General features: G+C 42.2%; 24 non-coding genes and 36 pseudogenes across 24 annotated transcripts; 1 reads left to right on the top strand and 59 right to left on the bottom strand.

Annotated features, from left to right (window-relative positions):
• Window positions 1–12,094: 12,094 nt before the first annotated feature.
• On the bottom strand, window positions 12,095–12,209 carry LOC136728237 (U5 spliceosomal RNA). Its single transcript, XR_010808601.1, has one exon. It is a non-coding gene; the product is annotated as a U5 spliceosomal RNA (small nuclear RNA).
• Window positions 12,210–19,858: 7,649 nt separating this feature from the next.
• Window positions 19,859–19,977, bottom strand: LOC136728563 (uncharacterized; annotated as a pseudogene).
• Window positions 19,978–20,185: 208 nt separating this feature from the next.
• Window positions 20,186–20,304, bottom strand: LOC136727734 (5S ribosomal RNA). Its single transcript, XR_010808535.1, has one exon. It is a non-coding gene; the product is annotated as a 5S ribosomal RNA (ribosomal RNA).
• A 211-nt stretch (window positions 20,305–20,515) lies between these two features.
• On the bottom strand, window positions 20,516–20,634 carry LOC136727935 (uncharacterized; annotated as a pseudogene).
• Window positions 20,635–20,849: 215 nt separating this feature from the next.
• Window positions 20,850–20,968, bottom strand: LOC136728294 (5S ribosomal RNA). The gene has a single exon (XR_010808652.1). It is a non-coding gene; the product is annotated as a 5S ribosomal RNA (ribosomal RNA).
• A 223-nt stretch (window positions 20,969–21,191) lies between these two features.
• LOC136728383 (5S ribosomal RNA) lies at window positions 21,192–21,310 on the bottom strand. The gene has a single exon (XR_010808733.1). It is a non-coding gene; the product is annotated as a 5S ribosomal RNA (ribosomal RNA).
• Window positions 21,311–21,519: 209 nt separating this feature from the next.
• On the bottom strand, window positions 21,520–21,638 carry LOC136727865 (uncharacterized; annotated as a pseudogene).
• A 219-nt stretch (window positions 21,639–21,857) lies between these two features.
• Window positions 21,858–21,976, bottom strand: LOC136728417 (uncharacterized; annotated as a pseudogene).
• Window positions 21,977–22,194: 218 nt separating this feature from the next.
• On the bottom strand, window positions 22,195–22,313 carry LOC136728092 (uncharacterized; annotated as a pseudogene).
• A 211-nt stretch (window positions 22,314–22,524) lies between these two features.
• On the bottom strand, window positions 22,525–22,643 carry LOC136727990 (5S ribosomal RNA). Its single transcript, XR_010808558.1, has one exon. It is a non-coding gene; the product is annotated as a 5S ribosomal RNA (ribosomal RNA).
• Window positions 22,644–22,857: 214 nt separating this feature from the next.
• LOC136728608 (uncharacterized) lies at window positions 22,858–22,976 on the bottom strand (annotated as a pseudogene).
• Window positions 22,977–23,204: 228 nt separating this feature from the next.
• LOC136727746 (5S ribosomal RNA) lies at window positions 23,205–23,323 on the bottom strand. Its single transcript, XR_010808536.1, has one exon. It is a non-coding gene; the product is annotated as a 5S ribosomal RNA (ribosomal RNA).
• Window positions 23,324–23,533: 210 nt separating this feature from the next.
• LOC136727802 (uncharacterized) lies at window positions 23,534–23,652 on the bottom strand (annotated as a pseudogene).
• A 220-nt stretch (window positions 23,653–23,872) lies between these two features.
• Window positions 23,873–23,991, bottom strand: LOC136728715 (uncharacterized; annotated as a pseudogene).
• A 210-nt stretch (window positions 23,992–24,201) lies between these two features.
• LOC136728270 (5S ribosomal RNA) lies at window positions 24,202–24,320 on the bottom strand. Its single transcript, XR_010808631.1, has one exon. It is a non-coding gene; the product is annotated as a 5S ribosomal RNA (ribosomal RNA).
• A 224-nt stretch (window positions 24,321–24,544) lies between these two features.
• On the bottom strand, window positions 24,545–24,663 carry LOC136728030 (uncharacterized; annotated as a pseudogene).
• Window positions 24,664–25,207: 544 nt separating this feature from the next.
• LOC136727728 (5S ribosomal RNA) lies at window positions 25,208–25,326 on the bottom strand. The gene has a single exon (XR_010808534.1). It is a non-coding gene; the product is annotated as a 5S ribosomal RNA (ribosomal RNA).
• Window positions 25,327–25,547: 221 nt separating this feature from the next.
• Window positions 25,548–25,666, bottom strand: LOC136728311 (5S ribosomal RNA). The gene has a single exon (XR_010808668.1). It is a non-coding gene; the product is annotated as a 5S ribosomal RNA (ribosomal RNA).
• A 209-nt stretch (window positions 25,667–25,875) lies between these two features.
• LOC136728630 (uncharacterized) lies at window positions 25,876–25,994 on the bottom strand (annotated as a pseudogene).
• Window positions 25,995–26,202: 208 nt separating this feature from the next.
• On the bottom strand, window positions 26,203–26,321 carry LOC136728331 (5S ribosomal RNA). Its single transcript, XR_010808686.1, has one exon. It is a non-coding gene; the product is annotated as a 5S ribosomal RNA (ribosomal RNA).
• A 219-nt stretch (window positions 26,322–26,540) lies between these two features.
• Window positions 26,541–26,659, bottom strand: LOC136727768 (uncharacterized; annotated as a pseudogene).
• Window positions 26,660–26,867: 208 nt separating this feature from the next.
• On the bottom strand, window positions 26,868–26,986 carry LOC136727978 (5S ribosomal RNA). The gene has a single exon (XR_010808557.1). It is a non-coding gene; the product is annotated as a 5S ribosomal RNA (ribosomal RNA).
• Window positions 26,987–27,210: 224 nt separating this feature from the next.
• Window positions 27,211–27,329, bottom strand: LOC136727997 (uncharacterized; annotated as a pseudogene).
• A 209-nt stretch (window positions 27,330–27,538) lies between these two features.
• LOC136728285 (5S ribosomal RNA) lies at window positions 27,539–27,657 on the bottom strand. Its single transcript, XR_010808644.1, has one exon. It is a non-coding gene; the product is annotated as a 5S ribosomal RNA (ribosomal RNA).
• Window positions 27,658–27,881: 224 nt separating this feature from the next.
• Window positions 27,882–28,000, bottom strand: LOC136728041 (uncharacterized; annotated as a pseudogene).
• Window positions 28,001–28,208: 208 nt separating this feature from the next.
• LOC136728358 (5S ribosomal RNA) lies at window positions 28,209–28,327 on the bottom strand. Its single transcript, XR_010808710.1, has one exon. It is a non-coding gene; the product is annotated as a 5S ribosomal RNA (ribosomal RNA).
• A 226-nt stretch (window positions 28,328–28,553) lies between these two features.
• LOC136728253 (5S ribosomal RNA) lies at window positions 28,554–28,672 on the bottom strand. Its single transcript, XR_010808616.1, has one exon. It is a non-coding gene; the product is annotated as a 5S ribosomal RNA (ribosomal RNA).
• A 224-nt stretch (window positions 28,673–28,896) lies between these two features.
• LOC136728103 (uncharacterized) lies at window positions 28,897–29,015 on the bottom strand (annotated as a pseudogene).
• Window positions 29,016–29,565: 550 nt separating this feature from the next.
• Window positions 29,566–29,684, bottom strand: LOC136727977 (uncharacterized; annotated as a pseudogene).
• A 221-nt stretch (window positions 29,685–29,905) lies between these two features.
• On the bottom strand, window positions 29,906–30,024 carry LOC136727758 (5S ribosomal RNA). The gene has a single exon (XR_010808537.1). It is a non-coding gene; the product is annotated as a 5S ribosomal RNA (ribosomal RNA).
• A 224-nt stretch (window positions 30,025–30,248) lies between these two features.
• LOC136727885 (uncharacterized) lies at window positions 30,249–30,367 on the bottom strand (annotated as a pseudogene).
• Window positions 30,368–30,583: 216 nt separating this feature from the next.
• On the bottom strand, window positions 30,584–30,702 carry LOC136728638 (uncharacterized; annotated as a pseudogene).
• Window positions 30,703–30,911: 209 nt separating this feature from the next.
• LOC136728361 (5S ribosomal RNA) lies at window positions 30,912–31,030 on the bottom strand. The gene has a single exon (XR_010808713.1). It is a non-coding gene; the product is annotated as a 5S ribosomal RNA (ribosomal RNA).
• A 224-nt stretch (window positions 31,031–31,254) lies between these two features.
• On the bottom strand, window positions 31,255–31,373 carry LOC136728050 (uncharacterized; annotated as a pseudogene).
• Window positions 31,374–31,581: 208 nt separating this feature from the next.
• LOC136728215 (5S ribosomal RNA) lies at window positions 31,582–31,700 on the bottom strand. Its single transcript, XR_010808581.1, has one exon. It is a non-coding gene; the product is annotated as a 5S ribosomal RNA (ribosomal RNA).
• Window positions 31,701–31,925: 225 nt separating this feature from the next.
• LOC136727924 (uncharacterized) lies at window positions 31,926–32,044 on the bottom strand (annotated as a pseudogene).
• A 218-nt stretch (window positions 32,045–32,262) lies between these two features.
• Window positions 32,263–32,381, bottom strand: LOC136727803 (uncharacterized; annotated as a pseudogene).
• Window positions 32,382–32,591: 210 nt separating this feature from the next.
• Window positions 32,592–32,710, bottom strand: LOC136728423 (uncharacterized; annotated as a pseudogene).
• Window positions 32,711–32,934: 224 nt separating this feature from the next.
• Window positions 32,935–33,053, bottom strand: LOC136728104 (uncharacterized; annotated as a pseudogene).
• Window positions 33,054–33,603: 550 nt separating this feature from the next.
• Window positions 33,604–33,722, bottom strand: LOC136728385 (5S ribosomal RNA). The gene has a single exon (XR_010808735.1). It is a non-coding gene; the product is annotated as a 5S ribosomal RNA (ribosomal RNA).
• A 221-nt stretch (window positions 33,723–33,943) lies between these two features.
• On the bottom strand, window positions 33,944–34,062 carry LOC136727770 (5S ribosomal RNA). Its single transcript, XR_010808538.1, has one exon. It is a non-coding gene; the product is annotated as a 5S ribosomal RNA (ribosomal RNA).
• Window positions 34,063–34,286: 224 nt separating this feature from the next.
• LOC136727886 (uncharacterized) lies at window positions 34,287–34,405 on the bottom strand (annotated as a pseudogene).
• A 216-nt stretch (window positions 34,406–34,621) lies between these two features.
• Window positions 34,622–34,740, bottom strand: LOC136728639 (uncharacterized; annotated as a pseudogene).
• A 209-nt stretch (window positions 34,741–34,949) lies between these two features.
• On the bottom strand, window positions 34,950–35,068 carry LOC136728362 (5S ribosomal RNA). The gene has a single exon (XR_010808714.1). It is a non-coding gene; the product is annotated as a 5S ribosomal RNA (ribosomal RNA).
• A 224-nt stretch (window positions 35,069–35,292) lies between these two features.
• Window positions 35,293–35,411, bottom strand: LOC136728051 (uncharacterized; annotated as a pseudogene).
• Window positions 35,412–35,619: 208 nt separating this feature from the next.
• LOC136728216 (5S ribosomal RNA) lies at window positions 35,620–35,738 on the bottom strand. Its single transcript, XR_010808582.1, has one exon. It is a non-coding gene; the product is annotated as a 5S ribosomal RNA (ribosomal RNA).
• Window positions 35,739–35,963: 225 nt separating this feature from the next.
• Window positions 35,964–36,082, bottom strand: LOC136727926 (uncharacterized; annotated as a pseudogene).
• Window positions 36,083–36,300: 218 nt separating this feature from the next.
• On the bottom strand, window positions 36,301–36,419 carry LOC136727805 (uncharacterized; annotated as a pseudogene).
• A 210-nt stretch (window positions 36,420–36,629) lies between these two features.
• Window positions 36,630–36,748, bottom strand: LOC136728424 (uncharacterized; annotated as a pseudogene).
• Window positions 36,749–36,970: 222 nt separating this feature from the next.
• Window positions 36,971–37,089, bottom strand: LOC136728091 (uncharacterized; annotated as a pseudogene).
• A 209-nt stretch (window positions 37,090–37,298) lies between these two features.
• On the bottom strand, window positions 37,299–37,417 carry LOC136728619 (uncharacterized; annotated as a pseudogene).
• Window positions 37,418–37,640: 223 nt separating this feature from the next.
• LOC136728045 (uncharacterized) lies at window positions 37,641–37,759 on the bottom strand (annotated as a pseudogene).
• Window positions 37,760–37,969: 210 nt separating this feature from the next.
• LOC136728287 (5S ribosomal RNA) lies at window positions 37,970–38,088 on the bottom strand. Its single transcript, XR_010808646.1, has one exon. It is a non-coding gene; the product is annotated as a 5S ribosomal RNA (ribosomal RNA).
• A 221-nt stretch (window positions 38,089–38,309) lies between these two features.
• LOC136728200 (uncharacterized) lies at window positions 38,310–38,428 on the bottom strand (annotated as a pseudogene).
• A 215-nt stretch (window positions 38,429–38,643) lies between these two features.
• On the bottom strand, window positions 38,644–38,762 carry LOC136728060 (uncharacterized; annotated as a pseudogene).
• Window positions 38,763–38,981: 219 nt separating this feature from the next.
• Window positions 38,982–39,100, bottom strand: LOC136728341 (5S ribosomal RNA). The gene has a single exon (XR_010808695.1). It is a non-coding gene; the product is annotated as a 5S ribosomal RNA (ribosomal RNA).
• A 215-nt stretch (window positions 39,101–39,315) lies between these two features.
• On the bottom strand, window positions 39,316–39,434 carry LOC136727755 (uncharacterized; annotated as a pseudogene).
• Window positions 39,435–39,652: 218 nt separating this feature from the next.
• LOC136728672 (uncharacterized) lies at window positions 39,653–39,770 on the bottom strand (annotated as a pseudogene).
• A 218-nt stretch (window positions 39,771–39,988) lies between these two features.
• LOC136728032 (uncharacterized) lies at window positions 39,989–40,107 on the bottom strand (annotated as a pseudogene).
• Window positions 40,108–69,777: 29,670 nt separating this feature from the next.
• On the top strand, window positions 69,778–69,892 carry LOC136728228 (U5 spliceosomal RNA). The gene has a single exon (XR_010808593.1). It is a non-coding gene; the product is annotated as a U5 spliceosomal RNA (small nuclear RNA).
• The last annotated feature ends 57,498 nt before the right edge of the window (window positions 69,893–127,390 follow it).

Here is a 127,390-nt window from a genome sequence, read left to right on the forward strand (position 1 = left end):
TCATAAGTCACAAATAGTTACAGAATGATAGCTAAAAAACGCCAGTTAAATATGTTGTAATAACAGACCTACAAGAAAGTCAGCATTTAACTGTACACAGAATGCTATTGCAAACAGAAATAATAATACAAAATTAAGTTATTTAAATAGGTCTTACGAATACAGAAGTTAAAAGTAACATGTTAGAAATGGAATTAGAGCCAAATTTAGAAATAGGAATCCGAGGCAACCACAAACATTCGGTGAAGGTTTCTTACATATTGATAAATAGATAACCAGATACTCCAGGAAATTAACGATGTGCTCATTTGGAAGCTATGAGTTCCACAATGAAGAGTTTTTAAATCCCTAGAAATAGATCCCTAAATACAATGTGTAGGTAAGAAATTAACTATTGATCAGTTCAATCTGGATTCGGGAACAGTTCTTCTGAACCTGTACTGGTGTAGATTGGACTTCAATAGGAGGAAGTGACACAATAAAGACATGAGCCGCGCAGGAGGACAGTCTTAGTGCCCACGCAGGTTCTTAGTTGGGGAAATCATTGACTGGACACATTTTTTGAAAATGTGCTTTCCTGAAGTACCTGGACATCATTATTGAGATCAATGAAAAGGCTTATTTTCCAAAGATTAAATACATTCATTAACTACAATAATGTAGTGAAATGTATATAAATAGTAATAATACAAATCGATCAAATATAACTTGCATTTTCTTGTAAGAAATTAGGAATAGGAGAAAGAACAGCTGTTGGGATGCAGTGCGATGTTATCCAAAATTGAAAGCGGTTGAGAAAGGAGAGTTTGTTCTGTGTGAGACAAATGTACTGCCACGAGAGACTCTGATGGTGATTGACTGGAATATGAGGGAAAATAATGAAGTTACTACAGGTATAACTAAAGGTGTAACATAACTAATTTAATGAAACATAGTCATGGCAAGTTATAAAACTGTTTGGAAATAGTCCTTTCACAAACAGAAATACCCTATCAATTAGGAAGAGGTGGGCAGGGGGCAAGGACCGTATGTGCTCCTCTGCTCCCCCTGTTCGCCTGAGCAGACAAGCAGCCTGAGATGAGAGAGAGAGAGAGAGAGAGAGAGAGAGAGAGAGAGAGAGAGAGAGAGAGAGAGAGAGACAAGGCAGAGACTGTAAGTACGTGTAATGGTTCATAACTTATTACAAACAGAGCAAGAGTGTAATGAATTGTAATTTACACTGCTTGTATTAATAATGATAATAATATTGATGTTGATACAGACGAATACATCACATACTAGATGACAACCGCATAAAACTAATAATAATGAAAATAGGAATAATAGGAGTATGGAAATAATTTCAAATTATGGTTTATTGGTAAAAAATGAATTGAGAAACAAAGATTAATAACTGCCATCATTTACCCAACTACTATTAACTATGGTGTTGAAGGAGCTGCTGTAATAGTTATTGTAATGTTCTCAGGTATTTAAGTTAGATAAAAGGACAAAGATAAGCACATTGTTTTGAAACTTTGACAACTCCACACAAAAAGAGTATCTACACTAGGAAGTAAAGCTGATTCAATAAACACAGGAGATATGATGCTGCTGACGACAGCTGAGTGCTGTACTGAAATAATTTGATAAATGAGATAAATTGGAATCAAGATTATTATTATTTTGAATTGTCCCTTTACTAGAAACCTTATAGATTGTGCGAATGTCAACTAATGTGATAGAGATGCCTTTTATAAGGACGATCTCTGATGTTGTGTGAACCACACATTGTGTCTTCAGACTGATTTATTCCACATGGCAGATATGCATATTATGAATCGTGTCCTGAAGGAACCGATGTCTGACCCATATGGAGAAGATGCTGGTGTTCTTGTTGAGACACAGTAGGCCGAGGGCGCGGCTTTAAAGACAGCCTCACAGCAACTTGAACAGACCAATGCTGAGGTCCACTACGCTGAAGTGATGCTTGACTCAGTGGAGAAATAAGTTAAAATACTATAATTAAAGGTTTTCCAGATTATAGGAATCTACAATATATTGTGAAACTGCTCAGATGACGTCCGCAGTAGCACATATTCTTCTATTGATAGTTTAATTTATAATGTACTATTAGTGGAGATGTCACATTATTCAAATGAATAGAATGACAGCCATGAAGTCAGAATCAGTCCATTGCCCTTCACTTAAGATTTGTACAATGTATAATGTTTATAAATCAAAACGCAACAAATATATGTACAATACAGTTTACAAACTGAATTTGTAAAAAAGAATGTTTTGCTGACTTTTGTATTCTCTTTGAAGCAACAAAATGTATGTGTTATGTATGTCGTAACTAGGGTTTGACTTTTATGACCTGGGGCTGGATGAAATTTAATTTGAGATGCACTGTAAAAGCTCCAGGAAATTGCAACTGGCCACTGCACCTTCCATAAGAGAGCTCAAACATTTGCTAATGCATTGGTTGCCTCACAGGCACTCTTTCCCTGGTTTGCCCATGTGGCGCATGGTGTTGGCCACACGGGCAAAGGGGGGATGTGTGCATCAGTCTTTTAAATTGGTTTGCCCCAGGTTTTATAGTAACAGCTTAGCAATATTGTAGAACTTGCCACATTTGTCAAGCTCATAATCCTGCAATATGCAAATAGATTGTGTTCAAAAGCTTAAATGTTGTGGATATGAATATATACTTGTAATAATATATAGGTGTTCTAAATGGGTTGAAGCCTATCCCGTAGGAAGGCTGAAGTAGTAAAAGTAGCAAAAATACAGTTAAGGGATGTTATATGTAGATTTCGCATTCCAGGGAAATTTCCAGTGATAGGAACACTCACTTCACTGGGACAATAGTGCAGGAACTATGCAAAGCCCTGCGAGGTAAACAACATTTTCACTGCCCCATCAGGCTCAGTCAGCTGGAGCAGTGGAGAAACAAAATGGGATATTAAAGAATAAGCTGTCTAATATATGCAAACAAACAGGACTCAAACGTCCAGATCCCCTTCCTATAGTCCTAATGACAATGAAATCGTCAGCAAATTGAGAAAAACAGGTCTTTCTCCGTGTGAGATTATTATGGGATGACTTATGAGACTCTCCATCACTCCTCCATTGTCTGTAAGGGAAATGGACATCCACTTGATGGATGATGCTATGTTGTCTTTTTGTATGGGACTAACACGTGCTTTCGAAGCTGTCCATTCACAGATGAAAGCCGCCCAGACTGAACCATCCCAGCAGGTTTACCACCCCTTCCAGCAAGGTGACTGTGTATATCAAAGCACACAAGAGAAAGTCCTCCCAACAGCCCAGGTGGACAGGGCCCTACCAGGTGCTCCTGACCACCCACACAGCTGTGAAGTGCCTAGGAACGACGACATGGATCCACTCCTCACACTGCAAACTTGCCAATCGAGGCGAACAGCACAACCCTGGTGGAGAACAGAGGGATAAAGGAATTGTTCTTCCACATCAGATTTGACATTACTGTATGTATGCAGGCCCTTGTAATTGCTTTTCCAATACTGTCAACTGGTTATTGATGATTGATTTCACATTGTGGTACGAGTATCGAGTGAAATGAGTGCTATCCACCTTAACAACACAGCGATAACATGGAGCCGGCAGGTGATCCAGGTCACAATAGAGGTCAAGCAGTGGGAGGAGGAAGACGTGGTGGTCAAAGGTGTAGCGTAAGGTACACTTATAAAATTCAATTAAAGAAGTGAATTTATAGTATCACCTTATCACGAATCCTGGAATCTTGTAGAACTCAATTTCTGTAATAATTGGACGCAGACACCAATTCCAAAGATATAAATTGTCAAATTTATTCAAAAACGAAGACTAAATGTAGCACTACATTAATTATACAAAAGGGAAAAACTAATTAAAATTCAACTCTAGATCAACAAATCAAAGACAAATCACTTCCGTGACCAAATCAAAGACCATGGGATCGCATATGATAACACACAAATCATTAAACAAAAAAGGTTATAAACACATTGACTACAATACCGGTTAGTCAGACGAAGGTGAGTCTCTCATTAGTATTGTTAGTCAGACATTCAATAACTATGCAGGTTAGTATTTATGTCAGGTAACTTCTCGTTATATATATATCAGTCTCATTAACGTTTAGGTGGAGAGAAAGATCCTATCATTACTTGTTACCACAATTTCCCTTAACTGATTATTATTCAATGATTAAGGATAGGCAGGGCCACCTATAATCTGGTGTCTATTAACTTGTGTCAATTTCAGACTAAACAGTTAAACAGGAATGAGAAGATATTTCTCGGCGTTGACAGATTTTATTTCAAAAATTATCAACAAAACAGTTGAATGCAACACACATTTATATTTAAGAAAACTAAATGATATTACACATTCTAGAGTTATGAATCACAGATTAACATTTCTAATTGATTTCTCAAATGTCATGAATCACAAACTCCAAACTGTTAAACTTATGTGAACTTCGTCACAGAGAGGCCTCTCTGGCTTCGGGCTCAGATAACAGCACACGGCACGAGGTCCGTGTGGTTTGGAACAAAGGCAGTCCGGTTCGGCTTTGTCCAAGAACTTCCACTCAGTCGATGCACCTGGAAGTTGGGGTTTCGCGAATGTAGAGTCTTTTCCAAACAGATTTTCCACTGGTTTGAAGGCTCCAAGGTTGTGCACAAAATCTTCTTTGTAAGCAGGGTTCCACCGTAGTTACTTGAAGACAAAGTCTTTGAGGAAAGCAGGGCCCTGTTCGTTCCAAGGGTCAAGTTTCTTAAGACTCAAATAGCTATTTAAATGACTTTCGTATTCAGTCGACTTAGTCAATTGTCCAGCTGGATGGCTGGGCACAGGCGGGCAGCGCAGTCTGTAAATTTCTTTATTTAATAAAGTCCTTTAAAAGAATTATTCGTACGGCTCAATCTCCTTCTCCCAGTTTAACCCTTCTGTTGCTGGTAAAGACTTAGTTGGTCTCTGGTTCCGGTTCTGGCAACAGAGATACAAGTTGAGCTGTGGCAGCGAGTTACTGGTTTAGGTGAGAGAGAGAGAGAGATGCCGTGCGTTACCCTTTATACGCCTGTCAGATCAATAGGTGATTGGTTCTTTAGTTTGTGAGATTGGATTTCGGCTTCAGCCCCCAGTGTCCTATTGGAGGGGGGCTTGATTTATGACTGATGTCAATCCATGCCATCTATTGGAAATGCCGGTTGGCACGGGTTCGTAGCTCTGTGTCGGGATTTCGGCTCTCGTCCATTTCAAAGAGTTTTTATTTCCTACAGGCCCCCTTCCCCAGACATCTCACAGCAGGGATTCCAAGCTATTTGGCCCATTCTTGGTGCCATCCTCCCAAGACTGTCACTTTGATGTAAACCAGTTCACATGCTGATGAGTTAAGGAAATCTGATAAATTTGGGGGGGAGAGGTCTTCTTTAGATCAGTGCTTCAGCTCAGAGCTAAAATGCTCTTATCAGAATACACCCAACATAACGCTACACTGGTTAATTCTGTTCTGGGAAAACCACAATCCTGCAGGTTTAATAAGTCTCTCTACACATCAGTCCCTGAGTACCTTCAACCAATGGTCATTTTGACCAATTAAGCCCAAGAATTGAGTCAATTAAGTTGTCATGGACTACCCAGTGAAGACGTGAACTAACGACTAGGTCACACTGTGAGCTCACCAGAGCAGACATTACACTGAGCTCACTGTGAGCTCACTTAGCGCTTTTCCAGCGACATGGTGCCGGTGCTGGAGCCGGAGCTGCTGCTCGGCCTGGGATCCAGCTGATCTTTTTTGAACCGGCCCGCTTTTCCAACGGTTTTGACGTCACTGGATGTGGGCATTCCCAAGCATGGAGTAGAAGTGGAGAAACACAGCAATAGTAATCAGCACCGAGGCGACTGCGTCTTTAAACCCCATTTAACATCACAATCAAACTCATTCCGCGTCTATGGCAAATCGTAACCCTAATGTTACAAATGTTCCCTAAACACCTATTTTGCAGGATCAATACAAAATTATTAGGATTTTTTAAACTTTTACTGACACACATAGTTAATAGCAATGTGTTATAACTTTACCGAAAATAATAATCTGTATATCTTTAATTGTTTAGACGTTATTAAGATATAATGCATCTTTCACATAGGGAACATTTGTAACATGTTAGGAAAAACAAACAAATGATTTGAAAATATTCATAATTACAGCATACAATTTGTCAGGCTTCATAACAATGGTATTTATAACATACTCTGTAAAAATCAAGCAAATAGCATTTGTGGTTCACGAGAAAATATGTATATATAATCAAAGCTATCAGACTATAGCAGCCGGTGTATGAAGACACATACGATGAAACAGCATTATTTGGCAGCTTCGCAAGACCTAATTTTAAACGTTGTTGGTAAGTTAGATAATTAGTGGGGACCCGCTATTTGCAGTTCTTCCCCTCCATAATTGCTAAAATAAAGTTTTACTGACATTTTATTGACCCTACCACTGCATAGGGCACATCTGTAACATGAACGCTACTGAATGGCACATACATTGAAAACTACGGAGAACTGAGACAAATCCACTTTACACTTCATAAATAATCTTAAAACGTTTCCAACCAAGGCAACACCCACTTGAAATACGTTCATTCTCATTTTTGGTAAACAAAAAGAGAGATTGTTACATATGTTCCCTATGATGCATCTACAGAGAGAGAGAGACAGACAGACACTAACTCTCTCTCTCTCTCTCTCTCTCTCTCTCTCTCTCTCTCAGCTGGGAGTGTGTGGGAGGGGTCTGCAGTGAGCGGGAGTGCTGCTGAGAGCTCTGTCCTTTGGCTGCGTTTTTTTGTTGCTTTACTTTTTTCAGTTTGTTTATTTTGTCTTCTGTTTTCAGTGCTTTTCTTATTGTGGGGGAACAGGGGAGGGGAGGGGGGAGTACCGGTAGTTCTTCCCGGGTCGGGGGGTCGGACCCCCTGAATGCGTCTTTTGAAAAACTGACCCGACGCCATGGAGTCAAGATCGCTCCGGTGCAGTTCTGCCCCCTAGAGCAGTGTGTGTTAGCGGTTGGGGAGGTAGCAGGGTGTGAAAATATCAAGTCTGCTGCCATTGTTATCTTCTTAAAAACCACTGATCTGCTCAATCAGCTAGTGGCTAATGGCACAGTGTTAGACGACACTTTCACCCCGGTGTTGCCGCTCGCTGCTCCTGCCCGGAAGGTAACGCTGTCTAACGTCCCTCCGTTCATCCGCACCGGCTCGGGCAGCTGATGTCCGGCATTAAGAGGGTCCCGCTGGGCTGCAAAGCCCCGCAACTGAAACACGTCGTGTCCTTCCGAAGGCAGCTGTATATGATCCTCAATAACATCAATGAGGATCTTAATGTCTCCGAAGTTGGATCTCTCTTGCTGCCACCACCACGAAGATTGCTCTTTAGTAATGTTGGAAAGTCAAAGACAGCAACCGTCAGGGTTCTTGCATATGACGTATTCGTGCTGCACCTCTCTGCAAGGATCCAGGACAGTTTGTCAATGTAAACTCCAGTGCCTGGGAATATTTCCACCTAAAAGACAATGGTAAATAAAAAACAAGTTTATCCCCAAACTATTCTTATATTATGTTAAGTGGAATACATTATCAGTAAGGCTGTGATTTTGTTACAGAAATGTGTTATTAAAGACCACAGTATGTCTCAATTCTAAGTTTATTAATTTACAGACATAATAAAGTCAGTGAATCTGTGACACCCATAATTCAATTACATTCTTATTATCAACTATAACTATGAATATAACTGATAATGTAGCATCATTAGATTGTTTACAACCAATATTTGTTTTCAATATATATATTTTTACCTTGTCTTTGTAATATTGTAGACCAAGAGTGTTATACCTGTTTTGGTGATTCTTTGTCAGATTCAGAACAATTTGCTGTGGGGCTGTCAGAACCACTTGATGGTGACACACTTTTGTCTTCATTGCTGATAAATGTGGCTTTTGTTACAATTTTTTTCAGATTGTCCAAAAGGTCTGGAATCTCTGGAGAAAAAAACCTTAGTATTAAATGATAATCATTTCTAGTAATATATTTAATGCAAAGTGAAAACAAAACCATCAATGCCTGCAATTATACTTGAGAGACTTGCTCTATGTTATTGGCAAACTGACCTTTTTGTGGGTCATTAACATTAGCTACAAAAAAAATAAAAAAGATAAAATACAAGAATTTCCAGGTCTAATGTAATGCATATAGTCATTAATGTAGGATTATGAAGTTATGTTGAAAAACTTTATTTAATAATCAGTATTATTAAACTATTAGACAGTGCACATTAAGAGTCTGTATTGTGGTTCTAGATTACTTCAGTATGATCAACTATAATACATTACTCTGGAATCTAAATTACTGAAGAATAACATTTATCAAGGTAAGGAATTATTTGCTATAAATAAAAAAACTTACCATCAACCATACGGTTTCGAAGACATTGGTTTTCATTTTTAAGTCTTGTGTTTTCCTTTTCGAGCTGCTTAACGTTTTGCTGTAGCTCAACTTCACTGGACTCTTTAAATGTCTGTAGAATATGACGGGATCTAATTCTTGAAGCTCCATCGGTTTTCTTTCTTATTTTGTGCTGTATTCAGAGAGGAAAAGAGTTTAAAATGAAAATATATATATATATATATGAATATGATTAAAAAAAAACAATCCTGCAATACATTTATTTAATATTTGCAGTAATTATCTCACCGGTAACTGTGGTTCATCAAGGTCACTATCATCTGAAATTTGAAGTTTTTTGTTTGGTTTAGGTACTCTCTTCATTTTAGGACAGGGCATTTTTGTTAGGTCATTAAGTTTTCTTCTTAGTTCGCCTTCTTTTCCTAAAATAAAAATAAAATAAATAAAACCCTGCATTATGTCCACAGATATTTGGGGATTATATTTATTTGTCATAAAAATACTGTGCTTTGACCATACAAATTAAGATGAACAGCCAACACTGAATCAAAACTGAAGTTAAATTATATCTGGTTTAATTTATTTTGTGATTTGGGGGATTTTATTGTAAAGCACAACACACAATAAATCGTTCTTACAAATGCCAGTCAAGTATGACGAGTTTTTAGCGCCCTCACCACCACCTACCATGTTATAAGAGTATGTTAGACGTACAACACATTAATAACTTAAACATTCATTTCAAATATACTGTGATTGTATATATCAAATAGCATGTAAAGACTTTAATGTTTTTTTTTTTTTAAATAAACATTGTTACCAGTCATAATGATCTGCGCTTCATGGACAGGCCATCCACCTTTTGGAGGTTTGTTCGTGTCTCTCCACTCTGCTCTGAAGTTTCGAGTCGTCTCTTCGTCATCATCAGCAATGCTGAATAAATCAAAATTGCGAAAGCAAGCAGTGGGAATCACGCTGTAAGAGTCTTTGTCGACCCCGCTTTCCCACTTCACCAACGCGTGCATCACCGCCATACTACCTTCACCTTCTCGTCCGTTTTTTCTGCGCCTTTTTCCCCCGACAAGTCACGGCACAAAAAACAGTCCCGCTCTGCATTCTGGTACTTGGCGTTCTTAATAACACCAACAGGGTGTAATCGCATAGACCACTCGAGTATAAAGTACTACATATCCCATCTGTTACAGTTTTTTTTCTTCTTCTGAAACTGCAAGCGCACTACATAAAGTTTGGCAAATGAAGAAATTTGGATGATGACTTTACAATCTTATAAACAGTATTTAAGTAAACCTAGATATGCAATTCCAAAAAGAACAGCATCGAGATGGAGAAACAGGATACAAAAATAATAATACAATGTTTATACTTTTTGTATTTTAATTACAGTATGTAATTATTGCCTTTTGATTTACATTTACAGAAAAAGAACGGCGGCAAACGTGGACTACCCAACAAGAAGCAACAAAGTTACTAAAATATCAGATTCTCAGGTAAGCTTCATGCAGCCATACATGTATAATTATAAAATCAATCCAAAAAATAGACCTTGTTTACCCTACAACTGATTTGAGTGTTAATTCTATTTAAGATATAAAAAAACATTTTATTTTCTGAACTAATAATCTGTGAACATTCTATTATCTCTATAATTTTAATTAATACATTTATTTTATTATTGGTGGAACATTATATTTTTCAGCTCAGATGATTTCACGTACCATAAATTTTTCTGTTAATAAATGTGCAAAAACAAATCAGATGGATAGGCCCCTACATATGAACATTAAGTTAAAGGCCTAGAGTGAGTGTTCTTCACTTCCAGTCATGGCGGGCCACAATCCAGCTCTTTGTAACTCATCAACAACCAAAGACCTGGGAAAAGGGTTAAATGGCTTCAGTTAAGCCAATTAGGTAATTAAGAGCTCAACTGGAAAAAAAACAGCAGGCATAGGGGTACTTTAGGACCACAGTCACTGATATAACCTACAATGTTGTTGTAATGAAAATCAGCAGACAGTGGGCCTCCTCCAGGACTAAGGTTGAGAAGCACTGGTCTTGAAGACCACAATAACAATCGACCTCAAGGGCTAGGGATATTCGAGGTGATGCTAAACCAGTCCTGAATGTTTAAATATAATGTTATTTTCTTGTAGTGTGCCGTTGCTGTTAATGCAACCAGTTATATTGAGCCATCAAATACAGAAGCTGACGAAAGACATCAACATGTAAATTTAGTTGTAAATTTAAAGTGTGTGTGAAAAGTATTTTGTATATGGAGATTAACCCATAGTTTCACAGATAAATTGTGGACCAGTGATATTCAGGATCTTCAAAACAAGTCCTGAATGCTCAAACTTAACACTTCTTTTTTTAGAGTGTCGTTGCTGTCAATCCAGCCAGTGATGTGGAGCCATCAGATACAGAAGCTGATGAAAAACAACATGTAAATTTCCTAAATTAATATGGTGCATCAAAATACTTATTTAGCACTTTCAACTGTTTCTTTGTGATTCCTAAAATTACTTTACAGGCTGGGGCTGGGGGAAGACACTGCGCCTGCCTGGAGAAGCCTGTACAAGCCCCCCTCAATAAGAGAGCTGGCAATCTGCAGTGGAGGGTGTTACACACCATTATTGCTGTCAATTCTTTTATTACTGTTCTTAACCCTGCTGTGTCCGACGCCTGCCCATTCTGTGCTCAGAGAGAGACCGTGTTTCACTGTTTCAGCACTTGCTCTCGGTTGTCACCCATTTTTAGTCTTTTAACTCGTCTTTTTACTGATCTTAACCTGATTTTTAACACAAAGGTTTTTATTTTAGGGGCGCGATACACCAGAAAGACCAAACATGTGGACCAGCTGGTAAACTTCTTGCTGGGCCAGGCTAAAATGGCCGTCTATAAGACTAGGAAGAACAGAGTGTGTGGGGAGGGCAGTGAGGATGCAGTGAGAGTGTTTGCCATGCTGGTCAAGTGCAGAGTCAGACTAGAGTTTAACTATTACAGGCTGATGAATGATTTGGAGAGTTTTGAACAGGTCTGGTGTATTAATGATGCCCTTTGTGAATTGTATGACGGGGAGTTGGTTTTTATTATGTAATTCATTTATAGGGTTTAGTATTTGATGGTTGTTTTGTTGTGTGTATTGGGTTGCTTTCTTTAAAAGTGTACAGATCAGTGGCGGAGTTAATGCTTGTTGGGGGGAGACAAACAAAGGGGAACACTATTTTTTATTTATTTATTTATTTTCTTTTGTATGAATTATTGCGTGTTGCAAACAGGCAATGAAGTCTGATAAAAGTCAAAAAGTCTCTCTCTCTCTCACACACACACACACAGCCAGCAAGACACACAGAGCCAGCCAGCTCAGCGATGACATCACAAACATCTCTCTCAGGTGACTCCTATGACATCACAGAGCACGTACATTCCGTTGCTTGCCGTCTGTCAACCACTCAGTCACTGCCAGCCAGACTGGCTGGCTGACTGGATGGTGGGGCTGCTTGCTGCTGCTGCGTACCTTAGCAAGCTTATTTGCTTGACCGGCCTTCCTCCTCCGCCCACATGCCCACCTATGTCCGATCTGCTGTTCACCTGGATCACAGCTCCGCCCCAACAAGGCAGAGCCTCCCAAGAATGGTACAAACTCACCCATGATCCCCTCCACGGAAAGCTATAGCAAAAGGCAAAAGCATTATACGTAATGAAGAGGAACCCGAGTCCAAGACGCATCCGACCAGCCATACATATTTGTGTGTATTAAAGATCACATTTTATTACATTTAGATTTTCTGTACTTTATTACATATTTTTGTGATTTTTAAATGTATTGTTTCTTTTCCTTATATATGTATGTATGTATGTATGTATGTGTGTGTGTGTCTGTGTGAAAGTGAGTGTGTGTGTGTCTGTCTCTGTGTTTGTGTGTCTGTCTCTGTGTGAAAGTGAGTGTGTGTGCGTGTGTCTGTCTGTGAAAGTGTGTGTGTGTGTGTGTGGGTGTGACAGTGTGTATGAGTGTCTGTCTGTCATGTAACTCGCACATCTGTGAGGGCACCATTTTTGCAGAAAGAGATGTACACATTTTGGAGCAACATATGCTGCCATCCAGACATCGTCTTTTCCAGGGACATCCCTGCATTTTTCAGCAGGATAACGCCAAACCACATTCTGCCCAGATTACAAGCGCATGGTTGCGTAGGCAGAGAGTGCGGGTGCTAGCATGGCCTGCCTGCAGTCCTGACCTGTCTCCGAATTGAGAATGTGTGGCGCACTATGAAGTGCAAATTAAGACAACGAAGGCCCTGTGCAGTTGCGCAGCTGAGGAAATGCATAATGGATGAATGGGGGGAAATCCCACTTGCTAAACTTAACCAAGTGGTGTCTTCAGTGCCCAAGTGCTTAATAAGTGTTATTAAAAGAAAAGGTGATGTTACATAGTGGTAAACAGTCGACTGTCCCAACTTTCTTGGTTTCTTTTCACTGCTAATGAGATGCTGTAGAGTGAGTTAGTTATATTGCTTTCAGGAGCTCTAATCGTATTGATGAGTTCATGCAGCATTTGTAATTGAATTTCAAAAAGAAATCCTTGCTGTCTGGCCTGTGTGTATGAGATGTACTCTGTCAATCTTTGGCTAACAACTGAAACATTGGTAGAACAGAAATGGCAACATAAAAAAGAAAAGTACATTTTAAAAGAGCACATTAAATAGGATGAATATACAGTTTTTTACAATCACTTTGTCACTAATTTCAGAACCTTGATGTCATTTTTCAAAACTCTAGACACAAAACTCAAAACGGTCATCACTTGTAACACAGGCTGTCCAATGTTCAAAACATTGCATTGTGCATTCATATCTTTAAAGAAACCTTGCACTTGCAGACTTGTTGGTTCAAATAATTCATTTATCATGAAATACCATAGTAACATTTATTTAGATCACCCACACAGAAGATACCGATAGTTTCACTGTGTAGTTGTTCGTACAATCATTAAATATTGTAGTACAAAATATGTGATACATGTTTCATTATGGTACTACACATAAATACATCACTGTAAAAGGACTAGTAGAGAGAATACTACAGACACAGTGGAATCATTGAACAAAATCTGAAATGTATTGATGCAATACAATCAAATCACACCATAGGTTTCTTTGAAGCCATGCAACAATAATTAGCTACAAAAAAGAACAAAACTACAGTAAAATGTCAACTGCAGTGTTCCTCAACTGGCTTAGTGTAAAACAAAGGATTGATTACTGTACTTCTGAATTTCCATCAGCCCTGTGTTCAGGTTCAGGTTCTCACAACCATTTTTCACAAGAGGCATCTTGAAACTGAACATACCTGAACATACTCAGTCATCAGCTGCTTCACTCTGTCTGCATTTCTTTCAAAAGGCACACTATACTCTGTGCTACACATTGGTATGCAGTATACAGTCATTTGACAATTGAGAGTAGCCTAATGTTTAGTGCATGCTGAAGACTTGCCGCTTCTCAGTACGGAAATTTCTGATGATTGAGGCTACAGTTGATCCTGAGTTGATTCTGAGGTTTGATTGAATCATTGTAGCTGCCTCAGTCATGGTCATGCCATGATTTACAACATGCTCTACAACTATTTCTCGGATTTCACTGGACACTATTTGCTGTTGCTGCCGCTGTCTGGTCCGTGGCCTTGTCCTCTACCACGTTCCCCCAACACCTCTCAAATGAGGCCCATGGCTGCCTCTCTGGTGAGGCCTAAGCCCTCCTCTATGACGAGGCCCACGACCACCTCTCAGAAGGGGTGCATGTCCCCTTCCATTCCTTTGACCACCACGTCTTCCTCCTCCCACTGCTTGACCTCTATTGTGACCTGGATGACTTGCCGGCTCCATGTTATCACTGTGTTGCTGGGGTGGATAGCACTCATTTCACTCGATACTCGTACCACAATGTGAAATCAATCATCAATAACCAGTTGGCAGTATTGGAAAAGCAATTACAAGGGCCTGCATACATACAGTAATGTCAAATCTGATGTGGAAGAACAATCATCTTCAACCAGGTTGGAGCGTTAGTTGCAATGCCTTTAATACACGCAGCGTGGAGAGGAACAGTGACTCAAGTAGATCCCAAAGTCGCTCTGCCTTCATTTTAACAGTCAGAGCTTTTATACACAAAAATCAAAGAGCTGGTTATAATCAGAAAGTCATTACTATGTTATCTTAAAAGTTAGCTAAGCAGAATTCATATCATTATAGGACAGAGTTCATAGATCAACACATGGATTAGGGAGCAGGCACTTCAATCATACTGTTTGACATTGTCTCCAAGATTCTCATCGTAAATAACAAACAGAAATCAAACTACCTTCTGGCCTGACCTTCTAGCTTGACCTTATCTTTCTTAAGTATACAAGAGAGAAAAACAGGTATTAGAGAAAAAATTTCTAACTTTCCTTCCACACTGCAAACATGGTGTGGAAAAGTGCTACATGATGATGAATGATGATGAAATATTACATCCATAGATAATGTAGTCCAACTGGTTCATGCTCCTCGTTTATTGATGTCAATGGATCTCATTATCCTGAAACTTTCATGATCGAAACATGGAATATTGTTTGTCAGTTTCCATAAAATTATGCATTAAGAGTAATGCAACAGTCACTTATCATTTTGAGCAGCTGTATCAATTGATAGTTAGATCTTTGTAATGAAATGAATAGACAGTGATCTCAGATGTAATGTGTGAATTGCATTTTGAAATGGTAATACTTTGATGTTAAGTTGTGTCATTTTAGTTCAATGAACAAATGATCTGAGGTTGATGTGTATTGTATCCAAGCAATTGTAAAAAAGTGTTAGAGTTTTGAAAAATGTGCATTTTGATCATCGGGTGTGAGTTTAGTGTCTAGAGTTTTGAAAAATGACATCAAGATTCTGAAATGAGTGCCAAAGTGATTGTAAAAAAGTGTAATATCAGGGGACAGTGGCTATTAGTGATCTGGCCTTCCGTGGCCTCTGTATTAATGTAACAGGTCACATTGTATGTGTACACTGATACTTGATAGTATAATATAGTACAAGTAAAAAACATACATAGGTATCATAGAAGTATTTTGCAGAAATGATTATGGATAGTTATCAAAATGGAGAGGAAATGCTAAATCCAGTCTCCCCAGGCTGAGCTTCTATTGCTGCACCTGCTGGCCCCACTATATGGATAGAGCCACACCAAGTACAAGAGTCTCCCCATTGCTATTTATATCTCCCTATCCAGTCTTCTTTACTTGTCAGGGTGGGGTGCCTATTCCCCTGCATGCTTTGAAACCTATAGCACCTGGGACGCACACTTGGGATCCGGTTCCTCTGCCCCTCACATACACATGAGGAATCCTAGGTGCTCAATACGTCATACTGTCTCTTTCATCTCATGTGTAAACTATGGACAAATACATGACTAAACGTGTTTAGTTGCTTTTCCCAGAATGCTTTGCGCCACAATATGCAAATAACGGGGACTATGATTGGCTCCCTGACATTACCCACACTGCGACTGATGCTACCCATTTCACTACCCAACAAAGACCCATAATATGCGTGTGTCTGTCTGTCTGTCTGTCAAAGTATGTGTGTGTGTGTCTGTGTGTGTCTGTGTCTGTCTGTCTGTGTGTGAAAGTGTGTGTGTGTGTCTGTCTGTCTGTCTGTCATGTAACTTGCACATCTGTGAGGGCACCACTAATGCAGAAAGAGATGTACACATATTGTTTATTTTCCATATATATGTATGTATGTATGTATGCATGTCCAATTGCTTTGACAATACAAATGAATTGAATTGAGAGGGAGAGAGAGAGAGTAAGAGAGAGAGAGAGAGACAGACAGACAGAGACACACACACACACACACACACACACACACAGAGAGCCAGCCAGCCAGCTCAGCGATGACATGACGAGCCTCTCTCAGCTTACTGCTATGACATCACAGAGCACGTACATTCCGTTTAACAAATCGTTAAACAAAAAAGGTTATAAACACATTGACTACAATACCGGTTAGTAAGACGAAGGTGAGTCTCTCGTTAGTATTATTAGTCAGACATTAAATAACTACGCAGGTTAGTATTTATGTCAGGTAACTTCTCGTTATATATATATCAGTCTCATTTACGTTTAGGTGCCAAGAAAGATCCTATTTGTTACCACAATTTCCCTTAACTGATTATTATTCAATGATTAAGGATAGGCAGGGCCACCAATAATCTAATGTCTATTAACTTGTGTCAATTTCAGACTAAACAGTTAAACAGGAATGAGAAGATATTTCTCGGCGTTGACAGATTTTATTTCTAAAATTATCAACAAAACAGTTTAATGCAACTCACATTTATATTTAAGAAAACTAAATGATATTACACATTCTAGAGTTATGAATCACAGATTAACATTTCTAATTGATTTCTCAAATGTCATGAATCACAAACTCCAAACTGTTAAACTTATGTGAACTTCGTCGCAGAGAGGCCTCTCTGGCTTCGGGCTCAGATAACAGCACACGGCACGAGGTCCGTGTGGTTTGGAACAAAGGCAGTCCGGTTCGGCTTTGTGCAAGAACTTCCACTCAGTCGATGCACCTGGAAGTTGGGGTTTCGCGAATGTAGAGTCTTTTCCAAACAGATTTTCCATTGGTTTGAAGGCTCCAAGGTTGTGCACAAAATCTTCTTTGTAAGCATGGTTCCACCGTAGTTACTTGAAGACGAAGTCTTTGAGGAAAGCAGGGCCCTGTTTGTTCCAAGGGTCAAGTTTCTTAAAACTCAAATAGCTATTTAAGTGACTGACACTTTCGTATTCAGTCGACTTAGTCAATTGTCCAGCTGTAAAACTCCACTGATCAGGTGGGTCTGTGAAGTTATTTATTTAATAAAGTCCTTTAAAAGAATTCTTCGTACGGCTCAATCTCCTTCTCCCAGTTTAACTCTTCTGTTGCCGGCAAAGACTTGGTTGGTTTCTGATTCCGGTTCTGGCAACAGAGCTACAGGTTGAGCTGTGGCAGCGAGTTTCTGGTTCAGGTGAGAGAGAGAGAGAGAGAAAGACTGTCCGCTGTTCCTTATAGTCTGTCAGATCAGTAGGTGATTGGTCCCTGAGTTCTTGAGATTGGATTTCGGTTTCAGCCCCCAGTGTCCTATTGGAGGGAGGCTTTATTTATGACTGATGTCAATCCATGCCATCTTTTGGAAATGCCGGTTGGCCCGGGTTCGTAGCTCTATGTCGGGATTTCGGCTCTCATCCACTTCAAAGAGTTTTTATCACCTACAGGCCCCTTTCTCCAGACATCTCATAGCAGAATTCCAAACTATTTGGCCTCTTCTCGGTGCCATCCTCCCCAAAACTGTCACTTTGATGCAAACCAGTTCCAAGCTGATGAGCTAAGGAAATCTGATAACTTTGGGGGGGGAGAGGTCTTCTTTAGATCAGTGCTTCAGCTCAGAGCCCAAATGCTCTTATCCAAATACACCCAACATAACGCTACATATGTATGTATGTATGTATATATGTGTAGAAGGAAAATTAGAAATTATTTTCTTACACCTGTTTTTCTCTCTTGTATACTTAAGAAAGATACGGTCAAGCTAGAAGGTCAGCCCAGAAGATAGTTTGATTTCTGTTTGTTATTTATGATGAGAACCTTGGAGACATTGTCAAACGGTATGACCTATGAACTCTGTTCTATAATGATATATGTTCTGCTTAGTTAGCCTTTAAGATAACATAGTAATGACTTTCTAGCATGTATGGATGTATGTATGTATGTATATACACTCTCCTAAAGGATTATTAGGAACACCTGTTCAATTTCTCATTAATGCAATTATCTAACCAACCAATCACATGGCAGTTGCTTCAATGCATTTAGGGGTGTGGTCCTGGTCAAGACAATCTCCTGAACTCCAAACTGAATGTCTGAATGGGAAAGAAAGGTGATTTAAGCAATTTTGAGCGTGGCATGGTTGTTGGTACCAGACGGGCCGGTCTGAGTATTTCACAATCTGCTCAGTTACTGGGATTTTCACGCACAACCATTTCTAGGGTTTACAAAGAATGGTGTGAAAAGGGAAAAACATCCAGTATGCGGCAGTCCTGTGGGCGAAAATGCCTTGTTGATGCTAGAGGTCAGAGGAGAATGGGCCGACTGATTCAAGCTGATAGAAGAGCAACTTTGACTGAAATAACCACTCGTTACAACCGAGGTATGCAGCAAAGCATTTGTGAAGCCACAACACGTACAACCTTGAGGCGGATGGGCTACAACAGCAGAAGACCCCACCGGGTACCACTCATCTCCACTACAAATAGGAAAAAGAGGCTTCAATTTGCACAAGCTCACCAAAATTGGACAGTTGAAGACTGGAAAAATGTTGCCTGGTCTGATGAGTCTCGATTTCTGTTGAGACATTCAGATGGTAGAGTCAGAATTTGGCGTAAACAGAATGAGAACATGGATCCATCATGCCTTGTTACCACTGTGCAGGCTGGTGGTGGTGGTGTAATGGTGTGGGGGATGTTTTCTTGGCACACTTTAGGCCCCTTAGTGCCAATTGGGCATCGTTTAAATGCCACGGCCTACCTGAGCATTGTTTCTGACCATGTCCATCCCTTTATGACCACCATGTACCCATCCTCTGATGGCTACTTCCAGCAGGATAATGCACCATGTCACAAAGGTCGAATCATTTCAAATTGGTTTCTTGAACATGACAATGAGTTCACTGTACTAAACTGGCCCCCACAGTCACCAGATCTCAACCCAATAGAGCATCTTTGGGATGTGGTGGAACGGGAGCTTCGTGCCCTGGATGTGCATCCCACAAATCTCCATCAACTGCAAGATGCTATCCTATCAATATGGGCCAACATTTCTAAAGAATGCTTTCAGCACCTTGTTGAATCAATGCCACATAGAATTAAGGCAGTTCTGAAGGCGAAAGGGGGTCAAACACAGTATTAGTATGGTGTTCCTAATAATCCTTTAGGTGAGTGTATATATATATATATATATATATGTATGTATGTATGTCCAATTGCTTTGACAATACAAATGAATTGAATTGAGAGGAAGAGAGAGAGAGAGAGAGAGAGAGAAAGAGAGAGAGAGAGACAGACAGACAGACAGCTCAGCGATGACATCACGAGCCTCTCTCAGCTGACTGCTATGACATCACAGAGCACGTACATTCCGTTGCTTGTCGTCTGTCAACCACTCAGTCACTGCTAGCCAGACTGTCCCTAAGACAAAGTGTACAATACTTCAATTATATCTCCTCCAGACAGATAAAGAGTATTAAGAGCTACGATGAAGTTACCAAGGAGACGTAAAAAGCTTGCATCACCTGGTATTTCCTGGAGGTCACCCATCCAAGTACTAACCAGGCCCTGGCCCGTTTAGTTTCCAAGGTCTGACGAGATCGGGCACGTTCAGGACGGTGTGGCCGCAAGCCGAGATGCCTGGCTGCATGATGTCTCTTAAAGGCTGGCGGGTATTGACGGAACTGCCAGCAGAAAAAAAAGAAAAATAAAGGGAAATATACCAGTGCAGCAAAGGGTGTTGAAAGTAGCCGGGTACGTGTACAATTCTTCAATTATATCTCCTGGAGACAGAAAGAGAGTATTAAGAGCTACGATTAAGTTACCCAGGAGACGTAAAAAGCTTGCAGCACCTGGTATTTCTAGGAGGTCTCCCATCCAAGTACTGACCAGGCCCTGCCCCGTTTAGCTTCCGAGATCTGACGAGATCGGGCGCGTTCAGGATGGTGTGGCCGCAAGCCGAAAGGCCTGGCTGCATGATGTCTCTTAAAGGTTGGCGGGTATTGACGGAACTTCCAGCAAAAAAAAAAAAAGAAAAATGGATGGAAAAATATCAGTGCAGCAAAGGGTGTTGAAAGTAGCCGGGTACGTGTACAATTCTTCAATTATATCTCCTCCAGACAGAAAGAGAGTATTAAGAGCTACGATAAAGTTACCCAGGAGACGTAAAAAGCTTGCAGCACCTGGTATTTCTAGGAGGTCTCCCATCCAAGTACTAACCATGCCCTGCCCCGTTTAGCTTCCGGGATCTGATGAGATCGGTCGCGCTCTGGACGGTGTGGTCGCAAGCAAGAGGCCTGGCTGCATGATGTCTCTTAAAGGCTGGAGGGTATTGACGGAACTTCCAGCAAAATAAAAAAGAAAAAAGAAGAATGGAGGGAAAAATATCAGTGCAGCAAAGGATGTTGAAAGTAGCCGGGTACGTGTACAATTCTTCAATTATATCTCCTCCAGACAGAAAGAGAGTATTAAGAGCTACGATGAAATTACCCAAGTGATGTAAAAAGCTTGCAGCACCTGGTATTTCCAGGAGGTCTCCCATCTAAGTACTGACCAGGCCCTGCCCCGTTTAGCTTCCAAGATCTGACGAGATCGGGCGCATTCAGGACGGTGTGGCCACAAGCCGAGACGCCTGGCTGCATGATGTCTCTTAAAGGCTGGCGGGTATTGACGGAATTTCCAGCAAAAAAAAAAAAAAAAAAAAAAATAGAAAAATGGAGGGAAAAATATCAGTGCAGGAAAGGGTGTTGAAAGTAGCCGGGTACGTGTACAATTCTTCAATTATATCTCCTCCAGACAGAAAGAGAGTATAAAGAGCTATGATGAAGTTACCCAAGTGACGAAAAAAGCTTGCAGCACCTGGTATTTCTAGGAGGTCACCCATCCAAGTACTGACCAGGCCCTGCCCCGTTCAGCTTCCGAGATCTGACGAGATCGGGCGCGTTCAAGACGGTGTGGCCGCAAGCCAAGAGGCCTGGCTGCATGAAGTCTCTTAAAGGCTGGAGGGTATTGACGGAACTTCCAGCAAAAAAAAAAAAAAAAATAGAGTGAAAAATACCAGTGCAGCAAAGGGTGTTGAAAGTAGCCGGGTACGTGTACAATTCTTCAATTATATCTTCTCCAGATAGAAAGAGAGTATTAAGAGCTACGATGAAGTTCCCCAGGAGACGTAAAAAGCTGGCAGCACCTGGTATTTCCAGGAGGTCTCACATTTAAGTACTGACCAGGTCCTTCCCCGTTTAGCTTCCGAGATCTGACAAGATCGGGCGCGTTCAGGAAGGTGTGGCCGCAAGCCGAGATGTCTGGCTGCATGATGTCTCTTAAAGGCTGGCGGGTATTGACGGAATTTCCAGCAAAAAAAAAAAAAAAAAAAATAGAAAAATGGAGGGAAAAATATCAGTGCAGCAAAGGGTGTTGAAAGTAGCCGGGTACATGTATAATTCTTCAATTATATCTCCTCCAGACAGAAAGAGAGAATTAAGAGCTGCGATAAAGTTACCCAGGAGACGTAAAAGCTTGCAGCACCAGGTATTTCCAGGAGGTCTCCCATCCAAGTACTGACCAGGTCCTGCCCCGTTTAGCGTCCGAGATCTTACGAGATCGGGCGCGTTCAGGACGGTGTGGCCACAAGCCAAGAGACCTGGCTGCATGATGTCTCTTAAAGGCTGGCAAGTATTGACGGAACTTCCAGCAAAAAAAAAAAAAAAAAAATAGAAAAAGGGAGGGAAAAATATCAGTGCAGCAAAGGGTGTTGAAAGTAGCCGGGTACATGTACAATTCTTCAATTATATCTCCTCCAGACAGATAGAGAGTATTAAGAGCTACGATAAAGTTACCCAGGAGACGTAAAAGCTTGCAGCACGAGGTATTTCCAGGAGGTCTCACATTCATGTACTGACCAGGTCCTGCCCCGTTTAGCATCCGAGATCTGACAAGATCGGGCGCGTTCAGGATGGTGTGGCCGCAAGCCGAGATGCCTGGCTGCATCATGTCTCTTAAAGGCTGGCGGGTATTGACGGAACTGCCAGCAAAAAAAAAAAAAGAAAAATAGAGGGAAAAATATCAGTGCAGCAAAGGGTGTTGAAAGTAGCCTAGTACGTGTACAATTCTTCAATTATATCTCCTGGAGACAGAAAGAGAGTATTAAGAGCTACGATGAAGTTACCCAGGAGACGTAAAAGGCTTGCAGCACCTGGTATTACTAGGAGGTCTCCCATCCAAGTACTGACCAGGCCCTGCCCCGTTTAGCTTCCGAGATCTGACGAGATCGGGCGCATTCAGGACGGTGTGGCCGCAAGCCGAGAGGCCTGGCTGCATGATGTCTGTTAAAGGTTGGCGGGTATTGACGGAACTTCCAGCAAAAAAAAAAAAAAAAAGAAAAATGGATGGAAAAATATCAGTGCAGCAAAGGGTGTTGACAGTAGCTGGGTACGTGTACAATACTTCAATTATATCTCCTCCAGACAGATAGAGAGTATTAAGAGCTACGATAAAGTTACCCAGGAGACGTAAAAGCTTGCAGCACCAGGTATTTCCAGGAGGTCTCCCATCCAAGTACTGACCAGGTCCTGCCCAGTTTAGCGTCCGAGATCTTACGAGATCAGGCGCGTTCAGGACGGTGTGGCCACAAGCCGAGAGGCCTGGCTGCATGATGTCTCTTAAAGGTTGGCGGGTATTGATGGAACTTCCAGCAAAAAAAAAAAAAAAAAAAAAAAAAAAAAAGAAAAATGGATGGAAAAATATCAGTGCAGCAAAGGGTGTTGAAAGGAACCGGGTACGTGTACAATTCTTCAATTATATCTCCTGGAGACAGATAGAGAGTATTAAGAGCTACGATGAAGTTACCCAGGAGACGTAAAAAGCTTGCAGCACCTGGTATTTCTAGGAGGTCTCCCATCCAAGTACTGACCAGGCCCTGCCCCGTTTAGCTTCCGAGATCTGACGAGATCGGGCGCGTTCAGGATGGTGTGGCCGCAAGCCAAGATGCCTGGCTGCATGATGTCTCTTAAAGGCTGGCGGGTATTGACGGAACTGCCAGCGAAAAAAAAAAAGAAAAATAGAGGGAAAAATACCAGTGCAGCAAAGGGTGTTGAAAGTAGCCGGGTACGTGTACAATTCTTCAATTATATCTTCTCCAGACATAAAGAGAGTATTAAGAGCTACGATGAAGTTCCCCAGGAGATGTAAAAAGCTGGCAGCACCTGGTATTTCCAGGAGGTCTCACATTTAAGTACTGACCAGGTCCTGCCCCGTTTAGCTTCCGAGATCTGACAAGATCGGGCGCGTTCAGGACGGTGTGGCCGCAAGCCGAGATGTCTGGCTGCATGATGTCTCTTAAAGGCTGGCGGGTATTGACGGAATTTCCAGCAAAAAAAAAAAAAAAAAAAATAGAAAAATGCAGGGAAAAATATCAGTGCAGGAAAGGGTGTTGAAAGTAGCCGGGTAAGTGTACAATTCTTCAATTATATCTCCTGGAGACAGAAAGAGAGTATTAAGAGCTACGATGAAGTTACCCAGGAGACGTAAAAAGCTTGCAGCAGCTGGTATTTCTAGGAGGTCTCCCATCCAAGTACTGACCAGGCCCTGCCCGGTTTAGCTTCCGAGATCTGACGAGATCGGGCGCATTCAGGACGGTGTGGCCACAAGTCCAAAGGCCTGGCTGCATGATGTCTCTTAAAGGCTGGCGGGTATTGACGGAACTGCCAGCAAAAAAAAAAAAGAAAAATAGAGGGAAATATACCAGTGCAGCAACGGGGGTTGAAAGTAGCCGGGTACGTGTACAATTCTTCAATTATATCTCCTGGAGACAGAAAGAGAGTATTAAGAGCTACGATGAAGTTACCCAGGAGACGTAAAAAGCTTGCAGCACCTGGTATTTCTAGGAGGTCTCCCATCCAAGTACTGACCAGGCCCTGCCCCGTTTAGCTTCCGAGATCTAACGAGATCGGGCGCATTCAGGACGGTGTGGCCACAAGCCGAAAGGCCTGGCTGCATGATGTCTCTTAAAGGTTGGCGGGTATTGACGGAATTTCCAGCAAAAAAAAAAAAGAAAAAAAGAAAAAAGAAAAATGGATGGAAAAATATCAGTGCAGCAAAGGGTGTTGACAGTAGCTGGATACGTGTACAATACTTCAATTATATCTCCTCCAGACAGAGAGAGAGTATTAAGAGCTACGATAAAGTTACCCAGGAGACGTAAAAGCTTGTAGCACTAGGTATTTCCAGGAGGTTTCACATTCATGTACTGACCAGGTCCTGCCCCGTTTAGCTTCCGAGATCTGACGAGATCGGGCGTGTTCAGGATGGTGTGGCCGCAAGCCGAGATGCCTGGCTGCATGATGTCTCTTAAAGGCTGGCGGGTATTGACGGAACTGCCAGCAAAAAAAAAAAAGAAAAATAGAGGGAAATATACCAGTGCAGCAAAGGGTGTTGAAAGTAGCCGGGTACGTGTACAATTCTTCAATTATATCTCCTGCAGACTGAAAGAGAGTATTAAGAGCTACGATAAAGTTACCCAGGAGACGTAAAAGCTTGCAGCACCTGGTATTTCCAGGAGGTCTCACATTCAAGTACTGACAAGGTCCTGCCCCGTTTAGCTTCCGAGATCTGACGATATCATGCGCATTCAGGACGGTGTGGCCGAAAGCCGAGAGGCCCGGCTGCATGATGTCTCTTTAAGGCTGGCGGGTATTGACGGAACTTCCAGCAAAAAAAAAAAGAAAAAAGAAAAATGGAGGGAAAAATATCAGTGCAGCAAAGGGTTTTGAAAGTAGCCGGGTACGTGTACAATTCTTCAATAATATCTCCTACAGACTGAAAGAGAGTATTAAGAGCTATGATGAAGTTACCCAGGAGACGTAAAAAGCTTGCAGCACCTGGTATTTCCAGGAGGTCACCCATCCAAGTACTGACCAGGCCCTGCCCCGCTTAGCTTCCGAGATCTGATGAGATCGGGCGTGTTCAGGACGGTGTGGCCGCAAGCCAAGAGGCCTGGCTGCATGATGTCTCTTAAAGGCTGGCGGGTATTGACGGAACTTCCAGCAAAAAATAAAAAATAAATAAATAGAAAAATGGAGGGAAAAATATCAGTGCAGGACAGGGTGTTGAAAGTAGCCGGGTACATGTACAATTCTTCAATTATATCTCCTGGAGACAGAAAGAGAGTATTAAGAGCTACGATGAAGTTACCCAGGAGACGTAAAAAGCTTGCAGCACCTGGTTTTTCTAGGAGGTCTCCCATCCAAGTACTGACCAGGCCCTGCCCCGTTTAGCTTCCGAGATCTGACGAGATCGAGCGCATTCAGGACGGTGTGGCCACAAGCCGAAAGGCCTGGCTGGATGATGTCTCTTAAAGGTTGGCGGGTATTGACGGAACTTCCAGCAAAAAAAAAAAAAAAAAATGGATGGAAAAATATCAGTGCAGCAAAGGGTGTTGACAGTAGCTGGGTACGTGTACAATACTTCAATTAAATCTCCTCCAGACAGATAGAGAGTATTAAGAGCTACGATAAAGTTACCCAGGAGACGTAAAAGCTTGCAGCACCAGGTATTTCCAGGAGGTCTCACATTCATGTACTGACCAGGTCCTGCCCCGTTTAGCTTCCGAGATCTGACGAGATCGGGCGCGTTCAGGATGGTGTGGCCGCAAGCCGAGATGCCTGGCTGCATGATGTCTCTTAAAGGCTGGCGGGTATTGACGGAACTGCCAGCAGAAAAAAAAGAAAAATAAAGGGAAATATACCAGTGCAGCAAAGGGTGTTGAAAGTAGCCGGGTACGTGTACAATTCTTCAATTATATCTCCTGGAGACAGAAAGAGAGTATTAAGAGCTACGATGAAGTTACCCAGGAGACGTAAAAAGCTTGCACCACCTGGTATTTCTAGGAGGTCTCCCATCCAAGTACTGACCAGGCCCTGCCCCGTTTAGCTTCCGAGATCTGACGAGATCGGGCGCATTCAGGATGGTGTGGCCGCAAGCCGAGATGTCTGGCTGCATGATGTCTCTTAAAGGCTAGCGGGTATTGACGGAATTTCCAGCAAAAAAAAAAAAAAAAAAAAAGAAAAATGGAGGGAAAAATATCAGTGCAGGAAAAGGTGTTGAAAGTAGCCGGGTACGTGTACAATTCTTCAATTATATCTCCTGGAGACAGATAGAGAGTATTAAGAGCTACGATGAAGTTACCCAGGAGACGTAAAAAGCTTACAGCACCTGGTATTTCTAGGAGGTCTCCCATCCAAGTACTGACCAGGCCCTGCCCCGTTTAGCTTCCGAGATCTGACGAGATCGGTGGAATTCAGGACGGTGTGGCCACAAGTCAAAAGGCCTGGCTGCATGATGTCTCTTAAAGGTTGGCGGGTATTGACGGAACTGCCAGCAGAAAAAAAAGAAAAATAAAGGGAAATATACCAGTGCAGCAAAGGGTGTTGAAAGTAGCCGGGTACGTGTACAATTCTTCAATTATATCTCCTGGAGACAGAAAGAGAGTATTAAGAGCTACGATGAAGTTACCCAGGAGACGTAAAAAGCTTGCAGCACCTGGTATTTCTAGGAGGTCTCCCATCCAAGTACTGACCAGGCCCTGCCCCGTTTAGCTTCCGAGATCTAACGAGATCGGGCGCGTTCAGGATGGTGTGGCCGCAAGCCGAAAGGCCTGGCTGCATGATGTCTCTTAAAGGTTGGCGGGTATTGACGGAACTTCCAGCAAAAAAAAAAAAGAAAAAAACAAAAAAGAAAAAGGGATGGAAAAATATCAGTGCAGCAAAGGGTGTTGACAGTAGCTGGATACGTGTACAATACTTCAATTATATCTCCTCCAGACAGAGAGAGAGTATTAAGAGCTACGATAAAGTTACCCAGGAGACGAAAAAGCTTGCAGCACTAGGTATTTCCAGGAGGTCTCACTTTCATGTACTGACCAGGTCCAACCCCGTTTAGCTTCCAAGATCTGACGAGATCGGGCGCGTTCAGGATGGTGTGGCCGCAAGCCGAGATGCCTGGCTGCATGATGTCTCTTAAAGGCTGGCGGGTATTGACGGAACTGCCAGCAAAAAAAAAAAGAAAAATAGAGGGAAATATACCAGTGCAGCAAAGGGTGTTGAAAGTAGCCGGGTACGTGTACAATTCTTCAATTATATCTCCTGGAGACAGAAAGAGAGTATTAAGAGCTACGATGAAGTTACCCAGGAGACGTAAAAAGCTTGCAGCACCTGGTATTTCTAGGAGGTATCCCATCCAAGTACTGACCAGGCCCTGCCCCGTTTAGCTTCCGAGATCTGACGAGATCGGGCGCATTCAGGATGGTGTGGCCACAAGCCGAAAGGCCTGGCTGCATGATGTCTCTTAAAGGTTGGCGGGTATTGACGGAACTTCCAGCAAAAAAAAAAAAGAAAAAAAGTAAAAAGAAAAATGGATGGAAAAATATCAGTGCAGCAAAGGGTGTTGACAGTAGCTGGATACGTGTACAATACTTCAATTATATCTCCTACAGACAGAGAGAGAGTAATAAGAGCTACGATAAAGTTACCCAGGAGACGTAAAAGCTTGCAGCACTAGGTATTTCCAGGAGGTCTCACTTTCATGTACTGACCAGGTCCTGCCGCGTTTAGCTTCCGAGATCTGACGAGATCGGGCGCGTTCAGGATGGTGTGGCCGCAAGCCGAGATGCCTGGCTGCATGATGTCTCTTAAAGGCTGGCGGGTATTGACGGAACTGCCAGCAAAAAAAAAAGAAAAATAGAGGGAAATATACCAGTGCAGCAAAGGGTGTTGAAAGTAGCCGGGTACGTGTACAATTCTTCAATTATATCTCCTGGAGACAGAAAGAGAGTATTAAGAGCTACGATGAAGTTACCCAGGAGACGTAAAAACCTTGCAGCACCTGGTATTTCTAGGAGGTCTCCCATCCAAGTACTGACCAGGCCCTGCCCCGTTTAGCTTCCGAGATCTGACGAGATCGGGCGCATTCAGGACGGTGTGGCCACAAGCCAAAAGGCCTGGCTGCATGATGTCTCTTAAAGGTTGGCGGGTATTGACGGAACTTCCAGCAAAAAATAAAAAGAAAAAAAAGAAAAAAGAAAAATGGATGGAAAAATATCAGTGCAGCAAAGGGTGTTGACAGTAGCCGGGTACGTGTACAATTCTTCAATTATATCTCCTGGAGACAGAAAGAGAGTATTAAGAGCTACGATGAAGTTACCCAGGAGTCATAAAAAGCTTGCAGCACCTGGTATTTCTAGGAGGTCTCCCATCCAAGTACTGACCAGGCCCTGCCCCGTTTAGCTTCCGAGATCTGACGAGATCGGGCGCGTTCAGGATGGTGTGGCCACAAGCCGAAAGGCCTGGCTGCATGATGTCTCTTAAAGGATGGCGGGTATTGACGGAACTTCCAGCAAAAAAAAAAAAGAAAAAAAGAAAAAAGAAAAATGGATGGAAAAATATCAGTGCAGCAAAGGGTGTTGACAATAGCTGGATACGTGTACAATACTTCAATTATATCGCCTCCAGACAGAGAGAGAGTATTAAGAGCTACGATAAAGTTACCCAGGAGACGTAAAAGCTTGCAGCACTAGGTATTTCCAGGAGGTCTCACTTTCATGTACAGACCAGGTCCTGCCCCGTTTAGCTTCCGAGATCTGACGAGATCGGGCGCGTTTAGGATGGTGTGGCCGCAAGCCGAGAGGCCTGGCTGCATGATGTCTCTTAAAGGTTGGCGGGTATTGACGGAACTTCCAGCAAAAAAAAAAAAAAAAAAGAAAAATGGATGGAAAAATATCAGTGCAGCAAATGGTGTTGACAGTAGCTGGGTACGTGTACAATACTTCAATTATATCTCCTCCAGACAGATAGAGAGTATTAAGAGCTACGATAAAGTTACCCAGGAGACGTAAAAGCTTGCAGCACCAGGTATTTCCAGGAGGTGTCACATTCATGTACTGACCAGGTCCTGCCCCGTTTAGCTTCCGAGATCTGACGATATCATGCGCGTTTAGGACGGTGTGGCCGAAAGCCGAGAGGCCCGGCTGCATGATGTCTTTTTAAGGCTGGCGGGTATTGACGGAACTTCCAGCAAAAAAAAAAAGAAAAAAGAAAAATGGAGGGAAAAATATCAGTGCAGCAAAGGGTTTTGAAAGTAGCCGGGTACGTGTACAATTCTTCAATAATATCTCCTACAGACTGAAAGAGAGTATTAAGAGCTATGATGAAGTTACCCAGGAGACGTAAAAAGCTTGCAGCACCTGGTATTTCCAGGAGGTCACCCATCCAAGTACTGACCAGGCCCTGCCCCGTTTAGCTTCCGAGATCTGACGAGATTCTGCGTGTTCAGGACGGTGCGGCCGGAAGCCAAGAGGCCTGGCTGCATGATGTCTCTTAAAGGCTGGCGGGTATTGACGGAACTTCCAGCAAAAAATAAAAAATAAATAAATAGAAAAATGGAGGGAAAAATATCAGTGCAGGACAGGGTGTTGAAAGTAGCCGGGTACGTGTACAATTCTTCAATTATATCTCCTGGAGACAGAAAGAGAGTATTAAGAGCTACGATGAAGTTACCCAGGAGACGTAAAAAGCTTGCAGCACCTGGTATTTCTAGGAGGTCTCCCATCCAAGTACTGACCAGGCCCTGCCCCGTTTAGCTTCCGAGATCTGACGAGATCGGGCGCGTTCAGGATGGTGTGGCCGCAAGCCGAAAGGCCTGGCTGCATGATGTCTCTTAAAGGTTGGCGGGTATTGACGGAACTTCCAGCAAAAAAAAAAAAGAAAAAAAGAAAAAAGAAAAATGGATGGAAAAATATCAGTGCAGCAAAGGGTGTTGACAGTAGCTGGATACGTGTACAATACTTCAATTATATCTCCTCCAGACAGAGAGAGAGTATTAAAAGCTACGATAAAGTTACCCAGGAGACGAAAAAGCTTGCAGCACTAGGTATTTCCAGGAGGTCTCACTTTCATGTACTGACCAGGTCCTACCCCGTTTAGCTTCCGAGATCTGACGAGATCGGGCGCGTTCAGGATGGTGTGGCCGCAAGCCGAGATGCCTGGCTGCATGATGTCTCTTAAAGGCTGGCGGGTATTGACGGAACTGCCAGCAAAAAAAAAAAGAAAAAAGAAAAATGGAGGGAAAAATATCAGTGCAGCAAAGGGTGTTGAAAGTAGCCGGGTACGTGTACAATTCTTCAATTATATCTCCTGGAGACAGAAAGAGAGTATTAAGAGCTACGATGAAGTTACCCAGGAGTCGTAAAAAGCTTGCAGCACCTGGTATTTCTAGGAGGTCTCCCATGCAAGTACTGACCAGGCCCTGCCCCATATAGCTTCCGAGATCTGACGAGATCGGGGGCGTTCAGGATGGTGTGGCCGCAAGCCGAGATGCCTGGCTGCATAATGTCTCTTAAAGGCTGGCGGGTATTGACGGAACTGCCAGCAAAAAAAAAAAGAAAAATAGAGGGAAATATACCAGTGCAGCAAAGGGTGTTGAAAGTAGCCGGGTACGTGTACAATTCTTCAATTATATCTCCTGGAGACAGAAAGAGAGTATTAAGAGCTACGATGAAGTTACCCAGGAGACGTAAAAAGCTTGCAGCACCTGGTATTTCTAGGAGGTCTCCCATCCAAGTACTGACCAGGCCCTGCCCCTTTTAGCTTCCGAGATCTGACGAGATCGGGCGCATTCAGGATGGTGTGGCCACAAGCCGAAAGGCCTGGCTGCATGATGTCTCTTAAAGGTTGGCGGGTATTGACGGAACTTCCAGCAAAAAAAAAAAAGAAAAAAAGAAAAAAGAAAAATGGATGGAAAAATATCAGTGCAGCAAAGGGTGTTGACAGTAGCTGGATACGTGTACAATACTTCAATTATATCTCCTCCAGACAGAGAGAGAGTAATAAGAGCTACGATAAAGTTACCCAGGAGACGTAAAAGCTTGCAGCACTAGGTATTTCCAGGAGGTCTCACTTTCATGTACTGACCAGGTCCTGCCACGTTTAGCTTCCGAGATCTGACGAGATCGGGCGCGTTCAGGATGGTGTGGCCGCAAGCCGAGATGCCTGGCTGAATGATGTCTCTTAAAGGCTGGCGGGTATTGACGGAACTGCCAGCAAAAAAAAAAGAAAAATAGAGGGAAATATACCAGTGCAGCAAAGGGTGTTGAAAGTAGCCGGGTACGTGTACAATTCTTCAATTATATCTCCTGGAGACAGAAAGAGAGTATTAAGAGCTACGATGAAGTTACCCAGGAGACGTAAAAAGCTTGCAGCACCTGGTATTTCTAGGAGGTCTCCCATCCAAGTACTGACCAGGCCCTGCCCCGTTTAGCTTCCGAGATCTGACGAGATCGGGCGCATTCAGGACGGTGTGGCCACAAGCCGAAAGGCCTGGCTGCATGATGTCTCTTAAAGGTTGGCGGGTATTGACGGAACTTCCAGCAAAAAAAAAAAGAAAAAAAAGAAAAAAGAAAAATGGATGGAAAAATATCAGTGCAGCAAAGGGTGTTGACAGTAGCCGGGTACGTGTACAATTCTTCAATTATATCTCCTGGAGACAGAAAGAGAGTATTAAGAGCTACGATGAAGTTACCCAGGAGTCGTAAAAAGCTTGCAGCACTAGGTATTTCCAGGAGGTCTCACTTTCATGTACAGACCAGGCCCTGCCCCGTTTAGCTTCCGAGATCTGACGAGATCGGGCGCGTTCAGGATGGTGTGGCCGCAAGCCGAGATGTCTGGCTGCATGATGTCTCTTAAAGGCTAGCGGGTATTGACGGAATTTCCAGCAAAAAAAAAAAAAAAAAAAAGAAAAATGGAGGGAAAAATATCAGTGCAGGAAAAGGTGTTGAAAGTAGCCGGATACGTGTACAATTCTTCAATTATATCTCCTGGAGACAGAAAAAGAGTATTAAGAGCTACGATGAAGTTACCCAGGAGACGTAAAAAGCTGGCAGCACCTGGTATTTCCAGGAGGTCTCACATTTAAGTACTGACCAGGTCCTGCCCCGTTTAGCTTCCGAGATCTGACAAGATCGGGCGCGTTCAGGACGGTGTGGCCGCAAGCCGAGATGTCTGGCTGCATGATGTCTCTTAAAGGCTGGCGGGTATTGACGGAACTGCCAGCAAAAAAAAAAAAGAAAAATAGAGGGAAATATACCAGTGCAGCAAAGGGTGTTGAAAGTAGCCGGGTACGTGTACAATTCTTCAATTATATCTCCTGGAGACAGAAAAAGAGTATTAAGAGCTACGATGAAGTTACCCAGGAGACGTAAAAAACTTGCAGCACCTGGTATTTCTAGGAGGTCTCCCATCCAAGTACTGACCAGGCCCTGCCCTGTTTAGCTTCCGAGATCTGACGAGATCGGGCGCATTCAGGACGGTGTGTCCACAAGCCGAAAGAACTGGCTGCATGATGTCTCTTAAAGGTTGGCGGGTATTGACGGAACTTCCAGCAAAAAAAAAAAAGAAAAAAAGAAAAAAGAAAAATGGATGGAAAAATATCAGTGCAGCAAAGGGTGTTGACAATAGCTGGATACGTGTACAATACTTCAATTATATCTCCTCCAGACAGAGAGAGAGTATTAAGAGCTACGATAAAGTTACCCAGGAGACGTAAAAGCTTGCAGCACTAGGTATTTCCAGGAGGTCTCACTTTCATGTACAGACCAGGTCCTGCCCCGTTTAGCTTCCGAGATCTGACGAGATCGGGCGCGTTTAGGATGGTGTGGCCGCAAGCCGAGAGGCCTGGCTGCATGATGTCTCTTAAAGGTTGGCGGGTATTGACGGAACTTCCAGCAAAAAAAAAAAAAAAAAAGAAAAATGGATGGAAAAATATCAGTGCAGCAAATGGTGTTGACAGTAGCTGGGTACGTGTACAATACTTCAATTATATCTCCTCCAGACAGATAGAGAGTATTAAGAGCTACGATAAAGTTACCCAGGAGACGTAAAAGCTTGCAGCACCAGGTATTTCCAGGAGGTGTCACATTCATGTACTGACCAGGTCCTGCCCCGTTTAGCTTCCGAGATCTGACGATATCATGCGCGTTTAGGACGGTGTGGCCGAAAGCCGAGAGGCCCGGCTGCATGATGTCTCTTTAAGGCTGGCGGGTATTGACGGAACTTCCAGCAAAAAAAAAAAGAAAAAAGAAAAATGGAGGGAAAAATATCAGTGCAGCAAAGGGTTTTGAAAGTAGCCGGGTACGTGTACAATTCTTCAATAATATCTCCTACAGACTGAAAGAGAGTATTAAGAGCTATGATGAAGTTACCCAGGAGACGTAAAAAGCTTGCAGCACCTGGTATTTCCAGGAGGTCACCCATCCAAGTACTGACCAGGCCCTGCCCCGTTTAGCTTCCGAGATCTGACGAGATCGGGCGTGTTCAGGACGGTGCGGCCGGAAGCCAAGAGGCCTGGCTGCATGATGTCTCTTAAAGGCTGGCGGGTATTGACGGAACTTCCAGCAAAAAATAAAAAATAAATAAATAGAAAAATGGAGGGAAAAATATCAGTGCAGGACAGGGTGTTGAAAGTAGCCGGGTACGTGTACAATTCTTCAATTATATCTCCTGGAGACAGAAAGAGAGTATTAAGAGCTACGATGAAGTTACCCAGGAGACGTAAAAAGCTTGCAGCACCTGGTATTTCTAGGAGGTCTCCCATCCAAGTACTGACCAGGCCCTGCCCCGTTTAGCTTCCGAGATCTGACGAGATCGGGCGCGTTCAGGATGGTGTGGCCGCAAGCCGAAAGGCCTGGCTGCATGATGTCTCTTAAAGGTTGGCGGGTATTGACGGAACTTCCAGCAAAAAAAAAAAACAAAAAAACAAAAAAGAAAAATGGATGGAAAAATATCAGTGCAGCAAAGGGTGTTGACAGTAGCTGGATACGTGTACAATACTTCAATTATATCTCCTCCAGACAGAGAGAGAGTATTAAAAGCTACGATAAAGTTACCCAGGAGACGAAAAAGCTTGCAGCACTAGGTATTTCCAGGAGGTCTCACTTTCATGTACTGACCAGGTCCTACCCCGTTTAGCTTCCGAGATCTGACGAGATCGGGCGCGTTCAGGATGGTGTGGCCGCAAGCCGAGATGCCTGGCTGCATGATGTCTCTTAAAGGCTGGCGGGTATTGACGGAACTGCCAGCAAAAAAAAAAAGAAAAAAGAAAAATGGAGGGAAAAATATCAGTGCAGCAAAGGGTGTTGAAAGTAGCCGGGTACGTGTACAATTCTTCAATTATATCTCCTGGAGACAGAAAGAGAGTATTAAGAGCTACGATGAAGTTACCCAGGAGTCGTAAAAAGCTTGCAGCACCTGGTATTTCTAGGAGGTCTCCCATGCAAGTACTGACCAGGCCCTGCCCCATATAGCTTCCGAGATCTGACGAGATCGGGGGCGTTCAGGATGGTGTGGCCGCAAGCCGAGATGCCTGGCTGCATAATGTCTCTTAAAGGCTGGCGGGTATTGACGGAACTGCCAGCAAAAAAAAAAAGAAAAATAGAGGGAAATATACCAGTGCAGCAAAGGGTGTTGAAAGTAGCCGGGTACGTGTACAATTCTTCAATTATATCTCCTGGAGACAGAAAGAGAGTATTAAGAGCTACGATGAAGTTACCCAGGAGACGTAAAAAGCTTGCAGCACCTGGTATTTCTAGGAGGTCTCCCATCCAAGTACTGACCAGGCCCTGCCCCTTTTAGCTTCCGAGATCTGACGAGATCGGGCGCATTCAGGATGGTGTGGCCACAAGCCGAAAGGCCTGGCTGCATGATGTCTCTTAAAGGTTGGCGGGTATTGACGGAACTTCCAGCAAAAAAAAAAAAGAAAAAAAGAAAAAAGAAAAATGGATGGAAAAATATCAGTGCAGCAAAGGGTGTTGACAGTAGCTGGATACGTGTACAATACTTCAATTATATCTCCTCCAGACAGAGAGAGAGTAATAAGAGCTACGATAAAGTTACCCAGGAGACGTAAAAGCTTGCAGCACTAGGTATTTCCAGGAGGTCTCACTTTCATGTACTGACCAGGTCCTGCCACGTTTAGCTTCCGAGATCTGACGAGATCGGGCGCGTTCAGGATGGTGTGGCCGCAAGCCGAGATGCCTGGCTGAATGATGTCTCTTAAAGGCTGGCGGGTATTGACGGAACTGCCAGCAAAAAAAAAAGAAAAATAGAGGGAAATATACCAGTGCAGCAAAGGGTGTTGAAAGTAGCCGGGTACGTGTACAATTCTTCAATTATATCTCCTGGAGACAGAAAGAGAGTATTAAGAGCTACGATGAAGTTACCCAGGAGACGTAAAAAGCTTGCAGCACCTGGTATTTCTAGGAGGTCTCCCATCCAAGTACTGACCAGGCCCTGCCCCGTTTAGCTTCCGAGATCTGACGAGATCGGGCGCATTCAGGACGGTGTGGCCACAAGCCGAAAGGCCTGGCTGCATGATGTCTCTTAAAGGTTGGCGGGTATTGACGGAACTTCCAGCAAAAAAAAAAAGAAAAAAAAGAAAAAAGAAAAATGGATGGAAAAATATCAGTGCAGCAAAGGGTGTTGACAGTAGCCGGGTACGTGTACAATTCTTCAATTATATCTCCTGGAGACAGAAAGAGAGTATTAAGAGCTACGATGAAGTTACCCAGGAGTCGTAAAAAGCTTGCAGCACTAGGTATTTCCAGGAGGTCTCACTTTCATGTACAGACCAGGCCCTGCCCCGTTTAGCTTCCGAGATCTGACGAGATCGGGCGCGTTCAGGATGGTGTGGCCGCAAGCCGAGATGTCTGGCTGCATGATGTCTCTTAAAGGCTAGCGGGTATTGACGGAATTTCCAGCAAAAAAAAAAAAAAAAAAAAGAAAAATGGAGGGAAAAATATCAGTGCAGGAAAAGGTGTTGAAAGTAGCCGGATACGTGTACAATTCTTCAATTATATCTCCTGGAGACAGAAAAAGAGTATTAAGAGCTACGATGAAGTTACCCAGGAGACGTAAAAAGCTGGCAGCACCTGGTATTTCCAGGAGGTCTCACATTTAAGTACTGACCAGGTCCTGCCCCGTTTAGCTTCCGAGATCTGACAAGATCGGGCGCGTTCAGGACGGTGTGGCCGCAAGCCGAGATGTCTGGCTGCATGATGTCTCTTAAAGGCTGGCGGGTATTGACGGAACTGCCAGCAAAAAAAAAAAAGAAAAATAGAGGGAAATATACCAGTGCAGCAAAGGGTGTTGAAAGTAGCCGGGTACGTGTACAATTCTTCAATTATATCTCCTGGAGACAGAAAAAGAGTATTAAGAGCTACGATGAAGTTACCCAGGAGACGTAAAAAACTTGCAGCACCTGGTATTTCTAGGAGGTCTCCCATCCAAGTACTGACCAGGCCCTGCCCTGTTTAGCTTCCGAGATCTGACGAGATCGGGCGCATTCAGGACGGTGTGTCCACAAGCCGAAAGAACTGGCTGCATGATGTCACTTAAAGGTTGGCGGGTATTGACAGAACTTCCAGCAAAAAAAAAAATAAAAAAGAAAAAAGAAAAATGGATGGAAAAATATCAGTGCAGCAAAGGGTGTTGACAGTAGCTGGATACGTGTACAATACTTCAATTATATCTTCTCCAGACAGAAAGAGAGTATTAAGAGCTACGATGAAGTTACCCAGGAGACGTAAAAGCTTGTAGCACGAGGTATTTCCAGGAGGTCTCACATTCATGTACTGACCAGGTCCTGCCCCGTTTAGCATCCGAGATCTGACGAGATCGGGCGCGTTCAGGATGGTGTGGCCGCAAGCCGAGAGGCCTGGCTGCATGATGTCTCTTAAAGGCTGGCGGGTATTGACGGAACTGCCAGCAAAAAAAAAAAAGAAAAAAGAGGGAAAAATACCAGTGCAGCAAAGGGTGTTGAAAGTAGCCGGGTACGTGTACAATTCTTCAATTATATCTTCTCCAGACAGAAAGAGAGTATTAAGAACTACGATGAAGTTCCCCAGGAGACGTAAAAAGCTGGCAGCACCTGGTATTTCCTGGAGGTCACCCATCCAAGTACTGACCAGGCCCTGCCCCGTTTAGATTCCGAGATCTGACAAGATCGGGCGCGTTCAGGATGGTGTGGCCGCAAGCCGAGATGTCTGGCTGCATGATGTCTCTTAAAGGCTGGCGGGTATTGACGGAACTTCAAGCAAAAAAAAAAAAAAAAAAAAAAAAAAGAAAAATGGAGGGAAAAATATCAGTGCAGCAAAGGGTGTTGACAGTAGCTGGGTACGTGTACAATACTTCAATTATATCTCCTCCGGACAGATAGAGAGTATTAAGAGCTACGATGAAGTTACCCAGGAGACGTAAAAGCTTGCAGCACTAGGTATTTCCAGGAGGTCACACATTCATGTACTGACCAGGTCCTGCCCCGTTTAGCTTCCGAGATATGACGAGATCGGGCGCGTTCAGGATGGTGTGGCTGCAAGCCGAGATGCCTGGCTGCATGATGTCTCTTAAAGGCTGGCGGGTATTGACGGAACTGCCAGCAAAAAAAAAAAAGAAAAATAGAGGGAAATATACCAGTGCAGCAAAGGGTGTTGAAAGTAGCCTGGTACGTGTACAATTCTTCAATTATATCTCCTGGAGACAGAAAGAGAGTATTAAGAGCTACGATGAAGTTACCCAGGAGACGTAAAAAGCTTGCAGCACCTGGTATTTCTAGGAGGTCTCCCATCCAAGTACTGACCAGGCCCTGCCCCGTTTAGCTTCCAAGATCTGACGAGATCGGGCGCATTCAGGACGGTGTGGCCGCAAGCCAAGAGGCCGGGCTGCATGATGTCTCTTAAAGGCTGGCGGGTATTGACGGAACTTCCAGCAAAAAATAAAAAATAAATAAATAGAAAAATGGAGGGAAAAATATCAGTGCAGAACAGGGTGTTGAAAGTAGCCGGGTACATGTACAATTCTTCAATTATATCTCCTCCAGACTGAATGAGAGTATTAAGAGCTACGCTGAAGTTACCCAGGAGATGTAAAAAGCTTTCAGCACCTGGTATTTCCAGGAGGTCACCCATCCAATTACTGACCAGACCCTGCCCAGTTTTTCTTCCGAGATCTGACGAGATCTTGCGTCTTCAGGACGGTGTGGCCTCAAGCCAAGAGGCCTGGCTGCATGATGTCTCTTAAAGGCTGGAGGGTATTGATGGAACTTCCAGCAAGAAACAATAGAAAAAAGAAAAATGGAGGGAAAAATATCAGTGCAGCAAAGCGTGTTGAAGGTAGCCGGGTAGGTGTACAATTCTTCAATTATATCTCCTCCAGACAGATAGAGAGTATTAAGAGCTACGATAAAGTTACCCAGGAGACGTAAAAGCTTGCAGCACGAGGTATTTCCAGGAGGTCTCACATTCATGTACTGACCAGGTCCTGCCCCGTTTAGCTTCCAAGATCTGACGAGATCGGGCGAGTTCAGGATGGTGTGGCCGCAAGCCGAGATGCCTGGCTGCATGATGTCTCTTAAAGGCTGGCGGGTATTGAGGGAATTTCCAGCAAAAAAAAATAAAAAAAAATAGAAAAATGGAGGGAAAAATATCAGTGCAGGAAAGTGTGTTGAAAGTAGCCGGGTACGTGTACAATTCTTCAATTATATCTCCTGGAGACAAAAAGAGAGTATTAAGAGCTACGATGAAGTTACCCAGGAGACGTAAAAAGCTTGCAGCACCTGGTATTTCTAGGAGGTCTCCCATCCAAGTACTGACCAGGCCCTGCCCCGTTTAACTTCTGAGATCTGACGAGATCGGGCGCATTCAGGACGGTGTGGCCACAAGCCGAAAGGCCTGGCTGCATGATGTCTCTTAAAGGTTGGCGGGTATTGACGGAACTTCCAGCAAAAAAAAAAAAAAAAAAGAAAAATGGATGGAAAAATATCAGTGCAGCAAATGGTGTTGACAGTAGCTGGGTACGTGTACAATACTTCAATTATATCTCCTCCAGACAGATAGAGAGTATTAAGAGCTACGATAAAGTTACCCAGGAGACGTAAAAGCTTGCAGCACCAGGTATTTCCAGGAGGTCTCACATTCATGTACTGACCAGGTCCTGCCACGTTTAGCTTCCGAGATCTGACGAGATCGGGCGCGTTCAGGATGGTGTGGCCGCAAGCCGAGATGCCTGGCTGCATGATGTCTCTTAAAGGCTGGCGGGTATTGACGGAATTTCCAGCAAAAAAAAAAAAAAAAAAATAGAAAAATGGAGGGAAAAATATCAGTGCAGGAAAGGGTGTTGAAAGTAGCCGGGTACGTGTACAATTCTTCAATTATATCTCCTGCAGACTGAAAGAGAGTATTAAGAGCTACGATAAAGTTACCCAGGAGACGTAAAAGCTTGCAGCACCTGGTATTTCCAGGAGGTCTCACATTCAAGTACTGACCAGGTCCTGCCCCGTTAGCTTCCGAGATCTGATGAGATCGGGCGCGTTCAGGACGGTGTGGCCGCAAGCCAAGAGGCCTGGCTGCATGATGTCTCTTAAAGGCTGGCGGGTATTGACAATACTTTCAGCAAAAAAAAAAAAAAAAAAAATGGAAAATGGAGGGAAAAATATCAGTGCAGCAAAGGGTGTTGAAAGTAGCCGGGTACGTGTAGAATTCTTCAATAATATCTCCTCCAGACTGAAAGAGAGTATTTAGAGCTACGATAAAGTTACCCAGGAGACGAAATAACTTGCAGCACCTGATATCTCCAGGAGGTCACCCATCCAAGTACTGACGAGCCCTTGCCCCGTTTAGCTTCCGAGATCTGATGAGATTGGGCGCGTTCAGGACGGTGTGGCCGCAAGCCAAGAGGCCTGGCTGCATGATGTCTCTTAAAGGCTGACGGCTATTGACGGAACTTCCAGCAAAAAAAAAATGGATAAAGAAAAATGGAGGGAAAAATATCAGTGCAGCAATGGGTGTTGAAAGTAGCCGGGTACGTGTACAATACTTCAATTATATCTCCTCCAGACAGAAAGAGAGTATTAAGAGCTACGATGAACTCACCTAAAGGATTATTAGGAACACCATACTAATACTGTGTTTGACCCCCTTTCGCCTTCAGAACTGCTTTAATTCTACGTGGCATTGCTTCAACAAGGTGCTGAAAGCATTCTTTAGAAATGTTGGCCCATATTGATAGGATAGCATCTTGCAGTTGATGGAGATTTGTGGGATGCACATCCAGGGTACGAAGCTCCCGTTCCACCACATCCCAAAGATGCTCTATTGGGTTGAGATCTGGTGACTGTGGGGGCCAGTTTAGTACAGTGAACTCATTGTCATGTTCATGAAACCAATTTGAAATGATTCGACCTTTGTGACATGGTGCATTATCCTGCTGGAAGTAGCCATCAGAGGATGGGTACATGGTGGTCAAAAAGGGATGGACATGGTCAGAAACAATGCTCAGGTAGGCCGTAGCATTTAAACAATGCCCAATTGGTACTAAGGGGCCTAAAGTGTGCCAAGAAGACATCCCCCACACCATTACACCACCACCACCAGCCTGCACAGTGGTAACAAGACATGATGGATCCATGTTCTCATTCTGTTTACGCCAAATTCTGACTCTACCATCTGAATGTCTCACCTCTTTTTCCTATTTGTAGTGGAGATGAGTGGTACCCGGTGGGGTCTTCTGCTGTTGTAGCCCATCCGCCTCAAGGTTGTACGTGTTGTGGCTTCACAAATGCTTTGCTGCATACCTCGTTTGTAACGAGTGGTTATTTCAGTCAAAGTTGCTCTTCTATCAGCTTGAATCAGTCGGCCCATTCTCCTCTGACCTCTAGCATCAACAAGGCATTTTCGCCCACAGGACTGCCGCATACTGGATGTTTTTCCCTTTTCACACCATTCTTTGTAAACCCTAGAAATGGTTGTGCGTGAAAATCCCAGTAACTGAGCAGATTGTGAAATACTCAGACCGGCCCGTCTGGCACCAACAACCATGCCACGCTCAAAATTGCTTAAATCACCTTTCATTCCCATTCAGACATTCAGTTTGGAGTTCAGGAGATTGTCTTGACCAGGACCACACCCCTAAATGCATTGAAGCAACTGCCATGTGATTGGTTGATTAGATAATTGCATTAATGAGAAATTGAACAGGTGTTCCTAATAATCCTTTAGGTGAGTGTATATGTATGTATGTGTATGTATGTCCAATTGCTTTGACAATACAAATGAAATGAATTGAGAGAGAGAGAGAGAGAGAGAGAGAGAGAGAGAGAGAGAGAGAGAGAGAGAGAGAGAGAGGAATATGAGCTCCTAAAAAACATTTGTTTTTATACATAAGCGGATTTAATTTGTGATTTACAAATGAATATATAGCACTATAAACATACACAGAAGACATGGAATAGAAATTCAGAAGAAAAAGTATTCAAAAAATAATAATTTTAAGAGAAACACAAAAAGAAGAAAGCAGAGAGACAGTTCAGGAAGAAAAGTCAGAAAAGAAAAGCTGAAGACAAGAATTGGAGGTAAGAGACAAATAATTAAACAAAAAAATATGTATTAATAAAATAAATAAGCATTCTCAGTAGTTGACTCAGCCAATGAAAATGCAGAGCTCCGATTTGAATAGAGTGACAGTAGGAGAGAGCCCAACTGCCACTGAGACTGATAGAAATCTATCGAACAGCAGTCTGACTGCAGAGCTGCCTTTTGAAATCCGATACCCTGAAGACATTCGCTCTGCACAGGCTAAGAAGGACTACAAACAAGCTGTGATGAGAGCATCTCCTGAGACCCTCATCCTAGACTACACCGGTAAAGGAGAAAACAGGGTCAAGAACAATCTACTGTTCTACACCGCCTTTCACAAAACCCTGTGCCAGACATACCCCAATAACAACAAGAGGGGCATTAGCAGAGGCAGGCAGATCTCAGTGCTGGTAGAGAAAGACACAGACAGTGTGATGCTCACTTTTAATGTATACCACAACGGGACCATCATGGTGCAGGGCAGCGAGAGCAGCCTGGACCAATTAGCTCTCGGCTTCCACACCTCAAAGCAGCAGACTGAGGTAGAGAAACAAGAGCCAGAGCCGGCCACCCTGCAGTCTGCCCCCAGCCACACGGAGCCAGACAGTGCCCCATCTCCCACAGACTGCCCCCCTGTCTCCCCAAAACTCTCCAGCAACATTAAAACACTAAAGGAATGCCTATCAGTGCTGGAGCTGGAGTTTGCGGAGTTCAGGGAGCAGACCTTGAGCACCCTGGCCCAGACCTCCTTGTGTGATCAGCTCCGGGATGAGATGCACAGACTAAAGATGCAGCACAAGGCTGAGATCCATGAGCTGAGAGCAGCAGTGAGAGACCTGGAGGAGCAGAGCCAAACCCTGAGGACGGAGCTGCGCAGAGCGAGGGAGGAGCTGACCTGGACACCCCAGCACAGCTAGCTGAGGAGCCTGCAGAGCCAGCTGGAGGAGCTAAGAGAGGAGCTACACATCACTGGAGCACAGAGACTGCACTGCACTGACCCCACAACACCTCCAACCCCTGACGCACCCACTGATCCACCCACACTCCCCACCACTCCTGACACACCCACTATCACCAGACCTGCCACTAATACACAACCCCCTGAAACGCCACTCCCCCAAAACACACCCGCTGCCCCCACCACTCCCGACGCAAACCCGGAGTGGCAGGTCAACGCAGAGGTGGTCATTCTGAGCGAATCCAATGGGAAGTTCCTGGTTGAGAGGCGCCTCTTCCCTAGGCGAAAAGTGAAAAAGCTTTGGTGCTCCACAGCACAGAGAGCCCTGGAGCTGCTCTCCAAGAGGAGGCTTTGCCAAGTCAAACACATCCTCATCCACACCGGCACTAACGACCTGAGTGCCCGCAGGGGCGATGTGGCCTCAGCCCTGAGACAGGTAGCAACGAAAGCCACAGAGGAATTCCCAACTGCCAAAATTTCCATCTCCACACTGCTGCCCCGCACAGACGTGCCCCTGCACATCATCCAGCAATTTATGGAATTTATATGCCACCCGCAGACTCCCCCTACTATAATGAGGAAGGCTTTCATGAGCTTCAAAACGAAATCTGCCACTTCCAGACCCTGGGCTCTGTACTGCTGTGTGGCGATCTCAATGCCAGGACTGGCAGAGAGATGGACTACATCAATACAGAGGGGAACACACACCTGTTCGGAGACTCCCCGCTGTGCCACACACACACCTCCACACTGACACAGCCACGACAGCGTGGTAAACAAGAGCAGGAAGCAGGTAGTGCGCCTATGTAAAAGCCTGGGTCTATATATCATCAATGGCAGGACCAGGGGGTACTCTCTGGGGAGATTCACATACTGCTCGGCTCTGGGCAGCAGTGTGGTGGACTACGCCATAACTGACCTGGACCCACAAGCCAACAATGCGTTTATAGTCAGACAACAATCTCCACTATCAGACCACAGCCAAATAACACTTTACCTAAAAAGATCAGCGCAGCCACAAGTCAGAGCCAAACTTCCCACAAAACTGGTCTCCCTGCCACCCAGTTAGAGATGGTCCGAGCCCAGCACAGAGAACTACACAAGAGCCCTGAATAGTGATGAGATTGAAAACATGTTAGACAGATATCAATCCTCACACTATCAAATAAACCAAAACGGAATAAACTCAGCCACCAAAACACTGAATGAAATATTTGAGAGACTGGCTTTAAAATCAAACATTAAAACAATTAAAAACCAAAATATGAAATCGTCTAAAAGAAAAAAAGAACAGTGGTGTGACCAGGAGTGTGAAACTTCTAGGAAACACCTGAGACATCTCTCCAACACTAAACACAGAGAGCACGACAACCAGGAGGCTCGCCTCAGCTACTGCCAGGCCCTGCGGCACTACAAGCAACTCCTCAGTAAGAAAAAAGACCACTATATGGGCAGAATAAATACCCCAAAAACAAAAAATGAAATACCAATTCAAAATGGAGAAATCTGGAAAACACACTTTGAAAAACTTTACCAAAATGTTGAAAACAATCCAAAGCCAGAACAGGTTAAAATATTAAAAAACCTAAATAAATTGGAAGAAATCATTAAGAATAACCAAAATCCCTTAGATAACCCATTTACAATACAGGAACTAAAACATCAACTCAAAATCCTCAAACCCAGGAAAGCCAGCGGCCCCGACAGCATCAGCCCTGAGATGCTGAAGCACAGCAGCCCGCAGCTGCAGGAGGCTCTGCTCAAACTCTTTAACCTGGTGCTGAGAGCCGGGTGTTTCCCTGAGGTCGGGAATCAAGGATTGATCACCCCGATTTTTAAAAGTGGAGACAAATTAGACCCCAATAACTACTGGGGCAGCTGTGTGAGCAGTAACCTGGGGAAGGTGTTCTGCAGTATCATCAACGCCCAGATACTGGCCATCCTTACCAAGCACAGTGTCCTGAATAAGAGTCAGATTGGCTTCCTACCAAAACACAGCACAACCGATCATATTTACACTCTACACACCCTCATAAATAAATATACCCAAAACAATAAAGGAAAAATATTTGCCTGTTTTGTAGACTTTAGAAAGGCATTTGACTCAATCTGGCACAAGGGATTATTTTATAAACTTCTACAGAGTGGTGTAGGGGGTAAAGTTTATGACATCATTAAATCAATGTATTCTGAAAACAAATGCGGAGTTCAAATTGGCAACTCAAGAACAGAGTTCTTCACTCAGGGGCGGGGAGTGAGACAGGGCTGCAGTCTGAGTCCAACACTGTTCAACATCTACATCATCGAGTTGGCCACAGTGTTGGAGCAGTCTGACGCCCGCAGCCTAACTCTCCATGACACAGAGATCAAGTTCCTGCTCTATGCAGACGACCTGGTGCTGCTGTCGCCCACAGAGCAGGGGCTTCAGCAGAACCTGGCACTGCTAGAGCAGTACTGTCAGAAATGGGCCCTGGCAGTCAATCTGGACAAGACCAGAGTTATGGTTTTCCAGAAAAAAGCCCCATCTCAGGGAAACAGGTACCGCTTCACTCTGGGCAGCACTGGATTAGAGCACTGCACCAGATACAACTACCTTGGCCTGACCATCAGTGCGTCAGGGAGCTTCAGCCTGGCTATAAACGCATTAAAAGACAAGGCACGCCGGGCATTTTATGCCATAAAGACACAATTTGGGAAAACAACAATACCAATAACTATTTGGATTAAAATATTAAACTCCATCATCCAACCAATCCTGCTATATGGGAGCGAAGTGTGGGGTCCCCTCATGAACCTCAATAACAACAATTGGGACAAAAGCCCCATGGAAATATTCCACCTAGAATTTAATAAAAACATCTTACACGTACACAGAAACGCCCCCACGGCTCTGAGGCTCACAGAGCCCGAACACACAATGACCAAAACAACAACAATTGGGAAAATTGACATGTACCTGAAAAGCAAATACACAAAAGATTAGAGACACGAATTAGAATTACAAAACAAATTGGAATGCTACCGGGCCCTGAATAGAAACATTACATTGGCTGAATACTTAAAAATCCAAAATATAAAAGAGAGACAAAATCTAACTAAATACAGGCTCAGTGACCACAGCCTCGCCATTGAAAAAGGCCGCTACAGAAAATTATGGGTTGCCAGAGAAGAGCGGCTGTGCAGCCAGTGTGACCTAGGGGAGGTCGAAACACAGGCGCATTTCCTGCTGTCCTGCCCTAAATACACAAAAATCAGGGAGACATACTTTAAAATATTAAAAATGCATATCCCTGAGTTCAGCATGATCCCCGATTGCTGCAAACTCCCCGTCCTGCTGGGAGAGGAGGAGCGCACTGCCTTCTTAGCAGCGCAATATGTATCCACCTGCCACAGCCTGCGAGACAGTGTGTAGACACCAGCCTGTGGCACTCCATTTGCAAAACAAAATAAAAACAGTGATTTTTCTGATGTCATGACACAAATTTTGATACAAACAACAAATATGGTTTATATCCTACTTAATTTTATTTCAATGTGTACTATATTTGTTCCACTGAATCTTGTATTGCAATGTTTTGTCTTGATTGATAGAACATTTGTATCTGCTTTGGCAATATTGTGATAGATCATGCCAATAAAGCACCTTTGAATTGAATTGAAATGAATTGACAGACAGACAGAAACACGCACACACACACACACACACACACACACACAGAGCCAGCCAGCCAGACAGCCAGCCAGCTCAGCCATGACATCACGAGCCTCTCTCAGCTGACTGCTATGACATCACAGAGCACGTACATTCCGTTGCTTGCCGTCTGTCAACCACTCAGTCACTGCCAGCCAGACTGGCTGGCTGGCTGGATGGGGGGGCTGCTTGCTGCTGCTGCGTATCTTAGGAAGCTAATTTGCCTGACCGGCCTTCCTACTCCTATGCCCAAATGCCCACCTAAGCCCGATCTGCTGTTCACCTGGATCACAGCTCCGCCCCAACAAGGCAGATCCTCCCAAAAATGGTACAAACTGATCCACGTTCCCCTCCACGGAAAGCTTTAGCCCAAAATAAGGGACACATTCTGTAACAACATAACGAATGCCCACCCAACCTGTGACAAAACTGAGAAAAAAGAAAAACGCTCAGTCCTCCTGGTGGAGGGACACACAGCCACCCTGGCTGCCCAATATGTCAGCGCCTACAACAGCCTGAGGGACACAGTGACACACGAGCACCGGCTGTAAATATAATGTAAATACTTGTTTGTAATGCATGTCATTGTATTTCAAAAAGGAATCTGGAAATAGTAAACCTATTTTCTTTATTTGAATGTATTAAAGATCACATTTTATTACATTTTCTTTTTCTGTACTTCATTACATTATATTGAGATTCATAATTCTATTATTTATTTTCCGTATGTATGTATGTATGTATTATTGTATGGAAGGAAAGTTAGAATTGATTTTCTTAAACCTGTTTTTCTCTCTTGTATACTTAAGAAAGATAAGGTCAAGCTAGAAGGTCAGGAGGCCATAAGGTAGTTTGATTTCTGTTTGTTATTTACGATGAGAACCTTGGAGACAATGTCAAACGGTATGACCTACGTGCCTGTTCCTTAAAACCATGTGTAGATCTATGAACTCTGTTCTATAATGAAATATGTTCTGCTTAGTTAGCCTTTAAGATAACATAGTAATGATTTTCTAGCATGTATGTATGTATGTATGTATGTATGTCCAATTGCTTTGACAATACAAATGAATTGAATTGAGAGGGAGAGAGAGAGAGAGAGAGAGAGAGAGAGAGAGAGAGAGAGACAGACAGACAGACAGACTGACAAACACAAACAGACACACACACACACACACACACACACACACACACACAGCCAGCCAGCCAGCCAGCCAGCCAGCTCAGCGATGACATCACAAGCCTCTCTCAGCTGACTGCTATGACATCACAGAGCATGAACATTCCGTTGCTTGCCGTCTGTCAACCACTCAGTCACTGCTAGCCAGACTGGCTGGCTGGCTGGATGGGGGGGCTGCTTGCTGCTGCTGTGTACCTTAGCAAGCTTATTTGCTTGACCGGCCTTCCTACTCCTCTGCCCACATGCCCACCTATGCCCGATCTGCTGTTCACCTGGATCACAGCTCCGCCCCAACAAGGCAGATCCTCCCAAAAATGGTACAAACTGATCCACGTTCCCCTCCACAGAAAGCTTTAGCCCAAAATAAGGGACACATTCTGCCCAATATGTCAGCGCCAACCACAGCCTGAGGGACACAGTGACACACGAGCACCGGCTGTAAATATAATGTAAATACTCGTTTGTAATGCATGTCATTGTATTTCAAAAAAGGAATCTGGAAATGGTATACCTATTTTCTTTATTTGTATGTATTAAAGATCACATTTTATTACATTTTCTTTTTCTGTACTTCATTACATCTTATTGTGATTCATAATTCTATTATTTATTTTCCGTGTATATGTATGTATGTATGTAATGTGACAAACCAAGGGGCAGGGTCATACATGGCAGATATGTCAGGCCAGGTCTGCTGCAAGGTGTGTACTCTAGGGTAGAATACCGACCCTAGGCAACTACACTCCCCAGAAACCCTCAGGCAGCCATTCTAGCACCTAATGTGGTCACTTGGTGTTACTTCCTCAATTATTCACCAGGTATATAAGGCGGGCCTGAGAGAGAGAGAAGTGAGAGACAATAGGGTGAGTTATCTGGAAAACAGAGGTAGCTCATAAGGAGAAAGCCAAGACTTATTTATTCCAGACTTTGTTTAAAATAGAATGATTATGTAAGATTAGTTACAACTCCAGTGTGAGTTAGGTTTTGTTTTCAGATTTGTTTTGTTTGAAGTAAACATACAGGCACAGCCCTGTATTTGCAACCTCCTCCCTGGGTCATGACTGGTTTTTACTCCTAAGAAGATCACAGAGAAGACCCACACATGTGTACAGCCAAGGCGTTTTGTCACATTTGGTGTAGAATGCGGGCAGCACCTCATGAAACCCAGACTGGCTGAGTGAATTTTTTTATCCAAAAAAAAAAAAACTACAGGCTGTAATAGCCCAACAGGAAGCGACCAGGGTGCAGCAGGTGGCTCACCAGGATGCTATGCGGATGCATCAGGAAGCACTGCAGGTCCAGCATGATACAAATAAAATGTTTAGAGAAGAGCAGGAAAAGGTGACTAAAGAGCTGAAAGAGAGTGTTGAAGCACTTGCAACCAGGATTGGGCCACAGGGGGCTGCAACCCATTCCACTCCCCGCACCAATCACTTTCTGCAGAAAATGACAAAACAGGACGATGTTGAGGCCTTCCTTATGACCTTTGAGAGGACAGCGGAGAGAGGGATGGCCAAAAGATTCCTGGGCAGGGCTTGTGGCACCTTATCTGGCAGGGGATGCACAGAAAGCGTACTTTGATCTGGAGCTGAAGGACGCCCAGGACTATGATAAATTGAAAGCGGAGATAATGACCCGATTGGGCGTGACCACCGCAGTGAGGGCACATCGGTTTCAGCAGTGGGCCTACCAACCAGGACAACCAATCCGAACGCAGATGTTTGATCTGATCCATCTGGCCAGGAAATGGCTACAGCCAGAGGTCCATTCATCAGCTGAGGTGGTGGAGGCCATAGTCCTTGACAACTACCAACGCTGTTTGCCCAAGGACGTTCGACGCTGGGTTGGCCAGAATGAGGTGCTGTCCGCTGACACCTTGGTGGCCATTGTAGAGCGGTTCTATACAGCCGGAGCAGCAGAGCATGTACCGGAGGTTAAAAACTCGTTCCCCAGGCCATGACGAACCAGCGGACCGGGTAAGATGGTTCCAAAGTACTCTGGGAAACATGACGCGCTGGGTTGGAAGAAAAGAGCAAGACTGGGGGGGGCAAAGGTGGGGCCTAAAGCCGAGACTAAGGGTTATAGGGGGTCACCATCACAACCAATTGTCTGCTACAATTGTGACAAAGTAGGACATATTGCGGCCCACTGCCCAGGTAGAGAGGAACCAATGCAATGTAATGTGTGTGATATGGGGAAAGAGAAACCGGTATTTTATGCCTGCCCTGTTGGGACGGATGTTTTCATAGGCGGAGTACCTAATCCAAAACACATGTGTACAGTGATAGTCGATGAGAAAGAAGTGGCTGCTCTACTCGACTCTGGCAGTATGGTTACACTGGTCACAGAAAAACTAGTAGCGACCAACAAGCTGGATAGACATCAGGAGCTCAGTATCACATGCACACATGGTGACACACGCCCCTATCCCACAGCCCTTGTAAACATACAGACAGAGGCCGGGAAACTAGATTACGAAGTCGGTGTGGTACCCAACATGCCATATGATGTGATACTGGGACGATATTTTCCTAATTTTGGAAAACTAGATAGAAAACATAGTAAATTGGAAATGCACACTGAAAACTGTAAGCCAGAAGTTGCCTCGATCCCACAACTAGAGCTAAAAGTAGACCTGGTTCCAGTTGAGTCGACAGTGAAGGTTTTGGTTGGGGAAAATTAAACTGAAAACATAGGGGTGGAATGTAGTGACGTAGATGACCCTATGGAGGGTGAGGAACCCAGCACTAGCAGGGTGGGTGAGAATCCATTCATAGAGACCCCTGAAGCTGACAATGTAGAAGTGTCAGTGTTAGAGGGACTCCCCACTGATTTTGGCAGCGCACAGGTGCGAGATCTCACTCTACACTATGCTAAAGAAAATGTGAAGGTAGTAAATGGGACCCCTATGACTACTGCAGACCCGCCAACAGCTTATCCTTATTTTATGGTAAAAAATGACCTATTGTACCGTGTAAATAAGATAGGGGTGGACATTGTGGAGCAATTGCTAGTTCCCACCCCATTCAGACGAACAGTTCTCAATCTGGCACATGGGCATATCCTGGGGGGACATCTGGGGATGGACAAAACCAAGGATAGACTCCTGAGGAGGTTTTACTGGCCAGGCGTACATGCAGACGTGACAGAACATTGTAGCTCATGTCCTGAATGTCAACTACATGCTCCTAAACCAGCCTTCAGAAGCCCACTGGTCCCTTTGCCCATCATAGAGACCCCCTTTGCTAGGATAGCTATGGATGTGGTGGGACCTCTCCCGAAATCAGCCAGAGGGCATCAGTATATACTGGTTATTTTGGATTATGCCACCAGGTACCCAGAAGCCATTCCACTGCGGACCATGGCTTCAAAAGGTATTGCAAAAGAGCTAATGTTGATGTGTAGTAGGGTGGGGATACCGAGGGAGATATTAACAGATCAGGGCACACCCTTTATGTCTAAGGTTATGACCGATCTGTGTAAATTGTTGCAGGTTAAGCAGTTGAGAACATCAGTCTACCACCCACAAACAGATGGGTTGGTTGAGAGATTTAATAGGACCCTGAAGTCCATGCTAAGAAAGGTAATCGATAAGGATGGGAAAAATTGGGAATTCATGCTGCCCTACTTGATGTCTGCCATTAGGGAAGTCCCACAGGCTTCCCTGGGCTTTTCGCCTTTTGAACTGTTATATGGGAGGCACCCCAGGGGGATATTAGACATAGCCCGTGAAACGTGGGAACACGAGTCCACTCCTTTCCGGAGTGTAGTCGAGCACATCAATGCTATGCAAGAGAGAATAGCCACAGTCACTCCCATTGTGAGAGAGCACCTAAGGCAGGCACAGGAACACCAACAATTCGCCTATAATCGTCAGGCTACACTGAGGGTGTTCCAGCCTGGTGATAGGGTGTTGGTGTTGGTTCCCACTGTAGAATGTAAATTTCTGGCTACGTGGATGGGACCTTATGAGATTATAGAGCGAATACGGGAAGTGAACTATAAGGTTCAGCAACCCGGCCGCCGACCCCCAGAACAAATATATCATGTCAACTTAATAAAAGCCTGGAAGGACAGGGAAGTGTTGATGTTGACTTACCCCCCTCAGCCACTAGGGACACCGAAGGTGAATATTGCAGCTGCCTTGTCACCTGACCAGTTGAAGGAGGTGAACGACTTGATAATACGTAATAGGGAAGTTTTCTCAGGCATACCGGGGCGTACCCATTTAGTCTCTCACAACATTGTGTCTCTCCCAGGAAAGAAGGTAAATATGAGGCCTTACAGGGTACCAGAAGCTCGCAGGAACACTATTAGAAATGAGGTTAAGGAAATGCTGGAGGCAGGGGTTATTGAAGAATCCCACAGTGAGTGGTCCAGCCCTATAGTCATGGTTTCCAAACCTGATGGCTCCTGGAGATTCTGTAATGATTTTAGAAAGGTTAATGAAATTTCAAAGTTTGATGCATACCCAATGCCCCGAGTAGATGAATTGTTAGAGAATATTGGGAATGCTCGCTATATTTCAACTATTGACTTAGCCAAGGGCTACTGGCAGATTCCCTTGACCCTGGGTGCCAAAGAAAAAACAGCCTTTGCAACCCCAGATGGTCTGTTTCACTACACAGTGATGCCCTTTGGCCTGCATGGTGCTCCTGCCACCTTTCAAAGGTTGATGGACCACATACTTAGACCACACAGGACGTATGCGGCAGCATATTTAGATGATGTGGTCATTCACAGTCCAGATTGGGAATCACATTTGTCTCAGCTCCAAGCGGTATTGGATTCAATACATGCAGCAGGCCTGATGGCTAATCCAACCAAATGCAATTTGGGGTTGGAAGAGGCCAAATACTTGGGCTATACAGTAGGGAGGGGTATGGTGAAACCCCAAATATCCAAGGTTGAAGCCATAAACTCTTGGCCTAGGCCTGTCAATAAAAAGCAGGTTAGGGCATTTTTAGGGTTAACTGGGTATTACCGGAGGTTTATTCCCAACTATGCTACCTTAGTGGCCCCTCTGACTGATATGACTAAGGCTACAGAACCCAATATGGTTAGATGGGGTGATACAGCAAACCGGGCTTTCCGGAGCCTACAGGAGGCGCTCTGCCGCAACCCCGTTTTAATGGTACCTGACTTTCAGAAAGAATTTATAGTCCAGACGGACGCCTCTGAGGTGGGGATCGGAGTGGTTTTGTCCCAAAGAATGGGTGATCACGAACACCCGGTGTTGTTCCTTAGCAGAAAGTTGGAATCCAATGAAATAAATTATTTGGTAGTTGAAGAAGAATGTTTGGCAGTGAAGTGGGCTTTGGACAGTCTTCGATACTATTTGTTGGGCAGGCACTTCACCCTGATCACTGACCATGCCCCCCTCACTTGGATGCATCGTTCGAAAGACAGGAATGCCCGTGTGATGAGGTGGTTTTTGAGTCTCCAACATTTTCATTTCACCCTGCAGCACAGGCCAGGGAAGGCCATGGGGAATGTTGATGGGCTGTCCCGGGTGCATGCTTTTTTGCGGCTGTCGCTCGACCTATGGGGTCGCAGCTGGGGGGGAGGATGTGGGACAAACCAAGGGGCAGGGTCATACATGGCAGACATGTCAGGCCAGGTCTGCTGCAAGGTCTGCACTCTAGGGTAGAAAACCGACCCTAGACAACTACACTCCCCAGAAACCCTCAGGCAGCCTAATGTGGTCACTTGGTGCTACTTCCTCAATTATTCACCAAGTATATAAGGCGGAAAGATAGAGTCAAGCTAGAAGGTCAGGCCAGAAGCTAGTTTGATTTCTGTTTGTTATTTACGATGAGAACCTTGGAAACAATGTCAAACGGTATGACCTACGTGCCTGTTCCCTAAAACCATGTGTAGACCTATGGACTCTGTTCTATAATGATATATGTTCTGCTTAGTTAGCCTTTAAGATAACATAGTAATGACTTTCTAGCATGTATGCATGTATGTATGTATATATATATATATATATATATATATGTATGTATGAATGTATGTATGTCCAATTGCTTTGACAATACAAATGAATTGAATTGAGAGGGAGAGAGAGAGAGAGAGAGAGAGAGAGAGAGAGACAGACAGACTGAAAAACAGACAAACAGACACACACACACACACACAGACATACACACACACACACAGAGCCAGCCAGCCAGCCAGCTCAGCGATGACATCACGAGCCTCTCTCAGCTGACTGCTATGACATCACAGAGCACGTACATTCCGTTGCTTGCCGTCTGACAACCACTCAGTCACCGCCAGCCAGACTGGCTGGCTGGCTGGATGTGGGGGATGCTTGCTGCTGCTGCGTACCTTAGCAAGCTTATTTGCTTGACCGGCCTTCCAACTCCTCTGCCCAAATGCCCACCTATGCCCGATCTGCTGTTCACCTGGTCACAGCTCCGCCCCAACAAGGCAGATTCTCCCAAAAATGGTACAAACTGATCCACGTTCCCCTCCACGTAAAGCTTTAGCCCAAAATAAGGGACAAATTCTGTAACAACATAATGGATGCCCACCCAACCTGTGACAAAACTGAGAAAAAAGAAAAACGCCAGTCCTCCTGGGGGAGGGACACACAGCCACCCTGGCTGCCCAATATGTCAGCGCCTACCACAGCCTGAGGGACACAGTGACACACGAGCACCGGCTGTAAATATAATGTAAATACTTGTTTGTTATGCATGTCACTGTATTTCAAAAAAGGAATCTGGAAATAGTAAACCTATTTTCTTTATTTGTATGTATTAAAGATCACATTTTTTTACATTTTCATTTTCTGTACTTCATTACATCTTATTGTGATTCATAATTCTATTATTTATTTTCCGTGTAGATGTATGTATGTATGTATGTATGTATGTATGTATGTATGTATATGTATGTATGTCCAATTGCTTTGACAATACAAATGAATTGAATTGAGAGGGAGAGAGAGAAAGAGAGAGAGAGAGAGAGAGAGAGAGAGAGAGAGAGAGAGAGAGAGAGAGAGAGGAATATGAGCTCCTAAAAAACATTTGTTTTTATACATAAGCGGATTTAATTTGTCATTTACAAATGAATATATAGCACTATAAACATACACAGAAGACATGGAATAGAAATTCAGAAGAAAAAGTATTCAAAAAATAATAATTTTAAGAGAAACACAAAAAGAAGAAAGCAGAGAGACAGTTCAGGAAGAAAAGTCAGAAAAGAAAAGCTGAAGACAAGAATTGGAGGTAAGACCTTTCACCTATAGAGACAAATAATTAAACAAAAAAATATGTATTAATAAAATAAATAAGCATTCTCAGTAGTTGACTCAGCCAATGAAAATGCAGAGCTCCAATTTGAATAGAGTGACAGTAGGAGAGAGCCCAACTGCCACTGAGACTGATACAAATCTATCGAACAGCAGTCTGACTGCAGAGCTGCCTTTTGAAATCCGATACCCTGAAGACATTCGCTCTGCACAGGCTAAGAAGGACTACAAACAAGCTGTGATGAGAGCATCTCCTGAGACCCTCATCCTAGACTACACCGGTAAAGGAGAAAACAGGGTCAAGAACAATCTACTGTTCTACACTCAGTACCCCACCGCCTTTCACAAAACCCTGTGCCAGACATACCCCAATAACAACAAGAGGGGCATTAGCAGAGGCAGGCAGATCTCAGTGCTGGTAGAGAAAGACACAGACAGTGTGATGCTCACTTTTAATGTATACCACAACGGGACCATCATGGTGCAGGACAGCGAGAGCAGCCTGGACCAATTATCTCTCGGCTTCCACACCTCAAAGCAGCAGACTGAGGTAGAGAAACACGAGCCAGAGCCGGCCACCCTGCAGTCTGCCCCCAGCCACACGGAGCCAGACAGTGCCCCATCTCCCACAGACTGCCCCCCTGTCTCCCCAAAACTCTCCAGCAACATTAAAACACTAAAGGAATGCCTATCAGTGCTGGAGCTGAAGTTTGCGGAGTTCAGGGACTAAAGATGCACCACAAGGCTGAGATCCATAAGCTGAGAGCAGCAGTGAGAGACCAGGAGGAGCAGAGCCAAACCCTGAGGACGGAGCTGCACAGAGCGAGGGAGGAGCTGACCAGGACACCCCAGCACAGCCAGCTGAGGAGCCTGCAGAGCCAGCTGGAGAAGCTAAGAGAGGAGCACAGAGACTGCACTGCACTGACCCCACAACACCTACAACCCCTGATGCACCCACTGACGCACCCACTGATCCACCCACACTCCCCACCACTCCTGACACCCCCACTATCACCAGACCTGCCACTAATACACAAACCCCTGAAACGCCACTCCCCTAAAACACACCCGCTGCCCCCACCACTCCCGACGCAAAACCCGGAGTGGCAGGTCAACACAGAGGTGGTCATTCTGAGCGACTCCAATGGGAAGTTCCTGGATGAGAGGCGCCTCTTCCCTGGGCGAAAAGTGAAAAAGCTTTGGTGCCCGACAGCACAGAGAGCCCTGGAGCTGCTCTCCAAGAGGAGGCTGTGCCAGGTCAAACACATCCTCATCCACACCGGCACTAACGACCTGAGTGCCCGCAGGGGCGATGTGGCCTCAGCCCTGAGACAGGTGGCAAAGAAAGCCACAGAGGAATTCCAAACTGCCAAAATCACCATCTCCACACTGCTGCCCCGCACAGACGTGCCCCTGCACATCATCCAGGCCATCAACGCAGAAGTATCCCGAAGATGTGCCCTCCTCCCCAACGTCCACCTGGCACACACTGAGACATCCAGCCACATCACCTGTATGACCACGTCCACCTCAACAAGACGGGTGTGAGGAAGGTCCGTTTTTAGTGTTTCTCTGAACACATCCAAGCTTACCTAGGCGCTACATATTATTTTCAATTACCCGTAATTCTGATCTGTATTTTGGCTTGTTAATAGAAGTTATTGAAGTTGGACTCCTAATTCAAAATAACCAATATGTATCTCAACGTAATTTACTGACAGACATCACTCTTTATCACTTTCACTTTTGAAGGAACTGCTTTGTATTCTGTGTATTGTTTTATTGTAGTGCTGCTTCCTTTCTTGGCCAGGTTTTACTTGCAAAAGTGATTTTATTCTCAATGTAAGCTCAAAGTCAAATAGTTTAAATAAGAAAACAATGTATTGAAATGAGAACATCATGAACCTGTGTAATTGTGCTGAAGGACAAGCACTGAAAGCAGAGAGAATTTTGTGTTTGGCATTGAATAGCCTTAAAGAAAACTATGCCGTTTTTGGAAACTTTCATATTTAAGTTGAATGTAGGCAAAAACATTCCAGTCACTCTGAAGAGAGAATACAGTTTACTGTTCGAATAAGTAGCCCCTGAATTGAAGATAAAAATCAAAAGTGCTGTTCGTAATTAGTTTACACTTTTACATCAGATGTCTTGTTTTTGCGTTCCAAATTGAGGAGTTGTGGCATATAATGTAAATGAAGTTACTTCACTAGTAGTGCGATTTCTACGTTGTGTATGTGTGTTTGTATATATGAAATCATACATTTTTTAAAGATTGTATTTGGAAAACAAATTCAGGTATAGCACGTGTCCCCCTTTTGAATGGGTTCTATATATAACATTTTAAAACGAATGGTTCTGTGTAGAACGCTATGTTTGGGGGTTCTTCATGTAACCCCTTTGAAGGGGTTCTACATAGAACCATAAAGGGATCCACCAGAGCGATTACTCGAGGAACCCTTTATGGTTCTGTGCAGAACAATTTCTTCTAAGAGTGTGGAGTGTCGCCACACAATTTCTCTCAGAGGGCTTTTGACCAATGGCAATCCAATCCTGAATGACGTCACCACTATCCTGTTGTACTTTATGGGAGAGATGTATTAAGTAGTTTATAATGAGAAGAATAACAATAATCACCTGTTTTTCATAGGTTTTGTATCCATGGTCTCCTTCATATTAGGAAAGGAAGTTGATCCATAGCCTACTCAGAGACAACTGAGAGTTGGTCTCTGAGCAGCAGCACAAAGGGGTCGAGTCTCTCAATGTCCGTGTGTTGGAGATATTCCACCATATTGGTCCCAGCCTTTAAAACAATGTTAAAGAAGATGTTAAAGATATTGTAGAAATATATTGCAGAAGAGCAGAACTACAATCACACTTTTTCAATGCTATTGCTGTTTTCAACCTTCCTGGTGAGGTACCAATGCGGGAAGTTTGAGAGAGTATTTCTAAAATGTGTATGATCCAATACACACAGTTATTTAAAAAGCTGACGTCTTGTACATGCTCACCAGAACCAAGCCTAATTAAATAACACATTTAATATTAAATAAGTACATGTGCAGTAGCCACTTGGACAATTACAGATCCCCAGGTCAAAACACAACAGAAAGACATGGAAGATCGTATTTTCAAATCACATCTGTGGCCCCCATAACTGTAATTTGGTATTAGTGGGTCAAAGGATTTATTTGGTTCAAGTGATAATAAGATCATATTTTGAAAACAAACACTACAGGATGTCATATTTAAAATGACTGTGAGTACCTTTCTTTAGTGACGGTTCTGAGGGGGGCAGGGATTAGTTGTGCTAATTGGAGCTGTGAAGTGTGCAGAGAAAATACAAATGTTTTCTTTTAATATGAAAACAAAGAACTTTTTTTTAACACCGACCTGGGATTGTGTTTCTTTCCAAGTTTCCTTATTGTTTCTGAGAAGAGACTGTTCACTTGCAAAGTGAACTGGACCCGTGTGACTCGCAGGTAAGGAGAGCCCGTGTTGAACTAAGATGGCTACAGTGAGTTTTCCTGGACAAAGCTCGGGCAAAGGATAGCGCAGAGTGCACCTGCACCTGAGATTGTGTTGAGAAGCTTTGTGATAAGAGCAGGTAAAGAGGGAAAAGAAACACAAGTATTTTCTTTGTTTGAAGAACACATTTTGTTTTAACTGAAACGGGACTACAACTTTTGAAAGGGAAATAGTTGCTAGTGCACTGTATTTTTATTGAGTTTATTAGAAGAAAAAAGCTTATATTTTGGACAGAACGAACTCGTTTGGCATGCAACTAGCAGCAAACGATGTGAAGCAAACAAAACAGTTAGCAAGTTAGCAAGTTAGCAAGTTACAGTCTGTCCTAGGTCCGGGGGTGCTTATGGTTGTTTATGGGTTCCCTTACCTTAGCCAGTGTCATGTACGGGTGTCCGTACCTTACTAGAGTGTTTGTTTTTATTATATATATATATATATATATATATATATATATATATATATATATATATATATATAATATATAATAATGTAATATTTCAGATAAATCGTCACAGTGAGTGACACCAGCATTATTGGTTTTTTGAGAAATAAAAAAACAGAATGTAGAGAAGAAAATGTTGGAAGGAAGTTGGGAGAAAGACTGGTCTCCGAAGGAGCACCGGGACTGGTGGAAGCAACAACAACCAGATAAGACAGAGAAAGGAATTGTGATATTGTGTCAGGTTGGTGAGAATCAAGAAAAGAAAATAACAGAAATGGAAGATCATCATAAACAGTAATGTGAATTGAGAGAAGAAGTTGTGAAAAATACGATAGAATTAATAGAACTACAAGGCAAATTAGAAGGGCAAGAAAAGTGGTCAGAAAAGGTGAAGGTGTAGGTGCGCGATGTGCTGCCGTGTTAGGAGCGCGTCGCGACACAGATCACTCCGAGGACGACAGGCCCGATTGGGATGATTTAGATCGCAAAGCATGGGAATATGAAAAAGGAGGTTTTGCTAGCGCTCCTCCCCCATATAATCCGGAATATAAATCAATCACTGATTTTGGTTATAATAATACATTGTATCCAGATCTGACCGCTCTGAAAACGGTCCCAGCTGCACCCATGCAAGTCAAAACTAGACAGAGTAAAGAGGAAGGTCAATCAATAGTCTATACGACTAAAACCCATGTCCCCTTCTCCCCAGGAGAAAAAGAAATGATATGGGTGTCCCTCCCAAAATTAAAACCAAACCAGGGTAACACAACTTTTTGGGATATTCTAGATGAAAAGATGGTTATTCACCTCCTTCACCCGCACGATGTACACATCATCGTGAAGGCTAAATGTCCGCCCAACATTTGGATACAGTTACTACGAGAATATCAGACCGGGGAGTGGGCTAATGTAGCCTCTACAGATGAGGAGGAAATAACAGAACTTTTTCACAATTGATCAAGAAAACTGAGATAGTGAAATAATGAAATAATCGAGTGGGATTATTTGACATTTTATTCTAAATAATCATAAGCTTAAATAATAAGTTATAAGGGCTGTTTGAGACACTGCAGGGTCAATAAAACATGCCACAGATCGGATATCTGAATTATCTTTAGATATCAATGTGTATGTGCTTTGTGTGTTTATGAATATGTATAGTTTGAAGGTGATATAAGGTAAATGTCTATGTTTTGGCAATCATTTTAGAATTATATTTAAAAATGTAACAACAGATTTATCATATTCATGAGGATCTTTGGCTCTATACAGAGTGCCTCAAGCATCAGAAATCAGAAAGAAAGACTATTATAAGAAAAGTAATCCAAAATATACATTGAATAAACAGATGGATAATAATAGTAATACATAAATAGTCATGGTGTCTCCACAAGAAGAACCAGAATTTGTTTGTTAAACATCATGTTATGGACAAGCTCTGTCAAAAGTCAAATTCAAGGAAACGAAAGGCTAGAAGAGAGCCTGGTGCAGCCCTGACAGCCTGTGAAAGCAGGAGAATGTAAACAGTCTGGTGACATGTTACAGTCTTTCAGAAAATGTTTGGTTATTGGTGCCTAGCATATAATACCTGAAATGAAAGTCAAAGTAGACCATGGTTTTAAGATGAGTGATGTAGGAAAAGGGTAAGATACCGCAGAAGTATAAGATTACAACTATAGAATAAGTAAGCTCAAGTAATATAAAATGCTTTACAGGAGAAAAGTAAGAATGGAAAGGAAGAGTAAAAGAGAAGGTGTCCTAGGATTATGGGAATCATTATTGAGATCAATGGCCTATTGGCTAATATTTTGTTAGGTACATATATGACTTCAATAAACGAATAATGGAGTGACATCTGTATAAATATAAATAAAACATATTGATAAAAAAACCTGAATACATTTCTTGTAAGAAATTAAGAATAGGAGAAAGAATAGCTGTTAGAATGCAGAGCAATGTTAACCAAAGTTGAAGAGGGTTTGAGTAAGTTGACGAGGGTCTGAGTAAGTTGATAAGGCTTGGGAAGCAGGAAAAGGTGAGTTTGATGTGTGTGAGACAAATGTGCTGCCACTTTTAGCACAGAGAGCTTCTGATGGTGATTGAATGAAACGTGGGAAAATAAATAAACTTGATGTAGGATAAATGAATAAATAATTGAATGAGATATGAGCCGCAGAGACCTCCCACATTGGAAAGTGGACTACAGCAGATAATCCTCTCCTCTCCCAGGGCAGGGTGATTAAGTGGGGACGCGTGTGAAGAGTGCAGGTGGACCCAGGTGAGTTGTGAAAGAAAGAAGAAACAAAAATAATAAGGCACGCGTGCAAACAATCAAAATAATACTAAGTGAATAACAAATTAAACAATAAAGTGAAAGATAATCAACACACAAAATAATGGCAATATAGAACCAAACAAAATACACAAGCCATATTGCACAAAGTGAAGTGAAATATAAATATAATAAGTAATGGTGATTAAGGAGCTAATTAACACCGTCCGTGACATTTACATTGGTTGGGTGTGTGGATACCAGTAATAATTTTTGTTTTATTGAAATACAAAATAATTCTATTTTTCCGAAGTGCTGAACTTTAATACAGTCTAGAAAGATTAATATTTTTTGTCTTGGGCTATATTATTATTACCATAGTTTTTCTATTGTATAAGTATCTTGGAGTAGAGGCATAGGTGGGCATGTGGGCAGAGGAGTAGGAAGGCCGGTCAAGCAAATAAGCTTGCTAAGGTACGCAGCAGCAGCAAGCAGCCCCCACATCCAGCCAGCCAGCCAGTCTGGCTGGCAGTGACTGAGTGGTTGACAGACGGCAAGCAACGGAATGTACGTGCTCTGTGATGTCATAGCAGTCAGCTGAGAGAGGCTCGTGATGTCATCGCTGAGCTGGCTGGCTGGCTGGCTGGCTGGCGGGCTGGCTGGCTCTGTGTGTGTGTGTGTTTGTGTGTGTGTCTGTTTTTCTGTTTGTCAGTCTGTCTGTCTGTCTCTCTCTCTCTCTCTCTCCCTCTCAATTCATTTGTATTGTCAAAAGCAATTGGACATACATACATTCATACATATATATATATATATATATATATATATATATATATATACATACATACATACATGCTAGAAAGTCATTACTATGTTATCTTAAAGGCTAACTAAGCAGAACATATATCATTATCGAACAGAGTTCATAGGTCTATACATGGTATTAGGGAACAGGCACGTAGGTCATTCTGTTTGACATTGTCTCCAAGGGTCTCATTGTAAATAACAAAGAGAAATCAAACTACCTTATGGCCTCCTGACCTTCTAGCTTGACCTTATCTTTCTTAAGTATACAAGAGAGAAAAACAGTTGTGAGAAAAGAATTTCTAACTTTCCTTCCACACATACATACATACATACATACATACATACATACATACATACAAACCAGAGGCATGCAAAAAAATATAAAGAGGAAGAAAATGTTGTATAGCACATACAAAAGGGATGGTGATGAAACAAAATACATAGAATATGTTGAGCTGCAAAGAGATCTTAAGAAAGGGATCAGGAAAGCAAAGAGGGAAATAGAAAGAAACATAGCTCTTGGAGCTACAACCAATGCAATGAGCTTTTTTCAAAATTACAACAGCAAGCGGTCAATTAAGGAGGAGGTGAAACAGATAAAGGGCAAAAATGGAGGTATCTTGGAAAACGAACAAGATGTGGCAAATATTCTATATGAGTATTTCACAGAGGTTTTTACAAAAGAAAAAACAGATGACATGCCACAGGTTGACAATCAATCCAGTCAAACCCTAAGAGAGATCAGGATAAATGAGGAGGAGGTACTAAAGGGACTAGCAGAATTAAAATCAAACAAATCACCTGGGCCAGATGGGATATTTCCAACAGTACTTAAAGAAATGAGGGAAATTATGTATAGGCCGTTAACTCGATTATTTCAAATGACACTTAGAACAGGGGATGTTCCCACTGACTGGAAGACAGCAAATTTCATACCAATCCACAAGAAAGGGGACAAAACTGAGCCAGGAAATTACAGACCAATCAGTCTCACCTGCATCACCTGTAAAATGTTGGAAAAAATGATTAGACAGAAAATAGAGGAGCATCTCAATGAAAACCATATTCTTGGAGATAGTCAACATGGGTTTAGACGAGGCAGATCATGTCTTACTAACTTAATACATTTTTTTGAACATGCAACTGCAGCTGTAGATCACGTGAAAGCATATGATATGATATACTTAGATTTCCAAAAAGCTTTTGATAAGGTTCCACACCAAAGACTGATCCTCAAATTGGAAGCTGTAGGCATTCAGGGTAATGTAAGTAGATGGATTATGAACTGGTTGATGTATAGGAAACAGATTAGAGGAGTCACTTCTAACTGGAGTGAGGTTGTTAGTGGAGTTCCACAGGGATCAGTACTAGGGCCTTTGCTTTTTCTAATCTATATTAATGATCTGGACTCTGGGATACTTAGCAACCTTGTCAAATTTGCAGATGATACTAAAATAGGTGGCTTAGCAGATACAATCTTGGCAGCACATGCTATTCAGAGGAACTTAGATAAATTCAGTTGTGGGCTGACACCTGGCAAATGAAATTCAATGTGGACAAGTGCAAGGTAATACATGCAGTAAAACAAAAATGTCCACTATAATTACACTATGGGAGGTACAGATCTAGATGAAGTAATGCATGAGAAAGACCTAGGAATCTATGTGGATTCACTTTCTCCATCCAAACAATGTGGGGAAGCAATACAAAAGGCATACAGAATGCTAGGGTATATCGTCAAAAGTGTAGAATTTAAGTAATGTTAAGACAGTACAATGCGCTAGACCTCATCTGGAATACTGTGTACAGTTCTGGGCACCACACTTCAAGAAGGATATTGCTGCTTTAGAGACAGTTCAGAGGAGAGCAACCAGACTTATTCCAGGTCTGAAGGGAAAGTCCTACTCGGAGAGACTGAGGGAACTGAACCTTTTCACCCTGGAACAGAGGAGATTACGTGGGTACTTGATCCAAGTCTTCAAAATCATGAAAGGTTCCTCAAACCAGAGGAGCTTTTCCAGATCAGCAGGGACACACGCACCAGGGGACAACAAATGGAAATTGGGCTTCAAGGCATTCAAGATGGAAAGTGGTAGAAGCTGAAAGTTTGGGAACATTTCAAAATAGACTGGATAGGATCCATGGATCACTTAGATATTAATGGACACCAAACGAGCATGATGGGTCGAATGGCCTCCTCTCGTTTGTAAACTTTCTTATGTTCTTATGTTCTTATGTTCTTATGAATGTTCCCTAAGCATGTTTCAAATGTTCCCTAATTTATGTTACAAATGTGCCTTAGCACCTCTCTCTCTCTCTCTCTCTCTCTCTCTGTCTCAATTCAGTGCATTTGTATTGTCAAAGCAATTGGACATGCATACATACATACATACATATATATGGAAAATAAACAATATGTGTACATCTCTGCATTAATGGTGCCCTAACAGATGTGCAAGTTACATGACAGACAGACAGACAGACACTCACACACACTTTCACACACACACACACACACACACACTTTCACAGACAGACAGACAGACAGACACACACACACACACACACACACACACACTTGTATACCTGACACGTATAGAAGACTGGATAGGGAGATATAAATAGCAATGGGGAGACTCTTGTACTTGGTGTGGCTCTATCCATATAGTGGGGCCAGCAGCCACTTAGCAGGTGTAGCAATAGAAGCTCAGCCTGGGGAGACTGGATTTAGCATTTCCTCTCCATTTTGATAAGTATCCTTAATCATTTCTGCAAAATACTTCTATGATACCTATGTATGTTTTTTACTTGTACTATATTATACTATCAAGTATCAGTGTACACATACAATGTGACCTGTTACATTAATACAGAGGCCACGGAAGGCCAGATCACTAATAGCCACTGTCCCCTGATATTACACTTTTTTACAATCACTTTGGCACTCATTTCAGAACCTTGATGTCATTTTTCAAAACTCTAGACACTAAACTCACACCCGATGATCAAAATGCACATTTTTCAATTGCTTGGATACAATACACATCAACCTCAGATCATTTGTTCATTGAACTAAAATGATACAACTTAACGTCAAAGTATTACCATTTCAAAATGCAATTCACACATTACATCTGAGATCACTGTCTATTCATTTCATTACAAAGATCTAACTATCAATTGATACAGCTGCTCAAAATGATAAGTGACTGTTGCATTACTCTTAATTCATAGTTTTATGGAAACTGACGAACAGTATTCCATGTTTCGATCATGAAAGTTTCAGGATAATGAGATCCATTGACACCAATAACCGAGGAGCATGAACCAGTTGGACTACATTATCTATGGATGTAATATTTCATCATCATTCATCATCATGTAGCACTTTTCCACACCATGTTTTCAGTGTGGAAGGAAAGTTAGAAATTCTTTCTCTAATACCTGTTTTTCTCTCTTGTATACTTAAGAAAGATAAGGTCAAGCTAGAAGGTCAGGCCAGAAGGTAGTTTGATTTCTGCTTGTTATTTACGATGAGAATCTTGGAGACAATGTCAAACAGTATGATTGAAGTGCCTGCTCCCTAATCCATGTGTTGATCTATGAACTCTGTCCTATAATGATATAAATTCTGCTTAGCTAACTTTTAAGATAACATAGTAATGACTTTCTGATTATAACCAGCTCTTTGATTTTTGTGTATAAAAGCTCTGACTGTTAAAATGAAGGCAGAGCGACTTTGGGATCTTCTTGAGTCACTGTTCCTCTCCACGCTGCGTGTATTAAAGGCATTGCAACTAACGCTCCAACCTGGTTGAAGATGATTGTTCTTCCACATCAGATTTGACATTACTGTATGTATGCAGGCCCTTGTAATTGCTTTTCCAATACTGCCAACTGGTTATTGATGATTGATTTCACATTGTGGTACGAGTATCGAGTGAAATGAGTGCTATCCACCCGAGCAACACAGCGATAACATGGAGCCGGCAGGTCATCCAGGTCACAATAGAGGTCAAGCAGTGGGAGGAGGAAGACGTGGTGGTCAAAAGAATGGAAGGGGACATGCACCCCTTCTGAGAGGTGGTCGTGGGCCTCGTCATAGAGGAGGGCTTAGGCCTCACCAGAGAGGCAGCCATGGGCCTCATTTGAGAGGTGTTGGGGGAACGTGGTAGAGGACAAGGCCACGGACCAGACAGCGGCAGCAACAGCAAATAGTGTCCAGTGAAATCCGAGAAATAGTTGTAGAACATGTTGTAAATCATGGCATGACCATGACTGAGGCAGCTACAATGATTCAATCAAACCTCAGAATCAACTCAGGATCAACTGTGGCCTCAATCATCAGAAATGTCCGTACTGAGAAGCGGCAAGTCTTCAGCATGCACTAAACATTAGGCTACTCTCAATTGTCAAATGACTGTATACTGCATACCAATGTGTAGCACAGAGTATAGTGTGCCTTTTGAAAGAAATGCAGACAGAGTGAAGCAGCTGATGACTGAGTATGTTCAGGTATGTTCAGTTTCAAGATGCCTCTTGTGAAAAATGGTTGTGAGAACCTGAACCTGAACACAGGGCTGATGGAAATTTAGAAGTACAGTAATCAATCCTTTGTTTTGCTTTTTACACTAAGCCAGGTGAGGAACACTGCAGTTGACATTTTACTGTAGTTTTGTTCTTTTTTGTAGCTAATTATTGTTGCATGGATTCAAAGAAACCTATGGTGTGATTTGATTGTATTGCATCAATACATTTCAGATTTTGTTCAATGATTCCACTGTGTCTGTAGTATTCTCTCTACTAGTCCTTTTACAGTGATGTATTTATGTGTAGTACCATAATGAAACATGTATCACATATTTTGTACTACAATATTTAATGATTGTACGAACAACTACACAGTGAAACTATCGGTATCTTCTGTGTTACTATGTTACTATGGTATTTCATGATAAATGAGTTATTTGAACCAACAAGTCTGCAAGTGCTAGGTTTCTTTAAAGATATGAATGCACAATGCAATGTTTTGAACATTGGACAGCCTGTGTTACAAGTGATGACCGTTTTGAGTTTTGTGTCTAGAGTTTTGAAAAATGACATCAAGGTTCTGAAATTAGTGACAAAGTGATTGTAAAAAACTGTATATTCATCCTATTTAATGTGCTCTTTTAAAATGTACTTTTCTTTTTTATGTTGCCATTTCTGTTCTACCAATGTTTCAGTTGTTAGCCAAAGATTGACAGAGTACATCTCATACACACAGGCCAGACAGCAAAGATTTATTTTTGAAATTCAATTACAAATGCTGCATGAACTCATCAATACGATTAGAGCTCCTGAAAGCAATATAACTAACTCACTCTACAGCATCTCATTAGCAGTGAAAAGAAACCAAGAAAGTTGGGACAGTCGACTGTTTACCACTATGTAACATCACCTTTTCTTTTAATAACACTTATTAAGCACTTGGGCACTGAAGACACCACTTGGTTAAGTTTAGCAAGCGGGATTTTCCCCCATTCATCCATTATGCATTTCCTCAGCTGCGCAACTGCACAGGGCCTTCGTTGTCTTAATTTGCACTTCATAGTGCGCCACACATTCTCAATTCGGAGACAGGTCAGGACTGCAGGCAGGCCATGCTAGCACCCGCACTCTCTGCCTATGCAACCATGCGCTTGAAATCTGGGCAGAATGTGGTTTGGCGTTATCCTGCTGAAAAATGCAGGTACGTCCCTGGAAAAGACGATGTCTGGATGGCAGCATATGTTGCTCCAAAATGTGTAAATCTCTTTCTGCAAAAATGGTGCCCTCACAGATGTGCGAGTTACATGACAGACACTCATACACACTGTCACACCCATACACACACAAACACACACTTTCACAGACAGACACACGCACACACACACACACACACACACACTTTCACAGACAGACAGACAGACACACACACTTTCACACACAATCACTTTCACAGACAGACACACACACACACTTTCACACAGAGACAGACACACACACACTTACATACATACATACATACATACATACAGTGAGGGAAAAAGTATTTGATCCCCTGCTGATTTTGTACGTTTGCCCACTGACAAAGAAATGATCAGTCTATAATTTTAATGGTAGGTGTATTTTAGCAGTGAGAGACAGAATAACAACAAGAAAATCCAGAAAAACGCATTTCAAAAAAGTTATAAATTGATTTGCATGTTAATGAGGGAAATAAGTATTTGATCCCCTATCAATCAGCAAGATTTCTGGCTCCCAGGTGTCTTTCATACAGGTAACAAGCTGAGATTAGGAGCACTCTCTTAAAGGGAGTGCTCCTAATCTCAGCTCGTTACCTGTATAAAAGACACTTGTCCACAGAAGCAATCAATCAATCAGATTCCAAACTCTCCACCATGGCCAAAGAGCTGTCCAAGGATGTCAGGGACAAGATTGTAGACCTACACAAGGCTGGAATGGGCTACAAGACCATCACCAAGCAGCTTGGTGAGAAGGTGACAACAGTTGGTGCGATTATTCGCAAATGGAAGAAACACAAAATAACTGTCAGTCTCCCTCAGTCTGGGGCTCCATGCAAGATCTCACCTCGTGGAGTTTCAATGATCATGAGAACGGTGAGGAATCAGCCCAGAACTACATGGGAGGATCTTGTTAATGATCTCAAGGTAGCTGGGACCATAGTCACCAAGAAAACAATTGGTAACACACTATGCCGTGAAGGACTGAAATCCTGCAGCGCCCGCAAGGTCCCCCTGCTCAAGAAAGCACATGTACAGACCCGTCTGAAGTTTGCCAATGAACATCTGAATGATTCAGAGGAGAACTGGGTGAAAGTGGTCTCAGATGAGACCAAAATCAAGCTCTTTGCCATCAACTCAACTCGCCGTGTTTGGAGGAGGAGGAATGACACCAAGAACACCATTCCCACCATCAAACATGGAGGTGGAAACATTATGCTTTGGGGCTGTTTTTCTGCTAAGGGGACAGGACAACTGCACCGCATCAAAGGGACGATGGACGGGGCCATGTACCGTCAAATCATGGGTGAGAACCTCCTTCCCTAAGCCAGGGCATTGAAAATGGGTCAAATACTTATTTCCCTCATTAACATGCAAATCAATTTATAACTTTTTTGAAATGCATTTTTCTGGATTTTCTTGTTGTTATTCTGTCTCTCACTGCTAAAATACACCTACCATTAAAATTATAGACTGATCATTTCTTTGTCAGTGGGCAAACGTACAAAATCAGCAGGGGATCAATTACTTTTTTCCCCCACTGTACATACATATATATGGAAAAGAAACATTACAAGTATAAATCACAATAAGATGTAATAAAGTACAGATAAACAAAGTGTAATAAAATGTGATCTGTTTGAAAATGCAGGGACGTCACTGGAAAAGATGATGTCTGGATGGCAGCATATGTTGCTCCAAAATGTGTACATCTCTTCTGCAAAAATGGTGCCCTCACAGATGTGCGAATTACATGACAGACAGACAGACAGACACTCACACACACTGTCACACCCACACACACACTTTCACAGAGAGACATATACACACACACACACACACACACACACACACACTTTCACACAGAGACAGGCACACACACGTACAGACACACACACTAACTTTCACACAGAGACAGACACACACACACACACACACACACACACACATACATACATACATATGGAAAAGAAACAATACTTTTATAAATCACAATAAGATGTAATAAAGTACAGAAAAACTAAATGTAAGAAAATGTGATCTTTAATACACAGAAATATGTATGGCTGGTCGGATGCGTCTTGGACTCGGGTTCCTCTTCATTACGTATAACGCTTTTGCCTTTTGCTAAAGCTTTCCGTGGAGGGGATCGTGGGTGAGTTTGTACCATTCTTGGGGGGCTCTGCCTTGTTGGGGCGGAGCTGTGATCCAGGTGAACAGCAGATCGGGCATAGGTGGGCATGTGGGCAGAGGAGTAGGAAGGCCGGTCAAGCAAATAAGCTTGCTAAGGTACGCAGCAGCAGCAAGCAGCCCCCCCATCCAGCCAGCCAGCCAGTCTGGCTGGCAGTGACTGAGTGGTTGACAGACGGCAAGCAACGGAATGTACGTGCTCTGTGATGTCATAGCAGTCAGCTGAGAGAGGCTCGTGATGTCATCGCTGAGCTGGCTGGCTGGCTGGCTCTGTGTGTGTGTGTGTCTGTGTCTGTCTGTTTTTCTGTTTGTCAGTCTGTCTGTCTGTCTCTCTCTCTCTCTCTCTCTCTCTCTCTCTCTCCCTCTCAATTCAATTCATTTGTATTGTCAAAGCAATTGGACATACATACATACATACATACATATATGTAGCGTAAGGTACACTTATACATTTCAATTAAAGAAGTGAATTCATAGTATCACCTTATCACGAATCCTGGAGTCTTGTATAACTCAATTTCTGTAATAATTGGACGCAGACACCAATTCCAAAGATATAAATTGTCAAATTTATTTAAAAACAAAGACTAAATGTAGCACTACACTAATTATACAAAAGGGAAAAACTAATTAAAATTCAACTCTAGATCAACAAATCAAAGACAAATCACTTCCGTGACCAAATCAAAGACCATGGGATCCCATAGGATAACACACAAATCGTTAAACAAAAAAGGTTATAAACACATTGACTACAATACCGGTTAGTAATTCTAGGAATCACTAAGAAACAGTTGAAAGTGCTAAATTGCAGTTTCAGAAGATGAAAAAAAACTGTAACAGATGGGATATGTAGTACTTTATGCTCGAGTGGTCTATGCGATTACACCCTGTTGGTGTTATTAAGAACGCCAAGTACCAGAATGCAGAGCGGGACTGTTTTTTGTGCCGTGACTTGTCGGGGGAAAAAGGCGCAGAAAAAACGGACGAGAAGGTGAAGGTAGTATGGCGGTGATGCACGCGTTGGTGAAGTGGGAAAGCGGGGTCGACAAAGACTCTTACAGCGTGATTCCCACTGCTTGCTTTCGCAATTTTGATTTATTCAGCATTGCTGATGATGACGAAGAGACGACTCGAAACTTCAGAGCAGAGTGGAGAGACACGAACAAACCTCCAAAAGGTGGATGGCCTGTCCATGAAGCGCAGATCATTATGACTGGTAACAATGTTTATTTAAAAAAAAAACATTAAAGTCTTTACATGCTATTTGATATATACAATCACAGTATATTTGAAATGAATGTTTAAGTTATTAATGTGTTGTACTTCTAACATACTCTTATAACATGGTAGGTGGTGGTGAGGGCGCTAAAAACTCGTCATACTTGACTGGCATTTGTAAGAACGATTTATTGTGTGTTGTGCTTTACAATAAAATCCCCCAAATCACAAAATAAATTAAACCAGATATAATTTAACTTCAGTTTTGATTCAGTGTTGGCTGTTCATCTTAATTTGTATGGTCAAAGCACAGTATTTTTATGACAAATAAATATAATCCCCAAATATCTGTGGACATAATGCAGGGTTTTATTTATTTTATTTTTATTTTAGGAAAAGAAGGCGAACTAAGAAGAAAACTTAATGACCTAACAAAAATGCCCTGTCCTAAAATGAAGAGAGTACCTAAACCAAACAAAAAACTTCAAATTTCAGATGATAGTGACCTTGATGAACCACAGTTGAGATATCATTTCCGGTGAGATAATTACTGCAAATATTAAATAAATGTATTGCAGGATTGTTTTTTTTTAATCATATTCATATATATATATATTTTCATTTTAAACTCTTTTCCTCTCTGAATACAGCACAAAATAAGAAAGAAAACCGATGGAGCTTCAAGAATTAGATCCCGTCATATTCTACAGACATTTAAAGAGTCCAGTGAAGTTGAGCTACAGCAAAAAGTTAAGCAGCTCGAAAAGGAAAACACAAGACTTAAAAATGAAAACCAATGTCTTCGAAACCGTATGGTTGATGGTAAGTTTTTTTATTTATAGCAAATAATTCCTTACCTTGATAAATGTTATTCTTCAGTAATTTAGATTCCAGAGTAATGTATTATAGTTGATCATACTGAAGTAATCTAGAACTACAATACAGACTCTTAATGTGCACTGTCTAATAGTTTAATAATACTGATTATTAAATAAAGTTTTTCAACATAACTTCATAATCCTACATTAATGACTATATGCATTACATTAGACCTGGTAATTGTTGTATTTTATCTTTTTTATTTTTTTCGTAGCTAATGTTAATGACCCACAAAAAGGTCAGTTTGCCAATAACATAGAGCAAGTCTCTCAAGTATAATTGCAGGCATTGATGGTTTTGTTTTCACTTTGTATTAAATATATTACTAGAAATGATTATCATTTAATTCTAAGGTTTTTTTCTCCAGAGATTCCAGACCTTTTGGACAATCTGAAAAAAATTGTAACAAAAGCCACATTTATCAGCAATGAAGACAAAAGTGTGTCACCATCAAGTGGTTCTGACAGCCCCACAGCAAATTGTTCTGAATCTGACAAAGAATCACCAAAACAGGTATAACACTCTTGGTCTACAATATTACAAAGACAAGGTAAAAATATATATATTGAAAACAAATATTGGTTGTAAACAATCTAATGATGCTACATTATCAGTTATATTCATAGTTATAGTTGATAATAAGAATGTAATTGAATTATGGGTGTCACAGATTCACTGACTTTATTATGTCTGTAAATTAATAAACTTAGAATTGAGACATACTGTGGTCTTTAATAACACATTTCTGTAACAAAATCACAGCCTTACTGATAATGTATTCCACTTAACATAATATAAGAATAGTTTGGGGATAAACTTGTTTTTTATTTACCATTGTCTTTTAGGTGGAAATATTCCCAGGCACTGGAGTTTACATTGACAAACTGTCCTGGATCCTTGCAGAGAGGTGCAGCACGAATACGTCATATGCAAGAACCCTGACGGTTGCTGTCTTTGACTTTCCAACATTATTAAAGAGCAATCTTCGTGGTGGTGGCAGCAAGAGAGATCCAACTTCGGAGAAAAAGACACCTCTGGATCGCTTAAAGGTGGAAGCCATATATGGTATGTAAATGCTGTTGTACAAAATTTCTAACTCTCCTTTTTAACTGTATAGAACACAAAGGGTTAGCATTTGAAATGTTCCTTTGGCCTTTGTTTTAGTTTCAGAGACTAGAGTTAATTTATTAATAAATAATAATACCTTACATGTAGCAGCTGGAAAGATCCCGAAGTGCTCTACAGACTCACTTCACCCACCACCCTCTGGGGTGCAGCCATTTTGTACCAGCAGATTACTACACAGCAGTAAAGGTGGAGTCATAACAAATTTGTTAGACCTGATTGAGGGAAGCCTGACTTAGAATTCAGCCACGTCACTCTTTCAACAACACCTTGTAAATCACCTTGGATTAATGCTTCAGACATATTAATACATAATAATAATGAATAGTGCCATGGGATCCTTGACAATATAAACTTTCATGTCTCATTTAAATTTGACTTTTGAGCAAATACTTCACATTTCAGTCCAGTTGTGCCACATCAATGTAATGCTTAAGCAAGGTATTAATGGAGAAAAGACTGCCTTTGCATAGCTGCTTCGCCAAGTACAGATTTTACTATGAACTAGTGTAAGACAAGTTTAAGAGCATACACCAAAACGTTTAAATACACCCACACACAAAAATGTTGATTTACTGTGGCAATATGTAACTAATGAACCCTTCTCAAAGATATGTGGTATGTTTATTAAAAGATTTTTATATATCTATGTGCAAGTCATTAAATCTATGTGATACATGTTTTTTAGGGGCTACCTTGAAAAAATTGCCCAGTACCCCAAAGAGTGTAATTGGTGGTGCAATTAACAGCAAGATAAATGAACTACGACACAGAATGAAACCAGAGTGAAGATTTGAAGAACCAGATCTGTATTTTTTGTTTTGTTTTCAACAGGGTTGGGGTCAATTCCAATTCAATTTTTAATTCCCTTTTCAATTCAATTCCAATAAAGAATATTATGTGAATGCAAAAAGTAATTGCAATTTTGAATTGATTTGTAGGAGGAATTGGAATTGAAAAACAGGAATTGACCCCAACCATGGTTTTCAGTGAGTGTTGTACAAATTGATAGGTCAGGGTTTCTGTAAAAACTTAATAGAGGCCAGCAGGCGTGCACGATCTGGGAAAAACTGCTCCACTACAACAGACCTCTTTCCCTTCGTTTTCTCTAAAAACCTCCTGATATCCTTCACTGCAGCTCTGACTCACCGAGGACGAGGAGGCGAGAGAGGAATCCGTGAAGCCGCCCTCACTGTCACTCCGAGCCGCGATGCTCCAGCGTGTAGCCGGACCTTTCCCCACCAAGCCGCTCGCTACCCCAGCTTCACTACTGTGCCACCACTTCTTTTACTGCCACTATTTACCAACACCGTCCGTGCTCCCTCCCAGCACCTTCTTAGTGCGTTTTTTCCACCCGGCGCCTCGGCTTGTACCGCCGAGCCTGGCCCTGCCTCCTCCTCGGCTACACCCTGTGTGTCTGTCCGCCCGTCTGCTGGCTGCTGAGGTTGTTCCTCGTCACTAACCAGCGCCCCGTGCACCGCCTCAACACCATCTCCCCCCGGCGTCTCGGTCGTCACTATCCCCCGCTGCCTCGACCCCGTCCCCCAGCTGTGCGTCATCGCCTCCGGGCAGCTCTTCCCCCGTCACGGCATCAGTGGTACCATCGGTCCGACCGGCGACTGTCTCCTCCGCCGGGGCTCGATCTCTGTCTGCCCGCTGCATCTGTGGCTGCGGGCCGGTGTCTCTATTCCTCCCCGCGTCGCCCCGCTCCTCCTCCCGCTCCCTGTCCTGCTCGGGACAGTTCCTCACGACATTCCCCTCGCTCCCACACCTGAAACACTTCATGGACTCCGAAGTAGCGAACACGACGTAGTCGGTATTGTCGATCTTAAATTTAAAAATGACATTAAGATCCTCATTGATGTTATTGAGGATCATATACAGCTGCCTTCGGAAGGACACGACGTGTTTCAGTTGCGGGGCTTTGCAGCCCAGCGGGACCCTCTTAATGCCGGACATCAGCTGCCCGAGCCGGTGCGGATGAACGGAGGGACGTTAGACAGCGTTACCTTCCGGGCAGGAGCAGCGAGCGGCAACACCGGGGTGAAAGTGTCGTCTAACACTGTGCCATTAGCCACTAGCTGATTGAGCAGATCAGTGGTTTTTAAGAAGATAACAATGGCAGCAGACTTGATATTTTCACACCCTGCTACCTCCCCAACCGCTAACACACACTGCTCTAGGGGGCAGAACTGCACCGGAGCGATCTTGACTCCATGGCGTCGGGTCAGTTTTTCAAAAGACGCATTCAGGGGGTCCGACCCCCCGACCCGGGAAGAACTACCGGTACTCCCCCCTCCCCTCCCCTGTTCCCCCACAATAAGAAAAGCACTGAAAACAGAAGACAAAATAAACAAACTGAAAAAAGTAAAGCAACAAAAAAACGCAGCCAAAGGACAGAGCTCTCAGCAGCACTCCCGCTCACTGCAGACCCCTCCCACACACTCCCAGCTGAGAGAGAGAGAGAGAGAGAGAGAGAGAGAGAGAGTTAGTGTCTGTCTGTCTCTCTCTCTCTGTAGATGCATCATAGGGAACATATGTAACAATCTCTCTTTTTGTTTACCAAAAATGAGAATGAACGTATTTCAAGTGGGTGTTGCCTTGGTTGGAAACGTTTTAAGATTATTTATGAAGTGTAAAGTGGATTTGTCTCAGTTCTCCGTAGTTTTCAATGTATGTGCCATTCAGTAGCGTTCATGTTACAGATGTGCCCTATGCAGTGGTAGGGTCAATAAAATGTCAGTAAAACTTTATTTTAGCAATTATGGAGGGGAAGAACTGCAAATAGAGGGTCCCCACTAATTATCTAACTTACCAACAACGTTTCAAATTAGGTCTTGCGAAGCTGCCAAATAATGCTGTATAATCGTATGTGTCTTCATACACCGGCTGCTATAGTCTGATAGCTTTGATTATATATATATATTTTCTCGTGAACCACAAGTGCTATTTGCTTGATTTTTACAGAGTATGTTATAAATACCATTCTTATGAAGCCTGACAAATTGTATGCTGTAATTATGAATATTTTCAAATCATTTGTTTGTTTTTCCTAACATGTTACAAATGTTCCCTATGTGAAACATGCATTATATCTTAATAACGTCTAAACAATTAAAGATATACAGATTATTATTTTCGGTAAAGTTATAACACATTGCTATTAACTATGTGTGTCAGTAAAAGTTTAAAAAATCCTAACAATTTTTTATTGATCCTGCAAAATAAGTGTTTAGGGAACATTTGTAACATAGTTAGGGTTAGCCACTGGGTAAGGGTTACATCTTCAGCAGTAAGTTTATTCATGTTAATTATTCTCATCAATGTTAAAGAACAATAAGTTCTATCATGTGTGTCGATAAAATGCTGATATTCCATAACGTTTGCTTGTGTATTCTGCAAAACACATATTTAGGGAACATTTGTAACATTAGGGTTACGATTTGCCATAGACGCGGAATGAGTTTGATTGTGATGTTAAATGGGGTTTAAAGACGCAATCGCCTCGGTGCTGATTACTATTGCTGTGTTTCTCCACTTCTACTCCATGCTTGGGAACGCCCACATCCAGTGACGTCAAAACCGGTGGAAAAGCGGGCCGGTTCAAAAAAGATCAGCTGGATCCCAGGCCGAGCAGCAGCTCCGGCTCCAGCACCGGCACCATGTCGCTGGAAAAGCGCTAAGTGAGCTCACAGTGAGCTCAGTGTAATGTCTGCTCTGGTGAGCTCACAGTGTGACCTAGTCGTGAGTTCACGTCTTCACTGGGTAGTCCTTGACAACTTAATTGACTTAATTCTTGGGCTTAATTGGTCAAAATGACCATTGGTTGAAGGTACTCAGGGACTGATGTGTAGAGAGACTTATTAAACCTGCAGGATTGTGGTTTTCCCAGAACAGAATTAACCAGTGTAGCGTTATGTTGGGTGTATTCTGATAAGAGCATTTTAGCTCTGAGCTGAAGCACTGATCTAAAGAAGACCTCTCCCCCCCAAATTTATCAGATTTCCTTAACTCATCAGCATGTGAACTGGTTTACATCAAAGTGACAGTCTTGGGAGGATGGCACCGAGAATGGGCCAAATAGCTTGGAATCCCTGCTGTGAGATGTCTGGGGAAGGGGGCCTGTAGGAAATAAAAACTCTTTGAAATGGACGAGAGCCGAAATCCCGACACAGAGCTACGAACCCGTGCCAACCGGCATTTCCAAAAGATGGCATGGATTGACATCAGTCATAAATCAAGCCCCCCTCCAATAGGACACTGGGGGCTGAAACCGAAATCCAATCTCACAAACTAAAGAACCAATCACCTATTGATCTGACAGGCCTATAAAGGATAACGCACGGCATCTCTATCTCTCTCTCACCTAAACCAGTAACTCGCTGCCACAGCTGAACTTGTATCTCTGTTGCCAGAACCGGAACCAGAAACCAACTAAGTCTTTGCCAGCAACAGAAGGGTTAAACTGGGAGAAGGAGATTGAGCCGTACGAAGAATTCTTTTAAAGGACTTTATTAAATAAAGAACTTTACAGACTGCGCTGCCCGCCTGTGCCCAGCCATCCAGCTGGACAATTGACTAAGTCGACTGAATACGAAAGTCATTTAAATAGCTATTTGAGTCTTAAGAAACTTGACCCTTGGAACGAACAGGGCCCTGCTTTCCTCAAAGACTTTGTCTTCAAGTTTGTGGTTAAAATACTTAATTTAATCCCTGTATTGTATGGAATAATAATAACAACTGTAAAACATAAGAGAAGGGCCTAATAATAAACACAATACACAATAGACTAGAACCCTTAGAATATAATAATACGAACATCTTCATGATTAGTATGATTGTACTTTGGATAATATATTAATGCAAGTTGATAACATATTTTACAGAAAATGGGTTTTAGGAATTGTGACCAAAAAACTAAAATAATTGCTTCAGGGACCACTGCTCCTTTTATCAAGACCAATGTATAGCCCACTTTTCTTTTAAATTATGTTTAAAACAAAATTGAAGAAGCAGTGGTTAGTTCTGAATCAAACATATTGACCCCCTCACTCAATCTGTAAGTCCTGCAGCAAACATTGGAATATGCATAGATATTTGCACAGACTGGTATAAATGTCCCTTATAACTAACCAAATGCCATTTTTGTTGTTTGAAAAGTGCCCAACATCTTACCAGTATGTCCTTTTAGTATGTCACAAAGGTTCCCTAAGGCACAGAAACTTAGAATACAGAGCAAACACAAGTTTCAACCATTGAAATACTTACTAATTTGATTGTCCAGATATTGATGTCCGTGAAACAATCATAAATATCAAGACTGGCCGTTTCTGGTGCACCTCCAAGCAGCACATGGATCATTGCAGGACTTCCGATATGGAGGGAATTAAGTGGTCAGGTTCTCCTTCAAATAACAATGTTTTATCAGTGATTCCTGAGGAGGGAGGAAATCAAATAAGAATACACATCAAATCACATATATATATATACAGTGAGGGGAAAAAAGTATTTGATCCCCTGCTGATTTAGTATGTTTGCCCACTCACAAAGAAATGATCAGTCTATAATTGTAATGGTAGGTGTATTTTAACAGTGAGAGACAGAATAACAACAAAAAAATCAAGAAAAATGCATTTCAAAAAAGTTATACATTGATTTGCATGTTAATGAGGGAAATAAGTATTTGACCCCTTCGACTTAGTACTTGGTGGCAAAACCCTTGTTGGCAATCACAGAGGTCAGACGTTTCTTGTAGTTGGCCACCAGGTTTGCACACATCTCGGGAGGGATTTTGTCCCACTCCTCTTTGCAGATCCTCTCCAAGTCATTAAGGTTTCGAGGCTGACGTTTGGCAACTCGAACCTTCAGCTCCCTCCACAGATTTTCTATGGGATTAAGGTCTGGAGACTGGCTCTCACCCAAGATTTGACGCTACATGGCCCCGTCAATCGTCCCTTTGATGTGGTGCAGTTGTCCTGTCCCCTTAGCAGAAAAACACCCCCAAAGCATAATGTTTCCACCTCCATGTTTGACGGTGGGGATGGTGTTCTTGGGGTCATAGGCAGCATTCCTCCTCCTCCAAACACGGCGAGTTGAGTTGATGCCAAAGAGCTCGATTTTGATCTCATCTGACCACAACACTTTCACCCAGTTCTCCTCTGAATCATTCAGATGTTCATTGGCAAACTTCAGACGGGCCTCTACATGTGCTTTCTTGAGCAGGGGGACCTTGCAGGCGCTGCAGGATTTCAGTCCTTCACTGCATAGTGTTACTAATTGTTTTCTTGGTGACTATGGTCCAAGCTGCCTTGAGATCATTAACAAGATCCTCCCATGTAGTTCTGGGCTGATTCCTCACCGTTCTCATGATCACTGAAACTCCACGAGGTGACATCTTGCATGGAGCTCCAGACCGAGGGAGACTGACAGTTATTTTGTGTTTCTTCCATTTGCGAATAATCGCACCAACTGTTGTCACCTTCTCACCAAGCTGCTTGGTGATGGTCTTGTAGCCCATTCCAGCCTTGTGTAGGTCTACAATCTTGTCCCTGACATCCTTGGACAGCTCTTTGGCCATGGTGGAGAGTTTGGAATCTGATTGATTGATTGCTTCTGTGGACAGGTGTCTTTTATACAGGTAATGAGCTGAGATTAGGAGCACTCTCTTAAAGGGAGTGCTCCTAATCTCAGCTCGTTACCTGTATAAAAGGGGACAATATTAGGTATAGATATCCTTAGAGAAGCCGGCGCACTAGTGGATGCTAATAATAATTGCATAATATGGACCAATACACACGGGAATAAAAAGAATACACAAAGATACGCAACAAATTGTGCTAGTATCTCACTCACACCGTCAACACCTCATATATGGCCAGACACACCACTTGGACACGTATGTCAGGAATTTCCTGATGTTTGGGCAACACATAAACTAGATTGTGGTCTGGCACAAATTGAACCTATAGTAATCCCAGGTCCAGTACACAAAGCACATAAACAGTATCCTATTAAACCAGAAGCTTTTACAGCAGTTCAGACAATTATTCAAACATTGCAAAATGAAGGAATAATACGCGAAACGCATTCAACCACTAATTCTCCAATCTGGCCAGTGGCAAAACCAGACGGCTCATGGTGACTCACAATTGATTACACACAATTGAATAAAGTTACACCCCGGTTACACCCGATTGTAGCCAATCCCAACACTATATTAAATGATTTGAAACCTGAACACTCTATTTTTACCGTCCTGGATATTAGCAATGGATTTTGGAGCCTGCCACTCCACTCTGATTCCCAAGATAAATTTGCGTTTACTGTATGTGACAAACAGTACACATGGACTAGAGTGCCACAGGGATTTCACAACAGTCCGACACTCTTTCACCAGGCAATGGCCAAGACCTTAGAAGGAATGGATCTGACACCCTGGAATAGTTTAATCATCCAGTACGTGGATGATCTTTTGATTGCGTCTCCTGATGAGTCCTCGGTGTCTTACAAAAGGCAGGATTTAAAGCAAGCCCTAAGAAAGCACAAATAGGCTTAACTAAGGTTCAATATCTCGGACACAACATTTCACAAGGACAAAAATCTATGACGCATAATAGGCAAGAAGCCATTCTAAATATGCCAAAACCACATAATGTTAGGGCTGTGCGTAAAGTTATGGGGCTCCTTAATGATTGCCGCACTTTCATCCCTAATTTCACACAAGCCACAGGTCCGATACAGGCGTTAATCAAAGGGAGCCCGGCTCCCTTGGACCCCATAGACTGGGGACATGAACAGGAAATAGCCTATCGTGTAATAAAACAGGCTCTCAGCAATGCCCCCGCCCTCGGGTTACCAGATCATACTAAACCATTTCACCTCTACTGTTCCCAAGATGGGATCTATTATACAGCAGTTCCGACACGTCCCGTCGCCTATTACTCCACAAAGCAACCTACGGTAGCAGCAGGCATGCATCGCTGTATGGCAGCAGTAGACTGCGCCTCTTGGGCAGTGCAGGCATGCGATTCGATTGTAATGAACACACAGTTGATTCTGCACACAGGACACACGTTAGTTGAATTATTACACACCGGCAAATTGCGTTCAGTCTCCGATAGTAGACGAGCTAGATGGGAAGCTGTTTTGCTCCCCAGAGATAAATCCATACAAATAATAAAAGACACACGAGTAAACCCAGCAGATGGGATGTTAGGGGAGGGAGAAGAGCATACATGCTCTGAGCTGGTTCTCCAGGAGGACCACAGTCGCTTCCTAGAAAACCCCCTCACAGACCCTGACTTGGAACTATATGTTGATGGATCCAGGAAAATAAAAGATGGAATTCCCCACACTGGGTGGGCGGTGGTATTGGATGATAGCACCGTCGTAAAAACAGGATCCCTGCCAGGACACTGTTCAGCCCAAGTGGCAGAACTCGTGGCGCTGACTGAGTCATTAAAAATAGCGAAAGACATTAAAGTTAACATTTTCACTGACAGTCACTATGCATTTGGAGTAGTACACGACTATATGGCAACCTGGGAACGTAGAGGGTTTATAACAACAGCAGGAGAAGTAATCAAAAATTATGAGTATGTCCTTAGTTGAATCATGGACAGATAACAAATGTATCCAAATGACACGCACCTATGCAAATGCCCTTAATAAAACAAAATGTTGGGTTTGTTCCCACATTCCACACGACACTAAGAAAGGGGTTCCAATGATCCCCATTCCAATTCCAGGATTTTCTGATTATTCACAACTTAGAGTTGCCTCTAATGTACGGTATGCATATGATTATGCCTTAGGCATCACAGGAGAATGGTACTTTAGACCGAAGATGGATCAGAATAATCAAAGCAACTACAAAGATACACCAGTCCTCCGGAGGAAAAACCCTCTGGGGATGGCTTGCTGATACCTTTGGTAATCTGGGTATGATTGTGTTACATGGATTGATATCGGTAGTTACTATTCTGCTATGTCTGTATGTTTCTTTTTTATGTCTTAAATACACTGTTCAAAGAGCATCTCAACAACTTTGTAAACCTCATAATGTATCTACTATGGTTACAGCTGCAATTAAAACACCCTCGTTGGCAGACTTTCTCTAAATTTCTACTAAACGACACCGTCCCTCACTCGGGAGGAGCAAAACTCACACACCCATTGACACAAATCTTATTCTATCCCCTTGGTTCTGGAGGCTCCATGTGACTGAGGACAAATGGATTTAGTATCAAAGGCAATAAACCTCATGACTCAAGGAAAACCAAAGGATGCATTGGAAAGATACTATTACAAAGGTCACTCTGCTCCATGAGACACCTTCAGGACATTCTGTACATTCACATTTAGGGACACACACTTATCGCTCTCCCAGACAGCAGGGACACCCTTACACTCGCCGTACACACATATACACCCCACGGGGAAGGGTTGGGATGAAGGAGCTGAAAACGCAGCGTCAAATCTTCCTAACCCCTAAGGGGATTTGCTTGTAACTGACAAACATAACTTTTTGGCTTCTTTCTGCTTTGCTCTATTGCCAAACAGCAGAGAATGAAGACTCTGTATAGGAAGTTGAAGAAAGTGTTTTGTGATAACTATACAATGTTTTATATTAATACTAGCATTAGAAGTAGTTTGTATACAGACTGAGCAGATTAGATTTAGCAGCACAAGTAAAGGGTCAACAAGGTTGGTTTGTTAGAAACTCCTGTCAGTAATGAAAGATCACACAGTGCCGAAATAGCCTACAGATGTCTGCTGAGAATTTGTTTATGACTTAATCGTTTCTCCAGATAGGCAGGAATTGTTTCTGTTAACGAGCGATTGACACTAGGTAAATGACGACCGTGGGATCGCATCTTCAAAGATGGACATCTGCTTTGGATCCATCACCTCTTCACGGGAGGACAGATCATAAAACGGACCCGGACCTGTATCTTCTGATTGGATGAACGGCCATAAGATGTTACGTCATTTTCCTATAAAGCTGCACTCATGTTGGTAAACATTAAGTTCTCACTGAAGGAATTATTCCTGACGTGGGGCTTCCGAGCGGCTCGATTAAAGTTCTATTTGCTTTATCTCCATGATTTCTCCACTTATTTCCCACACGGTTCTACACCATATAATCACAGTTTAAACGATATTAAATCAAATCGCAGCCAATCAGCTTTTCTTCATTTTGAAATCATTTAATGAGAGCATTACATTTATTTTGGTAAGACTAAATTAGAATGCATATTTCCTGTAACCAACTAAACACATTTATACATTTTGCTACAAGTAAGACTTTAAAAATAGATCATGTAGTACTGTATACCCGCTGCTACAGCCATCACTGTGATTCTCTCTCCGTCACAAAAGAGGCACGTCATCAGGGGCCCAGTTGATAAGGACAGTACAGGAACCTAAAACATGCACTGCAGCAGTCACATGATTCACAGCAAAAAAAATGTTACAATACAGCTTCATGTGAAACCCTCAAAACCCAGCACAGAAGACTGGTGAATAATCATGTACTGGCACTAGGAAACACATGAAAACAAAAAACAATAAGCTCGTACCTTATCCATATTAAGATCTCTTTGTAGTGGCCTTACATAGATCATGGCAGAGCCAATGTGGATTTCTGGGTCCCTTCAATATTTCATGAGTACCCCTCATCAGGGCAAGGAATAACATCCAAGATCCTGAAATCTTCATGAGTTCAAATCCAGCCCCTCACCCAGTTTAGGATACGATTCCAAGAACTGATTTCTGAATCCTTCACAACTGCGCTCACATCCTGACATGAAATACAACTCAAATGTGAATCTAATGAACATCTTACTCACTAATAGACAACCTTGGATTCACAATAGGTTTCTATTCTTTTCATATGTATAGCATGTGGACCTAGAACAAGCGAATGGATCACAAACGGGCAAATATTCCCGATCTGAATTCCACACATTTCATTAGGAGAGGCATCTGAAAGGATTTGGGGAGCTTTCAAATTGTAATAGTTGATGATATTTCAGTAGCACAGGACAGTGCTTTAATAAAACGTCTAAAATATCCAAGGTACATATAACATTACATGTCACTCATATAGCTGTCTTGTTTTCCCAATGTTTCTTGTGCTGTGCAGTATATGTACAACTAAATAACACTTTATAAGATCTGTCTTCTAGCTGTTTTACGGTGCTGCTCCGGTGGCGCTGCGGGTTAAACGCCCAGAGCATCAGAGCAGCGGCGTCGGAGCAGCACTGGGCCCCCAAACAGCGCGGCTCGAAACCTACATAGAGCCAAACATTTTAACCTTTTGACTTGTCCATTATAACCCCAATTAAATCATTAATATCATATAGAACTCTTTTAATAATCATTATTGTAATCATCGCTTCACTGCACCGGCTCTTTTCATGCTGTATTACAGCAGTGCTCTGTTCACACAATCTCTCTCTCTCTCTCTCAATTCAATTCAATTCAATTCAAGGGTGCTTTATTAGCATGACAAACAGTTTCGTAGTGTTGCCAAAGCAGTTAATATTATATACATAAATTGAAAAATAATAAAAGGTAAGAAAAATAATGTATAAATAAAATCTTAATAGACATGTACATTTACTTTATTTATACTTAACAAGTTTACAGCTGGTGCTCCTGTATGTTTTCACAGTGAGCCCCTCAGGCTGTGGCAGGCGGCTACATATTGGGCGGCCAGGGGGGCAGTGTGTCCCTCCCCCAGGAGGATAGCTATTTGTTTTTCATGTATCAATTCAGAAAATGATTTTACAATATTTATGAATTTATTAAAGAATGTGTCCCTTATTTTGGCATATTTATTGCAGTGGAGGAGGAAGTGCATCTCTGTCTGGACCTCTCCTGTCTCGCAGTGACCACAGCGCCGCTCCTCTCTGGGCAGCCAGCTCTGCCTGTGTCGGCCTGTCTCTATGGCCAGGCTGTGGTCACTGAGCCTGTACTTGGTCAGGATGCGTCTCTGCTTCGTATCTCTGACAGTGAAGAGATACTCTGTCAGGGTGTTTTCTCTGTTTAGGGCCCGATAGCAATCCAGTTTACTTTGGGAATTTGGTTTCATTGTTCCAATGTTCCAGATAGGAGGTTTTGATTATCTTTATGATTTGGTTGACTCTAATTGGGGGCAGGTAAGCAGTGCTGACCTGAAGCTGGTCTCTGTTCGCAGTATTAGCGGGGGTCAGTGCCGTGAGCTTCAGGGCCAGCTGACTCAGGGGACTCTTTTCAGGGCTGAACTCTTGGGTTTGGAGGACCTTGTACTGCAGTGAGTCTGACTCACTTTTCTTCAGGTGCACCAGAATTGCAGTGCTCTTTTCTTTATATTAATGAGAGTTGGGTAGCGGCCTTATTCTGCCCTGCATGCGTGGTTTGGTGTGTTCTTCTTCTGATTGTGTAGAAAGCTCTTCTTGTTTTGTCTTTGAGTGCCTTCACTGCCAGGTTAAAGTCAGGGGTGCTGAGGACCATGTTGAACAATTTAAGCTCAGCCTCCTGCAGTTGTGCGCTGCTGTGTTTGAGCATCTCAGTGCTGATGCTGTCCGGGATGCAGGCTTTTCTGGGTGGAAGTGCCTGGAGCTTTTTAGATATTTCCTGTAGGGTGATTGGAGCATCAGTTGGGTTTTGATTATTTTTAATTGATTGTTCGAGTAATTTCAGTTTTTCCCTGGGTTCAATTTGTTTGTGTGTCAGATCATTTTGTTGGATATCTTTATAAAGCTTTTCAAAGTATTTTTTCCAAATGGTTCCATTTTGTATTGCCAATTCTTGTTGTTTTGTTGAATTTAAATTGTTCCACATTTCCCAGAACTGGATGTTTTTGATTGGATAGGTGCCTTAAATTTGTTCGTATTGATTTACACTCATCATCAAACCATGTCTGTGTGTGTGTGTGATTCTGGTTTATCTTTTTCTTTGTCTTTTTAAGATTTGCCATTGTGGCTGCAATTTGAAATATTTGATTGATATCATTTATGGCCAGATTTAGTCCTGAGATGTCAGGCTGATACTGTGAGGTGAGGAAAGAGTTGATGATGTTGGTTATTTCTGTAGAACTGATTGCTTTGTTAAATTCCTCTGTGCTGTTTGGAGCCCATCTGTATGTTTAATTAAGGTTGTACAGCTTACCGGGCTGTGTCTGTGTGTTGCTGGCCTGACTTCTGCTTTTCAGAATCGATTTGCAATGGTCATTTTGACCAATTAAGCCCAAGAATTGAGTCAATTAAGTTGTCAAGGACTACCCAGTGAAGACGTGAACTCACGACTAGGTCACACTGTGAGCTCACCAGAGCAGACATTACACTGAGCTCACTGTGAGCTCACTTAGCGCTTTTCCAGCGACATGGTGCCGGTGCTGGAGCCGGAGCTGCTGCTCGGCCTGGGATCCAGCTGATCTTTTTTGAACCGGCCCGCTTTTCCACCGGTTTTGACGTCACTGGATGTGGGCGTTCCCAAGCATGGAGTAGAAGTGGAGAAACACAGCAATAGTAATCAGCACTGAGGCGACTGCGTCTTTAAACCCCATTTAACATCACAATCAAACTCATTCCACGTCTATGGCAAATCGTAACCCTAATGTTACAAATGTTCCCTAAATATGTGTTTTGCAGAATACACAAGCAAACGTTATGGAATATCAGCATTTTATCGACACACATGATAGAACTTATTGTTCTTTAACATTGATGAGAATAATTAACATGAATAAACTTACTGCTGAAGATGTAACCCTTACCCAGTGGCTAACCCTAACTATGTTACAAATGTTCCCTAAACACTTATTTTGCAGGATCAATAAAAAATTGTTAGGATTTTTTAAACTTTTACTGACACACATAGTTAATAGCAATGTGTTATAACTTTACCGAAAATAATAATCTGTATATCTTTAATTGTTTAGACGTTATTAAGATATAATGCATCTTTCACATAGGGAACATTTGTAACATGTTAGGAAAAACAAACAAATGATTTGAAAATATTCATAATCATACAATTTGTCAGGCTTCATAAGAATGGTATTTATAACATACTCTGTAAAAATCAAGCAAATAGCATTTGTGGTTCACGAGAAAATATATATATATAATCAAAGCTATCAGACTATAGCAGCCGGTGTATGAAGACACATACGATTATACAGCATTATTTGGCAGCTTCGCAAGACCTAATTTGAAACGTTGTTGGTAAGTTAGATAATTAGTGGGGACCCTCTATTTGCAGTTCTTCCCCTCCATAATTGCTAAAATAAAGTTTTACTGACATTTTATTGACCCTACCACTGCATAGGGCACATCTGTAACATGAACGCTACTGAATGGCACATACATTGAAAACTACGGAGAACTGAGACAAATCCACTTTACACTTCGTAAATAATCTTAAAACGTTTACAACCAAGGCAACACCCACTTGAAATACGTTCACTCTCATTTTTGGTAAACAAAAAGAGAGATTGTTACATATGTTCCCTATGATGCATCTACAGAGAGAGAGAGAGAGAGAGAGAGAGAGAGAGAGGTGCTAAGGCACATTTGTAACATAAATTAGGGAACATTTGAAACATGCTTAGGGAACATTCATAAGAACATAAGAACATAAGAACATAAGAAAGTTTACAAACGAGAGGAGGCCATTCGACCCATCATGCTCGTTTGGTGTCCATTAATATCTAAGTGATCCATGGATCCTATCCAGTCTATTTTTAAATGTTCCCAAACTTTCAGCTTCTACCACTTTCCATCTTGAATGCCTTGAAGCCCAATTTCCATTTGTTGTCCCCTGGTGCGTGTGTCCCTGCTGATCTGGAAAAGCTCCTCTGGTTTGAGGAACCTTTCATGATTTTGAAGACTTGGATCAAGTCCCCACGTAATCTCCTCTGTTCCAGGGTGAAAAGGTTCAGTTCCCTCAGTCTCTCCGAGTAGGACTTTCCCTTCAGACCTGGAATAAGTCTGGTTGCTCTCCTCTGAACTGTCTCTAAAGCAGCAATATCCTTCTTGAAGTGTGGTGCCCAGAACTGTACACAGTATTCCAGATGAGGTCTAGCGCATTGTACTGTCTTAACATTACTTCCCTTGTTTTAAATTCTACACTTTTGACGATATACCCTAGCATTCTGTATGCCTTTTGTATTGCTTCCCCACATTGTTTGGATGGAGAAAGTGAATCCACATAGATTCCTAGGTCTTTCTCATGCATTACTTCATCTAGATCTGTACCTCCCATAGTGTAATTATAGTGGACATTTTTGTTTCCTGCATGTATTACCTTGCACTTGTCCACATTGAATTTCATTTGCCAGGTGTCAGCCCACAACTGAATTTATCTAAGTTCCTCTGAATAGCATGTGCTGCCAAGATTGTATCTGCTAAGCCACCTATTTTAGTATCATCTGCAAATTTGACAAGGTTGCTAAGTATCCCAGAGTCCAGATCATTAATATAGATTAGAAAAAGCAAAGGCCCTAGTACTGATCCCTGTGGAACTCCACTAACAACCGCACTCCAGTTAGAAGTGACTCCTCTAATCTGTTTCCTATACATCAACCAGTTCATAATCCATCTACTTACATGACCCTGAATGCCTACAGCTTCCAATTTGAGGATCAGTCTTTGGTGTGGAACCTTATCAAAAGCTTTTTGGAAATCTAAGTATATCATATCATATGCTTTCACGTGATCTACAGCTGCAGTTGCATGTTCAAAAAAATTTATTAAGTTAGTAAGACATGATCTGCCTCGTCTAAACCCATGTTGACTATCTCCAAGAATATGTTTTTCATTGAGATGCTCCTCTATTTTCTCCACTTTCTTGTGGATTGGTATGAAATTTGCTGTCTTCCAGTCAGTGGGAACATCCCCTGTTCTAAGTGTCATTTGGAATAATCGAGTTAGCGGCCTATACATAATTTCCCTCATTTCTTTAAGTACTGTTGGAAATATCCCATCTGGCCCAGGTGATTTGTTTGATTTTAATTCTGCTAGTCCCTTTAGTACCTCCTCCTTATTTATCCTCATCTCTCTTAGGGTTTGACTGGACTGATTGTCAACCTGTGGCATGTCATCTGTTTTTTCTTTTGTAAAAACCTCTGTGAAATACTCATTTAGAATATTTGCCACATCTTGTTCGTTTTCCAAGATACCTCCATTTTTGCCCTTTATCTGTTTCACCTCCTCCTTAATTGACCGCTTGCTGTTGTAATTTTGAAAAAAGCTCATTGCATTGGTTGTAGCTCCAAGAGCTATGTTTCTTTCTATTTCCCTCTTTGCTTTCCTGATCCCTTTCTTAAGATCTCTTTGCAGCTCAACATATTCTATGTATTTTGTTTCATCACCATCCCTTTTGTATGTGCTATACAACATTTTCTTCCTCTTTATATTTTTTTGCATGCCTCTGGTTTGTATGTATGTATGTATGTATGTATGTATGTATGTATGTATGTATGTATGTATGTATGTATGTATGTATGTATGTGTGGAAGGAAAGTTAGAAATTCTTTTCTCACAACTGTTTTTCTTTCTTGTATACTTAAGAAAGATAAGGTCAAGCTAGAAGGTCAGGACAATGTCAAACAGAATGACCTATGTGCCTGTTCCCTAATACCATGTGTAGACCTATGAACTCTGTTCTATAATGATATATGTTCTGCTTAGTTAGCCTTTAAGATAACATAGTAATGACTTTCTAGCATGTATGTATATATATATATGTATGAATGTATGTATGTCCAATTGCTTTGACAATACAAATGAATTGAGAGGGAGAGAGAGAGAGAGAGAGACAGACAGACAGACTGACAAACAGAAAAACAGACACACACACAAACACACACACACACAGAGCCAGCCAGCCCGCCAGCCAGCCAGCCAGCCAGCTCAGCCATGACATCACGAGCCTCTCTCAGCTGACTGCTATGACATCACAGAGCACGTACATTCCGTTGCTTGCCGTCTGTCAACCACTCAGTCACTGCCAGCCAGACTGGCTGGCTGTCTGGATGGGGGGGCTGCTTGCTGCTGCTGCGTACCTTAGCTAGCTTATTTGCTTGACCGGCCTTCCTACTCCTCTGCCCACATGCCCACCTATGCCCGATCTGCTGTTCACCTGGATCACAGCTCCGCCCCAACAAGGCAGATCCTCCCAAAAATGGTACAAACTGATCCACGTTCCCCTCCACGGAAAACTTTAGCCCAAAATAAGGGACACATTCTGTAACAACATAATGGATGCCCACCCAACCTGTGACAAAACTGAGAAAAAAGAAAAACACTCAGTCCTCCTGGGGGAGGGACACACAGTCACCCTGGCTGCCCAATATGTCAGCGCCTACCACAGCCTGAGGGACACAGTGACACACGAGCACCGGCTGTAAATATAATGTAAATACTCGTTTGTAATGCATGTCGTTGTATTTCAAAAAAGGAATCTGGAAATAGTAAACCTATTTTCTTTATTTGTATGTATTAAAGATATTAAAGAATAAAGATTAAAGATCACATTTTATTACATTTTCTTTTTCTGTACTTGATTACATGATTCATAATTCTATTATTCATTTTCCGTGTATATGTATATATGTATGTATGTGTGTGTATATATATATATATATATATATATATATATATGTATATGTATGTATGTCCAATTGCTTTGACAATACAAATGAATTGAATTGAGAGGGAGAGAGAGAGAGAGGAATATGAGCTCTTAAAAACATTTGTTTTTATACATAAGCAGATTTAATTTGTCATTTACAAATGAATATATAGCACTATAAACATACACAGAAGACATGGAATAGAAATTCAGAAGAAAAAGTATTCAAAAAATAATAATTTTAAGAAAAACACAAAAAGAAGAAAGCAGAGAGACAGTTCTGGAAGAAAAGTGAGAAAAGAAAAGCTGAAGACAAGAATTGGAGGTAAGACCTTTCACCTATAGAGACAAATTATTAAACAAAACAATATATATTAATAAAATAAATAAGCATGCTCAGTAGTTGACTCAGCCAATGAAAATGCAGAGCTCCGATTTGAATAGAGTGACAGTAGGAGAGAGCCCAACTGCCACTGAGACTGATACAAATCTATCGAACAGCAGTCTGACTGCAGAGCTGCCTTTTGAAATCCGATACCCTGAAGACATTCGCTCTGCACAGGCTAAGAAGGACTACAAACAAGCTGTGATGAGAGCATCTCCTGAGACCCTCATCCTAGACTACACCGGTAAAGGAGAAAACAGGGTCAAGAACAATCTACTGTTCTACAGCGCCTTTCACAAAACCCTGTGCCAGACATACCCCAATAACAACAAGAGGGGCATTAGCAGAGGCAGGCAGATCTCAGTGCTGGTAGAGAAAGACACAGACAGTGTGATGCTCACTTTTAATGTATACCACAACGGGACCATCATGGTGCAGGGCAGCGAGAGTAGCCTGGACCAATTATCTCTCGGCTTCCACACCTCAAAGCAGCAGACTGAGGTAGAGAAACGTGCCAGAGCCAGCCACCCTGCAGTCTGCCCCCAGCCACACGGAGCCAGACAGTGCCCCATCTCCCACAGACTGCCCCCCTGTCTCCCCAAAACTCTCCAGCAACATTAAAACACTAAAGGAATGCCTATCAGTGCTGGAGCTGGAGTTTGCGGAGTTCAGGGACTAAAGATGCAGCACAAGGCTGAGATCCATGAGCTGAGAGCAGCAGTGAGAGACCTGGAGGAGCAGAGACAAACCCTGAGGACGGAGCTGCGCAGAGCGAGGGAGGAGCTGACCAGGACACCCCAGCACAGCCAGCTAAGGAGCCTGCAGAGCCAGCTGGAGGAGCTAAGAGAGGAGCTACACATCACTGGAGCACAGAGACTGCACTGCACTGAACCCACAACACCTCCAACCCCTGACACCTCCAACACTGATGCACCCACTGATCCACCCACACTCCCCACCACTCCTGACACCCCCACTATCACCAGACCTGCCACTAATACACAACCCCCTGAAACGCCACTCCCCCAAAACACACCCGCTGCCCCCACCACTCCCGACGCAAACCCGGAGTGGCAGGTCAACACAGAGGTGGTCATTCTGAGCGACTCCAATGGGAAGTTCCTGGATGAGAGGCGCCTCTTCCCTGGGTGAAAAGTGAAAAAGCTTTGGTGCCCGACAGCACAGAGAGCCCTGGAGCTGCTCTCCAAGAGGAGGCTGTGCCAGGTCAAACACATCCTCATCCACACCGGCACTAACGACCTGAGTGCCCGCAGGGGCGATGTGGCCTCAGCCCTGAGACAGGTGGCAACGAAAGCCACAGAGGAATTCCCAACTGCCAAAATCACCATCTCCACACTGCTGCCCCGCACAGACGTGCCCCTGCACATCATCCAGGCCATCAACGCAGAAGTGTCCCGAAGATGTGCCCTCCTCCCCAACGTACACCTGGCACACCACTGAGACATCCAGCCACATCACCTGTATGACCACGTCCACCTCAACAAGACGGGTGTGAGGATCTTCGCAAAGGTCCTCAAGGACACAACCCTGGGCCGAAACCCCACACACCCCCACCCCATATCTTGTTCATTTTCCAAAATACTTCAATTTTTGCCCTCTATCTGTTTCACTTCATCCTTTATTGACCTCTTGCTGTTGTAGTATTGAAAAAAGCTCTTTGCATTCGTTATAGAGCTATGTTTCTTTCTATTTCCCTCTTTGCTTTCCTGATCCCTTTCTTAAGATCTATTTGCAGTTCACCATATTCTTTGTATTTTGTTTAGTCTCTATCCCTTTTGTATGCGCTATACCACATTTTCTCTCTCTTCAAATTTTTTTGCATACTTCCATTAAACCATTTTGGCCAATGTTTTTTGGTCCTCAATTTGCTAAGTTTTGGTATAAATTTCTCCTGAGCCTCAAGTAGTATATTCTTAAATATACCCATCCATTTTCAACTGAATCTGATCCAGTGTGCTCCAGTCTACCTCTTCCAAGTGTCGCCTCATACCTTCAAGGTTTGCTTTTCTAAAATTGTAGACCATTGCTTTAGACTTGGGCCTTGTTTCTAGAAAGAATGCCTCAAAGATGACCATATTGTGATCACAGTTTGCTATTGATTCTATAACTAATGTCCCTCTGACTCTATCTAACATCTCGGTTATTTGAAGGGAAATCTGTCAAGGTCACTGTTAAGGTACAACGCTTCAGTTGAAGCAGCCCTTCGGATCCCAGTGAATCGGGCAGTCAGGCCAGTCAGCGTTTCAGCTACAGGGGAGACTTTTCAGCAGGAGACGAGCGCTCGGGAAGAAAAATGCACAGACACAGAAGTAGTCCGTTCGTTTATCTTCAGTTTATTTAAAGTTTCACACAGCCTTTATACAGTCTAACAAACATCTTCAGTGATAGTTACAGGGCAGTTCCGATATGTAGTTACACACCATAATAGTACTGATTTTGCAGTGTTCCCACAAGCAGGTACACATGTCATGCCTCGTGGGAATGTTATTGTCCGAGGATGTGTGTAACCCATAATATATTTGTGTTTCGGGAAGGGGAAAATGTAGCACATACTGTACGAACAACATGTTTTGTGTCTGCCACAGCTGCTTGGATTACAAGCAGTTCTGCAAGCTATTTCAGCAGTGTGCATAAGACATAGATAATAAGTAAAGTTATGAATAACTCACAGTTCCTAACTAGTAACTTACTGGAAAGTTTCCTATATTTTCTAACAGTTATACAGTGGGTATATACAATACATAGGAGGCAATTTTACCCCAACAGTCACCGTTGACAATTGGAAACAGCTCCTCAGTGGAAATAGGCCAGTAATGAGGACATAAGTGTACAAACATAAAGAAAGTCCTGCTATTACAAACTGCCAGCAAATGCATGTAATGCATTACTCATCTATTCAAAATACCTAGTTTACTGCATTACTATGATTATTATTATCCAATATAGAAATATATTAACACATTAGTCTCAGTAACGTGCATTTTTCACCTTTAATTGTGTGTAATTTCCAGGAAAATAGTGTTGATACATTTTGAATAGTCAGTGAAACATATCAATTTTCAAAGACTTCATGTCCCTCTTAACAGCCCTAGCAAACAATGCATTTACAGCATATTAATAAATAAAGAATACTTTAAGGGGGATGGTGTAAAACATCCATAGGAACAGCAGAGAAACTGTAAGTTAAACATGAACCTGAGATATTTCCACAATGTTTCTGGGTTAAAAAATAGGATCACCAAATAAATAAGCAAGTAAATCTTAAAGTACAGCTATAGATAATTCATTTTTGTAAGGATATTATACATTATTGACAATGTTTTCTGTACCAGTTGTTAAAACCCCTAAAAAGAGCACATTATAAATGGTCAATGTGATATATTTCCAGCACACAATCCCCAAAGAAATGACAGGAATTTAGGACTGTGTTGTGGAAATACCATTTTAACTTGTATAAAAGGAAAGCTTTAAAGTTAATCTCTACTTTCTTTGGGTCTCAAATATTTAATTCTTAATTCCCCTAACTGGTCTTGGTTTGTATCGTTGAAATGCAATTTGATCACAGAATTTATCTATTTAACATGTCAAACAGTAGGTGGCAGAGTTTACATTACATTATTTGTCATTTAGCAGACGCTCTTATCCAGGGCGACTTACATTTGTACCCATTTATTATTATTATTATTATTATTATTATTATTATTATTATTATTATTATTATTAATATTTTTATTTCTTGGCAGACGCCCTTATCCAGGGCGACTTACAACATAACTGCAAAAATACAGTGAAGTACAATCAATCAATCAATCCATTTTTATTTGTATAGCGCCCTTCGCAGGGTAGCCACAGAGTGCTTTACAGACTGGTAAACATACAACAAACGTACAGCAAAATAAAAAACATAAATACAATAAAATCAAATATAGACCTGTAAACATTTTACATGATCTAGAATAAAGTGAGTGAACATTTAAGTAAATAAAGCATTTAGGAACGGAGGAGAGAAAAACAAGAAAACTCCTAAGGATGGCATGTAGGAGAAAATGAATCTCTGGGGGTCCACGGCCTAGGGCCTAGGCCTAATGGTTGCCTCCCCTCCAGGCAGTATACTTATTACAGCAGCAAGGAGATCAGAAAGTTCTTTATCGGTGCTGCTGGCTGTGGTCTTCCCTGTGGAGGAGGCCTCTCGCTGGCCATCGGGGGTGGAGGGTTTGGACCATCAATAGGCTTTGGGTTGCGATGGCTCATCAAACCTTGGGTGTGGATGCCCCGTTGACCCTCCATTGTGAGGTGCTTCTGGGATGGGTTGTGCCTCATCAGACGGGTAGGGAGGTGCCAGTCCCTTTAGTGCTTTAAATGTTAATAAGAGCACTTTAAAGTCTATCCTGTAGTGCACGGGCAGCCAGTGAAGAGAAGCCAATACTGGAGTGATGTGTTCATGTTTTTATGTTTTTGTTAGGATTCTTGCAGCAGCATTTTGGACTGAAGTGCACAAATAGCTCTGTTTGTGCTGCCTGACAGAATGGCATTACAGTAGTCCAATCTAGATGTAACAAATGCGTGTATCAATTTCTCAGTGTCCTGTAACGAGAGGAATTGTCTTAGTCTAGCAATGTTTCTAAGCTGGAGGAAGGAAGATCTCGACACATTCTGAATGTGTGATTCAAAAGATAGATTATGATCACAGATGACACCCAGGTTTCATGCCATCCCCTTAGGGGAGAAATTAAAGTTATCATTACTCAGTTTTGTTAGTGAATGATGAACAGTTCGATTTTTGTCTCCTAAAATTATGACTTCTGTTTTGTCAGAATTAAGCATAAGAATTTTTTTTCTCATCCATGTTTTAATCTCAGACAGACAGCAGATTCGTTTTTCTAGGTCTATGGTGTTGTTAGGATTTACTGACAGATATAATTGTGTGTCGTCTGCGTAACTGTGAAAGTTAATATTATGTCGTCGAATGATATCACCTAAAGGGAGCATGTACAATGAAAAAAGTATAGGTCCGAGGACTGAGCCCTGTGGGACTCCGTACTTAACCTCAGTTAAATTTGAGTGGTTCTCGTTAATCTGTGCATATTGGAGTCTGTTTGACAGATATGATTTAAACCATGAAAGCACATTGCGAGATAGGCCAATACTGTTTTCTAAGCGGTGTATCAAGATTTTGTGGTCGATTGTGTCAAAAGCAGCACTTAAGTCTAATAAAATAATAACACTGGTGTGCCCTACATTGGAGGACTGAAACACGTCATTCAATACTTTTAACAGGGCCGTTTCTGTACTAAGGCCGGAACGGAAGCCTGATTGAAATTCTTCATAAAGATGATTATCGGTTAAAAAAGCTTGCAGTTGGTTTTCAACTACTTTCTCTAGAACCTTAGAAAGGAAGGGAAGGTTTGAGATAGGTCGATAGTGTTTAAGTTGGTTAGGGTCGACACTGGGTTTCTTAAGAAGTGGTTTAATTACAGCTATTTTAAATGATTCAGGAACAGATCCTGAGAATAAAGAGACATTGATAATATTGTGTATTCTGTGAATAATTCATGGCAGAGATTGTTTTAGCAGTTTAGTGCGTATAGGGTCTAGTGCGCAGGTTGTTGTTTTCATTTTAGTAATTAAGGAGACCAATTCCTGGTGATTTACTACGTTAAATGAGTCCAAGGTAGGCAGGGGCTGTGAAGGACTGCATGTGTCAGCTATAGTATCTGTGTATGTTTCCTGTTCTATCTGTTTTCTAATGCTGTTAACTTTGCTATTGAAATGATCCATGAAGTCACTACAGGTGAAATTGGGGGGATGACCTCTGAAGGCTTTACCTTCTGGTTAGTAAGTGTCGCTATTGTATTAGAAAGAAAACGCGGGTTATTCTTATGCGTCTCTATTAAATTGGAGTAGTAGGCAGACCTAGCAGAGGACAGGGCCTGCTTGTATCTTATTATACTGTCATTCCATGCCATGTGAAGACCTCTAGTTTTGATTCTCTCCATTTACGCTCACATCTACGGCATTCTGTTTTAAGTGAGCGAGTGTGTTCGTCAAACCACGGTGAGTGTTTTGTTGGTTTTTATTTGTCGTGTCCTTAATGGGGCTACTAAAGCAGTGCTTAGTGTATTGTTGAAATTATTTAATAATTCATCTGCAGATCCTTCTTTTGATAAAGCTAGCATTTGGCAACAGGGTAGTGAATTTATGAATAGCAGTGGGATTTAGGCAGCGAGTTTCTATGTTCCTTTCCGTGTGTCTAATTCTACTCCTCCTACAAGGCAATCAATCATTACAAATTAAATTTAGCTAAAACAGCAATTCAAAATAATACATTTTACAATTTTCAATTTACAATTTACACAAGTACAGTAAGTGACATCCTACATCCTTGACAGTGAAAGCTAAGTGCTGTCAAGATGTAGGGTCACAGTCAAGGGCTACGGGAAAGGGAGCAAGGAGGAAAACAATCAAGAACGCGAGAAGCATAATACAACTGTGAAGTGCTATCTAGCAGGGATAGAGGACTAATATTACAAGTGCTGTCGGAAGAGATGCGTCTTGAGTAAGTGCCGGAATGAGGTCAAGGACTCTGCTGTTTTGACTTCGGTGGGCAGGTCGTTCCACCATTTAGGTGCCAGGGATGAGAAGGAGCGGTTCTGGAGGAGGCAGAGTTGGTCTATACAACTGGGTATTTTACTGGAGCAATCTAAGTGAAGTACCTTGCTCAAGGGTACAACAGCACTGCCCCACCTGGGATTTGAACCCAAAACCCACAATATGAGTCCAGAGCCCTAAGCACTACTCCACAGTGTTGCATTAATCACAGACTGTACCAAGGCTCCATGTGATTCTTTATTGCACTTATACTGTTATTATTGTTTATTTGATTTAATTTTAATTATTCACTGATTGAGTCGTGTTCTCAAATTGTTTGTTTTCATTGATTGTATTCACTGATTGATTGACATTAATTGATATTCACTATTATTGAACAGGCAGAAGCTTTGATCCCCAATGCGGCGCACCTGTATCACTGAGCAGCGGCCGCCTTCCCTCATGGCCACTACACCTGTGGACACTCAGCTGGAGATAAAGGCTGCCCTGCCAGAACAAAGGGGCACGGCGGAGCACCAGCAGGGACAGTGACTGCGGGACGGGTTACAGAGGAGAGGATATCGGCTGTGAGGGTGCCAGCCGGTAGGCACTAACTCCTCGCAGGGTCGGAGCGGGTCCCTGCAGATCGGGAGCTGCCTGGAGAAACATTAGCCGCTGGACGCAGTGACTCGACAGCGACAAGAGGATCTAAGGGACTATTACTGGCCAGAGACATTGACTTGGCTTCTACAAGACTGTATTCCTGGACTTGCCTTCTTGGCTCTGCGGTTTCCAGCTTCTCGGCGATAGACGGCACTTTGGGGCTCCGGACCAGCAGCCGGAGGGAGAAGCACATAGCGGACGGGTGAGAGGGACGCGCTCAATATCCCTGTGAGCTTGTGATCGCAGCACTTGCCAGTGAGCGAGCGTGTCCTCCTCCTGAGACTGCTCTTTGTCCTGGATTGGGGCTGCTTGTGCGGACGAGCTGCTCGTTTGTGAGGATCTCTAGCCTGGGACGGAACCGGAGGCCGAGCCGGGTTGGGACTGTGTAATTGAGACCATTCTCTCGCCATTCTCCATCGTTTCATACATACGTTTTTTGATTGTGAATATAGGGGGTATTGTCTGGGCTTAGTTTTATTTGGGAATTTAGTATAGTTTATTATATTTTCAGCTTTTGTATAGGTTTCTGTATTTTTATTTTTGCCCAGGTGATTAAAGGCAATTTTAATTGTAAAAAAAACATTGAGAGAACGGTCAGATTTCGTGCCCTGCTAGTTGCCCCTGTTGTATTGTACATGGTGAATTTTATTTAATGGACTAGAATAAGACCTTTCTTATTTACTGGTGACGTCTGTCCTGGGACCTTACCTGCAGGGGGAAATAAGTGAGTGGGAGCGAGTCCCCACCTCGCGTAACTCAGTTGGGATGGCGTAGCGAGACTTCATGCGACCCAGTCAGAGGTGATTCTAGGGTATGTGGGGGCCCCAGGCAAAATAAATCCTGATGGTGAAGCCAGGGAGAGCATGGTGGGGTTTCCCATTTGCGACACCCCTGGACCCACTGTTCACTGCCACTCGTGACAATTTTCAGGTTTTTCTGAATGCTTAAACACTAACAGTGATTCTTGAAGTACTATCTCTGAAATAATTAACACTTTTAGGCAATGTATTTAACAAGTGAGCAATGGGTTCAATCAAATATGAGCTGTTATACTGTTGCAGGTATAATTGGGATATTTTGAGATGGAAACCGGTAAGTGCTGTAGTCTTACTGGTACAGTAATATGTACTGTACTTTCATAATGAGAAGGATCTCTCACTACAGTTTCTCAGTCGTTTATACACTGTGACCGAAAGCATGCACAGAGTGATCCGAGGTTCAAGCTAACATCCCAGAACCACTTCTGCAGGACTATGCACACCTTCACCTTTCTTCAACTCAATTGGTGAGTCCAGTTCACTCATGTTGCAAAACATTACTCGCAACTCTCAATGTGTTGGCACAATTGTCATTGAGAAAACACCTGTACCTTTTGTGCAATACATGAGTCATCAGACAAAACTCAAAGTGCTAATGTACTACAACACACTTCACGTCTGCAAACCCATCCATCCATTTTCAAAACACACAATTCCTGTGAGGGTCGCGGGGCAGCCAGAGCCGATCCCGGCAGTGATAGGGCACAAGGCAGGAATACAACCAGGACAGGATGCCAGGCCATCGCTGGGCAACATATACACAGCAATTTAACATAACCTAAACTGCATGTCTTTGGACAGTGGGAGGAAACTGCAGAGCCTGGAGAAAACCCACACGGCACATGGCAAATAATGCGATTAGACTCAGAGAAATCCAAACGTGTATAATAGAGGATAATGGGATGTTTCAGAACATAGACCATGTTTCAATATCCACTATTGATCGTTTGCTGAGAAGGCACAGGATGAGCATGAAGCAAATATATCGTGTACCATTTGAGAGGAACTCTGATCGTGTGAAAGAGATGTGCTACTTTTACATGCAAGTGAGTATGAAACTGTTTCCAGTACTATTGTGCACTTGGAAGAGACAGAGGTCCAGGAAGTGCAGTAATGCACCATGTTCTAATCACTGTTCCTACATGATCAGAGAATACTCAAGCTTGATGCCAGCGATGACCACATTGAGTTCATCTATGTGGACGAGGTAGGATTCAAGAGGCGGTGCTGGGGAAGGAACATCATTGGCCAGCGAGCAGGTCCCTGGCCAAAGGGGTGGAAACATAACCATGTGGGCTGCTATCAGTCATTGCATTTTGTTGCTTGTTATATATAAATACATTGATAATTTTTGGGTAGGCAGGATCATCCATGCATCCATCCATTTTCAAAACCACTTAGGGTCGCAGGGAAGCTGGAGCTGATCCTAGCACGCATAGGGTGCAAGGCAGGAACACACCCAGGGCAGGATGCCAGGCCAGCACTGGGCAACACACACACACACATACAGGGCAATTTAGTATGGTCAATTAAGCTAACCCACATGTCGTTGGACGGTGGGAGGAAACCCACATGTACCCGGGGAAAACATGCAAACTCCATACAGACAGGCAACCCAAGCTGGGTCTTGAACCTGGGACCCCTAGAGCTGTAAGGCAACACACCACTGTGCCACGACTGTCCAGGATCAAACATTGTATAATATAAAGTTCTTTACTGTCTGTGTTGATGGATTCTTTTTGTTTTCCTACATGAATCTTCCATTTTGAGGAGAGAGTTTTATTTTTCTAAACACAGTGTATTCTTAATGCTCAGTGTGAGAAACAGATATGATGTATGTGTGTGTGATTCTGACCCAATTCTTTGATTTTGAGGGCTGTGTATATAGTTTTTAGGCCAGAATTTTCCCCTGTGTGTGTTTAGCAGATGTGACTTTTTATTATGGGCATTGTGTTAACAGTTTAGGAGTATTGTGGTATAATAGTGTGTATGCAATTGGGAAAAACTATAAAACCATTCAAATGTTTTTAGAGAACTGCAAGAAAACCAGTATCTGGTCGACTGTTCACCCCAGAGCAGGAAACGCACATTGTAAATATAAAATAACTGCATCACACTCAGAGAACTGCAGGACCACATAATGGCAGATAACACACATTCCACAACATCAACAGAGTGAGTCTCTCGGCACTCTCTCGTCTACTGAAACTTAATAGAATTGGGATGAAGCAGCTATACAGAGTTCCTTTCGAACAAAACTCAGACCGTGTAAAACAACTGAGATATGAATATCTGCACGTAAGCTATACTATCCTATCATTGGTACTGGATCTGGAAGTGCACGGTGCTACATCATATTGACTGATCCCTGTCTTTTCATACTGTGCTACATTGTTTTGTCATGGAGCTAGAAGCAGATTCAGTGCATCGTGAGCTAATATATGTGGACGAGGCAGGTTTCAATCTTGCAAAAACAAGCGGCCACGGCAGAAATATCATCGGACACCGTGCAATCATCAACATCCCAGGACAACGTGGTGGCAACGTAACAATGTGTGCGGTCCTTCACCATCATGCAATCCTTGGCCCATACAACACTGCACACATCATCACATTTCTGGACACCCTCCACAAACAGACTAATCCCTAATGACTGGGTGCCAGAAAAGCCCAGGTACGTTATCATCTGGGACAATGTTAGTTTCCACCGGGCTGCTGTGGTCCGCAATTGGTTCACAGGTCACCCACTTTTCATCAAACTCAATCGCCCCCATAATCTGCGTTCTTGAATCCTATTGAAGAATTCTTCTCTGTATGACGTTGGAAGGTGTATGATCGCCAGCCCCACCAACGCATACCCCTTCTACAGGCAATGGAGGAGGCTTGTGGAGACATCGATCAGGGGTCATGCCAGGCCTGGATATGGCACTCCAAGCGATACTTTCCATGCTGCCTGGCTCAAGACAACATCGCATGTGATGTGGATGAAGTCTTATGGCCAGACCCACAAAGAAGGTGAGATGTAGCCTAATTTTTTCTGTTCTTTTTCCTAGCACAAATGTCTTTTCTTCTACTGCATTTTTGTTGTTTGAGGAGTGTTAGAACATTGAGAGAAAGAAAAAAAAACATTCCCCTTATTTGTATTGATAATGGGTTACAGTGAGGGAAAAAAGTATTTGATTCCCTGCTGATTTTGTACGTTTAAGAGAGTGCTCCCTTTAAGAGAGTGCTCCTAACCTCAGCTCATTACCTGTATTAAAGACACCTGGGAGCCAGAAATCTTGCTGATTGATAGGGGATCAAATACTTATTTCCCTCATTAACATGCAAATCAATTTATAACTTTTTTGAAATGCGTTTTTCTGGATTTTTTTGTTGTTATTCTGTCTCTCACTGTTAAAATACACCTACCATTAAAATTATAGACTGATCATTTTTTTGTCAGTGGGCAAACGTACAAAATCAGCAGGGGATCAAATACTTTTTTCCCCTCACTGTATGTTCGGGAATACACATTATTAGTATTATTTTTATTTCTTGGCAGACGCTCTTATCCAGGGCGACTTACAAAATAGAAGCGCAATACAAAGTGCAAGAATACAATTCAGTACAAGGCATCAAACATTACAAATTCAAATTTACATTATACAAGGCAATTCAAAACATAATACATTTTACAACTTCCAATTTACACAAGTAAATACAATAAGTAAAGTCATACATCCTGGAAAGTGAAAGCTAAGTGCTGTCAAGATGTTAGGTCCCAGTCAAGGGCTACGGGAAAGGGAGCAAGGGGGAAATCAATAATACAAGTATTAGTAATACAAGGCAAGAAGCATGGTAAAATGTTGTGAAGTGCTACCTTACAGGAGAGTAAAGGGACTAATATTACAACTAATATATCCTTCCGGCGCTAACTCAAGACATCTTTTCAGACAGTACTTGTAATATTAGTCCCTTTAATCCCCGTTAGATAGCACTTCATAGCATTTTGTCATGCTTCTTGGATTATTGATTGATTTTCCTCCTTGCTCCCTTTCCTGTAACCCTTGACTGTACCTTACATCTTGACAGCACTTAGCTTTACTTTCCAGGATGTATGTCCGCACTTACTGCACTTAACTGTATAAATTGGAAGTTGTAAAATGTATTATATCTTGAATTGCTTTGTTTAATGTAAATTTGAATCTGTAATGTTTGATGCCTTGTATTTAACTGTATTCTTGCACTTTGTATTGCACTTATTTTATAAGTCGCCCTGGATAAGGGCGTCTGCCAAGAAATAAAAAAAAAAAAAATAATATTGTGTCGGTATCGGGAGCCAGTGGCGGGAGCGGAGCAGTGGAGTAGTGTGTGCGAGGGAAAGAGATTACCAGGCGAGCCGCAGAGTTCTGGATGAGCTGGAGCGGCGGGTAGTAGTTGCAGGCAGGCCGGCCAGGAGGGAGTTGCAGTAGTCCAGGCGGGAGAGGACCAGTGACTGGACGAGCAGCTGAGTCAAGAAGTTGGTGCGGAAGGGACGGATTCGGCGTATGTTGCTCAGGAAGAATCTGCAGGTGCCTGTCAGTGTGGTGATGTGCTGGGTGTAGGAGAGCGCAGGATCAAGAATGACTCCTAGATTTTTAGCGGAAGAAGCAGGAGAAAGTGTGGTGGATTCCAAGGGGATTGAGATGGGGAGATCAGCAGAAGGTGAGGAAGAGTGGGGGAAAAAGAGGAGATCCGATTTAGAGAGGTTGAGCTTGAGGTGGTGTGACTGCATCCAGGCGGAGATAGCAGACAAACAGGAAGAGATGCGAGAAGGGATGAGAGGGTCAGAAGAGGGAAAAGACAGGAAGATCTGGGCATCATCTGCATAGAAGTGGTAGGAGAAACCATGGGATGCGATGAGGGGGCCCAGGGAGCGAGTGTAGAGAGAGAACAGGAGCGGGCCCAGGATGGAGCCTTGGGGTACGTCTATGAGGAGAGGTTGGGGGGTGGATGAGGAACCTTGCCATGTCACTTGGTAGGTCCAGTCGTTGAGGTAGGAGGAGATCCAGGTGAGAGCAGTTCCAGAGATACCGAGGTCAGCGAGGTAGGAGAGGAGGATGGAGTGATCGACAGTGTCAAATGCTGCAGAGAGATCAAGGAGGATGAGGACTGAGGAGAGGGAGGCCGCCCGAGCACACCGGGGGGAGTCAGTGACTGCCAGGAGAGCCGTCTCGGTGGTGATTCTGAGTCTGAGATGTCCAGGGGTGTCACGAAGAGTTGCGAAGGGGAACAGCCTCTAGACAAGATGAGGTCTAACTGGCAGCCTGCACTGTGAGTGGGTGGAGACGGAGAGAGAGAAGTTAAAGGAGTAAAAGAGAGGAAGAAATCCGGCAGAGTGGGAGGGTTTGGAGAGGATGGTAGGTGAGGACAGCGAGGGGAGGGAGGAGAGAAGAAAGTCGAGTTCATCCAGGAAGGTGGTGAGTGGACCAGGAGGACAGTAGAGAACTAGAAGAAAGAGGTGAGAGGGAATTCAAAGCTGTTGGAGGCGATAGAGGAGAGAGAGGGGGGTGGCACAGAGAATAGCAGAGAAGGGGAGAGCAGGAGCCCTATTCCCCCCCCACCCAGTAAGACAGGGGGAGTGGGACAGGACAAACACAGAGGATAAGGCAGCAGGGGTGGATGAGTTCTCCGGGGAGATCCATGTCTCAGTGAGAGCGAGGAAATCCAGAGAGTGGTGGGAGGCGAAGGCGGAGATGAAGTCGGCCTTGTTGGAAGCATACTTTACACATTTGGATGCCTGTGTGTATGTGTGTTTACTACATGTATGAATAAACTTTATTGCAAACTGCTATGCCCTGTACATGAAAAAGCAAAAGCCACAAGTGTTTTTCATTTATACTATCATTCATGCTTAGTTGGCGCTTTGTGTGCCTATTCAAATAATGGTTTGTGTGTACTGTATTGCATACGCAACCTATCGTTATCTTTCAAGTCGGAAGCACTGCCCAAGGGGGAGGGGTTGCTGTATAACAAAGCCGTCGCAGGGGCGGAGGCAGCGAGCTGATAAGGGAGCCTGCCACGAGGTGCACCGCAAGGGTGCCTAGGCAACACAACTCCAGACAGTTACCTCAGGGATCCCGTAGGGCCGCACCTGAGCCGTCCAGGAGCGAGGACCATAGTCACGCTCTACCGGGAGCTGTCTGCTATCTGCATATACAAAGCAGGGCTACAGAGGTTAACTCTTATGCCCTCCACTTACAAGAACAAGGCCGGCTGCTCTACTAGTGCAGCTAGGAGCGAGGCCGTAATCTACTTGCACAATGTCTGGTGTAGGCAATCAAGCACTTGTGCGGCCTCCGCGCAATATCATGGCAGTGGACCCCTGATCCAATAGGAGCGGGTCACAGACCCAATGAGAAAAATACAATATAATACATAGCTGGCTAATCAGAAAGAGTAGCCGAGCTGAACAATATACAATATAAACATATCGCATGACAGGAAGACAGGACAGGAAAACTTCGGAGGTTTCAGGAGAAGCATGCAATCTGCCTTAATGTTTCAAAATAGCCCTATTGTAAATATAAACCAAAGATATTAAATGTTGTAATTTCCAAAACAGGGCAGTTGCCATAATATCAGGTACTGTCAAATGTTCTCTAGCCGAAAACTGTTTTTTTCAGTTTGTTACGCCATGGCGTCCAACTCGTAACACCTTTTTTCACTATGTCACCATAGAGACATTTCAAGCCAGGCAGTTTATTAGGTTTACAAATAATAATAAATAATCTAACTGCTGTTTGACGTCTCCCATGTCAGCTTCTCCTTGTACTGCTTCGAGACAGGACAGAAGATTGCTTTAGTTTCTATGTCGCCACAGTTTCAATGAAGGCACTGTTCCTCGGAAGATGTCACAGAAAATATACAGTATCCTCTTGGACTGGGGCTGGTATTGCGAGACCATGACCGTGCAGGCCCCACACCCCCATCTCCACAGCCATACTTCGTCCCAGTCAGCCTCACTGCGGAGACAAAGGAGTCAAGGAAAAACATCCTTGGCAAGAATTCATGAGCTCGGCAGGATGACGCAAAGAAGGAAATACTACAGAGTAACGAAACAATCACCAATCTAGATGTACACGTAATGTCACTTAAGGAAATATTGAAAGTTTAAAGTTTTTAAATACTGATTATCCCCCAGTCCATTATACTGTGGGTGCAAATATTATATTTCCTCATAGTTTACATTTGCTTACTATAGTATGTTTTTCCAAGGTTTTGCATGTAAACAATACATTAGCTGGTCTTCTCTTATAATATTATTATTGTTATACTGTTTAAAGTTATTGGATCCTATAGGGTATAAAGTTAAAAGTCACACATAAAAGAAAACAACAACATGCCAAAAAATGCAACGAAGTATCCCATAACCACAATATGTAATCTTTACATGCAAAAGTTAATAGAAACAAGAATATCGAAGTTGCCATGGTAAGAATACATAATGTCTCCGTATAGAATAGTATTCAAAGTTATACAGTATATCTAACCTTTAATTAGTTATTTTAAATCAAACTTATGTGTAATGATTGTAGGCTATTCATATTGCAGATATTAAACAACTAAAAACATGATCCTAAGTCAAACTCACTAACAAGCCATTCAGCGGTGGTTCTAGCCCCTTTCATCTCGGGGGGCATGGCTGGGGCCAGTTGTAATCGTAGCGGGGCCATCATCGGGGGGGTGTATTGTCCATGATGTTAGTGGTGGGGGGGGTGCTGACAGTGTTTTGTCCACGGTGCCAGTTAGGGGGGCCACAGGGGGTATGTGCCAAATTTGAGGTATGTGCCTATCCTGCGTTTTCTTTTCTTTCTTATTTCTTTTTTTTTTTACATACCAAAGTAAAGCTGTGACCTTATTTGGCAAAGTAGGGTTCAGGATTTAAATTCACAGTGGCTACCTGAACTAACAGTAATGGGGCACACAACAAGTAAACAGAGAAAATAACTACACTATTCCTACCCTCCCAAATCTTACAGGACAGGTGAGATGCCCCTACTCCAAGATACTTATACAATAGAAAAACTATGGTAATAATAATATAGCCCAAGACAAAAAATATTAATCTTTCTAGACTGTATTAAAGTTCAGCACTTCGGAAAAATAGAATTATTTTGTATTTCAATAAAACAAAAATAATTATTGGTATCCACACACCCAACCAATGTAAATGTCACGGACGGTGTTAATTAGCTCCTTAATCACCATTACTTATTATATTTATATTTCACTTCACTTTATGCAATATGGCTTGTGTATTTTGTTTGGTTCTATATTGCCATTATTTTGTGTGTTGATTATCTTTCACTTTATTGTTTAATTTGTTATTCACTTAGTATTATTTTGATTGTTTGCACGCGTGCCTTATTATTTGTGTTTCTTTGAGCCAATCACCACCGCACAACTCACCTGGGTCCACCTGCACTCTTCACACGCGTCCCCACTTAATCACCCTGCCCTGGGAGAGGAGAGGAGGGAGCGTCTGATACGAGCCGCAGAGACCTCCCACATTGGAAAGTGGACTTCAGCAGACAGGAGGGGAGGTGGCAGACCTGGGAGCAGGACCCAGATCAACACGGCGCACAGGGACAGAATAGTGATGTCGTTCGCGAATGTGCCGGGTCCCATCTGAGAAAGGATGTCTGTTCTTATGTTTTTATTTCTTATAAATGAATACAAGACAGAATAAAAGTATGAATGTTGTGTTGATGTGCTGCGTATGATGACATTGTCCCGGTGCTCCCGTTTGGTGCAGCACACACACCTCAACACAACATTCAGTCAGTGCGAGTGGTGCGGCCGAGCAGTGTGGCGAAAAGTTCATCTTTAATTACGGGTCAGAAAACAAGATGAGTGACAGGCACAAACGAAGTAGCATTTGGATGCATTTTGATAATATAAACAACAAAGGCAGAATGTAAAAATTGTAAAGTATCATATCAAGCAGGGTCTACTAACAACCTTCACAGACACATTAGAATTATAAATCCATCAATGCAGTTGGAAGAAAACAGGCAAGCTAGCATGCCTGCTACTGAAAATGAAAATACCTGTGCGATTACTGGAACCATTGCTGCTGCAGTGCTCACAGCCACCCCTCAGGCATCAGGTACTGCGACCTATTGCAACCCATAGTTCTATAAGCCAATTTATGCCAAAGGCCATGACCCCAGCAAGACCAAACACAATTGATGAGGTATTGGCTAAAATTATTGCAAGGGAATTCCAACCATTCTCAGTCGTGGAGGACAAGGGATTTAGAAGCTACACCCATGCTCTCAATCCAATGTATGTTCTTCCAAGCAGGAAAACACTCTCCCAAACAACTATTCCAAGACTGTATGACAGACAATGTGCTTCACTGCAAGAAAGGGTTAAAAAGGCTACAGCACTTTGCCTGACAACTGACTGCTGGACATCCAGAGCCACCACTTCCTTCATGTCTGCTACATGTCACTTCATTGAAAATTATAAAAAATGGTGTCCAATCTTCTGGACTGTTTTGAGTTTAGTGGCAGACACACTTCAGATAACTTGGCAGAGGGACTGCTAAGAGTGCAAAAAAAGGGTGGCAAGTAGAAAACAAAGTGGATTGCTGTGTTACTGACAACGCAGCTAACATCACCAAAGCTTTTTAACATCTTGAAATGGACCCACCACCCATGTCTCGTGCACACAATCAACCTGGTTGTAAGAGATGCCCTGAAGGTGATGAAGCCCACTGTGAACAAAGTGAAGGCGATGCGGGAATTCTTCCATAAGAGCACACGAGCCACAGAGAAGCTGAAGTCTTCTCAACGCCAGATGGGTATGCCTGAGCTGAGGTCCAAACAAGAAGGTGGAATTCAACATTTCATATGCTGAAACGGGTTCTGGAGTCCAAGGATGCAATCATCTCTACCTTGGCCATTATCAATGCACCTGTTGATGCTCTGAGCCAAGAAGAGTGGGAGGAAGTGCGAGAGACATGCACTGTTCAGGAACCCTTTGAGCAGTCACTGTGGAGATCAGTGCAGACAGGTACAATGGACAACTGTTTTTACATTAGTATTACATAATTGCATATTTGAGGTGCATATTAGAGGGGAATGGCAGTAATAATAGACAAGAATAAACTGAACAAAGTCCATATACCACATAATAAAACAAAGCATAATTCTGAGTTTTCTCTTTTTTTTCAGCTACGTGACAGCCTCCAAAATGCTACTCCTGTGCAAGGGTCTGCAGAGAATAACAGCCCACCACCAGACAAGAGGAACAGTAACCAAAGGGAAAGAGAGAGAGTTGGTGACTGCTCTCTGTGCATCTATGGAAAGAAAGTTCCACAGAATGGAATACAATACCGTTCTCTCAGAAACCACCATAATGGACCCAAGGTTCAAACAGCTGTCCTTCAATGACAACAGAGCTGTTGATGAGGCACCTCAAAGAGTAACAGCAGCAGCAAGATGCAGCCCCAGCAGCCAGCAGGCTACACCACTAGGAGGCCAAGAGGGAGAAGAGGGAGCAGGGGCACTAGAAGTGGAGCCACAAACGTCTGCTGTTTGGAGGTTCTTTGATGAAAGAGCAACAGGAGACACTGCAAGAAGGAATCCCACAGCAGATGCTATACTGGAAGTAAGATCCTATCTTGAAGAGCCCCTTATCCAAAGAGCCACAGACCCGCTGAGCTGGTGGGAGACCGAGGCTTCAGTCTACCCACGACTGGTCAAGGTGATGGCAGGGAGACTCTGCATCGTAGCAACATCAGTCCCTTCAGAAAGAATCTTCTCCAAAACAGGGCAGATAATAACAGAAACCGGATCAGCCCCTGTAAGCTGAGGCACTTAGACTTTCTTAATGTCAGTCTGCACTAAAGACAAGGTCACTGGTAATATATACATCTAGAACTGTTGGATGCTGCCGTTATGCGCATTGTAATTCATTTTTTATTTGTTATATGGTTCCATTTTGAGTGTGGTTTGCTTGGAATGGTTTGTGTTTTGGATAGTTCAATATAAATAAAACGTTCAATACACATGTGTAATAGTGTTTGATGTTTTCACATGATTTACGTTTTTTTTTTTAATACAAAACATGTAAATTATGGTATTCTGGAAATTATAAGATTAAGTATAATTACATTGAATAAGTGATGTATGTGCACACATACCAATCATAGGTCCAAACATTGCTAAATTTGCCTGAATTATAAAAGCCAGAAGTGGTACTAAATGAAGAGCCATTTGGGAGCCGAAAGAGCCGGCTCTTATTGCTGAATTGAGCCAAATGGTCTGGCTCACTGAAACCAGCCGGAATTCCCATCACTAGGACAGAAGCAGAGAGAGATGGATTCCTCTGGAGGCTACAGTGAGTGCACCTTTGGTTTCGCTGATTTCCATGGAGTGTGGAAACGTAGAGAAGTTTAAGACGCCAAGCTGCGAGTGATTTCCTGCTGTGCCCACCCCTCTCCCCTCCTTGGATTATAAGCGATCGAGGAAAGACATTGAACATTACAGTGTCTGTTTACATACTGGACCTACTAACCTGGGCGCTGTGTTGCTTGGGTATTCCTCCATGCAGTGGGCAGGGCAGCTGGAAACCGGCAAACAGGGAAACCGGCAAACAGAGAAAGCGAGAAGAGGGTTAACATTAACGTTAACGAGGCTGACCCGGCAGTCCACTGTCCAGATTCCGCCCTGCAGTGAGATGGTGCTGTGGGCACAGGTGCCAGAGTTCCCCCACATAGCGGAATACTGTGTCCTGATCGAGGCTTGGGATGAGGAGCGAGAGCGGCAGGTGGCACGGACCATCACGTGGGTATGCCAGGGTAGGGTCCCGTTGCCAGTGTTAAATCTTTTTCCCTACCCTGTAGATGTTCCCCAGCGCTGCCCACTGGCTAGACTCTCCCGTATAGACCAGCAGGACATTATCACTGAGGATGAGGCGACATTCCAGTTCCGATATCCAGACATGGTAGAAGTGGGGGTCCGTCCGGTCCAGACACAGGGGGTGACAGGGACCGTGGACTGGACAGGGGGAGCCACCGACTTGTCCAGGGAGCAGTGAGGATGGTTAGGCCCTGTTGCAAAAGTGGTGTTGCGTCTAGTAATGTAACCATTCCTTATATCCCAGGACATTAGTTTATAGACACTGTTGCACCGTTTGTAGTAGAACACTTGCATTTACTCATAAGGCAGTTCCCTAATCTCAATCCCTTACACTGGTTTATTTATGGACTTCCTTCCTAATTGATAGGGTATTACTGTTTGTGAAAGAACTATTTCCATACAGTCAAAGTTTCATGACATTAGACTTTAAACTAACTCATATCTCATTCAATTATTTATTCATTTATTCTACATCAAGTTATATCTTCAGTAACGTCCGTATTTTCCCACGTTTCATTCAATCACCATCAGAAGCTCTCTGTGCTAAAAGTGGCAGCACATTTGTCTCACACACATCAAACTCGCCTTTTCCTGCTTCCCAAGCCTTATCAACTTACTCAGACCCTCGTCAACTTACTCAAACCCTCTTCAACTTTGGTCAACATTGCTCTGCATTCTAACAGCTATTCTTTCTCCTATTCTTAATTTCTTACAAGAAATGTATTCAGGTTTTTTTATCAATGTTTTATTTATATTTATACAGATGTCACTCCATTATTCGTTTATTGAAGTCATATATGTACCTAACAAAATATTAGCCAATAGGCCATTGATCTCAATAATGATTCCCATAATCCTAGGACACCTTCTCTTTTACTCTTCCTTTCCATTCTTACTTTTCTCCTGTAAAGCATTTTATATTACTTGAGCTTACTTATTCTATAGTTGTAATCTTATACTTCTGCGGTATCTTACCCTTTTCCTACATCACTCATCTTAAAACCATGGTCTACTTTGACTTTCATTTCAGGTATTATATGCTAGGCACCAATAACCAAACATTTTCTGAAAGACTGTAACATGTCACCAGACTGTTTACATTCTCCTGCTTTCACAGGCTGTCAGGGCTGCACCAGGCTCTCTTCTAGCCTTTCGTTTCCTTGAATTTGACTTTTGACAGAGCTTGTCCATAACATGATGTTTAACAAACAAATTCTGGTTCTTCTTGTGGAGACACCATGACTATTTATGTATTACTATTATTATCCATCTGTTTATTCAATGTATATTTTGGATTACTTTTCTTATAATAGTCTTTCTTTCTGATTTCTGATGCTTGAGGCACTCTGTATAGAGCCAAAGATCCTCATGAATATGATAAATCTGTTGTTACATTTTTAAATATAATTCTAAAATGATTGCCAAAACATAGACATTTACCTTATATCACCTTCAAACTATACATATACATAAACACACAAAGCACATACACATTGATATCTAAAGATAATTCAGATATCCGATCTGTGGCATGTTTTATTGACCCTGCAGTGTCTCAAACAGCCCTTATAACTTATTATTTAAGCTTATGATTAGTTAGAATAAAATGTCAAATAATCCCACTCGATTATTTCATTATTTCACTATCTCAGTTTTCTTGATCCATTGTGAAAAAGTTCTGTTATTTCCTCCTCATCTGTAGAGGCTACATTAGCCCACTCCCCGGTCTGATATTCTCGTAGTAACTGTAGCCAAATGTTGGGCGGACATTTAGCCTTCACGATGATGTGTACATCGTGCGGGTGAAGGAGGTGAATAACCATCTTTTCATCTAGAATATCCCAAAAAGTTGTGTTACCCTGGTTTGGTTTTAATTTTGGGAGGGACGCCCATATCATTTCTTTTTCTCCTGGGGAGAAGGGGACATGGGTTTTAGTCGTATAGACTATTGATTGACCTTCCTCTTTACTCTGTCTAGTTTTGACTTGCATGGGTGCAGCTGGGACCGTTTTCAGAGCGGTCAGATCTGGATACAATGTATTATTATAACCAAAATCAGTGATTGATTTATATTCCGGATTATATGGGGGAGGAGCGCTAGCAAAACCTCCTTTTTCATATTCCCATGCTTTGCGATCTAAATCATCCCAATCGGGCCTGTCGTCCTTGGAGTGATCTGTGTCGCGACGCGCTCCTAACACGGCAGCACATCGCGCACCTACACCTTCACCTTTTCTGACCACTTTTCTTGCCCTTCTAATTTGCCTTGTAGTTCTATTAATTCTATCACAACTTCTTCTCTCAATTCACATTACTGTTTATGATGATCTTCCATTTCTGTTATTTTCTTTTCTTGATTCTCACCAACCTGACACAATATCACAATTCCTTTCTCTGTCTTATCTGGTTGTTGTTGCTTCCACCAGTCCCGGTGCTCCTTCGGAGACCAGTCTTTCTCCCAACTTCCTTCCAACATTTTCTTCTCTACATTCTGTTTTTTTATTTCTCAAAAAACCAATAATGCTGGTGTCACTCACTGTGACGATTTATCTGAAATATTACATTATTATATATTATGTATATATATTATAATAAAAACAAACACTCCAGTAAGGTACGGACACCCGTACATGACACTGGCTAAGGTAAGGGAACCCATAAACAACCATAAGCACCCCCGGACCTAGGACAGCCTGTAACTTGCTAACTTGCTAACTGTTTTGTTTGCTTCTCATCGTTTGCTGCTAGTTGCATGCCAAACGAGTTCGTTCTGTCCAAAATATAAGCTTTTTTTCTTCTAATAAACTCAATAAAAATACAGTGCACTAGCAACTATTTCCCTTTCAAAAGTTGTAGTCCCGTTTCAGTTAAAACAAAATGTGTTCTTCAAACAAAGAAAATACTTGTGTTTCTTTTCCCTCTTTACCTGCTCTTATCACAAAGCTTCTCAACACAATCTCAGGTGCAGGTGCACTCTGCGCTATCCTTTGCCCGAGCTTTGTCCAGGAAAACTCACTGTAGCCATCTTAGTTCAACACGGGCTCTCCTTACCTGCGAGTCACACGGGTCCAGTTCACTTTGCAAGTGAACAGTCTCTTCTCAGAAACAATAAGGAAACTTGGAAAGAAACACAATCCCAGGTCGGTGTTAAAAAAAAGTTCTTTGTTTTCATATTAAAAGAAAACATTTGTATTTTCTCTGCACACTTCACAGCTCCAATTAGCACACTCAACTAATCCCTGCCCCCCTCAGAACCGTCACTAAAGAAAGGTACTCACAGTCATTTTAAATATGACATCCTGTAGTGCTTGTTTTCAAAATATGATCTTATTATCACTTGAACCAAATAAATCCTTTGACCCACTAATACCAAATTACAGTTAGGGGGGCCACAGATGTGATTTGAAAATACAATCTTCCATGTCTTTCTGTTGTGTTTTGACCTGGGGATCTGTAATTGTCCAAGTGGCTACTGCACATGTACTTATTTAATATTAAATGTGTTATTTAATTAGGCTTGGTTCTGGTGAGCATGTACAAGACGTCAGCTTTTTAAATAACTGTGTGTATTGGATCATACACATTTTAGAAATACTCTCTCAAACTTCCCGCACTGGTACCTCACCAGGGAGGTAGAAAACAGCAATAGCATTGAAAAAGTGTGATTGTAGTTCTGCTCTTCTGCAATATATTTCTACAATATCTTTAACATCTTCTTTAACATTGTTTTAAAGGCTGGGACCAATATGGTGGAATATCTCCAACACACGGACATTGAGAGACTCGACCCCTTTGTGCTGCTGCTCAGAGACCAACTCTCAGTTGTCTCTGAGTAGGCTATGGATCAACTTCCTTTCCTAATATGAAGGAGACAATGGATACAAAACCTATAGGCAACTATGAAAAACAGGCGATTATTGTTATTCTTCTCATTATAAACTACTTAATACATCTCTCGCATAAAGTACAACAGGATAGTGGTGACGTCATTCAGGATTGGATTGCCATTGGTCAAAAGCCCTCTGAGAGAAATTGTGTGGCGACACTCCACACTCTTAGAAGAAATTGTTCTGCACAGAACCATAAAGGGTTCCTCGAGTAATCGCTCTGGTGGATCCCTTTATGGTTCTATGTAGAACCCCTTCAAAGGGGTTACATGAAGAACCCCCAAACATAGCGTTCTATACAGAACCATTCGTTTTAAAATGTTATATATAGAACCCATTCAAAAGGGGGACACGTGCTATACCTGAATTTGTTTTCCAAATACAATCTTTAAAAAATGTATGAGTTCATATATACAAACACACATACACAACGTAGAAATCACACTACTAGTGAAGTAACTTCATTTACATTATATGCCACAACTCCTCAATTTGGAAAGCAAAAACAAGACATCTGATGTAAAAGTGTAAACTAATTACGAACAGCACTTTTGATTTTTATCTTCAATTCAGGGGCTACTTATTCGCACAGTAAACTGTATTCTCTCTTCAGAGTGACTGGAATGTTTTTGCCTACATTCAACTTAAATATGAAAGTTTCCAAAAACGGCATAGTTTTCTTTAAGGCTATTCAATGCCAAACACAAAATTCTCTCTGCTTTCAGTGCTTGTCCTTCAGCACAATTACACAGGTTCATGATGTTCTCATTTCAATACATTGTTTTCTTATTTAAACTATTTGACTTTGAGCTTACATTGAGAATAAAATCACTTTTGCAAGTAAAACCTGGCCAAGAAAGGAAGCAGCACTACAATAAAACAATACACAGAATACAAAGCAGTTCCTTCAAAAGTGAAAGTGATAAAGAGTGATGTCTGTCAGTAAATTACGTTGAGATACATATTGGTTATTTTGAATTAGGAGTCCAACTTCAATAACTTCTATTAACAAGCCAAAATACAAATCAGAATTACGGGTAATTGAAAAGAATATGTAGCGCCTAGGTAAGCTTGGATGTGTTCAGAGAAACACTAAAAACGGATTGGCTTCATTTGTGGAATGCAATCCTGAAGAGTATTTGATATTTTGGGTAATAAGCTGACCGAAAATATTAGGAGAGCCATATGCACAAAATAGTATAGTCTCCTAGTGCACGTCACCGCCCTCTATTGCATAATCTACAACACCTTATACATCAAACCCAATTTACTAATATTATTGTTATGCATTCATTTGTCACATCTGCCTTTGCTGGTAAGGATAACAGTACAGGATCATCAAAATGTACTGTAACGAAACCTGTCCTAGTAAGGTCGTGTCCTAACTGGATTTGACAGAGGAGCGTGTAGCTGCCACCACCTTTGGTTTACCGGACGGTCCGGTCGAATAACCCTGGAAGCTAAAATTAGTGATGTTAAAGGGAGAGTGAAAAGCCAAGAGGAAGTATATAACCAAGTCTTTTTAATAACCAATTTAATACGCTGGGTACACAATGTGCAATTTAGGCAAATAGAATAACAATCACAGTATCACTAAACAATCCATAAAAAGTCAATATCCATTAAACAGTTAAGTTAATTTCTCCCTCAAATACATACGACCAATTAATATAATAAAACCGCAATTGACCTTCATTAAAGAAATACTAAAATAAACCATACAATAAACACCAATGTAAGTGAAAAGAAACCACAATATAAACATCAGATAAACCATACAATAAACACACCAATATACGTTACCACAATTACAACAGCAATTTCAACTATAAAAGCAAAATACAAACTCTTCAATGTAAAGCCAAAAAAAAAAAAAAAAACGGGTTAATTGTTGTTTTAGATCAATTGATTGGAATATAGCTAATAGGATCAGCAAAATCCAATCAATCAATCACTCACTTGGCCCCGTTACACAGACTGATTAATAGCAGTATGTTTAAGTCTAACCATAAATTCATAAATTAGAGCAAAGAAACTGTTACTATGTTTAAACTTGGTTTTATACAAGTCCTTGCCCAATGAAAACATGTAATCAAATACACATAATCCCACAAACAAACACATATAGATTTAAAATAGAGTCCGAGAGCTCCCGTCAACTGAACAGCTCCCCAGCATTTGGCGCACACTGCACACTGCACACTGCACACTGCACACTGCACACTGCACACTGCACACTGCACACTGCACACTGCACACTGCACATGTAAAAACAAGCAGCCCCCTATTATCTGCACACAAACCAACACAAGCAATGCTAGCCGTAGAAAGAGTCTCTCTTGTGTCTTCTGAGCACTGCTTATATCCCCATCTGCTCCCGGTATGACATCCCGTGATTGGTCGCAATGCTCAGTCCAATTAGGGTTAATAAGAGCCAATTCAATCAGTGACAGAGCCGACTGGCTCATCACAGTACTACTATATTTACAGCATGACATAACAGCGCGGCGCTGGAGCGGGAAAGTGCGCTTCTTTTTGCACATCGTCTACATGCGCGAAAAGCCTGGACACTTGGGCTAAAAAAAAGACAAAAATAGAAAGTGTGAAATATGAACGTTAACATTGTAGCGCAAACATTGGGCTTCGAGCCACGTGTAACAGACAGTGCGATTCAGAACAAAGTCAAAAATAGCTTCTGCACAACAATACAACTCTTAGCTAGTAAATTCATGTGGAAAATGGACGCCCCGTCTACAGGGCTGCGGCAAGTCGTGGCCTATTTGTTGGGGAAGGATGTTGAGCTCGGTTTTCCAAACGAGCCGCTGCATATTGACCTATGTCTATTGTCTAAATGTCTATTTATTTATTGATGTATTCATTTATTTATTTCAACATGTATTGATTCATTGATGATTTTCTCTGTGTATTCATTTTTAATTCTGGCATGGATTATCCTGCATACAAAAGCAAAGGCCCGGGACAGTGCGAGCATGACTTATACAGCGCAGTGCAATCATGGTCGCTGCTTGACATCGTCCTGCAAATAAAAAAACATTGGCTGGATGTCAAGTCACACATTGCCGGGCCAGACCTCGAAGCCGGATCCTCCGGATCGTCACCCTGCTGCTCTCCAGCTGAGCTACTCCGGCAACGGAACATCGGCGCGGAAGGGCGCTATTAACTGTGCGCTGTTTCTGCCGTCACTCACCTCCTGCAATGCCGTGTTTATGTGAGAGCTGTGACGCGCTGTAGCAGCAACTACATGTTTACTACATCTCATCTCCTCTGGGGTTTCAGTGTTTGTGAGACGGTGACACTAAACGCTGAAGTATAATGTCGGCCAATAAGCGCACTGGACACCGCCCACTGGCTGTGATTGACACAGCGGGCTTGTATGACGTCATTCACTGCTACAATGATCGAGCGCAGAAATACACCGTGGTCGTGCAAAAATGCTTTTTCTACTCTTGCGGTTTTTATTTTACACTACAGGAATAAATAACTAAACCAATATTAAATACATAGATACATGTCCCTGCCGATTCCAATGTTGGCGATTCATTGAACATGTAGCACTATTTGCACATGCATGTATTTATTGTCTCACATTAGAGATGAGATGTAGAAAACATGTAGTTGCTGCTACAGCGCGTCACAGCTCTCACATAAACACGGCATTGCACATGCCTGTAGCCAAAGTCCGTTTTTTTGTCTTCATTAAAATGATCCTTTACAGGAGTATTACATGCGAAGCCAAGGCCGGCCCTATCGGAATAGGCAAATGCTAGGGGCGCCCGAAAGAGTGAACATTTGTACGGAGGTTTGTTGCACTCAGTGCTTGTTATTGTGTGGAACCAAGTCACAGCAATTCCTGGTTATTAGCCAATAGGATGTGAGTGTTAATATGGGATGTCCTGTATAGAGCTGCTGTTAGGGAGTCAGTCAGTGAGTTGCACTGGGCAACAGCGGCACTTTGTACTGTCAAAAACAACACAAACACAGCTATTGGGTTTTGCTGATTTCTATACATAAGCAGCTAAAATTGGACATTGTCAACCTCGCCTCTAAAATATAAAAGTGCGCACACGACCGGGGGTCACGGTGCCATAGCTTGTGTTCACCTAGAAACTCGTCCGGCAGCGGCGGACGCAGCGGATTTCAGTGCAGACGCGTTTCAGCAGCGACACGTTTCCATCACACCCACCGGCACCGCGTCCAGTTTGCATATATAATGTTGCTTGATATGGGATTTTCCGCTGCTGATGTGTGGTTGTGAAGCAAAGATATGTTTGAGTCCAAATCTGCCTGATTTCATGGAGATTTTGAGCTGTTTTTTGACTTGTCTCCAGTTGTTAAAATCTTCCCCAGAACCCGCACCCTGAATTACTCAATCGTCTTCGCCCTCATTTTTCAACACTAATTTTGTGCAGTGCACAGTGGGACAAAGGGAAATGGTACAGACTTGAATCTAATAAGACACAAAATGCTTGAAAGTTTCTATTATGTTTATCTATATGACTACAATAATCTTTAACAAATTAAAATGTAAGTGGTCTGAAACCGTTTTAATACAAATATATACATTTATTTAACCAGTTGATTTTTGTACTTTGTGAAATGAATGTACTAAATATAAGCAACGGGGTAAGTGACTAATTCACAGATTTAGTCCATGTCTGGACCTTGATTATACCTTGACCAAGAAATGTGGACCCTGACACAACATAATTGACTACCCCTGCTGTAGAACATTGCTACATTATGCATATTGCACTAAGGTGTCTGTAATATCGTTTTTTCGTGCAATACTTTTATAATACTGTATTTATAATTCATTTTATGTCACTTGTTTCTTTAATACTGTTTTTATACTGTTTGTGTGGGGGTTTTGTTTCTAAAATAAAGAAGATCTCAAAGACATAAAGCTATGCAGTCTGTGAGTGTATGAACACAATGACCCTGCGATGCAGGGGGCACCACTTAAAATCTTGCCTAGGGCACCAAATTGGCCCTGTGCGCAGCAACTGACGTTATGCAAACGACATCAAGCTGGATAGTGAGTATGGGGTGAAAAGAGCAGGAGAGACGGGAGAGAAAGCAGGCAGCAGCGTCATTGTCGCAGAATATTGAACATATGTTCAAAAACACTGCCAAACAGGGTAAGGTTGTTATATTTACTACCTAATCTAACAGTTGAGATAGATAACGCTAACTACGTGCTAGCAAACAGTCGTCAACTCCACGCAGAAGGTAGCTAATGTTTTTACTCGTGTGTGTCTGTGTCTGTCAGATTACACAAAAACTACAAGACCGATTTTCACGAAACTCAGTGGAGGGGTGTAGCATGGGTCAAGGAAGAACACAGTAAATTCTGACCATTATCCATCCAGTGGGACTAGCTAGCTACAGTGACCGATTCAGAAGATTTTTACCCTGAATATGTGTGATGTGTCGGCGCTCCATTCACGTGTGTGTGTGTGTGTGTGTGTGTGTGTGTGTGTGTGCGTGTGTGTGTGCGTGTGTCTGTGTGTCTGCGTGCGTGCATGCGTGTGTTTGGACTGAAAAAGGTGGTACATGATCTTGGTAAGCAATTTGACAACATTGTAGTAAATATTTTCGGTGCATCAAAAAGCGTCCTCGTTAAGATACCAGCAGACAAGCTAATCCAGCACAAATTAGTGCATAAAAAGTAACCAAAATGAAGTATTTAAACCTCATAATTGAATACAAAATGAGGGGAAAAACTGCAAAAAGGTCCACTTTTTGAAAAAAAGAACCCCCCTTCCACTAGGCTGGCTACGGGCCTGTTGCAGGAGATGAGTGACAGCAGAAACAGCGCACAGTTAATAGCGCTCTTCCGGGTCTTTCCGGAGTTGCCCGAGTAGCTCAGTCGGGAGCGCGTCAGACTGAAGGTATGAAGCCCCAGGTCCGATCCCTGGCTCTGGCAATGAGCTACACTGTTTCCACTTCCACACTTTTACTCTGCACAACAATCTGACGCAGAGCAACCATGATTTTACAGCAAAGTGAAATCATGGTCACTCTGCTTCAGATTGTTCTGCAAAGTAAAAGCTTTCATTTCATGTTGTGTAAAAAAAGTGCAAAAGTCCAAAAGTGTCTTGACAAGTGTTGAAATTAAAGCTAGACCCACGCTAAAGCGATTCTTTAAATCCCAGACGATATTTAAAATGGTGGGCTGCTCACATTTAACGACAGGCAGGATTTCACGGAATTTAGGTCTTTTGCATCATGATGCCCCAAAACAACTATTGTTATTTGAGGTATTTGAATCAATACTTATGAAAGTCAAAATCAAAAACTCAAAATAATGTAACTTGTTTTCGTGGATGTGCTCGACTCTCATTGGCTGCTGCCGGTCTCGGACCCGAGTCGCATCTTTAATATGAATTGTGTTGGATCTACTCGCCTGCCTGGCGAGCTGCAGGTTTGAGCAGAGGGCAGCGGCTCATCGGTTAGGCCCCGACCTGCTGCTTTCTGTTCAACCGGACACTCAATGACTCCATTGAATGAACAACCGGCTTAGATTGTACTTTTCAAATTGTGTAAAAAATAGTTGGTTCTTTAATATGTTATTCATACAATTCTATGCTTAACTTAAACCCTCTACAGTTAAAAATAATGAAAATGCTCTGATTAAGGTTCAATTAAGCAATCGAGAGCTCTGTTGGAACAGATACCACAGGCAGTGCCCATCTTGCCCATCTTGCCAAAGACTATCAACATCAATATTATTAGCATTAGTAATGTAACTATTCTCAATTTCCCAGCTGAGCTCACAGACACTTTCACTGACCCCCCCCTCCTTCCTGGGGGGTGAATCCCTTCCTAATTGATAGGGTATTTCTGTTAGTGAAAGGACTATTTCCATACAATATCATGACTTTAGACTTTAAACTATATCTCATTCAATGATTTATTTATTTTACATTAAGTTATACCTTCAGTAACTTCCTTATTTTCCCTCATATTCCATTCAACCACCTTCACAACTCTCATGCTGAAAGTGGCAGCACATGTCTTTCACACATATCAAACTCCCTTTTTCCAGCTTCCCAAGCCTTATCAACTCTTAAACCCCTCGTCAACTTCCTCAAACCTTCCTCAACATCGCTCAGACCCACTAAATTGCTCTGTATCCTAACAGCTGTTCTTTCTCCTTTTCCTAATTTCTTACAAGAAAATTCAAGTTATATTTATTGACATGTATTATTACTATTTATACACACATTTCACTCCATTATTTTAACTAAAATATTTACTTAACAAAATATCTTTTAGAAAATAAGCCTTTTAATTGATTTCAATAATGATTCCCAGGTACCTCAGGAAAACAAAGTTTCAAAAAATGTGTCCAGTCAATGATTTCCCCAATGAAGAGTTTGCGTGGGCACTAAGACTGTCCACCTGCGCGGCTCATATGTCCTTATTGTGTCAACTTCCTCCTATTGAAGTCCAATCTACACCGGTACATGTTCAGAAGAACTGTTCCCGAAACTAGGTTGAACTGATCAATAGTTAATTTCTTACCTACACATTGTATTTAGGGATCTTATATTTGGGAATTTCAAAAACTCTTCATTGTGGAACTCACAGCTACCAAACGACCCTATAATTTCCTGGAGTATCTGGTTATCTATTGAAGACTCTGTAAAGGAAGTTGAAGAAAGTGTTTTGTGATAATTATATAATGTTTTATATTAATACTAGCATTAGAAGTAGTTTGTATACAGACTGAGCAGATTAGATTTAGCAGCACAAGTAAAGGGTCAACAAGGTTGATTTGTTAGAAACTCCTGTCAGAAATGAAAGATCACCCAGTGCCGAAATAGCCTACAGATGTCTGCTGAGAATTTGTTTATGACTTAATCGTTTCTCCAGATAGGCAGGAATTGTTTCTGTTAACGAGCGATTGACACTAGGTAAATGACGACCGTGGGATCGCATCTTCCTAGTGCACATCAAAGACGGACATCTGCTTTGGATCCATCACCTCTTCACGGGAGGACAGATCATAAAACGGACCCGGACCTGTATCTTCTGATTGGATGAACGGCCATAAGATGTTACGTCATTTTCCTATAAAGCTGCACTCATGTTGGTAAACATTAAGTTCTCACTGAAGGAATTATTCCTGACGTGGGGCTTCCGAGCGGCTTGATTAAAGTTCTATTTGCTTTATCTCCACGATTTCTCCACTGATTTCCGAGACGGTTCTACATCTATGTATTCATATCTTCACCATATTTTACTGTTTCCTCAGATTCCCATTTCAGAAATTAGCTCAAATTCAATTTTCAACATTTTATTTTGTATTTCTGGGTTGTAAAATAGTATTTTATTTTTATTTTCTCCTTTAAATGGTTCAATGTTAATTTAGCTCACTTCTTCAATGCTTGTCATTTTATATTTCTATAGTATCCTTCAAATTCGTACCCTTTGACTACTTCACTCATCTTAAATCCAAGGTCTAATTTATTTCAGGTATTTTATGCTGGCCCCAAACATTTTCTGAAAATAAGACTATAATATATCACTATTCTGTTTACATTCTCCTGCCTGGATTTTACATCAGGCTGTCAGGGCTGCACCAGAGTGCTGCTCCTGTGGATGTCAGCCTTTCATTTCCCTTTAATTTGACTTTATAGAATTTGTCCATAATATGATTTTTAACAAACAAACCCTTGTCCTTCTGGGTCTTAGACGACACCATTACTATTTATTTACTTTATTATTACTTTATTTTTATTATTTAGTGTATATTGTGTATTACTTTAACATTATTCTCATAATAGAATATATAATTTATTTATAATTTGTGATGCCTTATGCACTCTATATACAGTTAAATGTTTAGATCCAGCCTGGAGCTGAACCTCTGGAGCCACTGGGGAGCTGTTCAGTTGACGGGAGCTCTCTGACTCTATTTTAAATCTATATGTGTTTGTTTGTGGGATTATGTGTATTTGATTACATGTTTTCATTGTTTAAACTTGGTTTTATACAAGTCCTTGCCCATAGTAACAGTTTCTTTGCTTTAATTTATGAATTTATGGTTAGACTTAAACATACTGCTATTAATCAGTCTGTGTAACAGGGCCAAGTGAGTGATTGATTGATTGGATTTTGCTGATCCTATTAGCTATATTCCAATCAATTGATCTAAAACAGCAATTAACCCGTTTTTTTTTTTTTTTTTGGCTTGTTGTGAATTTTGGCTTTACATTGAAGAGTTTGTATTGTGTGCTTTTATAGTTGAAATTGCTGTTGTAATTGTGGTAACTTATATTGGTGTGTTTATTGTATGGTTTATCTGATGTTTATACTGTGGTTTCTTTTCACTTACATTGGTGTTTATTGTATGGTTTATTTTAGTATTTCTTTAATGAAGGTCAATTGCGGTTTTATTATAATAATTGGTCGTATGTATTTGAGGGAGAAATTAACTTAACTGTTTAATGGATATTGACTTTTTATGGATTGTTTAGTGATACTGTGATTGTTATTCTATTTGCCTAAATTGCACATTGTGTACCCAGCGTATTAAATTGGTTATTAAAAAGACTTGGTTATATACTTCCTCTTGGCTTTTCACTCTCCCTTTAACATCACTAATTTTAGCTTCCAGGGTTATTCGACCGGACCGTCCGGTAAACCAAAGGTGGTGGCAGCTACATGCTCCTCTGTCAAATCCAGTTAGGACACGACCTTACTAGGACAGGTTTCGTTTCAGTACATATTGATGATCCTGTACTGTTATCCTAACCAACAAAGGCAGATGTGACAAATTAATGCATAACAATAATATTAGTAAATTGGGTTTGATGTATAAGGTGTTGTAGATTATGCAATAGATCTCAACGTAATTTACTGACAGACATCACTCTTTATCACTTTCACTTTTGAAGGAACTGCTTTGTATTCTGTGTATTGTTTTATTGTAGTGCTGCTTCCTTTCTTGGCCAGGTTTTACTTGCAAACGTGATTTTATTCTCAATGTAAGCTCAAAGTCAAATAGTTTAAATAAGAAAACAATGTATTGAAATGAGAACATCATGAACCTGTGTAATTGTGCTGAAGGACAAGCACAGAAAGCAGAGAGAATTTTGTGTTTGGCATTGAATAGCCTTAAAGAAATCTATGCCGTTTTTGGAAACTTTCATATTTAAGTTGAATGTAGGCAAAAACATTCCAGTCACTCTGAAGAGAGAATACAGTTTACTGTTCGAATAAGTAGCCCCTGAATTGAAGATAAAAATCAAAAGTGCTGTTCGTAATTAGTTTACACTTTTACATCAGATGTCTTGTTTTTGTGTTCCAAATTGAGGAGTTGTGGCATATAATGTAAATGAAGTTAGTTCACTAGTAGTGCGATTTCTACGTTGTGTATGTGTGTTTGTATATATGAACTCATACATTTTTTAAAGATTGTATTTGGAAAACAAATTCAGGTATAGCACGTGTCCCCCTTTTGAATGGGTTCTATATATAACATTTTAAAACGAATGGTTCTGTATAGAACGCTATGTTTGGGGGTTCTTCATGTAACCCCTTTGAAGGGGTTCTACATAGAACCATAAAGGGATCCACCAGAGCGATTACTCGAGGAACCCTTTATGGTTCTGTGCAGAACAATTTCTTCTAAGAGTGTGGAGTGTCGCCACACAATTTCTCTCAGAGGGCTTTTGACCAATGGCAATCCAATCCTGAATGACGTCACCACTATCCTGTTGTACTTTATGCGAGAGATGTATTAAGTAGTTTATAATGAGAAGAATAACAATAATCACCTGTTTTTCATAGTTGCCTATAGGTTTTGTATCCATTGTCTCCTTCATATTAGGAAAGGAAGTTGATCCATAGCCTACTCAGAGACAACTGAGAGTTGGTCTCTGAGCAGCAGCACAAAGGGGTCGAGTCTCTCAATGTCCGTGTGTTGGAGATATTCCACCATATTGGTCCCAGCCTTTAAAACAATGTTAATGAAAGGTACTCACAGTCATTTTAAATATTACATCCTGTAGTGTTTCCTTTCAAAATATAATCTTATTATGACTTGAACTAAATAAATCCTTTGACCCACTAATACCAAATTACAGTTAGGGGGGCCACAGGTGTGATTTGAAAATACGATCTTCCATGTCTTTCTGTTGTGTTTTGACCTGGGGATCTGTAATTGTCCAAGTGGCTACTGCACATGTACTTATTTAATATTAAATGTGTTATTTAATTAGGCTTGGTTCTGGTGAGCATGTACAAGACGTCAGCTTTTTAAATAACTGTGTGTATTGGATCATACACATTTTAGAAATACTCTCACAAACTTCCCGCATTGGTACCTCACCAGGGAGGTAGAAAACAGCAATAGCATTGAAAAAGTGTGATTGTAGTTCTGCTCTTCTGCAATATATTTCTACAAGATCAAGAACGGGCTCTGAAAACACTGAGGGTACAGGACGAGGACAGCGAAGCAATGAGCAACACTTGATACAGGATAAGAGCAATGGATACTTAGAATTTATAGGTGTAGGCCCCGTAGTAAAATATTCCCATCCGTTTTCATGGTACAATACTTTGATAATGACCCCCAATAGTCTTTCAAATGCCTGAATATCTGATAAACATTTTTTTTTCTGAATTGAAAACCCCAGCTGGCTATGCATTCGTTTGGCACCATATAACATTTCGGAATCTGTGCATTCTTTACCCTTCCACAGGCGGTACACACTGGCAGCAAAACATAAATTGTTACCTTGGTTTATGTCTATTATTTTACTAAATAATATACCTTTTAAGCGCCTCCGCACACCACCACCACCTTGCATATTTCTAATCACAGTGACCGTTATTCGCAAACTCACATGTGATAGAATTTTGTTGTGACTTTGTAGTAAATTAGCTATGCTCTCTAAGAAATCTGCAGCGTCCAGCTCCCCCACATTTCGCCTCCTCGATTAGAAAGGATTATTTAATGACCCCGAGCTCGGTCTCAGCTGTACAAAATCATTAGGACCCACATTGTGTGATATTTCATTTAGCAATCCTTGCACAGCTCCATGCACAATACGGACAGCATTCATATAAGATTGTACCAGATCCAGGTTCACAAACCTGAATTCTTCATAAAACTCCATAGCCCGAAACCTATTAATTTCTCGGTCATAGCGACGAATAATCTCCAAAAACCCCCGAGGAGGGTCCCCGCCAACGCCACCCTCAGCCATTTGTTCATCATTTTCATTATTCATCTCTAACATTGCAGCATCACCACCCCCGAACTGATTATCATTGTTATTAGCTACCGATGCTAGTTCCTTAGATACATCCTGATCTATATATTCCTGAATTTCCAAGTTTACCGGATGGCCTCCCGTCTGGAGAGTGT

Source organism: Amia ocellicauda, unplaced genomic scaffold, assembly GCF_036373705.1.
Source record: "Amia ocellicauda isolate fAmiCal2 unplaced genomic scaffold, fAmiCal2.hap1 HAP1_SCAFFOLD_29, whole genome shotgun sequence".
Lineage (NCBI taxonomy): Eukaryota > Metazoa > Chordata > Actinopteri > Amiiformes > Amiidae > Amia > Amia ocellicauda.